The 144,179-nt window shown below is 36.3% G+C and overlaps 1 long non-coding RNA gene and 1 other non-coding gene across 2 annotated transcripts; both read right to left on the bottom strand.

The window, feature by feature from the left end:
* Positions 1-33,166: 33,166 nt before the first annotated feature.
* Positions 33,167-134,716, bottom strand: LOC116567018. Its single transcript, XR_004276077.1, has 3 exons — positions 134,586-134,716; positions 75,124-75,233; positions 33,167-33,225 (listed from the first exon to the last, which is right to left on the bottom strand). It is a non-coding gene; the product is annotated as an uncharacterized LOC116567018 (long non-coding RNA).
* Positions 112,746-112,884, bottom strand: LOC116581198. The gene has a single exon (XR_004281949.1). It is a non-coding gene; the product is annotated as a U4 spliceosomal RNA (small nuclear RNA).
* Positions 134,717-144,179: the final 9,463 nt, after the last annotated feature.

Raw genomic sequence — 144,179 nt, 5'->3', positions numbered from 1 at the left:
GCATATAAGAGAGATTTGGGGAGCTCCTGGGTAGCTCTGTTGGTTGAAGCATCTGACTTTGGCTCAGATCATGATCCCAGTGTCCTGGAATCAAGTCCCACATCGGAGTCCTTAAAGCATCTGACTTTGGCTCAGATCATGATCCCAGTGTCCTGGAATCAAGTCCCACATCGGAGTCCTTGCTCAGTGAAGACTCTGGTTCTCCCTCTTCCTCTTCGTCTTTGCTCTCCCCCAACCTCTCAAATAAATAAATAAATGAAATCTTTTTAAAAAGAGAGAGAGGTTTATGGATGCATGAGGGGTTGCGAACAAGGGCTCCTGAAAACTCATAAATGTCTATGTTGATTGAACCTGCTAGAATACATCACAATACAATTGTGTGCTGCTACTGTCAGGCCTGCATTTTGTAGAGCATTCCATGACCTGAATTCTTTTTTCACGTGCTGGGTGTAAGTTGCAAGTCACCATCTCTGTTTACAAGGTGGTGTTAAGCAAGTGTCTCATTTACAAGCACACACTACTCATAAGCAAGCATTCAGAATTCCTCTCCTCAGTGGTAAAAAAAAAAAAAAAAAAAAAATGAAGTACTTATCTGAAGACGAATTTCCATTCAGCTTGAAATACTTTGCTGTTTCTCACTTTCCTCGTTAGTGCCAAGTGATTGGCAAGTTACCCTCCAGACAGGGCACCATCTTCTATGTGTCGATTGAGGAGTATGCGCCCAGGAAAGCATAGCCAAAAGGAAATATATAAATCTGTTTAGAAATTCAATAAATTTATAAGCCATGCTACTCACCAAGGCCTGTGGGAGCATATACATCATAAAACACCACTGTAAAGCTATAAATATTTCAAGCAGTTAGTAACGGCTGAAAGCACATCCCTTAAAGCCTGGTTAGAGATGGGCAATGCACAATGCCCTAGTCAGAGCTGGTGCAAGGTCTTTCGAGCAGTTTGTTTTTCTAGGCAAATGTAAAGGCACAGTCCCAGCTGGCATCTAGCTCTCCTTTATTTCAGGTTGCAGAGGTGGTGGAATTTTCTCAAGTTCAAGCCCTGTTCTGTGTTGCCTCTCCTAATCATCTTTCCTTCTGTCACCCACTCCATGGGTTCTGTTTTGTACCAGCCCAGCTACAAGGAAGAAATGAGCTGTGCAGGCGAGGTGGTCAGAAAAGTAAGGTGGGCTCCTGGCAGGATAAGTTTCAGCTCTTTGTTGGGTTATTGTGTCTCCACCTTGGCTTTCCATCCAGAGGAACCCCATTCAACCCACTGTTTTATTCTTGGATACCACTGTGTCTTATTTCACTAATATTTCCTCTCTGCTCCTATATTTGGATCTAGACTGAGTTTTCCTTCCTAATCCTATATTTGGATCTAGACTGAGTCCTAAAATGGGCATTTTAGGGTTAAGCTGTTTTCTATGAGTATATAGAATTTAAAATATCAAATCTTTTATTATGATTGAAAAGACTAAAGCTTAGGCTTGGTCAGTTTTGCAAATTTTGTCCATTCTTTCATCACTAATTTAGAAATGATTTGTTTTCCTTTAGTGCTTTTCTCTGGTATCATTTAGTCTATCCATACCTTTTTAGTCGTTATTCTAAAAATTTTGGTATACATTTAACAAAAATCTAAAGTAAATTACTAACTTTACTTTCTTCTCGAATAAAACAAGTCTCTGAGAGTATTCTAACTTCATTTAATTCCTCTCAATTTATATGTCATTTTGGTCAAATATTCCTTTGCCCCCTAAATTACAACTTATTGTTTTTTATCACTGTTGTTTGTTAAGATTTAACCCAATAAATATGCTGATATTTGTTCATTATTATCCTTTCTTGAATCTTACACATTCCTTCTGTGATCTTTTTCCTAAAATACCTCCTTTAGAAATGTCTCTAGTGAAGGTTTTCTGGTGGTAAACTCTAATTTTGTCTAAAAAGTTATAAAAATAATACATCCTCTCAGGGCATATGGGTGGCTCAGTCAGTTGGGTGTCTGCCTTCAGCTCAAATCATGATCTCAGGGTCCTGGAATGGAGACTTATGTGGGGCTCCCTGCTTAGCAGGGGAGTCTGCTTCTCCCTCTCCTTCTGCCCCTCCCCCTCTCGTGCACATGCTCTCTTCTCTCTTCCTCACTCTCAAATAACTAAAATCTTTAAAAAATAATATATCCTCTCTTCTTTCAGCCCTTTAATGGTACTATTTCTCATTTTTCCTCTACTGTTGATATTAAAAAGTTAAGTGACTATCAAACTCAGTTTTCTCTGATGGCTTCTAAATCTTGGCTTTGTTTTTGTTCACCACATTGTCTGGGGATGGTCCTCCCTTCATTTTTCCTCCTTGGGACAGAATATCTTGAATCTGATTATTGGTGTTTTTCACCAGTTTTGCACTATCTCAGACATTATTTTTTCCCAGATGGCTCTTCTCTCATTTGATCTGTGTTGCATCTTCTCATCTTTCCTTTCTTTCTTCATCTTATTTTTATACATTTCATTTTATCTTTTTTGCCTTTCTGTGTTATTTTCATCTTTTGATATTTCTTACAACTTTCTGGTGTCACATTCACCTCTGTTTACTATGTTGTGAGACATATTTTTGTGGATGCATTAGTACTTCTACTTGGTAAACACCTGGGATGGAATTATGGGGTCAGAGGTAGGGTAAATATTTAGATGGTGAGAAACTGCCTAATTAATCAAGTATTTGTATTATTTTATATTCCCATAAGTAATCTCTGAGAGTTCAGTAGTTCCTCCACCTCATAACACTTAGTATTGTCAGTCTTTTTACTCCAGCCAATCAAAATTCAATATTGTATTTCATTGTGATTTTATGATTATTTGATATCTAATAACAGTAACTTATGACATTGCCATTGCCTTTTATCTTATTTTGATAAAGTGCCTTTTGAAATCATTTGCTTATTTTAATTCCATTATATGTCTTTTCATCATTGTATTACCATTGTTCTTTATATGTTTTGATATTACTTTGTTTTTAGATATATACAGTACACATCTTCACCCAATAGTGGCATATCTTTTCATTTCCTTCACATTGTCTTTTGGAAAGCAGAGTATTTTCTATTTTTATTAAAGCCAATTTATCATTCAAAATAATAGAAGTCTTTCTTAGAAGTCTTAAAAGTCTTAGAAGTCTTTCAATTTTATTCTTCATTGGTAATTCTGTTATGGCTAGTTTAGTTCTTTGCATTTCCTATTTTTTTAAAACAAAACAACTTTGTGACTTTATGCAAAAAAAAAGAAGTCTGCTTTAATTTTGATGTGGATGGGTATTAAATCTATGAATCAATTAGTTGATGATTAACATTAATAATATTGACTCTTCTAACCTATGAACATTGCATATCTCTTCATTTAAGTATTCTCAGTAGCGTGCTGATTAATGTCTAATAATCAGCTCTTTGAATACATAGTTCTCACATGTAGCATGTGCTGATTTCTGTGGTATAAATACTCCCAGCAAGAATCACCTCTAGTTACCAATGTGATATGACTGAATAAGAGGTTGGAAAACTGGGCTCCAGGATGCCACCAGGACTTCGTTATTCTGGTGCAGTGATCCTGCAAATTGTTTGTTAAATTTATTTTCCTAAAACTTTTACGTCTTTGGAGGCTATCATAAATGGAATATATAATTTCATTTTCCAAATGTTTGCTTCCAGAATAATTGGAGTACTATTTATGTTTACATTGTCCCTTGTTCTGTTATTTTGCTTTATTCACTTATTCTAGTAGGGTTTCCTGCAAATTCCTAAGGATTATTTAGGTATAAAATGCAGACATCATTGATGAGTAGAGATAGTTTTATGACTTTTATACTATTTTCAGCTCTATGATTTTGATTTTTCTTGCCACAATACACAAAATTTGTGATTTTGATCTATCCGAGAGTAAGTAAATCCAATAAAAGCTACCTCATTATTTAAATTCAAATTTAGGGTCACCAGGGTGGATCAGTTGGTTAAACATCTGCTTTCAGCTCAAGTCATGGTCCCAGAATTTTGGGATCAAGCTCCCATTGAGGCATGCTCAATGGGGAGCCTGTTTTCCCCACTCCCTCTCCTGCTTCCCCTGCCAGTGCCTGTGCTCTCTCTGTCAAATAAATAAATAAGATCTTTAAAAATAAATAAATAAATTCAAATTTTATCCTTTCTTGGGGTGGAATATAGGTAGCATAAATTCTGACCCAAAATATCTGAATTAAATTTTACTATTAGGAATTCCTAAAGAAGACATGTATTTTTTATATTTTAAAAAATTTTTTTAAAATATTTTATTTATTTATTTGACAGAGAGATCCTAAGTAGGCAGAGAGGCAGATGGCGGGGGCGGGGGGGAGTAGGCTCCCTGCTGAGCAGAGAACCTGATGCGGGGCTCAATCCCAGGACCCTGAGATCATGACCTGAGCCGAAAGCAGAGGCTTTAACCCACTGAGCCACCCAGGCGCCCCTCTCTTTCTGATTTGATGGATCACACTGGTTGGTTTGCAAATATTGAACAATGCTCACAATAAATCCCACTTGATTATGGTGATTATCAGGAATAAATCCCACTTGATTATGGTGAATGTTCTTTTTAATGTATTGTTATATTTGGTTTGCCAGTCTTTTGTTCAGAATTTTTGCATCTATGTGCATCAGAAATATTGGTCTGTAGTTCTCTTTTTTGTGTGGTGTCTTTATCTGGTTTGGTATCAGGGTATTGATGGCCTCATAGAATGAATTTGGAAGTTTTCCTTCTTTTTCTACTTTTTTGGAATAGTTTGAGAATCGGTATTAACTCTACTTTAAATGTTTGGTACGATTTGTCTGTGAAACTTTCTAGTCCCAGATTTTTGTTCATTGGAGTTTTTTTTTTAATTACCAATTCAATTTCTTTGCTGGTTATAGGTCTTTTCAAATTTTCTATTTCTTTCTGTTTCAATTTTGGTAACTTATGCTTCTAGGAATTCATCCATTTTTTGGTTGGTTGGCATATAGTTTTTCTTAATATTCTCTTGTAATTATATTTTCTGTGGTGGTAGTGGTGATTTCTCCTCTCTCATTTTTATCTTTTATTTAAGTCCTTTTTCTTTTTTCCTTGATAAGTCTGGCTAGAAGCCTATCTATTTCATTGATATTTTCAAAGACCAGCTCCTGGTTTCATTGATCTGTCCTATTTTTTTGTTTATTTGTTTTTCATTTTGGGTTTTTTTGTTTTTGTTTTTTAGTTTCTGTAACATTTATTTCTGCTATAATCTTTGTTATTCCCTTCCTTCTGCTGGTTTTAGGTTTTGTTTGTTGTTTGTTTTCTAGCTTCTATAGGTGAAACATTAGGTTGTTTGAGATTGTTCTTGCTTCTTCAGATAACATTGCTACAACTTCCTTCTTAGAACAGGTTTTGCTGTATCCCAAAGGTTTTGGATTATTGTGTTCTCATTTAATTTGTTTTATGTACTTTTTAATTTTTTCTTTTATTTCCTGGTTCACACATTCATTGTTCAGAAGCATGTTATTTAACTTCCATATATCTGTAGTCTTTCTAGATTTTTTTCTTGTGGTTGACTTCTAGTTTCACAGTGTTGTGACCAGAAAAGATGCATAATCTGACTCCAATCTTCTTGAATTTGTTGAGGCTTGGTTTGTGGTCTAATATGTAATCTATTCTAGAGAATGTTCTGGGTACACTTGGAAAGAATGTGTATTATGCTGTTTTAAGATGAAATGCTCTGAATATGTCTGTTAAATCCATCTGTTCCAGTGTATCACTCAATGTTTCCTTGGTGATTTTTTTCTTTAGATGATCCATCCATTAATGTAAGCAGGGTGTTAAAGTTCCCTACTCTTATTGTATTATTATTAATTCATTCTTTTATGTTTGTTATTAACTGCTTTATGTATTTGGGTGCTTTGTGTTATAAGTATTTACAATTGGTGCATAAGTATTTACAATTGTTTTGTCTTCTTGTTGGATTATCTCTTTAGTTATTATATAGTGTCCTTCTTTGTCTCTTGTTACAGTCTTTGTTTCAAAGTCTATTTTGTCCAGTAAAAGTAATGCTACTCTGGAGTTTCTTTGATATCCATTTGCATTATAGATGTTTCTCCATCTCCTCACTTTCAATCTGCTGGTATCTTTCAGTCGGAAATGAAAAATTCCCTGCTAGTTTTATGGGGTTTCCCTACATGTTACTGTTTTCTTTTGTCTTGCTGCTTTATTTATTTATTTATTTATTTATTTATTTATTATTGGGGGGGGTCTTGGATTTACTTTTGTTGATTTAGTTGGGGGTTCTGTGTGTCTCCTACATATCAGATTCATTCCCCAGTTTTGGGAAGTTTTCAGCTATTATTTCTTCAAATAAATGTTCTGCTCCCTTTTCTTTCACTTCTTCTGGGACTCGTACAATAGGAATGTTATTAAATTTGATGGAGTCACGGAGTTCCCTAAATCTATTCACATTTTGCATAGTTCTTTTTCTCTTTTGTTCAGCTTGATTAATTTCCATTACTTGTCTTCTGGGTCACGAATTCATTTTTCTTGGAGCTTGCTGATCATTCCATCAAGTGTGTTTCTCACTTTATTTATTGAGTCTTTTATCACTAATATTCTATGCTTTATCTCTGTGTTCAGAGTCTCACTCATGTCTTTCACTTTTTTTCCTAGTCCAGTGAGTACACTTATGATCATTGCTTTAATTACTCCATCAGGCATGTTACTTATATCTGTTTCCCTCAGATCTCTGGACATGACCTTGTCCTATTCTTTCATTTGGGATAAATTTCTCTGTTTTCTCATTTTGTCTACATTTCTGTGATATGTCTGTGCTGGGAAAGTCAGTTATGTCTCCTGTTCTTGAGGGTAATGGCATTATGAAGAAGAGGTCCTGTAGAGTCCTGTTGTGTCATGTCTTTTTTCCCTTGGGCCCGGTGCTTCTGGGATTGTCTCCAGTGTGTGCTGCCTATGCTTTGCTGTTTTGTCCTGGCCACTTTATCCTTAATTCCAGTCATCTGCTGAGGCTCTCTCTGACCGTTTGGACAGTGTTTGGTCCCCAGCCTGAATATAGCATGTTTTAATTGGGTGTGCTCCGGTCTGCTTATAAAATGAGACCTGTCACCACTGCCAGAACTGAGGCTTTGCAAAACTCCCAAGTCAAAACAAATGCTGTGATCAGTTATTTGGGCCTGTCTTCTGGGGGTGGGGGGCCTACTGTGCAGGGACTGAGGCAAACAAGACTGTGACTATGACTGAGGCAAGACTCTACAAGACTCTATAAGAGTGCAGTGGGGGCAGGGCTTGCCATATGCAAGTTAGGCAGCCAATGTTGGCACTGTTCTGGTTCCTATAGGTAGCTTTGTGTTTATGCTGAGGGACAGGGGGAGGAAATGATGCCAGCCAGTTCCTTTGTTCCTGGAGGGTTCTCTCCTTGCATGCTATCTCTCTGGGATACACACTGAGATGAGCAAATAACCTCCCTACTGTATGCCCCAGACCCTCTACAGATCGGTTTCCACATGTATGTCAATAAGTTGTCTCACTGCCTTCTCTTTAAGAGCACAATGCTCTCCCAGCTGTATCCCAGACAAGCCCAGTGACCTTTAAAACTCAAGGCTTTAAGCTCCAATGGTCGCGAGAAGTCACAAAATTCAGCCCATCTCACGTTCCAAACCAGTTACTATGGGGATTCATTTTCCCCATCTGCTCCCCTGTGTGTTATTCTATCTTTCCCCCTTTGCCATGACCATGGCTCCCTCCTCACCACAGCTGCCATAATCTCTCTCTCTCCCAAACCACGTCTCTATACTACCTACCTTCTTTGGTGTGGCCTCTTCTTTACCTTTAGTTGTGAAGTTCGTTCTGCCAATCTTCAGGTCAATTTCTGGGGTATTTAGGATGATACGATAGTTACCTAGTTGTATTCATGGGATAAGATGAAGCTAGATCCTCCTACTTTAACTATATCTTCCAACTCTTGGACTCTCAATTCTAATCTCTTGGTCTACATATTAGCTCTTGAGCCAGTACCAACCTGTCTTGATTACTAAAGCTTTGTAGTAAGTCCTGCAATCAAGAATATGAGTCCTCCAACTTTGGGGTGCCTGGGTGGCTCAGTGTGTTAAAGCCTCTGCCTTCAGCTCAGGTCATGATCCCAGGACTCTGAGATCGAGCCCTGCATTGGGCTCTCTGCTCAGCAGGGAGCCTGCTTCCCTTCTTCTCTCTCTGCCTGCTTCTCTGCCTACTTGTGATCTCTGTCTGTCAAATAAATAAATAAAATTTTAAAAAAAAGAATATGAGTTGTCCAACTGTGTACCTTTTCAAGATTGTTTTGGCTATTTTATGTTAGAAGAGATAAATGTTTTTAAAAATTCTTTCTATTGGGGCACCTCGGTGGCTCAGTCAGTTGAGCATCTGACTCTTGGTTTTGGCTCCGGTCATGATCTCAGGTTTGTAGGATCAAGCCCCACAACAGGCTCTGTGGTCAGTGGGGAGTCTGCTTGAGATTATCTTTCTTCCTGTCCATCTGCTACTCCCCACACTCATGCTTGCTCTCTCTCTAAAATAAATAAATAGATCTTTAAAAAATATATATTTCTGTTATTCTGGAACTGAGACCAAGACTGGAAAATACTGGCATTAGCTTTCTACAAGTATTATTTTTGTCCTAGCTAACTCAGCTGAGAGTATCATTCTTTCTGTTGGTTATCTCTGACCCCAATTGGGCCCAACACTTTTTGCCTTTTCCCTGGCATATTGCCTTTTAAAACCCAGGCCATACATTTATGAAAAATCAATACCATACATCATATTTAATGAGGAAAGACAAAATGGTTCCACCTTCCAGTTTCCCAAGACTGCTGTAATATATTTCTATAAACTTGGTGGCTTAAAACAACAGAGATGTATTCTTTCATAGTTAGGAAATGCAGAAGCCTGTAATCAACATATGAACAAGGTCATGCTCCCTCTGAAACTTCTAGGAAGAAACCTTTCTTGCCTCTTGCAGGGGCTTGTATCTCTGGACATTCCTTTGGTCATAAGAGCTTAACTCCAGTCTCTGCCTTCAGTGTCATATGCCTGCTCCCTTGTGTGTGTCTCTGTGAATCTTTTTCTGTTTCCTGTAAGGACACTATCATTGGATTTAGGGCCTACCTTAATCTGGTATATCTCATTTCAATCCTGCCTTCATTATATACACAGGGATCTTGCTTCCAGAAAAAGTTAAAATCTGAGGTTCTGGACAAATATGAATTTTAGAGGGACACTATTTGGCAAGTACACACTCTAAAAACAAGAACAAGTCAAAATACATGTCCAACATTGTACTGAAATCTTGAAGAATAAAAGCCAAATTAATTGAAAAGGGAAAAATGCATTTAGTCATATGACCTGATTGTATATGTAAAAAATCATAAGATATTTATAAAAAGCTCATAGTATAACTATATGAACTTAGGAAGGTCACACAATACAAGTCAATGCTTTTAAAAAATATATTTCCTCAATATAGCAATGGACAACTACAAATTGATCTTAACATTCATAATACTATAAAAATAAGTGAAATACTTAGCATTAAATTTATCAAAATATGTACAAGGCTTATATACTGAAAACTACATTTCTTATATTTAGAGTATAACATTGAGTTTTTCAAATTATTAAGCAGTTAGAGATTAATAAATCTTGCTGATACAATTCTCAACACATTTATTAAATATTTTGATTTGTTTTCTTTAATCTTATTTTATTTTTTCTCAACCTCCTGATTTTCAGCAACTACTAATACTTTAGAGAAGCAGGTTCTATGTATTATTTTCCACTAAAATAATATCTTGTCCTATTTTTAAACTGTTTAATGAATGAGGTAAAAGTAAATTCAACAGAATACTGTATTAAAAAGGAAACATAATAATTTAATTTTAATTAAAAACATGTCACATTGGAAAATTTTTTCCAGCTTTACTGAAGTGTCACTAACAAGTAAAATTGTAAGATACCTGAAGTATACAACATGATGATCTGATATACCTATACATTGTAGAATTCCCCCCCATCGTGTTAATTAACACATCCGTCACCTCATATATTCACCTTTGGTTTGGAGTGAGAACATTTAAATTATACTCTCTTAGCAAATTTCAATGATAAAATACAGTGCTATCCACTACTGTCACCACATTATATATCAGATCATCAGACCTTATTCATCTTATAGCTGAAAGTTTATGCTCTGTACAGAGCTCTCCCTATTTTCTCCACTCCTAACCCATGGCAACCATTTTTCTACTCTCTGTTTCTAGGAGTTCAAAAAATGTGTTACATTTTTACACTAAGAAATTTTTTTTGTAGTATTCTATGAAAGAAAGAATGTAATTTTCAGAAATTCATGAATGCAATATGGAGTTATTGTCTCCTATATGCTAAGCCTGAATTGGAAACAGAGCAGGCAAAGGTAAACTAAAGGAGATTATAGCTGAAATATATAGAATATGAAAATAATAAAATAAAGTTCTCTTCTTATAAGAATACACTTAAAACAGAAGGAGAATGATGAGGAAGCCATGAGAGAGATGAAATACATAATTCTTCCTAAGCAAGCTTGCAAACAAAAGTGCTCACTTTAGTCATCTGCTTGCCCATCAGTTCATCTGGTAAGAAATAAATTAAAATGAAATTCCCTCTACAAATAAGTAGCTAGCATCTTACCTTGAAATGAAATGATGCCAGGAAAAACAAAACAAAACAAAACAAAACAAATTCAAAAAATGTGTTAAAATACTAAGGGAAACTGGAAAAACAAAATTCAGAATGATGCTTCCCTATTAACTGAGATCGTTCATGTTATCAGACTTTTCATGAAGGGTGTATATAAACTCTCCATTTCAGTGTTATCTCATCTCAGCGATGTCAACCTGGCCTCCAAAGCTTAGTGTGAGAACAGAAAAGACATTTCCTGAGGCTACACTATAACTTCCTACAACCCCTCCAGAATCCAGCTGGCTCATAAAATATTTTTAAGATGACAAGTTTTTGTTATGTCAGTTTTATGAATTTCAGAATATCAAGTCAAAGGTACATTGGTCATTTGGATGCCCTGGGCTGTCAGTCATAGATTTTAATTGCTCCTTGTGCTTAAACCATGAACTTAAGAAAATCTCTTTCTTTTACTTTTTTACAGTCTAGTGATGAATGGCTGGCTAATGAGTCTTTGACTAAACTGGTTTTGAATTTCACTGTAGTTTCTTGAAATATGACACCTTGGAACAATTGTATCACCTAAAATATTAAAGAAATATTTCTCTAAATGTGTTATTTAGTTGGAATTTAGAAATTAGACATAATTTTGATCAAATAACCAAGATGCGCAGTAACACTACCAGTTTTTGTTAGTCACCTAATGCTATACCCAAATGTTTCTAATCTTCCCAGTACTCTTTTTCATTAGCTACTTGTTAGCAGAAGCTAGTGACATAAAATAATTTGGAGGGCTCTTGATCCTTGACTTCTTGAGTCAATTTTCAGTTTTGATAAATCTCTCCCATTTCTGCTCCTTTTCTACCAGATTGTTAACAGCATTTTAGGCTTTCTATGTTTCATTTTGTACATCTGCAAATTGTTCTGTACTTTGCATTAAGTCAGATGTATAAATGTGTGAAGCACGTAAATCATTTTTTAAATCGTTTTCAGGAGGGAATTCAAGCTGAATTATATTTCCACTGAGCTTGATGGGTTAAGGCTGAAATACACATTTCAAATTTGCATCCTTGCTAACTGATGCATATATTTACTGCATTGCAAGCTGAAGTCAGAGCAGCCTTCCGTAGCAAAAGGTCAAAGAGAAGTGAGGTCTTATCGACTCCTTTTACTGAAACACTTGAATCTAAGGAAATGCAGCTATTCACTAGCACTACTACACGTTGAATAGATCTAAAAATGGGAAATCTGTCATAATCACCAGACTCCCTGATTTCAGGAAATGAACAATTTCTGCCCTGACACAATTCTTCGGCAAGCTCACATGGGTTAACAAGTCATGTCAGTGACTGTCATGGATCCTTATTTCTAATATTCATTTCTGCGTGCTTCATGAAACAGAATATTAGGAAGCATACAAGTAGAAGTAATGGATGCATAAGAAGACATTCTTTTTAGTCAGCACTTGCTTAGCCTTTTTCTCATCTCCAAATGGTGTCAGGCAGGATTAATATTTAAGTTTTACAGAGAGGACTGCTTAGATTAACTGTCCAGGACATCACTGTTTTTTTCCTTAGGCATATCTACACTAAGCAGTTTCTGAATCAACTTCACTGGAAAATCTTTACCAGCAGGAATTCTCCCCTACCCAAATAAATTAGACAGAGATGCAAAAATTAAACTGTTGGCCCAGGAAACATTTATTACAAAGAGTAATATAACTCTAGAAACAATATAAAACAGTATTGAAGACTGAAGGCAGCTTTCTGTCTCCCAACAATAATACAAAAAAAAATACAAGAGAAAAATAAAGCCACTCAAAAATTATTCCATCAGAGAATACCAAAACTTAAAAAATAACTGTGAATAAAAAGAGGAAAAAAGCTCACCAAATCCTAGTACATGGCCTTTCACAGTTCTGGCCCTACCCTTGCAAGGGAGAGTTATATTACTAGCATTACTAGTAATGGCATAATCTATAACATAATTATAATATCCAATATAAGTTATAGTGGGGTCATGTAGTAGAAATGACCTTAACCAAGGGATGAAGGCGAACACCACCAGTGACAAGACATACCAGTATCAGACTCCTCCTGATAAGATGCACTGAGAAGGGCTCATAATTTCTCTGATTTTTTGCCAACAGACATGACCTCAATCTAATCATGAAACAAACCAGCCCAAATTAAAAATAAATAAATAACTGGCTAGTACCCTTTAAAAGTGTCAAAGTCATGAAAGGAAACACTGAGGAACTGTCACATTGGAGGAGATGAAGGAGACAGAAGTGAGTATAATGTGGAGTCCTGCATGGGATAATGGACCCCCCCCCCCAAATAAAGGTATTAACGAAAAATTTGCGAAATCTGAATAAGGTCTGTATTTAGTTAATAACAACAATATTAATTTCCTGATTTTGATCATTATACTACAGTCATATAAGATGTTAGCATTAGGGAAAGCTGAACTAAAGTATATGGTGACTCTGTACCATATTTGAAGCTTCTCTGTAAACTAAAAGTATTTCAAACTAAAAAGTAAAAAAAAAATTATTCTCAATTTTGTAATGATTTTTGCATAATATCACTTCATGTAGTCAATATTTCCATATATAGAAAATTGGGCTTAGCTACAGCTAAATAACTATTGCCATCAAGCTTGTCACAAATATGGGAAAGATCTGCATAAGGGGTTATAGGTGTTATTTATATAAGTTACAACTGTGCAAGTAATAATATTTCATCAAAACTATAATTCTCCTTCAAGCTAAGATAAAAGTCAATATGGAATGGAAAAGAAAGAACCAGCTTCAAGTCTAAAAATGGGCCCTCAGGCTGTGATAAATCCAAATACATGTTAGAATTACGGAAGGAGACTTATCACTTGCACAGAACAGTATAATAATTCTATGTCCATGGCATTGCCTCTTAGGTTATATTCCTTCCCAAACAGCATGATAGAGCTCTGTCATCTGTCTTCATGATATTCAAAAGTTGCAAGTTATCAGCCATATAAAGATACTGATTTTAGGCTAAAATTAATACAATGTTGTCACTTTCTATATATGGCCAGAATAGAAGGGAGTATGGGTTTTAAATTACCCATACATTCTCTCTCCAGAGAAAGAGCAAGAGTGAGAGAGAGATAGAAGTGAATAAATAGATAAGAGAATGAGAGAGAGAGGTGAGGGGGATAGAGATGAGAGAGACAGGAGAAGGAGAGAGATACACATACAGGATATATGAGATGCATAGATGTATCTCTGGATTTCAGTAGACAGATGCATGGAAGAGATAGGATAAATATATAGATATATAGATACAGATAGATATGGATATATATATAGATAGATAGATAGATAGATATCTATATCTATGGTGTTGTATATACAGTAGAAACCTTTAACTGTTCATTGGTAACTATCTCTATGATCACCTTGCCTGCTATCCCTAACAATCCAGTTAGTTATCTCTTTATCATTGGTCAATCCTTGAAACTATTGTCTCAATCATTTAATGGGTTTTACCAGCCAGGACTGAATATTTCAGGCTTATCTGTACCCACTTCTTGGGACACACCTGTGCTGAAACTAACTGGAACAGCAGGTACAATTTTAAGAAAATTCAAATGGGTCTCTTCCTTATCCTTCTCCTTTATGCTTTTCTTTTTCACTTTCTATTTCATGATGCCCAAGTTATACAACATTAGTGGCACGAAAGACTGTCTAGAATTACTCTTATCTTTATTAAAATACAAAACAAAAACCCATTACCTCTGTAAAGTGCCAGTCATCACAAGTTTCTAGAGCAAAATTAATCGAAGATTACAACATTTGGTCACTACATAAGCCCAAAGGTGTACATGCTATCTTCTTATGAGTTTGAGGCAGTATTAGAATAAGGAAATTGGTCAATAGTGCTAGTTTCCTCCTTCCTATAAAATGAACAGAGTCAGAAGTCTGTTCAGTGACCTTGGTATGAAAATAGGTTGGAAAGTCTAATATTTTCATTATAAGCTACATATGCAGTAAATGCTCAATTGAGGTCAATAATAATGATAAGCATCGTTACAGTTAATAGAGGATCACAACCCTTGGCTAAAACATCTGCAAGATTTTACAAGTGATACTAAATTCTTTTACATATGTCAGGTGGCAAATGTGGCAATGCAGAGTTACCCTATTTACCTTCTTACTATAAATGTCATTTGATTCTTTTGTTGTCTTTGCTGTGACAGCAAAAGGTACAGGGGATCAACTTTTTCTGGATTCATTCCCTGACTTTAATTGAGATATTGTTCTGTTTCTTTTTGTCTACCACATTAAGTGTCTTGTTCTATGATAATGACATCTTTAAGGCCATTCTGCCATAATGATAAATACCTAAGAATCTGATGAAAGCCTCTCTGTGAAAAATCTCTCCTTTTTTGAATAATATAATAAATTTCATTTCTCTATCAAGGTCATCAAAATATGTCAAGATAAAGCATATCCAATATTTCATAATTTAACCTCTGGTAAGTTAAAAATAATGAGAATCTAAAATAAATTTAGTGGAATAAAATTTTGAAAAATTCATGTTTTTTAAAGCAGGTCCTTGAATTCTTTTAAAATGTTTCTTCATTAGATTGATATGATCCAGACTTCTTTGCAAGCAGACTTTATCACAGGCAAATGTAATTCATCATTGCTCTTGCTCTCATTAATCTTATTTCTTTTCTCTGAAATACCTCCTGCTTCAACTCGTGCATTTTGAAAACAACGAAATGAAGTCTCATCAAGTTGATCTATGTGTCTCAAATGTATTTAAGAGATTTTATAGTCTGTCACTTATCCATCTTTCAATACCCTTTTTTTCTACAAGGATAGAAGAATATATATTCTTAGCTACTCTTACTTTTCAAAGAATGTTTATTATGTGAATTATAAAATTAAAGACAGGAAAAATGAAGGAAAGAACAAACCTGAAATTTGATTAGCCTACTTAAATAGAATAATACTGTTAGAAGAAAGAAAGAAAGAAAGAAAGAAAGAAAGAACGAACATGAGGGAAGGAAGGATGGAAGAAAGGAAGAATGGGATAGGGAGGGATGAAACTTGAATTAAAATAGAGCATTAAAATAAAATGGTAGTGGAAATGGAAAGGAAAGTACCCTTGATTGACTATCCTTCTGATTAGACATGATAGATAAACTACCTGAGAATGAATCATTCACAAGTTTCTATCTTGGATATAATATTAGTGCTTTAAAACTATTTTCAACTTGTTACACATAATGTTAAGAAGAAAAACATCAGGAGCTCCTAGGTGGCTTGCTGGTTTAGCGGCCCAGTATTGATTTAGGTTCAGGTCATGCCCTCAAGAGTTGTGGAGACCTGTGTCATGTCAGGCTCTGTGCTGGGCATGGAGTCTGCTTAAAATTCTCTCTCTCTTTCTCCCTCTGCACCCCACACCGCTCCCCCCCAAAAATCAAATTTTTGTTCAAACTTCTGTTATAAACTTGTATAAGCAAATAATGGGTAACAGGCTCCTCATATTTAGAGATGCTAAGATTGAGAATGGTCAAACCTACGTGAATGCTCACTGCATATGAAGATGATTTTCAATATAATTTAACTAAGGAAAAATACCAAGACTATGAATTAAAAGTAGACCTATGGAAACCTTTATTATTTAAAGTTTAAAAAATTCAGTTCGCAAATATTTATAAATAATTTTGACAAATGAAAAATATATAAAAATTTATATATAATGTATAAAAATATATTGATATAATATATATTTATATATAATATATATTGATATATATATCAATTATAAAAATTTCTCACAAATTAAAATGGACAGAATACTTGTAAAAATGGGCGCAAACAGGTAGTTTAGAAAAAGTTAATTGCAAATGACTAAAGACCACAAGTCAGGAACAATGCCCTGGCCATTTTCACTCTCATGATAAGCAAAAACTAGAAAAATCATTACATCCATTGCTGGGAAGTGAAATGGTTTCTCTCATGTACCGCCAGTCAGACTACAGCTTTTTTGGAAAGAATTCTGGCACTATTTGAGTTAAAATTTAAACTATCATGCTCTCTAACTCAGATGTACCACTTTTGGGACTCTAACCTAAAAAGAGAAAAAACCAAAACAAAACACGAAACCTATAAGGACTCAGGACATGTCAAAGGATATTTCTTCAAGTGATTTTTTTATGTCAAAAAAAAAAAAAAACAAAAACAACAAAAAGTTCTGAATATTAATAGTGAATAGTTCACCAAATGGGTTCTATAATCTCTCTCTGTTTTTCCTCATCTCTTTCTACCTCTCTATCTCTAGCTCCGTCTCTATCTCAATCTCTATATAACTATATATTAACTTGAAAAGAAAGCCATGCTATTTTTAAACATTTTTTAAAATTTTTATTTTAATTATAGTATAGTTAACATACAATGTAATATTAGTTTCAGGCCCACAATATAGTGATTCAGCACTTCATACATCACCTGGTGCTCATCACAAGTGCACTGCTTAATCCCATTACCTATTTCACCTATCTCCACACCCACCTCCCCTCTGGAAAGGATCAGTTTGTTCTCTATAACTAAGAGTCTCTTTCTTTTTTCTTTTTTCTTTTTTTTAAAGATTTATTTGTTTATTTATTTGACAGGCAGAGATAACAAGCAGGCAGAGAGGCAGGCAGAGAGAGAGGAGGAAACAGGCTCCCCAACGAGCAGAGAGCCCAACACAGGGCTCGATCCCAGGACTCTGCGATCATGACCCGAGCTGAAGGCAGAAGCTAACCCACTGAGCCACCCAGGCACCCCTAAAAGTCTGTTTCTTGACTGGTCTCTTTTTCTCCCCTTTTGCTTCTTTGTTTTTATATTATTTCTTAAATGCCACACATGAGTGAGATCATATGGTATTTGTCTTTCTCTGACAACTTCACTTAGCATTATATTCTCTAGCTCTAGCCATGTCATTGCAAATGGCAAAATTCCATTCTTTTTATGGCTGAATAATATTCCAGTGTGTGTGTGTGTGTGTGTGTGTGTGTTCACATCTTCTTTATCCATTCATCTATTGATGGACACTTGGGCTGCTTCCATAATTTGACTATTATAAATAATGTTGCTATAAAAATAGGGATGCATGTATCCCTTTGAATTAGTGTGCTTGAATTATTTGGGGTAAATAACCCAGTATTGTGATTACTAGATCGTAAGGTAGTTCTATTTTTAACTTTTTGAAGAGCCTCTATACTGTTTTCCAGAGTGGCTTCACAAGGTTGCACTCACCAACACTGCGTAAGGGTTCCTTTTTCTCCACATTTTTGCCAACACCTGTTGTTTCCTGTGCTTTTTATTTTGGCCATTGTGACAGGTGTGAAGTTTTGATTTGCATTTCTCTGATATTGAGTGATGTTGAGCATCTTTTCATGTACCTGTTGGCCATCTGGTTGTCTTCTTTGAAGAAATGTCTGTTTATATCTTCTGATTAATTTTAACTGGATTATTTTTATTTCTTGGGTGTTGAGATTCTATAACTTCTTTATATATTTTGAATACTAACCTTATATCTGATATGTCATTTGAAAATATCCTCTCCTATTCTGTAGGCTGCCTCTTAGTTTTGTTGATAGTTCCCTGTACTTTGCAGAAGCTTTTTATTTTTATGTAGTCTAGATAGTTTATTTTTGCTTTTGTTTCCCTTGCCTCAGAGGACCTGTCTAGAACAAAAGTTGTTAAGGCAAATGTCAGAGACATTACTGCCTGTGCTCTCTTCCTGGAATTTTATGGTTTCAAGGTCTTACATTTAGATCTTTAACTCATTTTGAGATTATTTTCGTGTATAGTGTAAGAAAGTGGTCCTGTTCATTCTTTTGCATGTAGCTGACTAGTTTTCCCAACACCATTTGTTGAAGAAACTGTCTTTTTCCCATTGGATAGTCTCTCCTGTCGTGCTGCAGATTTATTGACCATGTAATTGTGGGTTTATTTCTGAGTTTTCTATTCCATTTTATGGATTTATATGTCTATTCTTGTGTCAGTACCATAGTGTTTTGATGAGCACAGTTTTGTAATATAGCTCAAAGTCCAGAATTGTGATCTCTCCAGCTTTGCTTTTCTTTTTCAAGGTTGCTTTGGCTAATTGCGGTCTTTTTTGCTCCATATAAATTTTAGGATTGTTCTAGCTCTGTGAAAAAGGCTGTTGGTATTTTGGCAGGGATTGCATTAAATGTGTAGATTGATTTAGGTAGTATAGACATTTTCACAATATTTATCCTTTCAATCCATGAGCATGGAATGGTCTTTCCATTTCTTTTTGTCATTTTTGATTTCTTTTATCAGTATTTTATAGTTTCCAGAGTACACATCTTTTCACTACTTTGGTTAAGTTTATTGCTAGATATCTTATTATTTTTGATGCAATTGTAAATAGGACTTTTTAAAATTTCTCTTTCTACTGCTTCATTATTAATATATAGAAATGCAACAGATTTCTGCACATTGATTTTGTATCCTGTGAATTTACTGTACTCATTTTTGGTAGATTCTTTCAGGTTTTCTATAGATAGTATCATGTCAAAAAGTGAAAGTTTCATTTCTTCTTTACTAATATGGATGCTCTTTGTTTTTGTTGTCTGATTGCTGTGGCTAGGATTTACAGTATTATATTGAATAAAAGTGGTGAGAGTGAATATCTTGTCTTATCTTGTTCCTGACCTTACAGAGAAGGTGTCCATTTTTCTTACTTTACTTTAGCTGTGAATTTTTCATATGTGGTTTTTATTATGTTGAGGTATGTTCTCTAAAAATACTTTGTTGAGGGTTTTTAACATGAATAGATGTTATACTTTGTCAAATGTTTTTTCTGTGTCCATTGAAATTGATGTGATATATCACATTGATTGATTTGTGAATATTGAACCACCCTTCCATCTGGGGAATAAATCCTACTTGATCATGGTGAGTGATTTTTTTTTTTTAATGTACTATTAGATTCGGTTTCTGGTATTTTTGCATCTATGTTCATCAGGGATTTTGGCCTGTAGTTCTCTCTCTCTCTTGGTTTGTGTGTGCGTGTGTGTGTGTGTGTGTGTGTGTGTGTGTGTGTTGTCTTTATCTGGTTTTGGGACTGCTGGCCTCATAGAATGAATTTGAAAGCTTTCCTTCTTCTATTTTTTGGAATAGTTTGAGTAGAATATGCATTAACTCTTCTTTAAATATTTGGTAGAATTCATCTGTGAAGCCATTAAAGCCATGATATTTTTTAAAAAGATTTTATTTATTTATGTGACAGAGAGAAAGAGAGATCACAAGTAGGCAGAGAGAGTGGGGAAGCAGGTACCCTGCTGAGCAGAAAGCCTGTTGCGGGGCTCGATCCCAGGACCCTGTGATCATGACCTGAGCTGAAGGCAAAGGCTTAACACACTGAACCACCCAGGCGCCCAAAGCCACATTTTTAATCACAAAAACAACTTGAAATAAATATATTAGTATATTATCTTACTTTTGTCAAAACCAACTCTGTGTGTTTGCACAAATATAGAGAATGATGTGGATATCTACATCCCACACTGTATTTCCCTTAGTGAAGTATACTAAAGAGAAGTATAAGGGGAGCCTACTAAGTTTTTTTTTTCCCATACATTCTTACGTGATTTATTTTGTTAAATTAAGCATTATTAACTTTTTAATTAATTTAAAAACTAACAAAATTTAAAAATCGAAGTCTTATTCATCTATGTTCTCCTTTCTTTGGTTAATTATTGTTATCTTAGTCTTCTGTTGTGACAGAAGACATTCACTGACTTTATTTGAGAGTACCCACTCAGCCTGCACTCTGAAGCAGATTTATCTTTGATTCTGTTAGTCAGAAAAGATTCTGTTAGAACAGATTCTGATCTTTTGGAAGTTGTTTCCTTTGACACTTTTCCAAGCCTATAAGTTCCAGTAGGTAAATTCTATTTATAATAGTGGTTCTCAACATGGCGTGAAAAGGACAGAACAGAATGACCTAAGGAATGCTCAACACACACATATCCCTCTCTATTTGATACCTGACCCTGCTAACCCCTATGTGGTCAATACTATGGTGAGCCACCGTTACTAATGGGAATGTGCTTCATGACTTAGTATGTTAGAATCAGAAAAGTTTGGCAGTCGCTGATCCATAAAATGCTTTTGATGAGGATCCCAAGTCAGAGATGCCCAATTCTCTTCAGCAGAATAGATCAATTCACTCTTCTAAATAGATCCATACATTTCAACATGAAAACCTGGAAGATAAGAGTAATTTAGTTCTTACTGATATTTTAAGGTTGAGTATCATCACATACTTTTAGATTGAAAGAGAACACACTTTATTTTACAAAAAGACAACTACAAGTCAGGAGAGCGATGTTATTTGATCAATACCTCACACGTTAATGATTTATAGATCCTGGGATTTTAATGCAGATATGAAAAGGATTCTATTTGTCTCATGAGGAGGCCCAATCTGAGCCTGAAAGGAAGGAGGACTTTTTAAGCACCCAGAATTTTCTCCCTTAACTCTATCTTTAAACTCTCCTTCATTTATAATGGAAGCTTTAGTGCACTTTTGGCAGGGAAATGCTTACTGAGCTGAGTATCCCCTGTTATCTTTCTCTCTGATGCTATTGAAATTTAAGAGTCGTGGGCAGTTTGATACAGATGGTGTCATTGTGACCCAGGCATTTTGTCATCATGATGGCCTATATGATTTCTAGTATGTGAGCTACTCCTCAAGAACTAGTGGATCCACCTGGAAGCTGCTCCCTCCACTCCCACCTGTGCCTTTATGCGTAAGTCCTAAAGTAGGGATTTGAGTACCATGAGAAATATATTCCCAGTGCTGTGCCCTGTGGAGCTCAGAGTCCTAAGACCTGGAATGATTCCCACTGTGACAGGCAAGAGAGAAAAACCTTCTGACCATCTGGTTAGAAAGAGTATAATATTATTTCAGGCATATATTCAGCTCAAATAACTCTTCAGTATGAATACTAAAGCACTGAAACTGATTCTTGGCAAACAGCATGCTTCCTTTTAACCCCATGGACATAGAGAGAGAACAATTTTCAGTTTATTTTCCAAAGCCCTTCCCTGGCCAAGGGGGTTGCATTGATTTAGTGATTGTTAATGGGCAGCCAAAATATTGTCCCAGAGCTGGAGCCAGCAGAGTGAACTTGTGCATGGAGCCAAAGATCAACCTCTGAACACAGTATCTTAAGGGAGTGCACGGGGTCTGAGCCTGGCAGTGGAGTATGTGATGTCCACTATTGAAGGAGACAAGGGTACAGCAAAAGACAGGGAAGTTAAAGCACAGTATTGAGAAAGAGCATATATAAAGGTAGATAACTGAGAAAGGGTTAATAGAAGGATGGAAAGAAAGCCGAGAATAAGGCAAAAGCCAATTTATAGATGTCCATAGCAACTGGGTAAATGTGTTCATTGCATGTAGAGAAGAATCAGTGTTAGGGGTTCTTTCACCCTCACAGAGATCCCTCAAGTGAAGGAATTGATCCTCAGAGAGGTAACTTTTCTAAAAATTATCTTTAATTAATAATTTTATGTAATTTTTTAATTTTGCGTTTTCTTGTGGATTTTTGGGTGGCAAGAGTAAGGAGCAGACACTGAATATACTTCAAGCCTATCACCTTCCTAAGGATGGCTGGCAGTGCAGTAAATTGGACAGTGTGATTTTGAGTATCTGTGAGTGTTTTGGAGAAGAAATCACCACCTGACTACTTCTAGTCTCCTTAGAATAACACATTTTTAAGAATATGTGAAACAAATCCATTTTCTTTCACTGAAGATCATTCCTTTCCTTTAAACTATCTTGACCAGTATTGTCCCATGTCTATATCCTCATGTTTCTGTTGTTTGTGTGTGTGTTTGTTTGTTTTAATTTGTGGTCCAAATACCCCTGTTTAGAGTCCTGCAGTGGAACTCTGACTAGATTTGAACTTTGAGATTCTCATAATTCCATCAGCACAGCTCTTTAAAGAACTGCAGGGAGCTCAGTCCTGTGTCAACTTCCGTAGGCATTACTACATGTTTTTCCCCCTACCTGATAATAGTAGCTATGAACTGTCACCAATATTTATTGAATGATGCCAGACACTGTGCACTAAAGTTCATATTTTACTTTAATCCTCATAACTGTGCTATACATTTAATCCTCATAACTGTGCTATAAAATATTATTTTCAAATTACATATAAAGAAACTGAGTCTCAGAGAGGGGAGCAAAGACAGCAATTGACCAGACAGGATTTCAGTCAGGCCTGCATAACTCTGTAGCTCATCCTCTTATCATGCATGGAGAAAAGAAATGGAAAAAAAGAAAAAAGAAAAAGAAGGCTAGAAGGCTATTTACTATTGAAAAACCTACATAATAATACAGAAAAATACTTTAAAAATTTGAAAGGATTTCTTGAAAAGCAAGACTCTCACTGTTCTTAAAAACAGAATAAAACAAAAGAATATATTCATTGCTTTCTTGGAATATAGTGAGCTCTCATGATTTCTCTCTGCATCATGTAGAGAATTAGTCTGGTCTTCTAGTCCCTGGAGATGCAATTTTGTGGTTTTTTGTTTAAAGTAATTTTTTCCTTACGTGAACTGAAGTGATTTGTAAAATAGCAAAGGTCTATGCAACATTCCAAACAGCAAGGGAATTTCCCACACATATGAAAAGCTAGTGGCTGTGACTGAAAATAAAATGTGTCTGTATCAGCTATTGCTGTGTGAAACTGTAAGGAAGATTATTGAATCTGGAAATTCCAATACATGCTTAGAGTTCTCCTTTGAATATTGAAAAAAAGAAGTAAAGTAATATTGACTGAAAGTCTCCTGGCCCTAGCATTTTGCTAAGTAATTTTCACAAAAGTTTCTTATTTATTGCACTCAGAGCATCTTTTGTGAAATGCCTCACTATTCGTATTTTACCAAAGAGAAATGCAAGATCCTGCAGCTAAAATATGACAGGCCCAAGAATCAAATATCTGTGTTTCTGACTTCAGAATTTGAAATAATTAGCCACATGGAAGTTCTGTAGATGCCTAATATGACTCCCTTCAGATTATTTCATCTTCGAACTTCTAGGGAATTTGCCATCCTGAAAATTTGAGCAATCTCCGCAAAAAGAAGTTTCTCCAATTTCTCTAGAGTTATCTGACTGAAATATATTACACACAGAAAACTATACCTATGGTTATTGATTATTTTGTTTTTTCATTTTTCATTGATAAAATCCAAAGCATTACACTAATAAAATTCAATCTTAATGGCAGCTCTCTCCATATGTTTATTTATTTATTTTGTTATGTTTGTTTGTTTGTTTGTTTTTAGAGAGAGCTAGAGAGCAGGGTGGGGAGGGGCAGGGGGAGAGGGAGAGGGAGAGAGAATCCTAAGCAAACTCTATGACCAGTCAGAGCCTAACACAGTACTTGATCTCACGGCTCCAAGATCATGACCTGATCCAAAACTGAGTCAGATGCTTAGTGGACTGAGCCACCCAAGTGCCCTCATGTGTTTTAGATTGCCAGTAGGATACCCAGCCACATCATAGGTACAATATCAATGTAGATTAAAGTGAACTAAACACAAAATCTGTTTCCTAAAAGCCTGTAGTCTCTCTGTTTGATACAGGAAAGATTTAAGAATCCATAAGTGACTAGATTACAGCTTTGACTTCCCTTCTAAATTCTAGTCCCTGCCCATGGCAACCATCAATTTACTCTTTTTCTGTGTGAATTTGGTGTTTTCAGATTCCACATATAAATGAGATCATAAAGTATTTATCTTTCTTTGTCTTTTTTCACTTAGCAAAATGACTTCAAGGTTTATCCATGTTGTTGCAAGTTGCAGGATTTCTTTTTTAAAAGCTGAATAATATTCATTGTGTGCATATGTGTATATGCGTGTGTGTGTACCACATTTTCTTTATCCATTAATCTGTTGATGGACACTTAGTTTTCCCTACATTAGTTCTTATAAATAATGCTGCAAGAACTTTGGAGTGCAGATATCTCTCTGGGACAGTGATTTCATTTCGTTTGGATTTATACCCAGAAGTGAGACTGCTAGATCACATGGTAGCTTTAGTTTTTTAACTTTTTTGAAGAACCCCCATACTCTTCATAGTGGCTGCACCAATTTACATTCCTACCAATGATGCATGAGAGTCTCTTTTCTCCATAGCCATATGTTACAGTTCTGAAAGTCAGAAATCCAGAATGACACAACTGGGTTCTGAGCTCAAGGAATCACAAGATTGAAATCATGGTATCAGCCAGTCTGAATCCTAATTTGGAGGCTCTTGGGGTTGGAAATCTGTTTCCAAGTTTATTTGTCATGATGGTAGAATTCAATTCCTTGCAGTTGGAGGACTGAGCACCCTATTTCCTTGCTGTGTCAGAGGGACTGTTTTTAGTTCCTAGAGACCACCTGCATTCCATTTTATGTGGCTCTCCCCAACTTCTGTCAGCAATTGTGTTAAATCTTCCTATTGCTTTGAATCTCCCCCTCCTGGGGGAGCCCAGTCCCTTTTAAAAGCTCATCTGATTAAGTCAGGCTCACCAAAGATAGATTTCCTTTCAAAAAGTCAACCAGTTTGGGTCCTTAATTGAATCTGTGAAATACCTTCAGAATAGCTCCTAAATTAGTGCTTGATTAAATACCTAGCACATAGGAGGCCATCTTGGAATTAATGACTGGAGATAGTGAAGGTCATCTGAGAATTCTGTCAGCCACACATATACTTGGACATTTTCTTAATAGCCACTTTATTACTTTAGCTCATGACATATTTTGACAAGCCCAAGACTAAGACTACTCCTTTCCTTGACTATGAACTCCTTAAAGGCAGGAAGTTTGTGTTACTTAGTATGGAATATCAGGAACGCACACCAATCCATGCACATTAAATGGTAGTTTGACAGATATGTGAAAAGTTGTATTTTCTAAAAGCACTTTCAGCTTATTTAGCAAAAATACCCATTTTTGCAGCTCAAATCCATCTGCCATTTGGATTCACAAAGAACAAGGCTAATCTCTGTTTCAAATATGTGAAATCACTAAGTTAATTTTCATGGTAGCCAAAGTTAGCAAGTAAGTTTTCTCCCTTCTCATGTATGTGCTTCTTTTTATAATCCCTGAAGAATCAAATAACAATTGAAACAAATTTTGAGGTCTTATTTTAAAATATATTAATTACAGAAGCACTATCTTTAATTCTTATAAATTTCCAGCTAAAATATTTCATCTCCCCCTTTGCTCTAATGTTGAATTATTTAATTTATATTCCAAATGAGATATTTTAATTGGAGAAAATATAAATGTTAACTTTCTCTGAAAATAAATGAAAAAGAAGAAAGTTTTTTTTATAGTACTGCAGTACACAAATCACAGAACAGTGCAAATAACTCTATTCAACAATATTCAGTAACTCTCAGGTTAGTAACATAAAAAAGACTCTTTCAGAACCATTTATGTAAATTCACAATTACTCTGTGATCCTGACTTATAACGAACCAAATTATTTTATAGGTAAACACAGCCAGTATCTTGGTCCTTTTCTAGGACAAATAGGTTATTGGTAAGTTGGTACATTTCCCAGTTAATGGCATAGAATTAAATTAAAATACATTATATAAATGGTATTAACATACTCTGTGATTGAATCACTTAAGAAAAATGATAATGTTAATTAAAGTTATGCACTGCTGGGTTCATCAGCAAGTACCCAGACTGACACAGAAAGCTTAGAATATAATTTTTTCCTCTTTAGAAATTAGATTGGAAGTAGTGGTGATACTCAAAAGAAAAAAAAATCTACAAGATGAGTACCTCAATAGTTTACAAAATTATTCTATGAGATAACAAGGAACAGATTTATGATAAAGGGCGAATCTGAATCCTATACCCATAGTACCCTAGTTTTTTGCATTCTTTTTAGTGCTTAGCATCTCAAAGGAGTTCTCTAAGTTTCAGTTTTTCACTTAATATTCACTCCTCAGGACAGAGGATCATAGAGGAAGGGAGGAAAAAATGAAACAAGACAAAACCAGAGAGGGAGACAAACCATAAGAGACTCTTATGAGAGACTGAGGGCTGCTGGAGTGGAGGAGGGTGAGAGTGATGGGGTGGCTAGATGATGGACATTGGGGAGGGTATGGGCTATAATGAGAAATAAATAAATATCTTAAAAAATTCAACTCCTCATTCCACTCTAGTCCAGATTTTACCTTCTTTGTATGAAAGACGTCTTGCTAAATAAAGTCATAGATGATCTCATATTATGAAACCAAATAGCCTTCCAGCAGCACACTGTTGGGCATAGTTCTCCCCGGAGCTTCTGAAACATTCCATTCCCTAAGTTGCCTTTTCCAACTTCAGGCATTCCATCTGAGTCTCCTCTGCAGGCTTATTCTCTACTGCATGGACACTAACATAAGCATTTCTTAATACTTGGTCACAGGTTACTTGCTGTTGTCTCTGCTCTTTGCTTAAGCAACCTCAACTATGATTACAGTTGTATTAACAGCTAGTCCTCTTCCAGTGTCTCTTTCTCACGAGTGGTACCACCAGTCATCCTGTCAACTTTAACTACTCAACATTTCCAAGAACTACCCATTCTTTTTCATTTCAGCTGTCCTCACCAAAGTAAAAGCCACCAGAAGATCGTACCCTCACCAATACAATTCACATTCTAACCAGCCTCCCTGCCAGCTTGCTTCTGCTGATGAGTTCTCTGTACTGTGGCTAGAATGAAATTTTCAATGAATAAACACTACCAACACCACCCCTCAAAATTTAGAAATGCCTTTGCATTGTTCATATGATTAGAATAAAATTTTAACTTGCTTTTCAAGGCTGCATTATCTAATTCTTGCTCACTTCTCTAATCTCATCCCACATCAAGACCTCACCTCAGTCTATGCTTCAGCCACACTGTTTTATTTATTTATTTATTTATTTAAACCTATGCTTCAACTCCTTTAAGGGCTTTGCAGGGCTTCCTCACCCACCACTCTTTAGTCCAGTTAACTCCTTCTCATACTTTAGATCTCAGCACACCAGTCACTTAATAGAAAACTACCTTCCATAACTCCTCAGATGGCTCTAGATGTTTTTCTTTGTAGCAAGTTATAAATTTATTCAAATGAGTGGTGGGAAATGAAATTTTAGAAATAAATTCATATGCCAACCTTCCAAGTCAACTTTGTTTTACCACATCACCCATGAGCTTTTTTTCTTCCTTCTTCTTCAATATTTAGCTACTTGGAATTGCTAGGCTTGGAGAGCCACTTAATTTCTTGAAGAATCAATTCAGTGATCCCTTCGGCCTCAACTCTAATAGATGATGTTGAAAAGTCTCCTATCTGTGTCAAACAATGAATATAAAAGTAAATTCTCATTACAACCATATTTATACAAGTAGTATTTGCTGCCAACTAGCCCTTTTCTAGTACTCTAACGTTCTTCCTCCTGTTTGTTCTTCCTCCTACCAGAGCAAGCTGGTAATTGACCAAGATAGCGAAGAATATACTTTCAATGTTTTTTCTCATTTTTATTATAATTTTATATTACAAATTTTAATCTTCAATCTCACATTATGCTCCTCAGTCCCAATATATATTTGAGAAGAAAATATGTTTAAAATATAAAATCTTCTAGGGGTGCCTGACTGTCTCAACCAGATAGAAACGTGACTTTTGATCTCAGGATCATGAGTTTGAGCCCCACGTCTGGTGTAGAGATTACTAAAGATAAATAGATGGAGAAAAGAAATAAAGAAAGAAGAAAGAAATCTTTTAGTCCTATCACCAGAAAAATGTCTAGAAATTATAACCTAGAAGATTTTATTTTATCCAAAAATGAACTCCTCCTTTTTACCTTATGTCCCTAGTTCTTAGCTCAATGCTAAGATTAGCATTCAATTTTTTAAAATATTTTTTCTTGTGATGGGTGTAGAATATTTCATGAGACTAGTGTTCTGTGGGATGTACTCTAGGAAGGTTGATTCAGAGCACGTCAGAAGAATACAAAACATCTTTAGCATTTTATATTGTATAAAGATTTAGTACATAATTATACTAACAACCATCTAAAAATATATAAATAGGTTCATGAAAAATAACAAAAAATCTAATCTAAACAAAAATCTCAGAATAAAACAAGAAGGAACACCATACTATGGGATAGCGTTAAAGTTTGGGCAGAATCTGAATAACACAGGGAAGGGAAAATTCCATAATAGTCTAAAGGCATTCATCAATTTCTTAGCTAGGAAGAAATTGGAGATTATCATAAGAACTATGTGTATTTGTATTAACTTTTTTGTAATAACTTAATAAGCTGTACTGGGAGAATCACTGTGTTTAATGTTCATATTCTGACGTGTAGTTTCACTTACCATCAACTAATTATTTCATTGTCTTCCTTATGATGTTATAGGTTATAAAAACTCATCCAGATGTTACATAAGAAATCTAGCTTAAGTGGACCTTATATGACTATTGCAGTCAAAATTCCAGTGTCAACTGGAATCAGGTAATATCATTTCATACGTTAACATGTTCCTTATGCTTATTCTCTACAGTGCCTTATCCTGCCCTATTTTTGTCTGGGTAGATAATGCAATAAGATTTGGATATTTCTGTGAAGTGTTTTGATTAAAAAGAGCTACACTACAGAACTGGTTATGTAAAAATTCTCTACTACTAAAAATTAATAATAATTTTCACCCTCAGGACGCCTGGGTGGCTCAGTGGGTTAAGCCTCTGTCTTCAGCTCAGGTCATGATCTCAGGGTCCTGGGATCAAGCCCCACATTGGGCTTTCTGCTCAGCAGGGAGCCTGCTTCCCCTCTCTCTCTGCCTGCCTCTCTGCCTACTTATGCTCTCTCTTTCTCTCTGTCAAATAAATAAATAATATATTTTTAAAAATCTTTAAAAAATATTAATTTTCACCCTCTTTCTTTCTAGTCATATAGTAAGAATTCACATTTGATAACTTTCCTATTCTCAAGAGATATTTTAGAAGTTCTTCAAGTTATCAGAAGCTTTTTGTATAATCCTGTGAGGTCATATTTAGCAATAGGCTTATTATGCACACTCATGTGCACGCACACACACAAAGAGTACACCTTCACTCACCCAGAGATGAACATTCAAAATTCACACATGAATGTTTTGATCTACTGCAAGAGGATTAGAAAAGTTAAGCTTCTAGAAAACAGAAGAAAAAAAGACATACTTCTCAGTTGATTTTATGAAGTTGGTATTATCCTCATACTAAAAGCAAAAAAATATATATATAATCAAAGAAAATGAGAGAGAAATATCCCTTATGAGTATAAATGTTAAGTATCTTTTTTTAAAGACTTTATTTTATTTATTTGACAGACAGAGATCACAAGTAGGCAGAGAGGCAGGCAGAGAGAGAGGAGGAAGGAGGCTCCCTGCTGAGCAGAAAGCCCGATGCAGGGCTTGATCCCAGGACTCTGGGATCATGACCAGAGCCGAAGGCAGAGGCTTTAACCCACTGAGCCACACAGGCACCCCTAAATGTTAAGTATCTTCAGAAAATATTAGCAAATAGAATTCAGCAATATATAGGAATTACACATAAATGCCAAGTAAAAATATAAACAATCCCATTAGAAAATGAGCTTAAGAAAAAAAAAATTCACCAAAGATGATATATAGATGGAAAATAAAAAATATGAAGCAATGTTAAATGACCTAGAAATTAGGAAAATATGATTAAAACCACAATGAGATATCAATACACACCTATCAGAATGGCCAAATAAAATGTTTTTTAGCCACGTTAAATGCTGGCAAAAATGTGGAGAAACTGGATTCCTCATACATTGCTATGGGAATGCAAATCCACTTTAGAAAACAGATTCCCAGTTTCTTAAAAACTAAACTTGTAACTATCATATGACTAGTAACTGCCTTCTGTCATATATCTCAGAGAAACGAAAACTTAATGGCATGTAAAAACCTGTACATGAATTTTATAGTAGTTTTATTCATATTAGCCCCAAACTAGAAAAAATTCAGACGACCTTTAACAGATAAATGGTTAAAGAAACCATGGTACATTAAAAAAAAAAAATACCATGGGATACTACTAAACAATAAAAATGAACTATAGATACACACAAAATTTTAGATGAGTCTCTAGAGAATTATGCTGAGTGAAAAAAACCAATCCTCCAAAGTGTACATTCTGCATGATTTCATCTACATAATCCTCTTGCAGAAATGACAAATTATAGAGAACAGATTAGCAGTTACTGGGATCAAGAAAGAGGTAGGACATATTAGAAGTAGATTCAACACACACACACACACACACACACCCCTTCTCTCTCTCTCTCTCTCTTGCTCTCTCTCTCTCTTTCTGATTCATCCAGAATGTCCCAAATGGGTGTTTTCATTTTATTGCAAGAGGACCCGGAGAAAAGTGTACATAAAATTATACATAGACAACGTATGTGTCTTTGATAACAGTGTTCATTCTCTTCAATCTTTCCTCCCATAACAAACAGCTGACTTCTCTTTTGGGGTCCACCTTTAGGGACTACAAAGACCTTTCCATATAATATTATCACATAATCTCTCTTTTAAAATATTATTTGTGGTAGTTTAAGATGTTGTGCCTCTGAGAGATACATTTTTTATTAATTTTTTATTTTTTATAAACATATATTTTTATCCCCCCGGGATACAGGTATGTGAATCACCAGGTTTACACACTTCACAGCACTCACCATAGCACATACCCTCCCCAATGTCCATAACCCTGCCCTCCTTCCCCCAACCCCCCTCCCCCCAGCAACCCTCAGTTTGTTTTGTGAGATTAAGAGTTACTTGTGGTCATTTTATGTATGTATGTATGTATGTATGTATTTACTTATTTTATTCTTCTATTGAAGTGTAGTTGGCAAACAATATTACAGAGGTAATCATATTTTAAACAGGGATTTTAAATTTGGATAACACCAAAAAACCAAAAGAATGTATGTTGGTGGAATTGCTAGCACCAGGTTGGTAAGATTATGTGTGGCATTAGCCTTGTAGGGATATCTTTAAAAATCACACTGTGCAGATCATTCTGTTCTGGAAAATGTGTGGCTGTATCGTATACTGGCAAAATTGTGTGAATGGATCAGCACAATCAATTCCTATGGCAGATGGTTCCTGAGTTAACGACAGTTCATCTTAACAGTTTTTCAACTTTACGATAGTGTGAAAGCAATATGCATTTAGTAGGAACTGTACTTTTAAATTTGAATTTTGTTCTTTCCCAGGCCAACAATATTTCAATTCTCTCTGGTGACACTGGGTAGTGGCAACCCCCACTCAGCCACACAATCATGAGGGTCAACAATCAATACATTTACAACCGTTCTATACCGAATAACAATTCAGTTTTTCACTTTCAGTACAGTATTCAGTAAATAACATGGGATAGTCGACATTTTTTTTTTTTAATGAACTAGACTTTGTGTTAGATCGTTGGCCAACTGTAGGCTAACGTAGGTTTGAGCACATGTAAGGTAGGCTAGGCCAAGCTATGATATTCAGTAAATTAGGTGCAATCGAGCGCATTTTTCACTTAGGATCTTTTCAACGTAAGATGGGTTTATCAAGATGTAATGCCATTGTAAGTCAAGAAAGATCTGTACTGGGAAAATAATTCAAATATGTAAATCTGATGATAAGCCAGGAGAATTATTAATGTCTACAAAGGGACATACAAGAAGTAGCATTCATAAGGCAAATGTAATGTTTTGTAAGGTGACCTGTTACTAAGGACATTATAAAGCAATCAATTCACCTATAAAAAGACTTTTTATAGAAAATATATTAAAGAGAAAAGTAAAGCTAAGTACATCAGTTAAGCTGATCTTACTGCCAACCAAAGACTAAAATAAGGTCCCCAGAGAATCCTAGATAAACTCAGAACATTTTGAAAAAAATCATTTATTCAAGCAGAGTCAATTTCAATTCCTACATCTGTACTGGCTCATAGAAGAGCTTTCATTTATCAAACAAAATTAAAATTTTGTTTGATCAGCATGATGGAACCAGTCAAACTCCATATTTGAGACCCATTCAAATCCACCTGGGGGCAGAGGGAAGTTTACCAGGGAACATTGGGAGCTCACTTCATTTCCTTAATTCCAACTCCAAATGGTAGCTCTGTTCTCTTATCAACTTGAGAAAATAATGAAATCAGAGTGAAAACAGCATCAGAGGAATCCTGGCCGTTGTCCCAGCTCCCCAGTTCCTACAGCAGTCATCACAGTTTTCATTGTCTACTGTAGAGACTCAGGAAGGGATCCTGTGAGCAGCTGTCCCAGGGAACTGGATATGATTTACTACGCAGGTTATTAAGCCTGATCCATATGAATAGGAGATGGGCCCTAAGACTGGACAGTGGGTGGTATCTCTATTGCTTCGAATGCTTCAAGCCTTGGGTCTCTGGAAAAACACAGAGAGGAAGATCATTTAACATTTCGCTGCTGCTGCTGCTTCTTCTTCTTCTTCTTCTTCTTCTTCTTCTTCTTCTTCTTCTTCTTCTTTTCTGATGGTACAGTTCTTAACTCAGTGAGTTAGAGATGGGCAAGCACAAATAATGCTTTCTCAGCCTTCTTGAAATGCTAACCAACTATAAAAATGTTATGCAGTAGTGCTTAAAATCTAATGCCATTTTGAAAACAAAAATCATGAATTCCTAAGTAAAAATAATTACACTGCAAAATAATACTACAAATGCTATACAGATAAAAAGACATGTAAATGCAAGTAATCAATCCCCTAACAGACTCCCTTCATTGGCCCATTTCTCCTCCCCACCTATTCTATACAAAGATTTGCTTAAGATGCTTATACTACTTTCCTTCTGGAATATTCTTTAGGTAGAGTGCTTGAGCAAGGATATGCATAAGGATAAGCTATAAATTGGAATGAAGGTTAGGAAGAGGATAACACAAGGTAAATAGCATGCAGATGAGATATTAACTTTAAGGAAAAGAAAGTGAAAACATTTTCTAAATGACTTTAACATATTCTGAAACCTATAAACTACCATTCATCCATAAAATAGTAAGGTAATATACCTAGAAATTTCTGGTAAATATATATTGTATGCCCCATTTGTGATATTGGTTTAAATGTTATTTTGAATATTAAATTTAAAAACAAAACTGAAAAATCCACAACCCTACAAGAGTTATCTTCCCTCTGTATATACATTATCTTTGAATAAGCATACAAACTTCCTCTACTAAGTTACCTCAATTTTAAATTGAAAAGGCTAAATTTGTGATTTGCTGCTCACAGCCTTTTGACCTATTTTATCTTCCAATAGAGAAATCAATGGCAGGCACTTGGCTGCAGAGTTTGAAGACCCTGCTTAGCCATGCTTGAAGAATTGGTCTGAGCCATTAAATGCACCTCTCTCTCCCCCAATTCCAACACACACACACAGACACACACAGACACACAGACACACACACACACACAATTAGAAGAACAAATAATGTCATGGTAAACAATTTCCTACCAATTTTACTGGGGAAAAATAAGAAAATATTCTTAATCATTAATATAATTTACCAACTCTTTCTCATAAGAAAATATTCATAATGCTATTATTAGGATTAACGTTTTTCACTGCCTGAAAAGCCTGCTGTTTCTAGCTTGCTTTCAGTTCTAAGGAGAGGAGTCTCAAGTCAATAAATGACCATATTTCATTTACAACATAATTACAGATATATTTATTTGCTTCTTGTTATTATTAATGACAACCATTTCCATTGAGATTAATTGCAAAATAACTTGGAAACTGACAGATACAGGGATTTGAGCTCTTTTAGATCAAGGACTATGTTAAAAAGAGAATTATTACCAAAGTTTGGTGTGCTTTTTATAGATTTCTTTAATAGTTTACAATGTACAGACTCTATTTTCATCTAAAGTAAGCCCCCTTTGTTGAAATCCTGAAACACAATTATCAATTCCAAAAAAAGGAAGGAATTAAGATACAAATAATTATTTTTTTTCAAAGTATAATTTATTGAGTTGGCATCTGAGCTCAAATAATAATTTCTAACAATTTGGAAGCAGTTTTCATATAATTTCATGCTCTATGAAAAATCCATTTGGAAACCATGTGTGACATTTGTTATAAATAGTACATTTATACGTACATCCCTCTGTTTCTCCACTTTTCATCAACTGCTGCCTAACATATTTCCAAGGGGGGCAAAAGTCTGCCATCAGTCTAAAATCACTAGGACATATGAACTGCAATCATCATTCAGACTTCCATACCCTTATGTCCTACATGGGAATCAAAAGAATTACATTTAAAGAACCTATTGGAAGCCACATGATGTGATAAGCACTGGGTGTTATACACAACTGATAAATTATTGAACACTACATCTGAAACTAATGATGTACTATATGTTCGCTAACTGAATTTAAATTAAAAAAAAAAAAAAAGAATCTCTTGGAGGTTAGCAGTTGTGCTTTTCTACTGCAGAGACCCTATATAAAGACTTGGGTTTCTCTGCACTTCTTTCACTTCTTTCAAAGGCTATCTGGGCATGAATTGAATGGGATATATGCTAAATGATAGGACTGTATCTTAAGGTTTGATAAGGCTAATATGCTGTTTTAATTGCTCTGAGACAGAATAAAGTTTGAGGGAAGAAAGATAATGATGGACCAACATGGAGGTTATTTTTCCTCTAAAGTAAGACCAAAGGAAAATGAGAATGTTTTTCTTCCATTTCTTATTAATTTATAATCCTAAATATTTATTTCTGCCACAACAGAACTCTATTGATTGTCCTTACTATCTGTTGTGTTAAACATTAGCATAAACATATAGGAATTAGTAAGCAATTCATCAGCTTTTCCTGAGGGATAGCTCTGTCCATGGTATGAGTTATTGACTTAGTTTCCTTGGTTAGAGAGTTCTGCTAGCTAAGCTCCATCCAGATTACGACCTTTATGGAGTTACACATATTGCTTTGTTCTAGGGTCTCATAACCTACATGGAAAGCCACTATGTATGTTTTTATGTGTTAATGCGCTGCTGATCAAAACAGCTGAGAGTGTGTAACTGGATGAATAAAAATCCATCACCAGGAATAGAAAAGCCAATTATAACTACTGATTGTGGGTCAGCGGCTTCGTTTCTGCATACAGACAAAAATTACTGAAATTGACAGAAAAGAAAAAATATGATATGCTTTCTGTAAGAATTTAAAAATCTGACAAAGGATAGGAAGTATGGGGAGGCTGGTTAATCACAAAACTATATAAAAACAAAACAGCAGACATATAAAATGTATTAGCAGAAATATAAAATGCACAGACAACATTGGTTCCTTGTATAGAAACTACGTTAGTGGGGCCAAAAAAGCCATGATTCTCCAGACTGCTCTGATTCTCCTCTACATTCATTGGGGACCACATTTTAAGACTTTATCCATCACAAATATATGTATTACCTATTACATTCATAACTTATTATGCAGGAAGGACATACTTTTATATATTACCACAGCACAGAAATATTTTTTGACACATATAGATTATCCCAAGAATGTTTTATTTGTATGTTTTTCACATCATGATAGTATTTTCGCCTTCAGCTTTACAAGTCTGAGTGTGTTTTTTAGGGATTAGCATATAACAATAGGGGTAGGAAGGGGGATGGGATTAATAATTACCATGAGATTATTACCCATTAATCTATTCACTTATCGAAGGAGGGGTCTAGAATTATTGATGCTTTTCTCTCTGATATGGTATGTAAAGCACCTGATTTCTTGCCTAGCCCATAGGAGCATGGTATCAGTGATTGTTACTTTTTTTTAATTCTTTTTTTAATAAAGATTTTTATTTATTTGAGAGAGAGAAAGAGCATGAGCGGGGGGAAAGCAGACGGAGTAGTAGACTCTCCACTGAGCAGGGAACCTGATGTGGGGTTCCATCCCAGGAACCTGGGATCATGAGCTGAGCCAAAAGCATATGCTTAACTGAGTGAGTCACCAGGCATCCCACTTCTTTTTATTCTTATCTTCATTTGTATTTATAGGGTTGAAACATTTCAGTAGGCCTTGTGAAAAGATGAAGTTCAGCAACATTATGAAGTGCTTATTTTTAACTCTCATTCATTCTACAAATGCTTATGGAGTTCCTAAGTGCCAGCTCTTATTACATTGATGTAGTGTATATAGCTCAGCCTACAGGTAGAACAGACAACAAATGAGGCATTCAATATGGTCTTTGGACTTTAACAGAGATGAGAAAGGTATGCTAGAACTATTTTGAAACAACCTCAGAAGAGGGTTGGGGTAGAAGACAGTCCAGCTGGAGAGATCAGACAGTACAAATCCCCACAGAAAAGAACAGAAAGTATGGAACATACAGGGAACTGAAAGTACTCAAAGGATTCCAGGATCTAAGTGAATTATGTGAAAGTATCATTGCAGTGATATAAAATATAAAAATCAATCAAGACCCCAAAAAGCTAAATCACTGGAAATCTGGATTAGCTATATAAATACAATTTTCTACATGAAAAAGAGGCTGTGTGGTTTACAATATGGGCAAACTTGTCCTAGCTAACCATACAGGTGATATAGCTAAAGAAATGGTTTTTCAGTGAGGTAAATCTAAAGTTTCACAATCTCTCTTTTTAAATTATTCTAATGTTGTTACAGAGATGATTGAGATATTATTTATTATATTTATCCTGTAACTTTTTCTTTATAAAATAAACAAATTTAATAAAACGTTTCAAAGTGATATATTATGTTCATAATAATTCATTATTTTATGTTATCTCTTTACTAATATAATTTATCCTTCACTGAACTTGTAATACCTTTCATATTAAATTATTCTCAGTATAATTTAGTTTGAGTCCGTCTAATGCTAAATGATGCTTGTTAGTAGCTGAAACTGCAGATTGGACACTGAGTAAGCAGAGAGGGATGCTGTCATTTTCTATAATGCACATAAACAGAGTTTATAGGCTAAGAACATTTATGTTTGTACATGGAAACAAAATAACTGCTTTAAAAGTATATTTGTTTACATATAATTTGACTTGATGATGTTTGACCTTCATTGAAAGCACTGCCATACGGAATATTGAAAAGATATTTTTAACAAAATTTCTTTGAAATCTTGTCATTGTGAATTCTCCAGTGAATTTCTGACACTTTCTGAGATGACAAAGAAGACTAACTATCTTTCTAAACAGGAAAAAAATACCAGATAAAGAAATCTGTTTTCATATTAATTTGAAAACTTACATTTTGTCCACCAAACAACACTTGGGTCATTAAGAGATTCTGAGCATGGCCAAAACAATCCTCTTCCTTCTCCTTCAACTTCTATATCTTGATGGAAAATTATTAAACTTCAAATTATTTTTCTTACTGGCATTTCTCCTTAATATTATTATTAGGCTTCCAGGAAATTTTAACTTCTTGCTACTGTCTATTGTAACAAAATTGGACAAGCAGAACAAAACAAAGAAAATCACTGCAATTTGAGAATGACTTTTCATTCAGTAAATGGATTTCACCTCCAAGTCAAAATGAAGAATGATGATTTTCTGGAACATTTAAAAGACTAAGTACCCACAGAACAAAGTTAAAACCAGCAAAGTGGAGAATGGCTAATATAATATATGACACATATCTTAAAACACAGAAGACTTGTGATATAAAAAGAAAGTTAACAAATTCAAGGGAAAAAGAAATCTCTAACCAACCAATAACTGACTTGCAAAGATACAAAATATGCTACAGACCAACAAAAAGCAGTTAAGACTTCTCACGTTACTGACTTTTTAAATTCAATTTGCTCATTAAGAATGAAATGTTAATTATGCTGACCAGTAAAATTAAGTGTAGCAATATATGAGTTGCTTCAGGTTTAAAAAACAAAACAAAACAGGTGACTAATGGCTGATGGAATCAGATGATAGAAAGATAAAATTTGTATTAAGCTCAAAAAACTTTTTTCTCTTTTTTAAATTCAAGCCATGAGCACATGCTGCCAAAATACCAGATTCTGCACTCAAATCCTCTGCCAAATGTTCATCTAAAAGGAGGGCGTGCAGTGATATCCAAGAGCACCATTGGATCAGACAGCCTTATAGTTATCCAATGTATTTGTGAGAAGAAAAAGAGTGGTATAGAAACCAAGGCAGAATCCAGCCAGCTCTCCACCAGTTTAAAATGTGCACACACTCTTGATTTTTACAGCATAGTGTGTGAGGCTCAAAAAACTAGTTTGTGTCTGGAGAAGTCTACAAGTAATGTTCATGTAAAGACAGAAAGTACATTCCTTCCCTTTTTTTCATAGATGTCCAAAAGAAAAAATATTATCATTTGTGAAATGCCTTCCATAAAAATTTCCACCAAAACAATTATTAGTGTCAAAGCAAAAGTAACTGTGACTCTTTCATGTGGACAAATATGAAAATTTTAAACTAGGACACTGATTTGGAAATTAACATAACTGAAACAATTTTAGTTAGTTTACTTTCAAAATAGTGTTAAGAAAAGTTCTGATGAATAACACAGTGTATTAAAAATAATAGTAGAGGGGTGCCTGGGTGGCTCAGTGGGTTAAAACCTCTGCCTTCGGCTCAGGTCATGATCCCAGGGTCCTGGGATCGAGCCCCGCATTGGGCTCTCTGTTCAGCAGGGAGCCTGCTTTCGCCTCTCTCTCTGCCTGCCTCTCTGCCTACTTGTGATCTCTGTCTGTCAAATAAATAAATAAATCTTTATAAAATAATAATAATAGTAGAACTAGAAGGAGCCCTAATTTTTAATCCTAACTCTAACACTTTCTAGATGTGTGGATTTAAGGGAGTTACTTAAACATTTTGTGCAAGAAATCAATTATGTTCATTAACTCTAGAAAAACAGTATATATTAAGCCATTAGTGCATGTTTGAATGAAAGCTCTTTCTAAACAATACGGCTGGCAAACGTAAACAATTTCACATTTTATAAGGTAAATATCAGCAAACTTAAAAGACAAATTTTCAGGGACTCCTGAGTGGCTCAGTGAGTTAAAGCCGCTGCCTTCGGCTCAGGTCATCATCTCAGGGTCCTGGGATTGAGCTCTGCATCGGCTCTCTGCTCAGCGGGCATTCTGCTTCCTCCTCCTCTCTCTCTGCCTGCCTCTCTGCCTACTTATAATCTCTCTCTCTGTTAATTAAATAAATAAATAAGATTTAAAAAAAAAAAAGGCAAATTTTCAAACACATACTCTAGAAATACTTTGCATTCAAACAGTGGATGGCCCGATGTACAATACATAAATATGTAAATAATATTTCATATGCTATTTTATGTAGATTACTCCTGTAAGAATTTGCATGTGAAGAATAAAAGTGAAATTATTTTAAAATGTTTTGTTATATACTCACTAAGTCACTATCATTATTGATTGAAAGTGGGTTTCTCAGTTGGAAAGTAACTGCAGTGACATGTCTTCTTTAAAACCAACATCAATAATGATGTAGATCAAAACAACATAGAAATATTATTTTGTATTTCTGATGGCAACCATGGGCCGGTTCATAAAAATTTGTTGGACCTGGAAGGATATATATATTTAATGACTGTAAAGAAATTAAGTGTTAAAAGGGAAATGAATGACAAATATTTCATTTAGTTGAATAATATTAAAATCTTATTTATGTGAAATCAGCCTTCACTCTCTTCTAAAAGAGTTCTGAATCCAGAAATTAACGCACGCATAAAAAAATTATTTTAATGGGAGGGGATGAGGAAGACTTTTTTCAATAGCAGAAAAATACCTACTAATTATGTAGCAATCAGATACCTTGCTGAAAGCATGCTAGCCAGAGTAGTTCAACAATCTGAGAGACAAGAATATTTACTTTATGTAAAACTATGTAAGAGAATCTGACTTAGCCATTAATAAAACACAGTGTTCCTATTGTAATATCAAAGGGTTAGGTGAATCCTAAAGGATCCTATACAATATGGATTCCAAGTGACACTTAGAAAAAACAAAAGGCAGAACTTTTGAAATTCTGACTGTTAAAAGCTAAAAGTTAGTATGTCTTCATGGCTTCAAAAGGTCGAGTACAGATGAATAGCTATGCTTTACTGAAGTATTAGTTTATCAACATTGTCTGAGACCAGAATACTGAATAAGAAGAGGTTCAAAAAATTCTGCAAACCAAAAGTTAAATAGAACTCTAAATTGGTGGGGCGCTTGGGTGGCTCAGTGGGTTAAAGCCTCTGCCTTCGGCTCAGATCATGATCCCAGAGTCCTGGGGATCCCAGCAGGGATCCTACTTCCTCCTCTCTCTGCTTGCCTCTCTGCCTACTTGTGATCTCTGTCTGTCAAATAAATAAATAAAATATTAAAAAAAAAAAAAAAGAACTCTAAATTGGTGCCCCCGGAGCTATAATGATAGTTAAGATGCATAGAGAAATTTCTACATGCCAGGTACTGCATTAAGCAGAAAACTTTCCGAGGACGTTCTGGTTATTTCTCCTTTTTAGTCCATGAGGAAACTGAAGTATCTTTGCAAAACGTGGAACAGCTAGTAAGTGGCAGATCACAGACTCAAATCCTGACCTTAAATGTGATGGTATGTTACTGTATAGGGATCTACTTTTTAATGCTTGTTTATAATAACAAGACAGCAATGCCCCTATTTCTAACCCAACGCTAATGAAGAAGACATTAGTCAGCACAGGCAGTTGGCAGCATTTGAACACATTATTTTAGAACTAACTCTGGAAATTTAAAATGAGACAGCATTAAAAAAACTACATATAATTAACTTCAATCAGTTGATAATATTAAATATTTACAATTGCCAACTTTTGCTAAATTTCACTTGATAGCTATTAACAAATTGGCTGAGTTTTTAAAAATAGGTATAAATTGAGTTATTACTTTTAAAATGTGAGAAAGAAATGTAAATAAACATTTTAAGCTGTTTGAAAATTTCATTGATGTAACATTTCAAAAAAATGTTAAGAATTTACCTGTGGCTTACAAAAAGCCACAATATAGCTGCACAAGAAATTTGGGTTTTTTAATAGTTTCTTTCTCTTATACATGTAGTGGAATAGTACCACCGTATTAATAGCTACAGGTCAAGGAAAAGGAAATACTTCTACTGGTGGAGATTTTTAGGGTCTTTCCTGAGGAAAAAGATTTATTGCTTCTGAATTATTTTTTAATTGACATTCATTAATTACAGAGTCACATGCAGTTTTAAGAAGTCATATAGAGTGTTCCTATGTATGTTTGCTCACTTTCCTCATATGGCAACATTCAGAAAAACCTTAGTGTAATATCACAACCAGGATGTTGACATTGATACATACACCAATCTCAGATTTCCTCAGCCCATTCGTATGCATCTGTGGTATGTTTGTGTTAACTTCTGTACAATTTTATCATCGGCGTAAGTTCATGAAGCTATCATCACAATTAAGATACTGAAGAGTAACCCCACCGCAAAGAGAATCCCTTGAGCTGGCATTTTGTAACCACACCCATATCCTTCCTGCCACCCCCATCTCCAATCCCTGACATGTTGTCTTTTCACACATCCACAGCTTCTTCTGATCTTTGCAAGCAGAGCCAGATTTTTTTTTTAAACCTTGTCATTTCAAACACATCTAACTTTGGGATTGGCTTTATTTTTCACTCAGCATAATTTCTTAGAGAATTACTCAATGTACTGCATGTATATGTCAATAGTTTGCTTATTTTAATTGCTCACTGGTATACCACAGTTTGACCATTCACCCACTGAAGTACATCTGGGCTGTTTCTAGTTTTGGGTTACTGTTAATAAGGCTGTTATGAACAAATAAGTACAGAGTTTAACGTAAACATAAATATTAATTTCTGTGGAGTAAATGCTCAGGAATGAAAATGCCAAGTCATGTGGTTGTTGCATGCTTAGTTTTTAAAAAACGGTCAAACACTCTACTCCAGAGTGGATGTACCACTTTACATCCCTACCAACAATATAAGTGACCCAATTTCTCCATATCCTCACTAGATTTGGTGTTGTAAGTATTATTTCATTTTAGCCATTCTGATTGGTGTGTAGTGATATCACTTTGTGGCTTGCATTTCCCTAATGGCTAACGGTGTCAAACGTCTCTTCATGTGGTTAGTTACCATCTGTGTATTTGTTTCAGTGTGATATCTGTTCATATCTTTTGTCCAACTTCTAATTAGATTATTTATCCTTTTTGTGATGAATCTGGGATTTCTTTATATAGTAAGACACTAGACTTTCATCAGATAGATGGTTTGCAAATATTTACTATCATTCTGAAACTTCTCTTATCCTCTTCATGCTTTCCAGAGCAGTTTTGAATTTTGATGAGTTTCAACTTACTAAATTTTCCTTTCATGGACTGTGCTTCTATAGCATGTCTAAGAATACTTTCCCTAGTCCAAGACCCTGAAGACATAATGTATAGAACCCAGGACTAAAATTATAGTCTTATGTATGTACTTGTATTTGTGAACTTTCCATCTTGATGTTCTAAGGTTCTTCCTTCTTCTTTTTTTTTCTTTTTTTAAAGATTTTATTTATTTGACAGACAGAGATCACAAGTAGGCAGAGAGGCAGGCAGAGAGAGGAGGAAGCAGGATCTCTGCTGAGCAGAGAGCGCAACGTGGGGCTCGATCCCAGGACCCTGGGATCATGACCTGAGCCGAAGGCAGAGGCTTTAACCCACTGAGCCACCCAGGTGCCCCTCAAGTTCTTCCTTCTTAATTATTTTTTAAAATTTATTTATTTATTTATTTATTTTCAGCATAACAGTATTCATTGTTTTTGCACCACACCTAGTGCTCCATGCAATCCGTGCCCTTTTTTGTAAAATAATTTCCTTTAGCCAATCTTCACAGGAAGATTTTCTAGTGACATCCCTTTAGTTTTCTTTTATCTAAACTGTTTTTATTTCCCTTTTTTTCATGATGCACAGATCTCACAGATACAAAACTTGTGCTTGACAATTCTCTCTTTTTAGCACTGAAAAAATATTGTGCCATTTTCTTCTGCTGTACATGGTTTCAGGTGAGAGATCTTCTGCCCTTTCATTTAATTTCCTATAGGTATCATGTCTTTTCTCCCTGCTTCCTTTTAATAAAAAGTTTTTAATTTATCTTCAATTTTAAAAATTTAATTATGATATTTCTTGGCACATACTTCCTTGGGTCTACCTATTTGGGGTTCTCTCAGCATCTTATATCTATAGGTTTAGATCTTTTACCAAGTTCAAAGACTTTTAGCTATTAGTTCTTCAAAAGCTCTTCTGGCTCCACTTTTTCTCCTTTCCTTCTGGAACTATTATCTATGGATGTTGGATCACTTGTTATCATGCCACAGGACCCTGTCTTTGTTCATTTTTGTCAGTCTATTTTCTTTCTTTTTTTTTTTTCAATTTATTTTTTATTTTCAGCATAACAGTATTCATTATTTTTGCACCCACCCAGTGCTCCATGCAATCCGTGCCCTTTCTAATACCCACCACCTGGTACCCCGACCTCCCACCCCCCGCCCCTTCAAAACCCTCAGATTGTTTTTCAGAGTCCATAGTCTCTCATGGTTCACCTCCCCTTCCAATTTTCCCCAACTGCCTTCTCCTCTCTATCTCTCCATGTCATCCATGCTATTTGTTATGCTCCACAAATAAGTGAAACCATATGATAATTGATTCTCTCTGCTTGATTTATTTCACTCAGCATAATCTAAACTCAAAATGGATAAAAGACCTCAATGTGAGACAGGAATCCGTCAGAATCCTAGAGGAGAACATAGGCAGTAATCTCTTCAGTATCAACCACAGTAACTTCTTTCAAGATGTGTCTCCAAAGGCAAAGGAAACAAAAATGAAGATGAACTTTTGGGACTTCATCAAAATCAAAAGCTCTGCACAGCAAAGGAAACAGTCAAGAAAACAAAGAGGCAACCCATGGAATGGGAGAAGATATTTGCAGATGACAGTATAGACAAAAGGTTGATATCCAGGATCTATAATGAACTCCTCAAACTCAACACACACAAAACAGACAATCATATCAAAAAATGGACAAAAGATATGGACAGACACTTTTCCAATGAAGACATACAAATGGCTATCAGACACATGAAAAAATGTTCATCATCACTAGCCATCAGGGAGATTCAGATTAAAACTACATTGAGATAGCACCTTATACCAGTTAGAATGGCCAAAATTAGCAAGACAGGAAATAACATGTGTTGGAGGGGATGTGGAGAAAGGGGAACCCTCTTACACTGTTGGTGGGAATGCAAGCTGGCACAGCCTCTTTGGAGAACAATGTGGAGATTCCTCAAGAAATTAAAAATAGAACTTACTTATGACTCTGCTATTGCTCTACTGGTTATTTACCCCAAAGATACAGATGTAGTGAAAAGAAGGGCCATCTGAACTCCAATGTTTATAGCAGCAATGGCCACGGTCGCCAAACTATGGAAAGAACCAAGATGCCCTTCAATGGACGAATGGATAAGGAAGATGTGGTCCATATACACTATGGAATATTATGCCTCCATCAGAAAGGATGAATACCCAACTTTTGTAGCAACATGGACGGGACTGGAAGAGATTATGCTGAGTCTATTTTCTTTCTGTTATTTAGAGTCAATTAGTTCTACTCTTTTGTCTTCAAATTCACTAATTCATCTTCTGTTATCTATACTCTACTACTGAACCCATTTCGTGAGTTTTCAATTTCTCATACTATATTTTTGTACAGGTTTTACTGGAATCTTTTTTATAATTTGTATTTCCTTATTATTATTTCCTATTTTTTGTTTCAAGATAATTTGTAATTGCTTATTGAATCATTTTTATAATGTTACTTTACAATTCTTGTCAGATAATGCCAACATCTCATTCATCTTGATTTTGGTCACAGCTGATTCTCTTTCCTCATTCCAGTTTTGATTTTCTTGGTTCTTGGTATGAGTAAGTTTTGATTTTATCTAAATCACTTGTCTATCATTTAGAAGAAGGCACCTTATCTAAATTCTTTATTTTAGCAGGTAGTCACCCTGTTTAGATGTGTCTTCACTTAATTTTTTAGACTATGGCTCTAATGGCAGTTTAGTTTTCAGAACTTTTGGGATATTATTTTGGTTTGTTCTTTTAACTTGGTTTTGCTGGGCTTCACATCAGTCATTGCTGGTGGTATCTAAGGGCATTGGGGTGTCTCTCTGTGATTCCCCTACCTGTGCCTGACTGCTCTAACATCTTGGCCTGTGAAGACAAAGGTGCTTCCCATACCGTGTCACTTGCTGTGACTGAATCTCTTTTTCTGGTTCCATCCACTCTCCATGATGTCTCTGCATCAGGCAAGAAAGTACCATCTTACGGGGAGAAGAGGCAGTCCAGAGTAAACCATTTGCTATAGTTGGATCTCTCTTGCTAGTTCTGCCCACCAGCTTCAGTATTTTTTGGTGGTAAAGGTCAGTCTTGGGTCTGGCAGGGAAGGAAAATGTCTCCCCTGGCTGTTTTTTCTGGTAGCAGTCCTTGTTGATTCTTCCTGCTGATGCCATTGAGCTCCCCTGGTATCATGAGAGGAGCTCCTCTTCGATCTGGGGACAAATAAGCCTACAAATAAGCCTCTTCCCTGGATTGGGAAGATGCAAGATGCTCTGTTGCTGTTATTCCTCTGGTCCTGGAATCTCAAACCAGCTCAGCCTCCCTCTTTTAGAGTTATCCTTTGGTAACCTCTTGTACTTTAGAGGAAGTAACAGGGAAGAACTGGTCTAAACTATTTGTCCTGACTGGAGTCATGAGACACTTATATTTTGAAAAATTCATCCACAGTATGATGCAAACAAAGACTAGACATAGCTCTGCATGAGAACAACACTTTTCTTAGAAAGGAACTAGGACTAGCCAGTTAGCAGGATCCTTCCCAACTTACATGCTCTCTGCCCAATAGAAGGCTGCGCCTCACAGCTCAGCTTCCCCAGAGGGGTGGAGCATCGAAAACACCACTCATAGCATTTCCTCTCTTCTTCTATTCCTTTCTAGAATACATGGTCCATTCTAAAAGAAAATCTCCAAAAAATGGAAATCTAGGCTGGGAATTATTTTTAGACCATTTTTTTCCTCTCCTTACTATGACACCACTGGCACAATATATGGATCAAAATACAAGTTATTATAACAAACGTTCATCCAGATTGATTTTTTAACCACTTGTCGTAGTTTTTAATCTTATCCTCTCCCAAAAAGGCACTTTTTAAAAAAATGTTTGTGATTGGGCTTCTGCTCAAATGAGGATAAAGTAATGGATCCAACATTACATCTGATGAATGGTCAACATTTATTTTGACTGAGACCAATGTGTAGGATTTACAATAAGCTACTTCCAAGTATGTTCTTGAAATAGTGAGGGATACTTCCTTACCCACCCTCAACTATGCATGCAAGCTCAGTAAATATAGTCAAGTCAATATACAAGTCTGTGGTCTTTTGGGTGACTGATTCATAGATCAGAGTCAGAGCTCTGAATCATGTCAAGTTGGAGAGTAATCATGACAATATGAAAGAAATTAATTTTCTGGGAACCAGGAAGAAAAATTCAACATCTATAAGGTCTCTAATTAATTGTACAGAAGGGCAGCTATGTTATTGTGTCCTGGTATGTGGTTGTATATATTTCCTTTAAGAATCCAAGAAAAAAAAAAAAAAAAAGATGATTTCTAAGACTTAAAAACAAAAAGAAAAACAAAAACAAAACAAAACAAAACAGAAATGAAAAACACGTTGCAGGGACAGCCCCTACAGGGCTAAGCATCTATATATCTCTATGCCTCACATCATCAACATTAAGTCTGTATCTGAGTCTTATCCAGCTCTGCCTGCCATAACAAAATACCATGGACTGGATGGCTTGAACACAGGCATTTATTTTCTCACAGTATTGGGGGCTGGAAATCTGAAATCAGGATGCCAGGATGATTGGTTTCTGGTGAGACCTGTCTTCCTGTCTTAGAGATAGCACCTCCTTACTGCATGTTCACATGGCAGAGAGAAAGGGAGAGCGAGCGTAAGCTGGTGTCTCTTTTGTCTCTTCTTACAAGGGTGCTAATATCATCGTGAAGAACCCACCCTCATGACTTCAAACCTGATTATCTCCCAAAGGCCTCACTTCCAAATATCATCACATTGGAGGTTAATACTTCCATATATGAATTTTAGGGGCATACAATTCTGTCTATAGCAATCTGTAAGTCTGTAGGTGCCTCTGTGAGACATTATAGCAACCATCCTGCCTACTAACTATCCTGAGTCATACTAGGTGAATCAGTGTTACCAGTCCCATACTTAAGTAGTAAGTAAATTCTCTATATGTATAGTAATATAGGAAAACTATACACACTGACAAAAATATAAATATGAAATATTTTAAATATAAAAAGGAACATTTACCATCCAATAAACTCAAGGATATGTTTGATTTTATTTTTTTAAAGATTTAATTTATTTGTTTGAGAGAAAGAGAGAGCACAAGAGGGGGAAAGGTCAGGGGGACAAGCAGACTCCCCGCTGAGGCGGGCAGCCTGATGCAGGGCTGGATTCTGGGATCCCAAGAATATGATCTGAGCCAAAGGCAGATGCTTAACCAACTGAGCCACCCAGGTGCCCCAAGGATATGTTTTATTAATATTAATATATAATAAAGCAATTTTTTTCCTCTTTTCTACTAGCTAATTTCTCTCTACCTATGAGCATATTCCAACGTCCCCTTTCTAAATGAAATCCTCTCTCATCCATGCTATCATTTTTAACTTCTAACTTCTCCATTTACTAAAGCTTCTATCTTCAGGATAGGTCCTCTTTCCATTTTCCTCCCACATACATACTCCTGTCCCCTGATTCCAATGTTGTAAAACTCATCTTTTCAGATTTTCATGTACACATAATTGATCTTTTTAATGTAATATTGCTGACAGGTGGGAGCAAATCCAGGCTTAAGCTGTCAAAGCTCTAGGCAGAGAATTGATTAGATCCTTACTTTTCACTCTTTAATAACCTCCAAACACACACAGGTATACATATCCTGTCTAATACCTATTTTGAACAAACATAGTTAGGTTGCCCCTAACGTGTTTTGGACCTGGGCTGCTTGGATCTAGGGGGAATACACATGTTTCTAGCTGAGAAGATGGATAGAGAGAAGATTTTTATGCAGGCATTTGATGGTAGCTAATGAATTCTAGGGTTGCTGGAACATGTTCTAGAATAAATGGCCATAGGTTCTGGGGAGGGGGAATAGATAAAGAAAATCTTCACACTGAGAGAAAGGACACAGTTAGAGAATAATAATAGAGGAGAGCCATGGGGACAAGTCCAGGGGCCCTATTTTTCTCAGTTAGTGTTGGCACTGGCCATGGCTGACTCTCAGTTATTTTACCACCTCAACTTAATTTATTAAATGTCTCTGTACAGGATATTAACTTTGTTCTTTGATACTACTATCCTTCTTGTAATTCAGTAGCTGTTTGTGTTCTTAATCTCTCTTCATTGCATCAGTGGTATCCTCATTCCTTGCTGAAGTAGCTAACAGTTTGATGTAGAAATTAAAGTGCCTCATCCAATACTTGACAATGAAGTGTAAAATAAGACCTGTGATACATAATAATATAAAGATATCTAGGACAATAAAAATAGACTATATCTATTAAATAAATTGAATTAATAATTAATAACTTCCCAAACTAGAGAGTACCATGCCCAGATGGATTCACTGGTAAAATCAACCAAACACTTTAGCAAGAAGTTATAACAATTTCCTATATTCTCTTTTAGAAGATAGAAGCAGAAGGAATACTTCCTAACTCATTATATGAATTTAACAATTCTATGACCAGCATTACCCTAATACCAAAGCCTGATAACAGTATATCTTTCATAAAAATAGATAGAAAAATATTCAACAAAATACTGGCAAATTAAATCCAAAAAGTATTAAAAAATTATATATCACAACTGTCGTGGCCAGCGCGACAACACTACCAGGGTCAAGAGGACAAGAGGATGGTGAGACGAAGACGAGATGCAAAGAAATGGGGACAGGAGGGGCAAAGTGGATGATGTCCAAGCAGTGCGAATTTTATTCAAGGCTGTGAGGCATTGTATAGCTAACAGAAACAATCATAAGAAAGTATCTATTTTTAGCTGATTATTAAAGAATTTGCAACATACACATAAAACCCCTCAAGCTTCCCTATTATCTATTTCCCAAGCACTAATAGCAGATCCTCTGATGCCAGTGGTCTCTGTATTTAGATAATTCTTTAACCAGGTGCACTATCTTCAAAGTGGCTCAAGACATAGTTTATGGCCCGTTCAAGGACAGCACAATCCCACAATGGTTTAATGAGCAGGCCTGTTTTGCCCCTTCCTGATAAGCATATGCAGGCAACCATGTCAGCGAGTCTTAGGATCCACAGCTCAGGCCCTTTCTCAAGCGCTGCTCAACTTTTCCACCCACAGGGATATTAGCCCCTGGGCTTCAAGGAGGTGCGAGTTGGGGCCTGGTTTGGTCTCTTGACTCTAGCCTAGTCCGTGGCTGCCTACACACAACCAAGTGGGACTTATCCCAGACAAGAAAGGCTAGTTCAACATGTGAATATTAATGTAATCTATCACTTCAACAGGTCAAAAAAGAAAAATCATGTGATTATACCAATAGATGCCTAAAGAAAACAAAACAAAACAAAATCCAACATGGATTCATGATTTTAAAAAACAAACAAAAAATACTCCCAGTAAGTTAGGAAAAGAGGATAACTTTCTCAAATTAATAAAGACTATCTATAAATCACCTAAAGCTAACATCATACCTAATGATGAGAAACTTAAAAACTTTACCATTAAAGTTCAAATACAAGATAAGGTTGTCCCTCCTAGCCATTCCTTTTATCATCATAGTGGAAGTTCGAGCTAATGCAATAAGACAAGAAAATAAAATAAAGCAGATATAGACTGGAAGTAAGACATAAAACTGCCCCTGTTTGCAAGAGATGTAATCACCTATAAAGAAAATCCTAGGGGTGCCTGTTGGCTCAGCGGGTTAAGGCTCTGCCTTTAGCTCAAGTTATGATTTCAGGGTCATGGGATCAAGCCCTGCATCGGGCTCTCTGCTCAGCAGGGAGCCTGTTTTCCCCTTTCTCTCTGCCTGCCTTTCTGCCTATTTGTGATCTCTCTCTCTCTCTCTCTTTGTCAAATAAATAAATAAATAATCTTTAGAATAAACAAAGAAAGAGAAAATCCTAAAAAACTGACCAAAAAAACCTCCTCTAAATAATAAGCAATTCTAGCAAGGTTGTAGGATATAAGATTAATATACAAATATCAGCAATAAACTAATGGAATTTGAAATTAAAAGCACATTAGCATTTATATTCACATCCCTGGCATTAAATTCTCAGGTATAAGTCTAACAAAATATATACAAAATCTGTATGAATAAAATGATGAAACTTCATGAAATACCCAATACCCACACACACAAAAAAAATAAAAAATAAAAAATATATACAGAGACGTCACATCTTTCATAAAATATTAAAAATTTATCAGAAATTTAAATGTAAAACACAAAATTATAAAATTCCTAGAAGATAACAGAAGAAAACAAAGATGACCTTGGATATGCCAATGCCCTTTTAGAAGCAACACCAGAAGTATGATCTGTGAAAGAAATAATTGATAAGCTGGGCTCCATTAAAATTAAAAATTTCTGCTCTGTAAAAGAGAATGCCAAGAGAATTGAAAGAAGACACAGACTGGGAGAAAATATTTCCAAAAGACACACTTGATAAAAGATTATTTTTCCAAAATATGTAAAGATTCTTAAAACCTCAACAATAAGAAAGCAAAGAACCCAATTTAAAAGTGGACCAAAGACCTTAACAGACACCTCACCAAAGAAGATATATAGGTGGCAAATAAGCATATGAAAAGATGTTCTACATCATATATATGCCATCAAAGAAATGCCAATCGAGAGAACAGAATACCACTATATATCTACTAAAATTGCCAAAATCTGGAACACTGACAACACCAAATGCTGATGGGGATGTGGAGCAACAGGAACTTTCATAAATTGTTAATGGAAATGCAAATGGTACAGCCACTTTGGAAAAGAGTTTGGTGGTATCTTACAAAACAAAACATACTTTTACTATATCATTCAGCAATCACTCCTTGGTGTTTTCCCTAAAAAAGCTGACAAGCTAAACAATAAAACTTAAAACAACCTACACACAACTATTTATAGCAGCTATATTCATAACTGCCAAAACTTGTAAGCAGCCAAGATGTCCTTCAGTAGGTGAATAGATAAATAACTGCGGTACATCTGTAACATAAAATATTACACAGCACTTAAAAAAATGAGTTATTGAGCCATGAAAAGCCATAGAAGAACCTCAAATTCATATTGCTAACTGAAACTAGCCAATCTAAAACAGAACATACTGCATGATTCCAACTATATGGCATTCTGGAAAAACCAAAACTCTGTAGAGATGATAACAATACCAGTGGTTTCCAGGAGTTGGGGGTGGTGGTGAGGGATAAATTAGCAGAGTACAGAGAATTGTTAGGGCAATAAAAATACTTGGACCATAATAATGGATACATCTTATTACATATTAGTCTAGACCCATGGAATGTAGAATGCCAAGAGTGATTGTAATGTAAACCTTGGACTTTGGGTGATTATAATGTATCAGTGTAGGTTCATCAGTTATAACAGATGTATCCCTCTGGTGAAGGATGTTAATAATGAAGCAGGAGTTGCATGTGTAAGAGCAGGGGATATATAAGAAATTTTTGTACCCTCAGTTGTGCTTTGAACCAAAACTGCTTTTGAAAATTAAAATCTTTTAAAAAAAGATATCGAAGAATCCTGGAGATCACATCCTCTCACTTCTTTGAGAGAAAGATGCTTCTGTCTCTACTTTTGTAGCATTTCTTCCTTAACAACCCCACCCCCTCAATGGACCTCTAGCAGAAGAGAATTCCAGAAGTTCTCATTGATGGGTGGGAGGCTATTATTTTGAAGATGATCCTCATTCCTAACCTTTAAATCACAGAAAAGTAATCGTCTATTTTATTATAAAAATATATTTGATTACAGTAGAAAATGGCTGGATTCATAAAATTGGAAAAGAGAAAAGTAATCATTAGCCCCTACTATTTTCTGTCTCATTCTTTTTTTTTTTTTAAGATTTTATTTATTTATTTGTCAGAGATAGAGAGAGGGAGAGAGAGCGAGGGAGCACAGGCAGGCAGAGTGGCAGGCAGAGGCAGAGGGAAAAGCAGGCTCCCTGCTGAACAAGGAGCCCAATGCCGGACTTGATCCCAGGACGCTGGGATCATGACTTGAGCTGAAGGCAGCCACTTAACCAAATGAGCCACCCAGGCATTCCTTCTGTCTCATTCTTAAAGTAATATTATAGCTCTTTCTACTCATATTTTAAAAATCAATGCTATGTGAATAGTCAAATAAAGAATATGTTTTAGATTATCTAAGAAATATATATAACTCATACCTAGAAAAATATGTTTTAAGAGAGCTTTGCACAGTATAGCCAACCCAACGAAGGGAAAAACAAGTTCACTGCTGTCTCTTCTACCTGCATTTGGTGTGAAAATTCCTCAGCACTGATGTGATTTGTAGTTCACAGGTTAACTTGGAAATCTATCAATTTCCAATGCTATCTGTTAATAGCACCCTCATATACAATAGCAATTCTCAATACTAATCTTAAAGGGTACACTTTTAAAGGGTACCCTTCCATTCTACACCCATGGAGAAAGAGCTGAAAACTTAACTTGAGACCTGAGCTTGGCGCAATAATGAAAGACTGAAACTGAAACTAATGGCCTCATTTTTACCCCCTCTCATGAAAGGAAAACTACCTTCTCAAAACAAATGAGACAGGGAAGTGAGAAATCACGACTTGTTGCTTAATGCTTCTCAGGGGTGTTATTCTAAATTCCACAGACCTGCTTCTGCAGAAGGAATGCAGACACTCTTGTTTTCAAGCCCATCCTCTGTAGCAATTCTAATGAAGTCTCACTGAGTCCTTAGTCCAAGCCAAGATTCTGAATTTGGATCTGAAAGTAACTCTAAAATATTTTCTTGATGTTACTTTTTTCTTCGCAGAAAAAGCCACTGTTGAGGCTCCTAGTACAGCAGATGGTTGCTCAAAGATATGGATATGAGTAATCCAACTTGTTTTATTATAAACATTGAATTTAAGGTGTGTCTTTCCTATACTCTAAGGGGTAATCTGTAATATAAAATATATAAAGTATATTCTATAAGAAGTAGTAATACATGGATTTCATCTTCCTAAAACATTTTATTTTATACACTGTATTCATATTTATAACTGTAAAGTGATTAAAATTATAGAAAATAAGAGGACCTATAAGCTGTGCATCATAGTAGGCCATGGCATGAAAATAGTTTAGTAGAATATTAAAAGGAGATTGGAAGATAATTTGGAAATTTTCTTATCTAGCACTCAAAGGTCTACACATTTTTTTACTTAACCAGGAGGAACCTTCCAGGGCATATAGGAACGTTTGCCTTTCCCATTACAAAATAAACTCACATATATCTCTCTGCATTTGTCTAAATTGTTACCATCAGAGTTCCCACTGTTTACATCTATATCATACCTTGGAATGAGTCAATTAAAATGTATTAATTTTAATATATAAAATATTGGGACACCTGGGTGGCTCAGTCGATTAAGTATCTGCCTTTGGCTCAGGTTATGATCCCAGCATCCTGGGATCAAGTCCCACATCAGGCTCCTTACTCAGAAGCTCCTGCTTCTCCCTCTGCCTGTTCTGTCTGCTACTCCCCCTGCTTGTGTGCTCTCTCTCTGACAAATAAATAAATAAAATCTTTAAATATATAGATATATAAATTATAATGTTTTATTATAAAATTCATTGAATTTTTTTTAAAACAAAGATTTTTTTTAGCTCTACAACTAGAAAGTTTAGTTCTGGTACTGCCTCTTATTCTGGGTTCCACCTTGACCTACCACCAGTAAGCCTCAGAAAAGAGCAAGGCCTGTCTGGCCTGCTGAAGAGGTTCCAGGCCTCTGAGGAGCCTGTTGGCAAAAGGGACTAAGAAACCATCACTAGGGAAAACAAAGTTTTAGCAGAAGTTTGAGTAAAAATCTTAATGGTCAGAGTCAAGTTGGTAAGACTAAATGTTAGTGTTTGTTCTTGCCTGAGCTCCCCATGGGTTCATATCTTGAACTTTGAAAATGGGTTGTAACTAAAAACTGATTCCTAGAAAACTGTGGGACATTTGGAATCTTTAGGAGCAAAATACACAGAAGCAGAAAAAGCAGTTCCCCAACTATCCCAGAGAGTTCTGTCCAGCTCCAGCCCCCTGAGCACACCAGCACACTAGCACTAAGACCATGAAAGCGGCAGCAATGACATTCTTGGTGGTAGTAGCCAGTGAATGTGACATAACAGATGAAGTATCACCACCACCACCACCAGCCCCACCAAAGAAACCCTAACCAGAGCCTAGAAAATGAGCTAGCTGCAGACTAGTCCATGAGCAGATACAAGACCACCACCACCAGCCTCCAAACCCGGCACTCCAGTGATTCTTGATGGGACTTGTAGGGCACTGGGGTCCTATAGCAGCTTGTAAGGCAAGAACCAGAAAAACAAAGTTTATAGAATTCTTTATCAGACAGAGGTGGTAACACCTGCTGTGCCTAACCTAAAAGATTCTTATGAGAATAACATGAGATATTATATATGAAAGTGATTTACAGAAGAAATCCTTGTCAACAACTGTATTACCCACAACAGATGTGCAGAAAATAGGAAGAAAAAAAGGGAGAAAAGGAGGAAGGACGAAAGAAAGAAGCAAAATGAAGATACTTATTCATATAGTGGTTATTAAACTTTTAAGAAATTAGTCAAATTCCCCATGAAGTTTTCCTAGTGATGTTAGTCCACTTTGTCCATACTTTTTCCAACCTCTTCCTTTTTGGTATATTGTATCCCTCAATTAGCATCTTAAACATAACAGTCCTCAACCCTCATTCTCTAGGCAATAGAATTTATTTTATCTTGTGAGTAGTATCCACCTCTTTCTGTTTTGCTTTTTAGAGCTTTGGACATTGGCGATGCCTAGTAAAGAGGTACAATTCATTCTTAGTCCCTTCCCCACACAACCATGGTATGAAGGCTATGGGATAGAAAATAAAAAGACAGCTAAAGTTGGGAATGAGAAAAATCAATTTTCAAATCTTGGCACCAACACAGTAAGTATATAACTTTGGCTGCCCAACTTAACTTCTCTGAGCCATTTCCTATCTGAAAATAAGGAACATGTCCTGGGCTGAAATTCTGTGCACATTAAACAAGATAATAAATACAAAGAATGAATTGCACATAACAGATAATTTATGTTAGGTAAACTTGAATTAAACAAAATTTTAAATGAATATTCTTTAGTGTGTAAGTCAAATATGCCTCAAAAGACAAAGACAGTAGTGTCAGAACACAGCACGTTCCCAGCTGAGAATTTACCCTGTGGTAATATATTTTAAAATTAGATCTCTGCAAATACAGTGAAAGCAGGGCCTGCCTCTATATGATACATGAATATGTCTCTTTCATGAATTGTCTTATATGTATGAGTTTTGTGTCCTCAAATAAATTACGAGTTTATTGTGGGCAACAGGAATATCTTGTGCTTTCATGGATCCTTTGATAAACGGCATAGTGCTGGAAGCCAGATTTTCAATACTGTGAATTGATTTGTTGATGGATACAAATCAGGAATAGGCAAACTGGAACCCTTCTATAATTAGAAAAACCAGCAATTTTGTATTTAATGTTCTTGATTATATTGTCATCTGTCCTTTTTCTATTTTAATGTGGACACAGACTAAAATACGAAACCAGGGTCATCATGTAATAAAATAATCATCAGTGACACATCTTTCTAAATGGAAGGGAAAAAATTACATAAGATTCCTACCTATGTCAATGGAAAAAAGTATAAAAGAGCCACAACGCGGTGTGTGTGTGTGTAATTTTAATTTAATTCTAAATAGCATGGTCTCTTTAAACTTAGAACAGTTTAACTTTTCATGCTCTCCAAGATAAAGGGTCATTGCAAAGATGATTCCTCGTAGGGTTAGGATCAGTGTTAGTGTTCAGGTTAGCATTAAGAGCAGGCTGAAATGCAAACTTCCTTTGTCTACACTTCAAATGGTACTTTCTCCACTTGCCAACTTATCACCTTCTGGCTCCTTAAGTGTTACATAGTTCTCTAAGCAAAAGGAATACAATCTGTTCCTACAATAAACCATTCCCAATTTTCTCTCTAAAAGATTCTCTTGCTGATCAAAATGAAATGTAACAAAAAATAAGAGGGGGAGGTGCCTTTATTGATTTTAGAACTCCTATTCCGTTATTTCATCGGCACATGGGTTAACTATATTCCTTTAACTATTGTTTGTTAAATTTTTGGACTCAAGAACAATCAGTCAAAAGTCTCATCCTGCTTCAGAGAGCTTCTAATTCCAGCCCTCACACTAACTAACCAGATATATTTATTTACATTATTCCTCTGAGCCTGCTTTCTCCCCAGGTAAGCAGGTCTTCTCTCTGAGCCCCATAATCATTGTGTTTATCTGTATATCTTTGTCTTCTCCAACCATTCCTTCAAACTTTTTTTTTCTCAACTTTCCAAATTTCGTATTTTCTTCAAAATTTAAATGCAAATTATGAAAGCAGCTATGTGCTTATTTCATCCCAAGGGAAACTGCTAAGGCCCCAGCTCCTGTTGTAGTGAGAACCCTGCAGAGAGAGTGTGAGTGGGTTGTACCATCATGCATGGCTCCTAACCCAAGACTTAGCTTGTGACCTGTGACATGATCTGGTGTGCAAATGAGCAGGATAATCACAAGTTCTTTCTCTGGAATTTAAATTAAGAAATAGAAGAAAGTGGCTCACAGAAGCAGGACATTTAAGAATGCAAATATCAGGGCACTTGGATGGCTCAGTTTGCTTAAGTGTCTGCCTTTGGCTCAGATCATGACCCCAGGGCCCTGGGTTGGAGCTTGGAATCAGGTTGGAGCCCACTGCGCAGGGAGCCTTTTTCTCTCCCTCTGCCTGCCAGTCCCTCTGCTTGTACTTGCTTTCTCTGTCAAATAAATAAAATCTTTATTTATTGATTTTTTTAAGATTTTATTTATTTATTTGACAAAGAGAGAGGGAGAGAGCACAAGGGGAGCAGCAGGCAGAGGGAGAGGGAGAAGCAGGTTTTCCACTGAGCAGGGACCCCAATGCTGGTCTCTGTCCCAGGACCCTGGAATCATGACCCAAGCTGAAGGCAGCTGCTTTAACCGACTGATCCACCCAGGTGCCCCCAAAATCTTTTTTCTAAAAAAGAATGCAAATATCACAGGAGCAGAGGAAGGAGGCTTTGACAAGCAAAAAATTGTGAAGAAAATATGAGTGTGGACAAACTCAGATGTAAAAACAAACAAAACGAACAAAAGAGAAATAACAGCCTTGTGGAAATACACTTGGTATGGGGGCACTGAAGGGAACTGTGCTATGTGTCTGTGGGACACTAGAGTTAGCAGCCGGTGAGTGCTGTTTGGACTCCTAGCTCTGTGTGTTCTGGCTCACCCAGGATTTGGGTTTCCCTCGAGGTTCTGAACATAGATGTGATTGGGTACTGCTCACTGGCCTTCACTTCGTAAGTCATCTTAACAACCAGATTAAAACATCTTGAGCTCTAAGGCCATCTCTCTCTCTCTCTCCTAAATACCTAGGACTAAACCGTATTTGACACTTAGTAAATGCTTACTGATGGATTCAAAACAACTCTGTGACCTTATAAATTAATCTTTGTCCAGAAATACAGAAGGTAATGATTCCAAGTTTTGTTATTTCACTTTATAAAGTGACAAGGGATGCAATTTAACTTCGAACACATTCATTTCCTCCTTTTTGTCATTATTATTAAGACTTGGCAATAATAACACAGAACATAGCTGGAGCCAAGTAACAGAAGAATTTAACCCACTGGTATTTGAGGTTGATAAATGGCAGGAATTTGTCACAACTTGTTTATATCAAGAAAAAAAGAACTATTCCTCAGATGTATGAAGCAGCAGAAGAGAATAATACTCCTTACTGGATTATCTCTTCTTACCATTTATTCTTTCAAATGGAAGAATGCCAACTCCAAGTTCAAATTTTTTAATGAGAAAACACCATAATGACAAATATGAAATGAATCAAATGTACTGGTTACAGGAAAATTTCCGAATAATTCCTTGGTAGTTCAAAATCTGTAAAGATGGATAAAACAGAAGCAGTAATCCTCTTGAAATTTGAAGACAGTTACTAAGTTACCATTCAGCCTCCTCTTTTTTTTTCCCCAACTAAATAGCCCTAGCTTCTTTAGCTTACAGACAGGTCGTATTTTTCATCTCTTTAATCATGGTGGTGGGTCTTTTCTGAACCAGCCAATTTCTCCACATCGTTCTCAGGTAATTTTCATGACTTTACAATGGCTTGTGTTTAATGGCAGAGTGAGCAACAAAAAAAATCAAAGATTTATTTGGCTCTTGTTGGCCTGTATTAAAACAATGACAGAATGTTCTGGCTTATAGACAAGGAGGAAGCAATAAATATAGCATGTCTGACCTTCAGGAAAGTTTTTGACTCTATTACGAATATTTTATTTAGCAAGCCAGAAAGCTAATCATCTTCATTACATAATGGAAAGGAACTCTTAAGGCTTCAACCTTTCATTTCTAATCCTTGTAATCCTGTGTCAAATAGAGTGGTCCTTTTTACTTATTTCTAAATCTTTGAGGACAGTGTGATGTCCTTTTTGGTGTTCTCATAAAGTATAACATCTAGATCCTCTTCCAGCTTATGTCATGGCTGAACCAGAACACACTTCTCCATACTAAACCTTTCTGCTACTTTATACCAGAATAATATTTTGATAGATTCCACAGAAAGCTTACCCGGAGGAATGAAGGAGGAGAAAGCAGAGAATAAAACAAATGGTAAAATTTCAACACCACAAAGATAAGTTCTTAGTATCCCTCAAAACTAACTCAGTGGCTTAAAATCCTAATTTGTTTATCATAAATTTTAGTCATTACCTTGATCTGTATCTGAAACAGTCCTGCTGGTATTTTTCATATTCCTAAGAAGCAAATTAGATGAGGTATTGAATAGGGAGTTAGTATACCAAGGTTACTACTGATTTTGGATTTGTAAACTTTAGGCAAGATACTCAATATTCTAGGCTTCCTTCTTTCATTCAAATCACATATACTGAGTTCCCAGGGTACAACATAGTCTCCTAAGGCTTCAATTTTACAGAATAAAGTTGACTTAGATGCTTCTAAATTGCCTTCCACCATCACAAGTGTATGCTTTCTGGTCCTATTGATATTTGAGGCCAAAGAAATCATGCTTGGTTACACCTTGGAATCTTCATTTTTTTTTTTCCTGAGTATTTTTTCTCTGCTCCCATTCTAAAGTGCTTGCTTCAATTTGCAATAATCACAAATGCTCAACTGAATCTAGTACTTCTAAATGCTTAGCTAATTAAGTGGTTCTCTTCAATTAAAAAAAAAGAGATTTTATATCCCATTGCACAGCCCATTCCAACTTGAATAAATAATACTCTGAGAAGAGTGGAAAAGTTTACATTTTCACATTCTCAATATCTGTTGATCAAAGATCTTGTGGGAAAGGTTCATGAGGGCAAGAATTAGGTCTTATACCCCTTTATAGCTTTCTCTTTGATTATCAGTGTCCATTGTACTTTGGCCTTATTCATTAATTGAGAGATGGGTAGGATCTGAACTCAGGCTGCTAGGCCCAGAGTTCATGCCTGGACCACTGCCCCTATGGTGGGATGGGCCAGGTTTTCATCAGCTGGTGTAGTCAACAAATGTATCACTTACAGTTATAGTGATACCTATTTGCACTACTATGTGCTGATCAATAAAATGAAACTTTTTGAAAATTAGTGGAATATGGATTCTATGTGTAATACTGGAACTCACACTATAAATAATTAGGATCCAAATCAAAATTTTTAACCCACAAAAGCACAAGGATGATGACAGAGGTTATTTAGCAAGTTCAGATTAAAGACTATTATCATTTCATTTGTCTTTGTTTCCTAAGAATAAATTTAGTACCATGCAAGAAATGAACATTATATTCTTTTGATGCAATAATATTTCACAAAGATTTGATATGCATGAAGCTAATACTGTAAATAAAGCAAATATATTCTGTTTCATAAAAAAAGGTGATGAATAGCACTTTCCAGACTTATTTAAGCTTCCTGCATTTTATAACTTTTATAGCAAGATGAATTAGCATGATGTGGTAAAACATGATGGCAGATGCCAGAGAAAATTAAGTCTTTATGGGCAGAGAAGTAAGAGGACTCCACATATAGCATGAAAATAAGACAAATCAGTGATTTTCCAGTCAATTGTTAATCTTATTTTCTGTTCAGCTACTCCACATGTTTATCCTGATCTGAAAACTTTATGGAGTCCCAGTGTAAAGCTTCATCAAAATAAAGGGTGCCAATAATGGTGAACCCTGCCATATTTTATTATAGCTTGGTGAGGCAGACAAATGGTCATAAGGGGTGGAGATAAGAGGAAGAGAGTATTTCAGCAATCTGTTGGTAATAGGATTCCTGACTCAAAGGCCCCAAATTGCAAAGTCAAACCCAAATATGTATGTGTGTGTGTGTAAGGGAGAGATGGAAGGACAGGAAAAGGGAAGTACAGGGAGGACGGGAGGAGAAGTGGGAAAGATGAAGTGGTGGAATATATTTAAACAATGAGATCTGGTGGAGGCTAATTTGTGAAAGTAGAATTAGAGGGAAAAGATAATGACTGCGATTATAAACTTCATTGCTCTCTTTCACATCACGCAATTGTTCAAAGACACAAGAAGTATTTTATGCTTTATGTGTTAGAAGAACATGTGAATATTAAATTTAGAATCTGTGCATATGTAGAAATACCAACATATATTAACAGCTTATATTGCATAAAAATATAGAACATATATGGATTCTTCAGTTTATGAAAATAAGATGAAAGATATAGAAACCAGTGATTGAATACCATTACTCTGTAAACCAAACAGAACTCTCACTCACTCTCATGTGTGTATATATATATATATGTACATATTTAATCAACAATCTCATCATCACATAATGTATGCCAATATCCTAGTGGATAATTCCAGCTCCTATTTTCAAAAAAGAAGTGATACAATTTAATTTATCCTAGCCAAGAAAATAATTGACACTTATTAGAGGTGTGAACCTGAATATATGACTTCACCACTCTGAGCCTCCATAAAGGGAGAATATATATGGGAAGTTTTCTGCAGAATGCCTACCACAAATTTAGGACACAACAAATTTTAGTTATGTTTACTTGGAACAAAGCCTAATATTTTTGTTTGGGTGTTTTTACAGAATACTTTATATATTGAAAAATGTATCACCTAATCCTGACTGATCAATCACTGGCTTTTTTTTTTTTTTTTTTTTTTGGAAGACTATTCTATCCATGATAAAAACAGACTCACTTGATTAATTCAATATGGATTTCAGTGCAGAGGTCATATTAAAGACTAAGGAAAGTCTGTGAACATCCAAAACGTAGTATAGCTGATCCACATTATTTGCATATTCTGGATTTTTAGTTGGCCCACTTGTATAAATGTATTTGTAACCCCAAAATCAATACACCAGGGAGGAGGGGCATGATGGTGGAGAAGTGGGAGAACTTGTTTCAACTAGTCCCCTGAATTGAGATAATAATCTACCAGAACATTCTGAACACTCATGAAATCAGCCTGAGATATAAGATTATACACTTCTGGATCTCTACAGGGGCAGACGATCATCAGTGAAGAGGTGCACCTTGCCTGGATCATAGTTGATATATTCATCCCTACATTCCCTCAACCACTCTCATCAAAATGACTATGAGAAGGAATACCCAACACAGGAAAAATTCAGAGACTGTAACCTCTCCATTGGAACTATTGGATATGGACATAAACAATATGTTGGAAATGGAATTCAGGGTAACAATTATCCAGGCAATGGCTAGTTTGGAGATGATTAGTGGTAACACAGAATCTCTAAGTGCAGAAGTGAGAGCTGATCTGGCAGAACTTAAAAATCCTATCAATGAGATCCAATCTACTCTAAATAATCTAACAGCTAGGGTAAATGGGGCAGAAGATCAAATTAGTGATCTAGAAGACAAAAAGATAGAAAAGAAGAATCAGGGGGAATCCTGGAACACACTTAGAAGCCATGAAAGCAAAATTAGGGAAATAAATAATGCTACGAGATGTTCCAATGTCAGACTTATTGGGATCCCTGGGGGGGTAGAGAAAGAGAGAAGACTAGAAGATATAGTTGAACAAATACTGGATGAAAATTTCCCTAATCTGGGGAATGGAACAAGTGTTCATCTCCCAAAAGAAGAGGGGACACCCCCAAGATCAACAAATCTAGAAAGACCTCCAGACACATAATTGTGAAATTCATGAGTCATAAATTCAGAAAGGATGTCTTAAGGGCAGCTAGGGGGAAGAGATTTCTTATGTCCAGAGGAGGGGCCATCAGAACATTGTCAGACCCGTCTACAGAAACCTGGCAAGCCAGAAACGGCTGGCAAGACATATTCAGGGCACTAAATGAGAAGAACATGCAGCCAAGAATACTTTATTCAGCAAGGCTGACATTCAGAATGGATGGAGAGATAAAGAGCTTCCAAGAACAGCAAGGTTTAAAAGATTACGTGACCACCAAGCCAGCACTACAAGAAATAGTAAGAGGGTTCTATAAAAGAAGTAAGAATGCAAGAATGACATAGAACAGAAATTTACAGAGACAATCTATAGAAATAAGGACTTCACAGACAACATGATATCAATAAAAACTTATCTTTCAATAATCACTCTCAATGTGAATGGCCTAAATGCTCCTATAAAACAGCACAAGGTTGCATACTGGTTAAAACGCCAGGACCCATCCATATATTATCTACAAAAGACACATTTTGAACCTAAATATACATCCAGAGTGAAAGTGAAGGGATGGAGAAACATTTTTCATGCCAACGGGCCTCAAAAGAAAGCTGGGTAGCAATTTTCATCTCTGATAAATTCGTCTTTAAGCTAAAGACTGTAGTCAGAGATATAGAAAGACACTACATCATTCTTACAGGGTCTACCCATTAAAATCTAACAACTGTAAATATTTATGCCCCAACATGGGAGCAGCCAACTACATAAGCCAACTGTTAATCAAAATAAAGAGTTACACTGATATACTGAAATCATCTAAGCAGAAAATTCACAAAGAAATCAAGAGATTTGAATGACACATTGGACCAGATGGACCTCATAGATATGTACAGAATATTCCACCCTAAAACAACAGAATACTCATTCTTCTCAAGTGCACATGAACTTTCTCTAGAATAGACCACATACTGGGTTACAAATCAGGGCTCAACCAATACCAAAAGACTGAGATTATTCCCTGCATATTCTCAGACCACAGTGCTTTGAAACTGGAACTCAACTATAAGAAAAAGTTTGGAAGGAATCCAAACACTTGGAAGCTGAAGACCATCCTGCTCAAGAATGTTTGGAGGGGCACCTGGGTAGATCAGTGGGTTAAAGTCTCTGCTTTTGGCTGACGTCATGACCTCAGGGTCCTGGGATTGAGCTCCGCATCAGGGGCAGGGAGCCTGCTTCCCCCCTCTCTCTCTCTGCCTGCCTCTCTGTCTACCTGAGATCTTTGTCTGTCAAAAAAGAAAAAAAAATGTTTGGATCAACCAGGAAATCAAAGAACTTCAACAATTCATGGAAACCAATGAGAATGAAGACACATCGCTCCAAAATCTATGGTATACTGCAAAGGCAGTCCTAAGGGGGTAAATACATAGCCATCCAAGCCTCACTCAAAAAGATTGGAAAATCCCAAATACAGCGGCTCTCTTAATACCTTAAAGAACTGGAAAATCAACAACAAATTAAGCCAACCCCAAGCATAAGAAGGGAAATAATTAAGATTAGAGCAAATATCAAGGAGTTAGAAACTAGAGATACAATAGAACACATCGACAAAACTAGAAGCTGGTTGGTTCTTTGATAGAATTAACAAGATCAATAAACCACTGGCCAAACTAACCCAAAAGAAAGGAGAGAGAGGACCTAAATTAATAAAATTATGAATGAAAGGGGAGAGACTAACACCTAGGAAATAGAAACAATCAGAAATTATTATCAACAGTTATATGTCAATAAGTTAGGCAACCTAGAAGAAATGGATGCATTCCTGGAAACCTATAAACTTCCAAGACTGAAACCCAGAAAATATTGGCAACCTGAATAGATCAATATCTAGTAACAAGATTAAAGCAGTGATCAAAACCTCCCAAAAAACAGGATCCAGGACCTGACAGATTCCCTGGGGAATTCTACCAAACATTCAAAGAAATAACACCTATTCTCTTGAAGCTGTCTCAAAAAATAGAAACATAAGGAAAAGTTCTGGACTCTTTCTATGAAGCCACCATTACCTTGATCCCCAAACCAGGCAAAGACCCCAGGCAAAGACCCCATCAAAAAGGAGAATTTCAGGACAATATCCCTGATAAGATTCTCAACAAGATCCTAGCTAATAGGGTACAACAGTACATTAAAAAGATTATCCACTATGACCAGGTGGGATCTATCCCTGGGATGAAAGGGTGGTTCAACATTCACAAGTCAATCAATGTGACAGAACAAATCAATAAGAGAAGGAAAAGAAGCACATGGTCCTCTCAATTGATGCAGAAAAAGCATTTGACAAAAATACAGCATCTGTTCCTGATTAAAACTCTTCAGAGTATAGGGATAGAGGGAACATTCCTCAACTTCATAAAATTTATCTATGAAAAACCCATAGCAAATATCATTCTCAGTGGAGAAAGGCTGACAGTCTTCCCACTGCAATCAGGAACACGACAAGGATGCCCCCTCTAACCATTGTTGTTCAACTTAGTACTAGAAGTCCTAGCAACAGTAATCAGACAACAACAAAAAAAGGTATTCAAATTGGCAAAGAAGAAGTCAAACTCTCTCTCTTCACAGGTGACATTCTGTAAGAAGATATTCACAAATGACACTATAAACAAAGGGCTGATATCCAAGATCTATAAAGAACTCCTCAAACTCAATACACAAAAAACAGGGAATCATGTCAAAAAATGGGCAGAAGATATGAACAGATACTTTCTCTAAAGAAAACATACAAAAAGCTAACAGACACATGAAAAAAAAAAATGTTCATTATCATTAGCCACCAGGGAGATTCAAATCAAAACCACATCGAGATACCACCTTACACCAATTAGAACGACCAAAATTAATAGGACAGGAAACAGCAGGTGTTGGAGAGGATGTGGAGAAAGGGGAACCCTCTTACGCTGTTGGTGGAAATCCACATTGGTGCAGCCACTTTGGAAAATAGTGTGGAGATTCCTCAAAAAATTAAAACTAGAACTACCCTATGGCCCTGCAATTGCACTACTGGGTATTTACCCCAAAGATACATATGTAGTGAAAAGAAGGGCCAACTTCACCCCAATGTTCATAACAGCAATGGCCACAATCACCAAACTGTGGAAAGAGCCAAGATACCCTTCAACAGATAATGGATAAAAAAGATATGGTCCATATATACGATGGAATATTATACAGCTATCAAAAGGATGAATACCCAACTTTTGTATCAACTTGGACGGGACTGGAACAGATTATGCCGAGTGAAATAAATCAAGCAGAGAAAGTCAATTATCATATGGTTTCACTTTCTTGTGGAGCATAAGGAATAACATGGAGGACATTAAGAGAAGGAAAGGAAAAATGAATTGGGATAAATCAGAGGGAAGACAAAGCATGAGAGACTGTGGACTCTGAGAAAAAACTGAGGGTTTTGGAGGGGAGGAAGGTTGGGGGATGGGTGAGCCTGGTGGTGGGTATTAAGGAGGGCACGTATTGCATGGAGCATTATGTGTGGTACATACACAATGAATCTTGGAACACTGACAAAATAAAATTAAATTTAAAAAAAATCAATACACCACTTTGGGCTCCTTCCCAGATGCATGCAAAAGAGTGACAACTTTGAGCCACTACCATGCCCATTCACAGCAGAAGGCACCTCTGCCTTAGTATCTCAGGTCTCACATTATAATCAATTATCCTTTCAGATGTCTATTCAGTGCCTTATTTTTCACATTTTGTGGTTTTTGTTGGTGATTTTGCTCTTTATAATGGCCTCCAAGTGTACTGCTGAAGTGTTTCCTAGTGTTCTTATGTGCAAGAAGGCTGCGATGTGCTTTAAGGAAAAAAGCACCTGTGTTGGATAAGCTTCATGCAGACATGAGTTATAGTGCAATTGGTTTTGAAATCCATCTTAACAAATCAACAGTATATATTAAATTAGGTGTCTTTAAACCGATAAACACATACAACAAAGTTACATATTGATTTGTTCACGTGTTTATCAACCAGTGCTCCCAGGAACCTAATCCTGCCCTTCCTATCCAGCAACGTTTCAGCAAATACCAATACAGTATTGGAGGATATAGTGGGGGCTTTATAGAATATAACCACCGTGAATAATGAGAACTGGATACATCTGATTTTTAAGAAGACATAGTTTATCTGTGGTGATATACATGTTAGACAACATAAACAAGAACATCAGAAAGATTGATATAGCCACAAAATAATATACATGAAGCCAGTTTTCCAAAGCTCATATTTCTGGTACAATTTTAGCCTTAAGGCTGAAAATGAAAAAAGGCCTCTAAACAACAAAGCTTTGTTGAACCTCTGTTTTTGCCAGCCTGGGGACACTTTTTACTCTGGGCTCTTCCTCCTACATATTCATGGTTACCAGGATGTAAGAATTATGGCTACTGAAACGAGGGGTTGGGGATGGTGAATTGAGAGGCAGAGGAAAACCAGAACTGGCTAAATAAACGTAGTTAAGTTAGATCTGAGGAGTGGTTGGAAGTCAATGGGAACTAATTTGGGATATATGAGGTGTGGAAACTTGATGGTCAGTGATATGGTAGACCATTTTATCGTAATGTTCACAAAAATAGTTGTTACTTTCCCATTACAGCCAATACATGCGTCAACAGGGAACAAGGTAAAAATCAGAATTGCAATTATTAACTTAATAAAACTAGTCTTACTTCTATTTTTTATGAAATGTGTGTGCCTCCCCCCAATCTGCCAATAGTTTCTATTTATCTAGTCAATATTAATGTAATTAATGAAATCAATTAATTCAATTAATCTATTCAAGTAATTCAATTAAGTACTTACTCTGTGTAAGTATTTGATATTGGAGCTGAAAAATGAAACGAGATGTAGCTGTTGCCGCCCTGGAACCCACCATCTAGTACAAAAAACAGTTACATCATAATCCCATATGTTCATGGGAGCAGGGTTGAAAAATTGGTGATTTTCTCCCCCCAGTGACAGGAGGAGATGGAATGGGAGTGTGTCCTCGGAGTTGAAACTGAAGAATGGATCCTTAGGCATGAGACTCAGTTTATAATTTAAGATAATATTAGTAGTTCTGAAACTTCAACCCTGTTAGTCTCAAATTTCTAAAGTGTGTTTAGATCCCCTGGAGCTGTTAAAGTTCAGACTCTGATGCCACAGGTCTGGGTTAGGGACTGAAACTTGTGGTTGGCAACAAGCTCCCAGGTATTGCGGATGCTGCTTATCTGCAAACCATACCTTGAGTTGCAAAGCCTTAGTATATACAAATTTCACCTGGTGTTCTTGAAAAACCACTGGTTCTGGAGCCCTCTTCCCAGACATGCAGATTCAACAGTCCCAGAGGGGGTCAATGGTGCCAAGTGATTCCAGCACAGATGGTATTCGGGCAACAGTTCTACAGAGCACTGATTATGAGCGCATACATCGTCTTAATTCATTAGCTGTCTCCACCTAAGATTAACACATGTTTTCTCATTCTTACCACCTGGACATTTTTTAAACACACCTTGTAATATTAGGAAGACAAAATAAGGCTGAAAAATAACACGTGTGCTTGAAATTAGAATTCAGAAGACGCAGCCAAATTTATTTATTTGAAAAACAAATACAGTCTGCATTTATTATTTTTTTAAAGATCTTTTATTTATTTATTTGAAATAAAGCAAGAGAGAGAGAGAGAGCTCATGAGTGGGGGGTTAGGGGAGAAGGAGAGGGAGATGAGGTCTCGATCCAAGGACCCTGGGATCATGACCTGAGCTAAAGGCAGAGGCTTAAATGAGACACCGAGGGGCCTCCAGTCAGCGTTTATTATCAACGAATGTCTCAGTTGTCATATTAGGTGCTAGGGTTACAAAGACTGAGGGGGATAAAAAAAAGAAATGCCTGCTCTTTAAGCCCATTTCAGCTGAACAAATATGTCCTGAATGTTCCATGGGCCATTGTGCTGGGCATAGGGTCATCTCACATTGCTGCCCTGGAACCCACTGTCAAGTTATACACTTGTCGAATTGTCTCACTTGTTTAGAAACTACTACTTGAAGAAGTGACGTTTTCTCTTGGGTTTCCTATGAGTACTACCAAAATTATTCTGGAAATTTTACATATGTGTGTCATAGAGAACTTATTTTGCCCAGATGAACTGCAATCACCTAGTGCACAAAGTATAAAGCATTTGTTCAACAGATCTTAGTTTCGTGTAAAAGAACTGAATTTCATCTAAGTCAAGCAGAGAAAGACAATTATCGTATTGTTTCACTCATATGTGGAACATAATAGCACGGAGGACCACATGGGAAGGGAGGGAAAAGTGAATGGGAAGAAATCAGAGAGGCAGACAACCTATAAGGGACTCTGTCCTCTTGGAACTGAACTGGGGGTTACAGAAAGGAGGGGGCTGGGGAGATGGGGTAACCGTGTGATGGGTACCAAGGTGGGCACATGTGGTGTTGAGCACTGGGTGTTATATGCAACTGATGAATCGTTGAACACTACATCAAACTGGAAGAGATTATGCTGAGTGAAATAAGTCAAGCTGAGAGAGTCAATTATCATATGGTTTCACTTATTTCTGGAGCATAACAAATAGCATGGAGGACATAGGGAGTTAGAGAGGAGAAGGGAGTTGGGGGAAATTGGAAGAAGAGGTGAACCATGAGAGACTATGGACTCTGAAAAACAATCTGAGGGGTTTGAAGGGGCGGGGGGTGGGAAGTTGAGGGAACCAGGTGGTGGGTATTAGGGCACGGATTGCATGGAGCACTGGGTGTGGTGCAAAAATAATGAGTACTGCTATGCTGAAAATAAATAAAAGAAAAAAAATGTTTATTGTGAAAAGAAAACTAATGATGTACTGTATGTTGGCTAATAGAACATAATTTTAAAAAAGAAAGAAAAACAGTAAAAATTAAGTAAATAAAAGAACTGAATTTCTAAATGTCAAATGGTTATTATACTGAATCCCTTATCAAAAATAACAATTTGGTGATTCGAGCCTTATACTGTGTTGCAAGTCTTGTTTTTAAGTATGTGGTCTGTTTTACTCCTGATGTTCAAATTTCTGCAATAGCTCTGATATTTTCTTATCTTCTGTGTTAATAGAAGGATCCAGAGTTTATTAGTAGAAGAATGTGAAATCCACAAAGGTATTCTCCCCTTCATCTCTCTGGTTTTATTTCAAAGTCGTCTCTATTAAATCAGAGCAAAAGACACAGTATTTTAAGATTGCTTTCTCTTTAGTAATGCTGCAATGCCCAAACAGTAAGGGTTTTTTTGTTGTTGTTTATTTGTTTGTTTATTTGTTTTGGTCAGATGCCTTTGTCAAGTAATGGAAACAGAGCAAATTATTCCAATAAAGATCATTTTAGTTGCAAATAAAGAACCTGGTTTCTCCTGGGCAAAGTCTATGATCTGTAACACTGTTAGCTCAAGAAAGACGAAGACTGTTCTGTTCTCATTTATGTGTCAAACATGACTGGTTAACCTTAAAAATACCAAATAAATGCCAAAGAAAAGAGCACAACTTAAAATTCTTAGAGAAAAATAATTTCAGGTATACTTCTGCAGTAAAAGGAAAAAAAGGCCTCGTTGGCTTGGGGGCATACGTCACTAGCAATGCCAAACTGATGAAAATGTGAAAGTTTTGCAAGTGTGAGAAAAATGTCGCGGTCACACTGGGAAGAATAATGTACCCAGTGGTACCAGGCCAACAAATCACACTTTGTTTTTACCCTGATGTCTGCTCTGCGGTCTAGAAGTTCCCTCTGCTCCAGGAGTTCTGACCTCAAAAGAGTTTTCTGGCTATGAAGAGAGAATAAAATTTTCTCTTCAAAGCAAGGCAAAATATAGTACAATTGCTAACTTTTGTTCACACTGATAGATTAGCTGTCTCAACCCGACCCACGGCACAGTACTTCTAGGACAGGGTTGGAAGGGCATGATGTCTACTTGGTCAGCTCCTCCCTTATGTGAGTGGAAGCTAATAATTATTTCCAGTTTAGCGCCAATCACTTCGGTAATGCAGGACCTGCATTCCACTCCCATTCCATCAAAAAGAATAAAGTTGTATCTGTACCATTTAGTTTTTAGTGCTCACAATGGGGAGGGGTGATCATACAGATCAAAAAGCAAACAAAATAATGGCTATCTCAATACATGCATGAAATCCTAAGAAAATGAATGGAAAACCATGTTTTAAATGATGGCCACAGCTACCATACAGATCTGCCAAATTATCAACTGAATTTTCAAAATTCTATTCTATATTCTAGTCAGAATAATTCTGTCCTTCAGCACAACCCTCCCTTCACAATCTGTAGTAGCAATTAGTACCTCTGATATTTTTACTATTGTGTTCAATGCATATTATGATGAATACAAGCTATTAAAATCCCCCAAGTCTGGGGTGCCTGGGTGACTCGGTCATTTAGCATCTGGCTCAGGCTCAGGTCAGGATCCCAAGGTCCTGGAACTGAGCCCCGCATCGGGCTCCCTGGTCAGAAGCTGCTTCTCTGTCTCTCATTCCCCCAGCTTGTGTTCCCTCTCTCACTGTGTCTCTCTGTCAAAAAGTAAATCTTAAAAAAAAAAAAAAAAAAATCTCCAAGCCTTATGGAACCTTGAGTCTTTTGTTTTTAATATGAGAAAAATTATGCGTCATTACTTTCCCATACTTAAAGGAAATAAACTTCTATTTTAACACTGAAATATGTTGCAAAGTAAAATTTGAAATACAGTAATATAATTATACTGCTGCTTTGTAACCAATCATATATGATAACATATAATTGAATGACTCCTGTACCAGAAGAATCACAACTATGGAAAAAAGACAAAGAGCCTAACTTATTCTGACTAATCAGGATTGATGTTAATTAAAAAAGAGTGTAAGATAATGACTTCTCATTACTACCTGCTAGATGGAAATAGATTGCTCTTCTTCTAGGTAAAATAGTAATTAAGTAACTTTTTAAGAAAGATTTATTTTCAGAAGACTTTCTTCTAAAATTGGTGAAGTACTCATATAAAGGCCTTTTTATGAAATCAACCAAAAATATACATATTTCACTAAAGGCTGTATATTCTTTAGTATTTGTCACTTGTTTGATGTGCATGAGATAAGGACAGCATTTGAACAGATGGTAATCAGAACAAAACTTACTTTGTGGAATGTTTCGCATTAAAGAATATGATGTAGTGAACTGATTTAGAGCTCAAGTCCAAATCCCAATTCCTTCCTCAACCAGCTCTGTGACCTGCACCCAACTGTTTTGAGTTCTCTAAGGCTTAATGTTCTCATCTGTAAAATTTTTAAAATAACAGGTCCTGCTTCACAGAGCTAGTGTGCATATGAAGTAAAGTCATGTATGTACTATCCATTGCACACAGCATGGCACATAAAAAGAGCTAAATAAATGTTAGCTATATTATTTCTATATTGCTGTATCATAAATCACCAAACTTAGTGGCTTAAAAAAGCACCAACTTGTTAGCTCACAGGTCCCATGTGGCAGTAGTCTGGACACAGGGGAGATGAGTCCTCCGCTCAGAGTCTCCCTGGAGGAAGTGAAGGTATTAGCTGGGGTTGCAATCAGGATGCTCAAGATCTTCCAAGTTTACCTGGTGTTGGCAGAATTCATTTTCTTACTGTTGGGAGACTGAGGCCCTCAATAATTGGAGACTGCCCCCATTTCCCTGCCACATGACCCTTCCATGACATTGTGGTTTGTTTCTTCAAAACCAAGGAGTGCACCTGCTGTTGGTTCTCTCTCCCTGACTTCTCCCATCTTGACTGCTAAGTCGTTTTAAAAAGAGCTCATCTCATTATGTCAGGCCCTCCCGTAATAATCTCCTTCTGATTAACTTAAAGCCAGCCAATTAGGACCTTAATTACCCCTACTAAATACTTCCCCCCTTTGTCAGGTACAGTAACTTAATCATGGGAGTGATAATCCCATTATATTTACAGTTCTCACCTACATTCAAGGGAAGGTAATTCCTACCAGGAGTACAAATGTGAAACCAATCTTAGAACTTTGACTACCATAGTTATCTTCTTATTGCTGCTGTTGTTATAGTAAATGTTGACTAGAGTGTCTCTTATTTAAATGAGTCTGAGCATATGATTCAGATGTACCTTATTTTTTCAAAGCCCTCCATTGTAAATATCATTTTCATGTATATGTTTGAGACAAAAATATTTGAATTTTTAAAGAATTCTGCACATAATCTCAGTGATTTGTTCAAGCAGATTTTCCCAGACATTTACAAAAAAAAAATAATAGCAGCAATGGAAAGAAAAAAAAATAATAGCAGCAATGGAAAGAAAGTCAACCACAAAATTATAAAATGACCCAATATAAGCTTAGAAGCAATGCTTCCAATACAATAGTGAGTTAAACTAAGAAGCATCACAGAAAACTACAACTGAAAAGTTAGGGGAAAAAAATAAAATAATGACTGTTTACACAGCTAGATGATAATTAACACCCCTACAAAATAATATTATATCATATATACACATACATACACATACAAAACTGCTATGCTAAATAAATAAATGACACTATTTGCAAAACCGAAGGAAAAAAGATGAAAAAAAAAGTTTGTTATGAATAGTGTTTTTTAGAAGGTTTTATTTATTTGAAAGAGAGAGAGAGAGAGCAGAAGCTGGGGAAGCACAGAGGGAGAGGGAGAAGCAGACTCCCTGCTGAGCATGGAGTCCAATGTGGGGCTTGATCCCAGGACTCTGAGATCATGATCTGAGCCTAATGTCGATGTCCAACTGACTGAGCCACCCAGGCACCCCTGTCATGGATAGTTTTGATTTTGAAAGAAAAGACCTTTACACTATTAATAGGATTACCTTAATTAAAATTAGGTAAATTAGTAATAAACTATTCATCAATTTATGACTACATTAAATCATAGTTGGGGAATAAACTATAGTAATATTTTGAGAAAATCTAATCTTTACTAATATTATCAAAATCATTTAATGATAGAATCCCTACCTCTGCATGGTAATTCACACAGAAAAAATAATTTAGGCCAAGAAAAAAATAATATTTCAGAAACTTATGGGGGAGGGTAAATGGCACAATTAATTGGGAGAGAATCTATTAAGCTGGATGAGGAAAAGAATCAAATTACTGGAGCTAAATGAGTTAAGTAATCTAGGGAGCTATATTCAGATCAAAAGTTCTTGTAGAAAAACAGAGCAAACGATGAGACTGTAAGACCTGCAAAATAATTTACATTTTTGTTTCTACAAAATGAAATGAAATCGGACCAAGAAGAACTCAGGTCTCAGTAACAGTGAACTGCATATACACCTATCCCAGTGAACTTAGTGACAGGGTCTTTACCTCATGGTAATGATATGGAATGATGGAAAATCTCATGCAAACAAACTAACCCTAAACCAGGCTCACCCCGGAGGAAAAATTTGAAATCTTTACAGGTTTTGTGCAGAAGATAATGAGTGAGATCGTATAAACATGAGACCCAAATATGATTTATGTACATAATAGTTCAATTAGGCTTATATACCTGTGAGATTCCAGATATTGGATGTACTTACAGTTTCTCCCATGGATTTAGTCACGGTCAATGCTATTGAATTAAATAAGCTAATCACACATTGTTTCACTGGTTCTTCCTTTGGGCTTTGCTTCCATAAGGAAGTTTGTCCTGGGAAAGACAAGAGAACATTCTGTTGGTTGCAATTGTAAACAGGATTCCAACAGTCTTAATCCCTGTTCCCACTATCAGGGAGAGGTGGGAATAGAATAGAAAACACTAGAAAAAAACTAGATAAGGAAAAGGATCCTTCTAGAAGTTAAATATCCTCATTATTTTGAAAAAAAATACCAATGAAAATTATTAATGTATGTCTATTGCTGTGCAGAATACTGCCCTCCTCCCAAAGATATTCATACCCTATCCCTGGAACCTTTGACTATGTTACCTTACATAGCAAATGGGACTTTAGAGATTCAATTAAAGTTAAGAACCTTTGGATGAGGAGGTTATTGTGCATTATCTGCACAATTTATTTATTTTTTATAATTTATTTATATTTTTTATTTTATAATGTATTTTATTTTATAATTTATTTATTTTATAATATATGTATATTTTTATTTATAATATATTTATTTATCAATAAAATTACATGTGTTCTCGAAAACAGGAATCTTTTTTGCTGTGGTCAGAGAAAGAGATGTAATCAAGAAGTAAGAGTCAGAGGGATGTGACATTGTTGGCTTTGAACCTGAAGGAAGGCAACCGCCAAAGAATGTGTGTGGATTATCGAAGCTGGAAAAGACAAGAAAACTGATTTCCTCCTAGAACCTCCACAAGAAAACTCAGCCCTTCTAATTTGATTTCTCCCAAATAAGACTTGTGTGGGACTTCCAACCTATAAAACTGTCAGATAGTAAATCTGTGTTGTTTTAGGCACTGACTTTGTGGTAATTTGTTACAAGAGCAATAAAAAACAACTAAAATTACTAATGAAAATTTTGCAAACATTACTCAACTCAAGTGAAAAATAGTTCTTTCAGCAGAGAAAACAAGAATCATGAAAGCAAGCCAATTAGTCCTCCTGTCTAAGCAACGCCTATAACAACACCTCCATTAGGTTAATTGCCTTCTCAGGACACCAAAAACATATAGAGAGAAAAGGGATTACAGCAGGGAATGTCTGCACTAAGGAATCCAGTAAGTCTAGGTTTGAATTCATACTTACACATAAAATATTTTTGATACAAGAAACGTATTTAAAGAGTCTGAGCCTCAGTCTCTGTATCTGTGATGAAGATAATTACGTCCAAAGAGTTGTCAAAATAATTAAATGAGTGAGTAAATAGTGGTCAGTACATAGTATATCCTAAGTGAATTTTAGCTGCTTATTGTCAGTGTCACTTTTTCTGGTGAGTTACATAAACGATAGAAGCTATCTGTCTAGTCTAAAATTCACAGGATGAGAACTAAATTTAAAGGCATCTAGTCTCTAATTATTTTTTTCACTATTGTCTCCAGCCCCCATTGGTCAAAAGATGGCTTACTATATGAGACTTCCTTAAACCACTATTTTAAATGTAAGAGACAGGGGTGCCTGGGTGGCTCAGTGGTTTAAAGCCTCTGCCTTTGGCTCAGGTCATGATCCCAGGATCCTGGGATTGAGCCCCAAGTCGGGCTCTCTGCTCAGCAGGGAGCCTGCTTCCCGCTCTCTCTGTCTCTGCCTGCCTCTCTGCCTACTTGTGGCCTCTGTCTGTCAAATAAATAAATAAATAATCTTTAAAATAAATGTAAGAGACATATAACACTTTGGACATATTTTCATGCTTTTATCAAGGAAAGATTTTAATACCATTCATAAAATCTGGGTTTCCAGAAAACTATGAATGATGATGCCTAAACTACTCTATTATTATTGTCAGATACATAAATCACCATTATTTACGGATCATCATGAAGTCCATCTGAATGACTAACTCTTAAACTGTGTATCTAATCTGAAATGTGCCAATTTGGGTTCTCTAGAAGCACAACACATAAATGGGGATTCTTGTGCAAGTGATTTACGGGAGATCTGCTCTTGGGAGAAGGTGGAGGCAAGCACAATAGGGCAGGGGAAGAAAGCTAAGCATAGTTGCAGTCTGTGCTGGAAACAAGTTTCAGCCTGGTCCCACAGGGAGTTACAGCGCATGAGTCACACCACAGAGTTGAGCTCACTTTGAAGCACAGGGGCCATCTGTGTCCCCCTGTATTAGTCTAAGGCGGAGCACATGTGACCTATTAAAAGTCAACAGGTGCGGCAGCTAGAGGTGAGTGTACTGGGATGAGGGAATGGGAGCAGTCACAACAGCATCCACTATTAAAGATGATCCCAGGGGCGCCTGGGTGGCTCAGTGGGTTGAGCTGCTGCCTTCAGCTCAGGTCATGATCTCAGGGTCCTGGGATCGAGTCCCGCATTGGGCTCTCTGCTCAGAAGGGAACCTGCTTCCCTCTCTCTCACTCTGCCTGCCTCTCCGTCTACTTGTGATTTCTCTCTGTCAAATAAATAAATAAAATCTTAAAAAAAATAAATAAAATAAAGATGATCCCAAAAGTCTGGATCTGAATTAGATATTAAATTACAAGGTTAAATTACAAATCTGTGGAGTAGAACATTAACTCTAAATCATACTTCTCCTAGAAAGAATACAAATGCCTCAGTCTTGTAAATGAGCAGTTTCAATGTCTGGACTAGAGTGTGCACAGACCTTCAAAGGAGGACAACCTTAGAGCAAACCAGTATACACTCTACTAGAATATGCATCACTAATTATGAAAGAAATATCACATCACTAATTATAATGTCACTTACATCTTCCTCCAGGATATACCGACATTTCATAGAAATTTATAAATCATTATACCCAGGCTAATGTGAGATTGATTTTAAAATCACCTTTTAGGAATATGTATTCAGAGAGACTTCTTGACCTATGATGCATCAGTTTTTATCATTATCATGCGATAACGAACTGCACCACACAAAACCTGAGAGGTGGTCCCTTCAACACCACATCTGATTCTTAAATAGAAAACTCAAAATTACCACAATAACGGATGTCAATATTACCCAAATACCTCTCCCTTGATAAGGAAGATTAAAGAAGAGACAATAAGCACTGCAAACATATCTATATCTTGTATCATAAGTGGAAATGAGCTTCTATTTGATACATACGGTGATTTTGTTTCAAAAAATGTCACAACCCACTGCTTTTGTTTTTGTTTTTCTACCATAAGAATCTTCGAGATTCTCATCAACCTTTAGATTTATAGGGATAAATGAACTTGCTTGTCTCTAGGGACATAAATGATATCTTACTAAATATTCTTTTGTTTTCTGTTGGCTCAAAGGGTGAAATTTTCTAATTCTCGTAAATGTTGGTTAACCTCATTTATAGAGAATTACAGAAATGTAACTGAAATAGGTGATTTTCACTTTATTTTTAAACTTCCTATTTTTATTTTATGGAATAGCTTTAATAAATGCAGACTTAGAAATAAATCAGTTATAAAGTAAATAATATTTGACTCATTATCACTGACTTTTTAGAGTAACTGCATTTTTATTTATGAGTTCATAAGCCAGAAATATTGATTTGCTGATGTTCACATTAATGCAAATCTCAACATGCTGGATAATCTGTTCCCAGATAGGAACATGTGGCACATGAGCACTACATTTTCTACAACACAGCTAGATTCTAAAATCAACCTGTAAAGCAACAGAGGGAGTTGTTTAATAACATCTAGAGTGCAAGACCTGTCCTGGGAGTCTCCCTAATGAATCATCTCCTCCCATATTCTTTGTCAAAACCTTAAATGAATTAAGTGTTTGGCTCACTGATAAGTGGGATGCACCAAAAGTAATTGAATGTGGTAATCGAAAATTTGTTAAACCTGTCACTGCACATCATTATCACCTTCAAATCCAACACAGCACAATTAGCTTACAATAGTTATAGTTGAATCAAATCCACATTAAGCTTGAGTGAGTAATGCACACTCTTCAGTAAATTAAATTAGACTCCAAGTAGAGGAAGAGAACAAAGGTGGCACGTGTGAATGGTGTAAATAAGGTAAAATATAGGATTTATGGAGTGCTGAACCTGTTTCCTAAAGCAATGTGGGCTGAATAGCCTTCATTACCGCCTTTTAACTAGCGGACATGCCATTGATCAGGCCAGAGCCTAGAAATAAAAATTTACTTAACTCTGGCCCCTAGCTTGTGAATGATATGTAAAAGAAAATAATGAGATGTGTAATCATTAATATATAATAAATATCATATTCTTCCCATTGCCACATAAGAGTACTGAAAATTACAAAAGAAGAAAACTAATAAACCCTAAATTACCTTTAGGGAAGACTTTGGGGGAAGAATATCCCATCACAGTCTCTCAGCTGACAGGTACTTTTAATTAAAAATTATGGTTATACTCATGGCAAAAATTTTGCTGCAGGTTTTATAAAATGGTAAAAATTATTTGAAATAATTGATAAGGATATATTCACTTGCAAGGCAATTAAAAATTATATTGGTCTATATTGGTATGCATACATACACACTCATAAAAGGTTTTAGGTGAAGATATGTGCTTTGGGGGATGATTTGGAATTGTTATAAATATGATTACATAAAACCTAACAGGTGCTTATGTTACTGATGTGTTTAGGAAGTTCATAAATAAACACAAAACAATTGTGTAAACGTCACCTATAACTCAGTTATGACACAAAGTCTGAAAATTTAGTATAACGTGATCCAGAAGTTATCTAAATTACATCTAAATATTATAGGCATATAATGTACAAACTGAGACTGTCTGGGACTAGAAATTTAAATAATTTGAAACTAAAGGCAAACCTTGTAAGTGGACTGGAATGTTTGTATTTCCTTCCACGGTTTTCTTCTTGGTGTCATGGTAGCTAAAAAAATCAAATTAGGGGGCACCTGGGTGGCTCAGTGGGTTGAGCTGCTGCCTTCGGCTCAGGTCATGATCTCGGGGTCCTGGGATCGAGTCCCGCATTGGGCTCTCTGCTCAGCGGGGAGCCTGCGTCCTCCTCTCTCTCTCCCTGCCTGCCTCTCTGCCTACTTGTGATTTCTCTCTGTCAAATAAATAAATTAAATATTTTTAAAAAATCAAATTAGGAATTATAGTGTTTTCTGGTCAATATATCATGACAACAAAGGATGCTTATATTTTATAATATAAGGTGTTAATATTTTATGTCATTCAAGTGAAGTTAAAAATGAATGGGTCTCTTTGACTTTTTTGACTGGACTGCTAATCTCTTTTAGATAATATATTTGGGAAAATAATAAATATTGACAAGTTTTTATTCATTTATTTATAGCAACCTCTACCACCACTTTCGAGATTTCATATATCTGTTATTTCAGCACATTCTCTTCACGTGTCATACATCATAAGATTTTCAATGACTGCCTTCTCCATTGGACAATTCCTGTTGCCTAATAGCCAGCCTCCTGAATCTCAACAGTGATGTCTACACATCTCAGTACAGAACTGACTGCTTCTGGGAAGTCTTCCTGGAGATATCTAACCCCACCCTTCTGGATTCTCATTGCTTGCAATAATCATATGATGACTTTTGGTGACCACCCTGGAATTTTTCTTATATGTACTTTAGGCATGTTTTGGGGTCTTTGAGTTAGAATTGAGCTGATAAGTCCATGGCCTATTGGTGTTCAAGGAAATATATGATCTCTAATTTTTGTCTCTATCTATTGGTAAAGCAATTTCCTTTCATTTACTGAGAAGGTTGATGCAAACTGTCATATTTACATATAATAGTGCCTCATGTTTTTGTGTTTATTTTAAGCATTTCCCCCTGGCAATTGAAAGATTAACATATGTTTAGGGGAATACCATTACTTTGGGGTTATGAGTCCACATATATTTTTCTTTCCCCTAACATGACTTAATACCTGTAATCTGATCACTGGCTGTCCATGGCTTACTGGTATTTAAGACATTTGTTCCTTGGAGGTTGTTGTCCCTCATTGACATCCATGGTAGATGTGTTGGGGGCCAATGTCTAAAGTAGACTTAAGTAGTTATTGCTTCTTTTCCACCTGTATAAAAATAAAATCAGTGCCTAATATAAGAGCTCTTTGGAACTTTCTATATTACAGAATTTTTTTTAAAAAATCAAAGATTATGTTTGTGAGTAAACTACATAATGTTGGCTGTACTACTGACTCTGAGTCCTGGCCTTAACCTGGATATTTCAAAAAGATTTTAAACATCTAAATTATTGACACCATTGTCATTTAAATATCCCCTGTGTCTACAGCACTGTACAACATTCTCTGGGTAGAGATGGAAAATAAATAATAGATGGATCCTACATTGGGGAATTTATGACTTAATCAAGATGTACATGTATGAAATGAATAGCCAATAGATAAAAACCATTTATATATTAGTTCCTGGTGGTATGGTTTAAAGTCAGGCTAAGTCTTTAATGATTACAGAATATAAATATATGCCTTCATAAAAGCATGCATGCCTTCATCACATAAAACAAAGACACTCTAGGCCATCACACACACCATGATAAATTTTAGGAAAGGAGAGGTGCTATAACAATAAATTTAAGTCAGTCAGTTTTTCACAGTCAACACTGGAAAAATACCTATATTATAAGTAAGGCTCCATGGGCTCCAAATAGACCCTCAGCTCCCAAGCCTCACACAAAACTGGCACTTTGATATCATAACAAGCCAGGGAATGATTTGAATAGATTTAAAAGACAAAAATCTAAGATGGTTTTGATCACCTCCAGTTTTTTTCCAATTATTTCCTATAAAAATTTTTTAAAACACAGTAAAATTTTTTAAAAAAGTTTTAAAGTGAACATCTGTATCCTACCCACTCTGTTAAAAATTCCACAATTAACATGTTTTCATATTTGTTTTATCATGTATCTCTCCATCTATCCATTCCTCTATGCATCCATAAATCCAACTATATTTTTAATGCACTTCAAAATAAGTTGCAAGAATCATTAGACTTCTTATCTAAATACTTCAGCATATATATTATTGTTTCTTTAAACATTTTTAGGTTAAATTTACTACTATTAAATCCACAAGTCTTAACAACACCATTCAGTAAGTTTTGGCAAGTGCATACTAGATAACCTAAACTCCCAATTTTTTTTTTTTTAAGATGCGCTCTTAGTACTTAGATATAGAGTATCAAGAGGTAGAATATTACCACCACTCCCGAACATTCCTGCAAGCCCCTTCCCAGTTAATCTCTACTCCTTCCAGAGACAAACCACTGGTTTGTTTTTTATTTCTCCCCTCGCCCAACATTAGTTTACTTGGTCTAGAATCTTATAAAAATGGAATTATACAACATGAAAATTTTGTTTAAGGTTTCTTTCACTCTGTGTATTTTTGAGAATCACCATTGTTGCACAAAAGCAGTGTTTTCTCTTCTTTTATCACTAAGTAGTACTCCACATTATGTATGTACACAGTCTGTACCCATATACCTATTGATGGACGTTTGTTTCAGCATTGGCTTAGTATCAGTACAGTTTCTCAGAACATTCCTACACAAGGCTTTCTGTGGGTATATGTTTTGATTTCTCCTAGAGTATAGCTGATGCATCTTGAAATAGGTGTAAGTTAGTTTTATAAGAATCTTCAGGCTTTTTTTCCAAAGTTCTAGTAATATTTTATATTCCCCCATCAGTGAATGAGAATCCCAGGCACCCTACATCTTTACTGATATTTGATATTATCCACACTTTTTAAAAAAATTTTAGCCATTCAAGTGTATATATGATTGTATCTCTTTGTGGTTTTAATTTTCATTAATGACTATACTAGTGAAGGCTGAAATAGAAAACAGAAACCACATGTGGGCTAAACAACCAAAGTTCAATATAAAGAACTCTCAATCTATGATACAAGAATAACTATAACAGATATGAAAATTCTGGGTGGTACTCCAGGAATGAGAGTATCTGAGGAAGGAAAACGCAGAGTGAAACTTTCTCCTCGAGGCTGAGGTTCATACCTTGTTAGAGAAAGTAGAGCTTTGCCCACCAGAGAGTAAAAAATTCCCTGGTGTGTCCAGGCTAAAGCTGATCTGTAAAATCGGCTAGCTAGCACAGAGCAGTGTCCAGAGTACAGGCGGCGAGCAAGCAATCAGCTTCTAGTACATGGGCAGTCCGATGGGGGAGGCAATCCTCCAGGCCCACACTTGCTGGGCCTGCAGAGAGAGCAGCAGGATAGGACCCTCTGGGTCTCAGGGGGCCACACTGGTGTCTGCAGTAGAAATCAGAATACTTAGGCCAGCATGAGGTTTGGGGGGTACTGGATTCCCTGATGAGGGCTGTGGGGAGTCTTCTGGCCAAGAATGCAAATTCTCTTTGGATGCAGAGCTCTGGGCCTGTGGTTGGAGCAGAGGTACACCGGAAGTCCTTCCAGCCACATCACCCACCTACCTTGCAGCACCAAGAAAACTACAGGCTAGTCCTTCCTTCCTGTGATGCTCCTCCAGTGCCCTCTATTGAGAAAGTTTAACATTAAAGGAACCCTATTATTTTCACAGAGCATATATTGAACGGGGAATTTGGAGCTGAGTGGCAATAAATTGTTAACTGGTACAGTGACCATGGCTATCATACACTTTTTCATGTGATTTTGTATATCATCCTTTTTGAAGTGTCTGTTTAAAACTACATCTTTTTGTTTTTTAAGAATCCCACTCTTAGCACATTGATCGTGTTTCAGCTTTATCTGGATGCATGAATAGCTACAACAGAGAAGCATACCACATGCTTTCTTCTGCATTCTGTTACATGGTTTTGATTTTTACAAAGAATTGCTTCAATAGACTCTGATATCTAATCTCTATCAGAAAACATTGCTTACTTTAAAAACATTGTTGGAGAAGGTTCTTAATATCATGGATACAAAATAGCACAGATAAAATGTTTAAAAAGCAGCATAGCATGGGGTAGGAGAACTGACTTTGAAACCAGATCACATAGGTTGAAATATAGCTTCTCCACTGACTAGCTGTGGGACTTTGGATAACTTGCTTTGGATCACTGTGCCTCAGTTTCCTCGCCAATAAAATAGCGATAATAGGTTGTTGTAAGGAATATGTGCGTTAATATTTATAAGAGTACTTCAAATAGTTCCTAGCACATAGTATGTCCCAATAGTGTTTAAATATATATGTGCCTACTTCATATTTACATACTTATTTTATTGATTATGCTTTTATTTTTATATTTTATTGATTATTATATACCAATATATTATTGGTATATAATGTTAGTGTAAAAGTACATAAACTTATTTTTTAAAGTACATATATTAATAAATTATATTTATAGATTAAATTTTAAGATTTACTTATTTGAGAGAGAGAGAGAACGGGTACATGGGAAGAGAGGGAGAGGGAGAGAATCTGAAGCAGACTCCATGTTGAGTGTCGACCCCTATGAAAGAGTAGATCCCATGACTCTGAGATCATGACCTGAGCAGAAACCAAGTATAGGACACTTAACTCACTGAGCCGCCCAAGCACCCTTATAAAATTTTAAATGTAGGTGAGCTAGTAATAAGACTAGCTAATACTTATTGGGTACTGTACATGTACCAGGCACAGGCACTGTGCTAAAAGCTTTGCATGTATTATCTATCTCACTGAATTATCAAAAAACAAATCCATTCAATACAGATATGATGAGGAAATGGAGTCTCCGATAAATTATATGGGTTTACGGTCAAAATAGTGGATTCAGCTTTAGCATAAAGTCTACTCCACACTTCACCTTCACCCCAGCCAACTTCAGCAAGCAAATGACAATGCTCTATAAAATATAACCACATAAAGGAAAGGAACATTTCCCTAAGTAAGAAACAAAGAGATAAGTCAAAGTTACAGACCTTAATGGAACTGATGCTGAAAAGAACATGGGGTTTTTGAAGCTGAGACACCCTTATAGGACTGGATGTTAATGCCTTTGCTAAGTCAGACGACTGGAATCTCAGACCTGTATGCAGTACAGTGCTGGGGGTAAGCTCTCTGTGTAAGCCCAGGAACTATAGTGTGCTGACCATCCAGGAAATAGGAATGAGGTGTCACCGATCAGTGGGTATAGAAAATGGCAAAGAAGCTAAGCTGTTCACTAGGAGCCACGGTCTGAATGAAGAAGTCAAGCCCCAAGCCCCATACCATCTATTGATTTTGGATCTGAAATTACACTGCTCATATGGAGACCCCAAAATACAAAACTGGTAACATGCATATTCCCCAGCAGGGGAAATTCCATAGGAAAAAATTCCATAGGAATGTCCCTACAACCCAGAGCAGGTTGGACCATGATGGAAGAGTGGATGTTAAACCTATAATCATAGGAAAGTTACAAACTGCACAAGAAAAATCACTGTGGCAGCCAACAGAAACAATCACTGAAGAACCCAAACTTAAGAAATGCAATAATGGAATAAAGTTGAAGAGATAGTTAAGTAAGTATGTTAAATATGTTCTCTTAATCTTGACCAGTACATAATTTTCTGCAGTCACAGAAATTTGCCCAAGAATATAATTCTCTCTTTATAGCCCAATTGACATGAAAACTTTGGCTTACATAAACTCATTATTTTTAAGAATTTGTATTTCATTTATTTTTCCAGGTGGATAAATTACAGATTGGACAAGACTATCAGGAAAGCCAAGTGCTAGATATCTTGTGCCTTAAATGATCACTTTTACAGGAATGAAACTTTGGATTTTTTTAATCTACCAAGAAACATAAGAAAGTAATCTTACAAAATAGATGTCTGCATTTAGTCTAGGGTTTAGTTAATAAATATGAGATTTATCTGTCTACGAAGATTAGTCATTGTGTGGGCATGTATGCATGTGTGCGTATACACGTTGAAATTTCTTCCACATTTAAATATCTTGTATTTCCTCAAATCAAATTGTCTTATTTGTTTGCTTTTCTTTTTTCCAGATACTGGGATCTTGTAACTGATCATTTTTTCCTTTTTGAGTTAGGTACTTAAAAACTCAAGGCCTAATTGGGATGCCCTTTTAGTAATGTTGCACAGGCTTTATGGCATGGTTTCCAGAGACCACCAGCTTCATAGTATTTTCTTATTCTTGTTTTCCTTTCTTCTTCTTCTTCTTCTTTTTTTTTTTTTTTTTAGAAATTTATTTGAGAGAGAGAGAGAGAGATCAGCAGGGAGGAGGTGAGGTAAGAGGAGAGAGAGGGAGAGAAACAGTCTTAAGCAGACTATTTTTTCTTTCATTCTCAATTTCTTTCTTAATTTGTATTTGCCTATTGTATAATATTCCTATAACTTATATAAAATCCCTTTAGGGAAAAAAAATCAAGGCGTGGGTGTGGGTATCTTTGTGTGTGTGTGTGTAGTATTAAACTTCATCTAATGGTGTTTTCCTTGAGATAGATATTACAGTTATTTAAAAAATAGGGCCTCTTTGCCCAGTGGATGAATACTTCCTTTCCGGAGGTTAAATTTCAAAGGTCAAAAGATTTACGGATCTTAAAGATCACCTGAACCATCCTTTATCTCTAGAGAGGATTATGCCCGAATTATTACAGATCTAGGGCCATTGATTTTATTAAAGTTTATGTTTTGATAGATGAAGAATACTGTGTACTTACTCTTACGAATGGACACTCACCCAGGGTTAGTAATGTCAAGGAAAAACGCAGCTGATGGAGTTAAACAGATAAGGAAGGCTTATTCAGTCTATTTGTAAGAGAGGCCAGGCCTACTGCAAAAAGGGAAAGAGACTGAACTCAACTCCTCTAAAACAAAAGATAGGAAGGTTTTTAAGTGCGGGAATGAGCTATTTGAGAATGTTAGACGTAAGCCTGGTCAATATGATAATTAGACTGTGTCTGCTAATTGGCACTTACTTAAGTTAGGCTCCTACCCTCCCAGAGCCTGGGAGATATGGCTTCTACATTTCCTAGTGATGACATTTCAAAGGATGGCTCCCAGGTCCTTGAGAGAGACATTCCTGGGTTACAAAACTGGCAAGAGATTGGGAGGAGATTTGTAGCTTAAAGGAACAGAGAACTAATTTATAATTACAAGTTTTAGAAAGTTAAATGCTCTAAGAAAAGGGAAGTGAGGAACCTACAGTTGAGAGGAAACCTGTTTAGTCAATCTAAGTTTAGTCAGTCTAAGGAGAATATTAGGCCATCTTGGTTAGTAGACAGTCTGTAAGTAGACAAAACTATATAGTTTCACTACATATTTAGATCAATAGAAGGAGGTAGCTTGGGTTTCTTAATTGAATTTATTTTGTTTTATTTTAAAATTAAACTGTACATCCCACGTGGGGCTCAAACTCATGACCCCAAGATCGAGAGTCACATGCTCTACCAACTAAGCCAGCCAGGCACCCCAGCTTGGTCTTTTTTAAAGGTACATTTGAATATCTTTAAAGCATTTACTTTAATGTTAGTGCAGTAATTTTACACACGTGGCACTACCCGGACTTTCTGTGTCTCTGTCCTGTTCTCTTCATTCTTCCTCCCCTCCTGCCATGGCCGAGACTTTGTGGGACCACTCTCGAGCATCGCTGCTCACATTTAGTCTGTGGTAGCTACTGAGCTTTGGAGTTTCATTACTGAAGCTACTTAAATTGACCATTGCATACCCAAGACACTCAGCGTATACTTTATGGGCTTGTTGTAAGGCATGAATGAGATAATGTATGTGAAAGCACACTGCACAGTCCCTTCAAAATAGTGAGCTGTTAAGAGATGCTTTTTTTTAGTGATTCAATTTCTTAAGCATTCTTACCATTCTTCACCTCTTCTTACCAGTCCGGCCACTCTGTACTTTCTTCCTTGTTCCAGGCTTCAGCTTCCATGTCTCCCAGCCTTCTCTGTGGAGGTGTCCCGTGGCTGCTGACAAGAGCGTGCCCCTCTCTGGGCCCATAGTCCCACCAATATGAATTTTCTCACTCTCCACATCTGTCCCTTGTCCCACCACAACACAGGCATATCCCAGTTCTGGTTCCCTCCTACACTACTTAGCCCTGAGGGAGGCAAGAGAGAGCAGCCCTCTTCTGTAATAGCAGAATCATCCCTGGCATCTGCAGACTGAGAGAGGTACAGCCAGATTCCTGGCACATCTGCCACCTATACACATACAGAAATGAGAAACGCTCACCTTCTTGCTTTATCTGGATACTAGGATTCTGATAAAGTGAGGAGAAGAAAATTCAACAGAAGGATAGGTAAAAAGAGGAAAAGCGATGACAAGGTCAGAAAAGGAACAGAAGAAAGCAGAAATGGAATGAGAATCCATTTAAGAGGCAGACATTAAATTCAAAGTAGCAGAAAGCTTTTGGTTTGGTTTGGTTTGGTTTTCGAGAACTGGAGGATTGGAAAGGCACAGCCCTAAAAGAAGAGCAGAGAAGACAGGACTGCGTGCCAGTTGCCTCGCAGGAAAGGACTGGAGAACAGATGTTCTGGTGGGAAAAGACCAGGAAGCACTTCATAATGAGAAGTCGATTCCTTCCTTTTCATTTTCTTCAGGCCCCTGCTCCTACACACACCCTAATAGCAAAATAATTCAATCCTTGATTTATTGGATTAGAGCGAAGCCACTGAGAATATTTTTATCTTGTCTAAATTCCTTCTCACTGACTTCTGTTCTTGTGCCTGTTCTCTTCAACTCACCTCCCACTCCGGATGAATATCTGACCCAATTGTCTTGGAGCCTATGTCTGCAAACCTTCTTCATTCTTCATTCTTTTCCCTTTTCTTCGTTTTTTTGGTCTCCATAATTAGCAGCTTGCATGTGCCCAGTATGTGTTCAGCAGAGTAAAGGATGTTGGAAAGGCCATTATAAATATTTGAGAAATGATTACTATTATCTTGCATAATATGTACCATGAAAGATTTAATATATGTTAAGAGAAGAATGATGGAATAAAAGGAATAAATGCTAAGTACCGGGGAACATTGTTACATATCTTCTGCTCACTCTGCCATGACAAAAACTCCATGAACACTTTATAATGAAGGACAGACTGAATAATGACCCAAATAAAATTTTAATTTTATTTCACTTTAAGTCTATTGAGTAGATATGATGCCTAGTCCTTAAAAAGGGTAAAATAGTGCTTTCCATTATTCACAAAAGAGACATTTGTGTGGATACTATTGTGCAATTGTTCCATAGATCTCTTCTGTGACACTCAAGGAGTTTCAAATATAGTCAATATAAAATGGAACTCTGAATGTTGACAAAGCCACAATACAATAAGCAGAGCTGGTTCAGGAAAAATATTCATTACTGAGAGACATTAGAAACATGTTTATGGCAGAATTGATAACAGAATCAAAACTGGCATTTTTCAGTAGAATTGGTACATTTCTTCCATTAAACTTGTAATGACTCAGATCCAAAGCATATTTAATTCATGGATCACTGCTGCAATATTGTGTCAACATGTACTTAGGGAGTCTTCAATGTACGGATCACTGCAGTGATAGACTGTAGTGGCCCCTCGTCTATCAAGTTAATGCATATTATCTTAGAACACTAATACAGGAGTTATTGATAAGACACTCCACAACCCATACTTTTAAAAGAAATTGCTGACAGGCCCTTAACATTATCAGTAGTAGAGTTAACAATAACAGCAACAAACAAACAGAACTGTCGCTAAGACTTTTTAGGAAAAATACTTAACAAAATATAAGCTTTCTCCAATTTCACTCTATGCTTAGATGACCATTTTATTTTAACATTGGGTTTTTTTTTCCCTAAACTCTGTCTTTTTATAAGATATATATACAGCTCTGTTGCTTTTTCTGGCCACTTATGTGGATAAATTTCTTTGGCTATTTCAACACAGGAAAAAAGTTACTGAGTTAAGGCTGAATACTGAGAAAGTGAAAGATCTGATAAATTAGACAACTCCTAAAACTATAGGTAGTGAACTGAGATGAATGCCAGCTCCCTTTCCTGGGCAACGGCAGGATGTATTAGTATACATTTAGTCCAGGGTTTTGACTTGCATATTATAATTAACATGACATTACTGAACACCCTCCTTTTCATAAGAAAATCAAAGATGCTATCTGATAATTCATGTGGAGTATTTTAATTCTCCAAAGGATTCGGTTCAGATTGTCCTCAATTGATAGTAATTCCAAGAAAAAAATTACATTATTTTAAATGTCAACCAATAATTGTCATAGAGAAAGATATGTAAAAGACAACAAATAAAAATCACTCGTTTATTTTCAATTCCATTTCAGCCACTTGTGTTCATTAGATAAAAATCTAATGAATAAAAAAGAATCCTATGGTAATCCATAAAACAGAATACTACTCAGCAATAAAAAGGGAATGAAGAATTAATTCATACAACAGCAGGGATGGATCTAAAAATCATTTGTTAAATGAAAGAAGTCAGACACAAAAGGCCATACACTGTATAATTCTCTTTATATGACATTCTAAAAAAGGCAAAACTACAAGGATGGAAAATGAGTTTGTGGTTGCTAGAGATCAGAGATGGGAAGAGGGTGGGTCAAAGGAGAAGCACGAGAAAAATGTTCGAGCAATGGAACAATTTTGTACAGTACTGTGGTCGTAGAAACATAATGCCGTGCATTTGCCAAAAACCAGAACTGTCCAAAAAGAGTGATAAATAAATTTGGCAAACATTTAGCCAAGTGATCAAGAAAAACATCACCAGTGATAAGACATATCTTATCCCATGTATCCCCGAAATAATATACTGAGAAATCGTATTCTTACTAAAAGTCCATGACTTCAATCCAGCTATGAGAAAACATCAGACAAATCCAAATCACAGGACATTCTATAAAATACTGACCGGCACTCTCAAAAATATCAGTTTAATGAAAGACAAGAATAATCAAAGGAACTGTTTCACCTCAGAGGAGCCTAAAGAGACATGACAATTAAATGCAATGCTGAATCTTAGATTAGACCCTGCAACAAAATAAGGACATTAGTGGGTAAATAGTAAAAGCCACCTAAAGTCTGTAGATCAGTAGTTAGTACTGTGTCTGTGTCAATTTCCTAGTTTTGGTCATTTTACCTAATTTATGTAGGATGTTAACATTATGGAAGAAAGGAAACTATATAAAGAACACACAGACTATCTTTGTAACTCTTCTGTAAGCCTAAAATTATTCAAAGATAAATGCTTTAAAAAATATAATGAAAGTGCATGCCAGATTAAAGGGGTTATATTCATGTGCTCATAAGTGCCATGAGGCTAGGAGAAAACCAATGATCATAGAAACATGACTTGATTTCATAAAATAATTTTTTAAAAAATTAACGTAATTTGGATCATATACTGTCTAGCTCCATCTCTTAGCATAAGATTTTAAAAATAGAAACCATTTTCTGCTTTATATTCTTAAAACAATCAGAGAAATCAACTGTAGTATTTATTTATTGCTATTGCTGTAATCTTGACACTATCAGATAATTGGGTATTTGATATATATAAGTCATAACACACAACTGACCACTCTTAGCTACTACACTCAAAGACTATACCATGGTCCATTTCTGAAGAGAATCATAGAGTCATAGAATACTTGAAATATGGGAAACCTGAGAGAGATTATTTAACTTCACATTCGTCACTGTTGAACTTCGTATATTCTGTTTGACAACTGCCTAGGACACAAGAAGCAAGTCATGTGAAATTTACTCAAATCCCTAACACCCGTCTCACCCCCTCCTCAAGCACTACAATCAGATTTCACATAAGTTCTGTCTGTTGGGACACTTTAGAAAACTTTGTTCAAATAAAGAATGGTAAGGCTGAAAAAAATTTAAAACTACTGCTGCATGCCAAGCTTTTTGTTAAAAAGAAAAATGTATATATGAGGAAAAGACATGACACAACTTGTCCATGGTCGTACAGTGTTGTTGTTGTTGTTGTTTTTAAGATTTTATTTATTTATTTGACAGACAGAGATCACACATAGGCCTTCCTCTCTGCCTACTTGTGCTCCTCAGAGAGAGAGGAGGAAGCAGGCTCCCCACTGAGAAGAGTGCTCGATGTGATTCGAGGCTCTATCCCAGGACCCCAGGATCATGATCTGAGCTGAAGGCAGAGGCTTTAACCCACTGAGCCACCCAGGCGCCCCGGTCATACAGTGTTTTAATGGTAAAGTCTAGAATCCAGATCTCTTGTGTTCCAATGCTCTACTTCTTTTTTCACAGCTTATATCCTAACTTATCTTACAACAAACTCCCTCCATGTAATTGTGATTATTTTCACCTTACTGCAGTGGTAATCAGTGTTTGCTTTTGTCGGGAGGAAAAGTTTTTCTTTACTCTTCAAGGTTCTTTTATAAAATTAAATAGACATGAGACATTAACAGGAAATAATCAAACTGAATTACAGACATATGGGAATTCCATAAGAATATTAGGCCAACAGACAGGAAATTGAGGCTTATATAACATCCTGAGCTAAGGAAAGGGGCAGAGATTTGGGGATACAAAGGGGACGATGGCCATTCATAGGAAAGTAGGAGGAGGAAAAATAAAGTCTGACCTGTTATGCAAGTAAAAAGGAATCTCTGGTAATAGCTCTCTTCCTGGTACAGCCCCTTCTTTTCAATGTAATTTAGGCATTTGGGGTGGTGGGAGGTAAGGAACTTTTCCTCAATCTGCTGTGCTTTGATTGCTTTAGCTCAAGATAACCCTCATGTTAAAGTGGTATATTTTAGAGAGATTTGTTCTGAACTGCTTTACTTTAAACATTTGAAAAACACACAGAGATCTATGCAGCTATACATTGCTTAAGACTGCTTACCCTTTATATAAGAGCACTCCATTCCTTCTTAATAAATGGAAAGTCATATCTGAGAAAAATTTTTTGTTCCTCTTGCAATCCTAGTTCATGAAATCTTAACTTCTCAAAACCTCATGTACTCTAGTATGAAACCAACCAATATTTTAATGGCAACAACTAATCTTGGAATTTCCACATTTCCTGACAGCTATTATTAATAGTATAAAAAAGAAGGTAGCCCCCACACCCAGGTCTTGGCACAGTTGTGTTAGCTGGACTTCAGTTTTACCAAGAGTAGGACTAGCACTCATGGCTAGGTCATGTTGTTTTCTTGTTGAACATAAACAGTTTCACAGAACATCAGTATAAGACCACTCTATCATCCGTCAATCCAGACAAAAATAAGACCACTGAATAATTGTGTCTGATCACAAACAATATCACACACATTTCCAACCATAAAAATGACCACACATCTGCCAATCCTGCTTAATATGAATGAATGCTGTTTATTTGCCAAACATAGCATTAGCCTTACTGCATTCTTTCTGTTCCCTAGATAAGAACTGTTAACAAACAAATACAGAGTTACCATTGATTTCTAATGGTATCCAATCCACATCAAAGCCCTGCTTACTTGAATATTTCCCCAAAGCACCTAATAGAAGCCAAAATTCTACAGGGAGTCCTCTCTAAAACCCTGTTACTGAAATATTCCATGCATCCCCATGGTACACATTCTCCCCTACTGCAACAAGTCAATAAACCCAACTTTGTTCAACTACACATGTGTTCCTGATGGAGAGGCATTGACAAGAACGTAAAAGGAAGCATTTTATAACATAGTTGGTGGGCCATTTTGAGTGTCACCCTTTCTTTTCCCAACATCTTCCCCATCGCCACCTGAAAAACAAACAACAACAACAAAAACCACAACAGAGCTCACAAGAAGAAACTGGTGCCTTAAGAGTCAGGATCTATAGATTCTACATTATCTCACAAGCAAGCACTGGCCTCAGTGCTCCTTTTCTAGAGGCTGGATGCTGGCTTCACTGTGCAAGACCATGTTGAAGGAGGTTAAGATATTTGACTAAGATGTTACTAAAGAGTTATTTTTTACTCAAATGTATAGTATAACTGTTTTAACAAGGTCCATTCTGAGGAGAAAAGCTCATATAGTTTAAACATGAGTTATTTACTTAGTTACTTTTGCTTTTGGCAAACTATAGTCAATACTGATGCAGTGTGGGGCCCCTGGGTGGCTCAGTCAGTTAAGCATCCGGCTTCTGGCTCAGGTTATGATCCCAGAGTCCTGGGATCGAGTCCCACATTGGGCTACCTGCTCAGCAGGGAGCTTGCTTCACCCTTAGCCCTTCACCTGCTTCTGCTCTCTCTTGCTCTTTCTCAAATAAATAGATAAAATATTAAAAAAAAAATACTGATGGTGGGGTGCCTGGGTGGTGGTTAAGCCTCTGCCTTTGGCTCAGGTCATGATCTCAGGGACCTGGAATCGAGCCCCACATCGGGTTCTCTGCTCAGCACAGAGCCTGCTCCCCTTCCCCCAACCCCGGCCTTCCTCTCTGCCTACTTGTGATCTCTGTCTGTCAAATGAACAAATAAAATCTTTTAAAAAAATACTGATGGGAGTGTTGTAAAGGAAACAGATCAAAACCAAAATAAGATTTCCTCATATCTGGACAAAAATTAGAATGGCAAGTCCTTGTGATGAGATAAAAACACTGTATGGATAAATGACTCAGAACAGCAAGCAAATTATTACATTATAATATACAATATTTCAGAATATTAAGGAGAAAACATTTGGGGTTCATAAAAAGAGATTACTTGTTTAATGTAGATAGACTACTTAATTGTCTATGCAATCCCAGACTTAACTTGAAATCCCAGTATACTGGTAGGCCATTATTGCTTTGTGACCTGGAGAAATTTACTTAAACCTTTCTAGGTTATGGCTTTCATCCCTAAAATATAGGCTCCATTAGGGCAGATTTTGTCTCTTTGGTTCACTGCTATTTTCCTGGTGCCTAGAGCAGTTCCTGTGTCATATTAAACAGTCAGAATTGAAGGCAGGATTTATAAAATGGTAGCACAGTATCTGGTAAATAGTAGATGTTTAATATATGTTTGTTGTTAATTGTGATGATGGTGGTGGTGACAGTGTCATGATTTTAGGCATAATTTTAAATAAAATATTAAAATACTGTCATCAATATCATTGATAAAGCAAGTCACTCAAGTAAGGAGAGTTTGAATGAATCTGTGTTAGTCACTGATACGTAAAATGTGGTGCCTTTTAATTAATATATAGGCAGAAAAGCCATCTCCATTTGGACATGGACGGCTACATGAAAAAAACTACAAATGTTTTATTCTCTTGTACACATTTCAAAAATATTATCAAAATAATTTTTTACCATTCTAAGATTTGTATACACTAAGAAGGAGAAAAGGAGAATTTAGAGAAATGTAACAAGATATATAGAAATTTAGAATCTTCTCTTACTGGAACACCTGGGTGGCTCAGTCATTTATGCGTATGTCTTCAGCTCAGGTCTTGATCCCAGGGCCCTGGGATCAAGTTCTATATCAGGCTCCTTGCTCAGAGAGGAGCCTGCTTCTCTCTCCGCCTGCCACTCTCCCTGCTTGTGCTCTTTTTTTCTCTCTCATTCTCTCTGACAAATAAATAAATAAAATCTTAAAAATAAATAAGTAAAACCTTCTCTTACTAAATTAAAATATTATATTATTGATCACTGTCTAGCTTTTCTCTTCCGGACTTAGGAAAATAGCTAATGTTTTCCAAAATGTTTAGTAGCCTTTTGATTTTGGGTGGCTTGTGATCCCTGCCAGATCAAGTTTTATTCTAAGCAGTTTGGGGTTTTTCAGTTTTAAAGATGGGAATGGGAACTGAACTGTGTAGGGGAGAAGATTATGCCACCTGAAAATATGTCACTAAATTTAGCACTTTGGCATAAAAGTTATTTTGAGGTGAAGGCAACTGGGAAGAAGTAGATATGAGAAAAGCTCTCTGCCCTACCAAAAAGCAGGACACAATTTACAAAGTTATCCCCTTCTTTACCCAGAAGGACAAAAGTTAATCACCAGAGACAACTTTCAACCATTAGCCCATAGTTGAATCTACATAACAAACTTTACTAACTAGTTCTTGTCTTTCATAGTTTCCCCACACATAGCATTTCTTGTCCCTAGAAACTCGAAGTCCTTTCTCCTTGTCTCATTACTGCTCTAAAAATGTATTGTCCCTGGGTTAAAATGCTCTATAAGCACAAATTCTAACCACCCCTTTGGATAGTCCCATGTGTAAGCACAGTGCACATGCTAATAAACTTCAGTTTGTTTTTCTCTTATTAATCTGTCTTGTATCAGGCTAATTTATAGGCACCTTGCTGGAGAGCTTAGTAGGAAAATCATTTTCCTCCCTTATCACTGCTGTAGGAAGGAAGAGCTGCTGGAGTGTTCAGCCCAAGCCAGGGAGGTATCTGTTTGCTCGGTGCTTGTCCTGGCCTCCTACGTACCTACACTTCAGGGGGAACCTATTCTCTTGGTACACTGTACTGGTAGGTCTTTGAAACCCCCGAATTATCTGCCCAGGCCTAGGTTTCTTCTTCTGTAATAGGAAATAATAAACTACTGGTGGCCGTCACAGCTTTCCAACCTAGGAAGAACAAACAACAGAGGGTAAGCCCCCAAGGGAACTTGCTGCCTAAACAAACATCTAACATTGCCTGAGGTTATCACTACTTCAATCTAGTCTCCCAGAACAGACTAAACTGTCCCGTTTTGATAACTTAGTCTTTTCTAACAATCTCTATTTATAGTTAGAACATTTATTCATTACTAGCAACTAATACTGAGGAATACTGGCAAATTCAGTCTGTTAGGAAAACTGTGCTGTATTACTGCCCTCTCCCTGTAACTCTTATTCCAGAATGTTCTTACCTATCCTTTCCGTTGAGTACTTTGAAGTGTATAGTGCTCTATAAAGTAGAGGCAACCTCTTTCTCAGGCTCTGATTCATGAAAGTGGTTTATTATTACCTATTAGGCATCAGGTAGGTCATAAGAAATACACCACCATCAAAACATTTTTTTCTTCTTTTCCATGTATATTTGCATTTAGAAGAGTGAGAAATTCTTTTTTACATATGTCTTCAATAAGTCATTTATTTGTTTTGGTCCCCCAAATTTAGGAAAGGTGAGAGAAATTAAATGAAAGAAAGAAAGAGATTTCCACATAAGTGGGTAAAAGATCTGCAAAGGTAGCAGGAAGCCACAGTTAAGTTGTTTAGAAATTCATTAATTCACTCTTTGAATGTTTAGATTAATCATATGAAAATTAGTGTTTGCCTCTGGAACAACTAGGTGGTGATAAATTTATTAAATGTCTTTTATACTGACAAATCCTAACTTGCCAAATGTTGCTTTGTTTATGTGTGTAAATATATGCAAAGTAATTCAAACTTTACTTTGAAAGTCTTCAACTTTATTTATCACTAAAATTGCCTGTCAGCCTCAGGAGAGACAATGAGGTAATTTGTTAATGGTTAGAAGTGGAGCCCAGGGAGACATGATTAAACCTGGCTACAGACCATGGGGATTTCTTACATGTAGACCCACAGGTTAATGTTCATCCTTCATGATCTTCTAAATTATATCTTGCCTCCTCACCAGCTGAGTTTAACATATCCTGTCTCTTAATATTGACAAGGGCCAATTTATTAATTCTCCCACTTTAAATTTGTAAGACCAAACATATCTTAGTAGATATGGAGGACATGTGCTATTAAATCAATTGTTTTTTAACAGAATCTCAAAACAGTTGTCCTTGGTTAACTTGGGGAGGCTGTGCTATAAACAAGCCTTGTAGGTTCAATAAACAATACACCTCACATTTAGTAGTAACATCTAACATTCATTAAGTACTTATTCTGTTCTAAACATTTTATATGTATTCATTCATTTAAAGCTTACAGCAGCCTTATAGGATAGGTACTATTACTACTCCAGTTTTGCAGATAAGGAAACTGAGGCACAGAAATCTTGGATAGCTTGTCAGAGGTCACATAACTAAGAAAGTGGCAGAGCCATACCTATACTTAAACCCAGGCAACACAGCTCCACAGTTTGTATGAATGTTGGATTGCCTTTCTTTTTACTTCTTTTTTTTTTTAAGATTTTATTTATTTATTTGACAGAGAGAGATCACAAGTAGGTAGAGAGGCAGGCAGCGAGAGAGGAAGGGAAGCAGGCTCCCTGCTGACCAGAGAGCCCGATTCGGGGCTTGTTCCCAGGACCCAGAGATCATGACATGAGCCGAAGGCAGAGGCTTAACGCACTGAGCCACCCAGGTGCCCCTGGATTGCCTTTCTAATTGCAACAAGTATTTTCCCAGTGTATGCAGCTGATGCTGTATCTAATAAATGTAGGCTTGGTGCAATTCATCACACTCAATAAGCCTCTCCTTCAACTCTCAAGAATAACCAGAGACTGAATTCTCCAGGGATAGCCGTGGTCTCTAATTATTGCTGAATAAGTGAAGATCACCAGGGCTCAGAGTTGGGAAGAGAACATAGAAGAATGAGTCACTACAGATAGCTGGACGGACTATAAAGAAAGATTCGGAGTCAAGGTAGGTTATCCTTACTTTACCAGAGCTGGGGTCCATGTGGAAACTGAGCCAGTGTCTGCACACCGTGGATCACCTATGAGGTGAGAACTGTGCATAGCCATTCTTAGGCACCTATCCAACAGATGTGGAGTGAAGGGTTTTTGTCCACAGCTGCTTGCAAAAGCCTTGAACCACTCAACAGTGAGATACCTCACTTGAACTATTAAAGGTACAATAATTTACATGGGGGATACAGCAATGATGAAACCCACTTCTGATAATAACTACACAACTAGAATGCGACACTCTAACCTTCAATATACCCGATCATTCTTAGAGGACAAACCTTTTCTAGCGAAAATAATAGCTGGAACAATTTTCTTAGTCCCTTGAGGTTTTTATTTTAAATTTTTACTTGCTACATCTATTTCTCAGAAATGTGGTAAAGATTATTTACCATAATTAACGCAAAAACAACTGTGCATGTAAAAACGAGAAAAAATTCTCACGTGATAAATGTAAAAATACGGTGGCTTTGAATTTTGACTTAGAGTGTTCAGAATATGATTTTATTAGACTGGTAAACAATTAAATGATACAAATGACATTGTAGGGGAAAGCAGTAGCTACCAAGTCAGTTCTACACGTTTTCTAACCAGTTATAGCCAACATGACTATGCTCTTCACCTTCCATTTTAACTTTATAATGTGGACCAGTGAAATGGAATTGAGCCCATGCTTTTTCGGCTTGCATCTTTTCTTTCACTGATCCAAGTACATATGATTAAGGTCTCATCGTGTAGCCCAATCTCTACCCACTAACTAGCATATAAACCGAAAATGAAATGAATGACTAATCAGCCTAAAATGATCTGAGTAAGCCCATTGGTTCCATTCCTATTTGGTTTTCTTGCTGGCCGAGCTTTTGTGACCTTGTGAAAAATGGTTGTTTGATCTAAAAATGTGTTTTATTTCTAGGTAATCGACTATGTCAACTTCCATTTCTTAAGGAAGTCACAGAATACAGTCCAGCATAGCAAGACATTTCTTACATTCTTATTTGCTTGTTCTTTCCCTCCACAGACTTTAACACAACTGACTTCCCAATCTTTACTTACATCTCTTGTCTTTAGCAATTGGGTTTTCAATTTCTACGGCTTTCCCTTTATGGAGCACAGACATTTGCTGAAGAATACAGTACATTTAGTTTTCCACTCATGTAGCTAGGAAGAAAGAAAGTGCACCTATTTCTGGAGGCCTTCTCAGCTAAGTGAGTTTGGCTCACTCTTGCCCAGCTTTTAGTTCTTCCATTAGTGTTAAAAGATGCTTCAGAGAAACATACTTTACTTCCTATAATGGAGGAACCCTTATTCCCACTTTGATACTGAGAGTATTAAAACTTGGTTTTCAAGGTTGTAATTGTAAATTTTCCCAGAAAGTCATATTTAGACTCATTGTTATATTTTATGTATTATTTTTAAGTATTTATTTCAAAATTATTAAATATGTATAATTGTTAATTAATCTGGCAAAAACCATCACTTTTTAGCCCTTATAGAATTATTTGGTTAGAAGTAAACCCACTGAGATGAATCTAAATGTGTATCTCAGTTTTCAAATGGATGTTAGACTCAAGAAAACTTTTTCTTTTTTAAACGCCAAAATAGGTAGCTCAATTGGCTGAGCATCCAGCTCTTGATTTCTGCTCAAGTAATGATCTTGGGGTTTGGGATTGAGTCCCATCTCCAGTTCCTTGTTCACTGTGGAGTCTGCTTGAGATTCTCTCTCTTCCTCTCCCTCTGCCCCTCGCCCCACTCACATTCACATGCTCTCTGTTTAAATAAATAAGTTAAAAAAATTTTTTTAAAGAAAAGAATAAAGAAATGCTAAAATAAAAGTATGGTCTGTGGAGGAGGAGGCCTTAGAGCTACAATAGCAGGAAGACATGGATCTAGCTCACTAGGAGATACAATGAAAATCTCATTTTCCACCCTCATTCATTATGAAAAACAGAAATTGAATTTTTAAATTTTAATTTATTATTCCTTCTGTGTCAAAGATGTTGTAGCCATTAGCTATTCCCCCCAGTACTTAAAAATGTTGATATTTGCTCAGCTCCATGATAAACTGAAGTGTTTAAAACATTTGTTTCCTGTATATACATCTTATCATGGAATCTCAAAGATGAAATAATAAAATACAGATTGTATTAGTAAGAGTTCTCCAGAGAAACAGAACACATCTTTCGTAATGGAGATTTACTATGAGGAAGCGGCTCACATGATTATGGAGGCATTTGCATGGCAGGACCCATGAAAGCTGATGTCATTCAGTTAGAACCCCAAAATCCTGAGAATCAGGGCAGCCCGTGGTATAAATCCCAATCTGACTGAAAGTAGAAGATTGGGATAGCCTAGATCAATAGAGGCAAGGCAAAAGGAGTAAACTCCTCCTTCTTCTAACTTGTGTTCTTTGGGCCCTTGTGGACTGGATGAGGCCCACCCACATTGGGGAGGGCAATCTACTTTCTGACTCCACCATTCAAATGCTAGTATCAGTTGCAAAGGCTCTCACAGACACGCCCAGAAATAAGCTTAATCAGAGCACCCTCTGGCCTGTCATTCTGACAAAATTAACTACCACACATCTTGTGTTATAAATGAGGAAACTGAGCCTAAGTAACTAGCCTTCATCTCTCAACATGTTAGTGCAGCATTAATGTAAATACTGGGCTCCTGATTCCCAGTCCAGAGCTCTTCAATATGTCCCTTTGTTTCTGAAGTCTCCTGTGAAGTGGATGCTTATCAACTTAGACATGTACTTAAACGACAATTTGAGTTTTGAAAATATGGACATTTCATCTAGTAGCAAAGAGTCACACTCAACCCCCAAGTCCAACATGTCAGATTGTAACAGAAAAAATACTGTTTGTAGAGATGGAAAGGTAAGGCATAAAGAAAATAAAATATCTTCCCCAAACTCATATACTAGCAAATATCTGATACCAAAAGTATATGCTCCTTATGTTCATCACAATTCAATACAACATACTGGAACACCAAGTTCTTCCTTAGTGCATGACTAGCTTCACATGCTACAAATATTCACCATTAGCTGCTTTCTCATTTTCTCTACATATGCATGTACTCATCTGTGGTACAAGAACTGACCTCAAAAGAGGAACTAACTCATTTACTCTTCACCACAATCTGTGAGATAGGTAACACCCCCCCCCACTTTCTTTAAATTAATAAAGTGTAATTGACATACAGCGTTGTATTAGTTTCAGGTGACAACATGTTGATTTGATGCTGTCCTTTTGAAAGACAAGAAAAATGAACCCCAAGGTGATATAAATGTCATCATATATAATATTAAAAATTCAGAAAATATTTTCATGTTTAATAGAATTAGTCTACTATAGTAAGCTCACCTCCAGTGAAGCTGTTAAAATGATGGGTTCACTAAAAAAAGTGGAGCAACTAGAAAAACTGTTTGGGAATATTATATTAAAAAAATACAAGGCAGTAGTGCTAACTCATTTCAAATCTTTAAAAATGTGTATATAAACAAGGAAAAATGTAATGAAAATAAAACAAATAATTCAAATCAAGCCAATTCATCAGAGTTGTATGAGGGTGGCCAAATAGAATATTTTTTTCTTTTTTATATTTTATGATTGATTTTTATAATATAAATGTCAGTTTTACAGAGATAAAAATTCTGTCCTATGAAGAATTAAAATGCAGTATATTTTAAGTAATACTAAAAATAAATCTATCTAAAAATGAACCATATTGGTTTTAGGTATTTTTAAATTGTGAAATTTAATGTTGCTTTTGTTTCAAAATTACAATAATAATTTCCATACTGTTATTAATATTTTATTTAAAATTTTCTCAAAGTCTACCTGGTATTTTTTTTGTTTAATTTTCCCCCTGGTAATATTTAATAATGGATAGATAAAATGATTTGTCATGTGGAAAATAATACCCTAGAACCAAGGTCAAATTTGTTGCTTGGAAGTTTTCTAGATGCTTAATATTAGCTCTCATTTTTCACTGTGAAATGGGTGAAAATATCCTGTTTGGGAAGCTGTTCCCCCAACCCCCTCCTTTGCTTTTATATGCAGCTGGCAGAGAGCAAAATGGAGTCTCTCATGTCAAGCAGGGGTCTTTGTTAAGCAATGACGCAAGCAGTTAAGGTACTGCAGCTAGGAGATAGAAGCAGGACTAATGTCAGTTGACACCCCAGAACTGATAATGAGTAGAACCAGAGGAGGTCTGCAGGGACACAAAATCAATTAAATCCCTTTAAAGAGGGAAGCATTTGAGGCACCTGGGTGGCTCAGTGGGTTAAAGCCTCTGCTTCGGCTCAGGTCATGATCTCAGGGTCCTGGGATCGAGCCCCGCATCGGGCTCTCTGCTCAGCAGGGAGCCTGCTTCTTCCTCTCTCTCTTCCTGCCTCTCTGTCTCCTTGTGATCTCTGTCTGTCAAATAAAATCTTTAAAAAATAAAAAATAAAAATAAAGAGGGAAGGATTTTGGGAGCAAACTGTCAGACTCTTCAGACAGGATCCCTCTATGTCTGACCACTTAAGAAAGGCACTGCTGCGGAAGCCTCTGACCAATTGACCTCCAATCAGAACCGAGATCCTCTGCTGCTTGAGCATAAGCAATAAGCGCCGAGAGATGACCTGGACCAGATCTGGGCCTTATCTGAACTGTGGGCCCACAGACTGACTTTGCATTCGGTTGTGAACCTCCCATCCTCTTCTGTTATCTCGTTCGGGGTTTGTCTTCCATCCTGCTTTGTGTGCTGTGTAACACACCAAGTTAAATCACATGGTGAAATGTCATTGAGTTTGGAATCCTGAACCTGCTTTATAATTGTGATTTAACTTTGCTTTATGATTGAATAAAGCTGACATTGTGGAAAGACACAACTCGTGTGTGGGCCTTCATCACAGGCTCATGACAGAGGTGCATGTTCAATAAGTTTTAAAAACAATTTCAACTAAAGCCAGACTTCTCTGTAATGACTAGGAGTGAAGAATAAATAGAAGTATTGAAAGATTTTGTCTGGCTTGCATTTTTTTCCCCTATTGGCACAGAAATAATTTGGCTGCAAACCATCACTTTTCTGTAGAATGCATGACTGTTTTGTCCATTACTGTTCAATTGAAAAAGAATGTTTAAAAATAGAAAGAGGAAGGTGACTTTTGTTTTTAGATGGAGACTCTCCTTTGTGGCACTTGGGCTTAAAACCATTGTTGAAAATAGTTCACTCATCTCGGGGGTCTGAGAAATAAAAAAGGAAGAATCTCAGAGAGATGTGCAAGGCCAGAATCATGTGTGGTTGGCCAATGTTTCTTCTGGTCCTTTATACACTTGTGATAAACAAGACCTGGAAAGTAATACTATTAGAGATGAAGTCATTTAATCTATGGCCAGGCACTTAATGATAGGGTACCAGAGCAGAACAGTAGGCCTTAGGGTTAAGCTTTAGGGTAGGTGACCAAAGAGAAAGATTAGTAAACAACAAAAACACGAAGAGATGGTATACTTGCCTAGACCATTAAATTGCTACAAATCTCAAGTATTTAGTCTAAATGGATTCATGTGGCTTGCTGTAGCAGATTAGCCCTCCAGTAATAATATCTAAACAAAATTTAAAAATATACACAACACACTGGAGAATGATCAAAAGAAGCAAAAACTAGAAGGGACTGGATCCTTGAAGAAAAGGAAGTACACAAAGTTCGGGGTAGAAGTACTTACATGGCTTTTTTTCTTGAGAATATTCCTACATAGTTATAGGGCTGGCAAATAGAACTCAAGGAAAAAGATACAGTTTTTATTTCATTTTATTTTACTGTACTTTTGTTTTGTTTTATTGTAATAGTCTGTAATAGTCTGGGGCTGGCTAAATAGGCAAAAATCAAAGGGGGGAATCCCATAAAGAAGGGGTCCACGATGGAGGAAGACCCAAAATTATCTTGTAATTTTCCTTACATTCTTGGCTGACCTCTGAGTGGCAAACACATAAGGAAGATCTGAAGAACCCTATAAGAAAATAACAGCTTCTAGGCTAGAAGAATTAAGCAGAAATTTCAAGGATTTCCACTGCATGAGATATTGGAGTATGATTCCTTCCATGTTAGAGAGGCTTGGTAAATACCTCAGGTTTGCCACAGACTCACTTTAATAAAATAAAAATAAGCCTCCACAAGTTCAGAGTGATCAGTAAATAATTTAACTGTCTGATATAACAAAAAGTAATACTATGCAGAAGATCACAGAATCAACAGCTCTATAGTCAGCATTTCCAGGAAACAAAATTGCAGATAATTAGTTAAACAGAAAAATATCTTTCTCTCTCTTTCTCTCCTTCACCCCCTTTCTCTGTCTCATACCCACACCCACACTCAACTCCCACACACAAAGTCAATGGAAACAGATATAATATGACTAAAATATTGCAATTAGCAGACAAGGAATTTAAAGTAGCTATTACAACTAGGTTCAATGTAGTAAGATAAAATATATTTTTATAATGAATAAAAATAGTAAATCTTAGAATAGAAATAGAAACTATTAAAAAAGAACTGAACAGAAATTCTAGAATGGAAAATTATATGATAAAAAACATAAGCATAAAATCAAGTTGGAGAGGAAAGAGGCCTAGTCAGTAAAATTATAGGGAGAGTAATAGAAATTATTTAATCTGAAGAACTAAGAAATAAGAGATTAAATAATAAAAATTGGGTTCTCAGCGACCTATGTACAATATGCAGCAGTCTAACACGTAAGTCCTAAAGGAAAGAGAAAAAAAGGGGATAAAAAAATTTATTTGAAGAAATAACCAAAAATTTTTCCCAAGTTTTTTCCCAAAATATTGACTTGAAAGTTCATACTTAAGGTCAAACTAGATTAATACAAAGAAAACCACACTGAGGTATATTATTATCACAATATTAAAAAATCAAACATAAAAACAAAACCTTGAAAGCAGCCAGATATAAAAAGTCAAATTACACAAGGGGAAATAAATATATGAATGAGAACTGGCTTTTACCAGAAATAATGAAGGTCAGAAGACAAGGAAGAATATCTTTGAAGTCTTATAAATATGTCAACTCAAAATTCTTTTTCCATATAAAATTTGCTTCAAATATTAAGGAGAAATAATCATTTTCAGATAAGTAAAAGTTGAGAGAATATATCACCATCAAACATAAGATAAGTATTCAAAATGCAAAAGGGAGTATATAGGCTAAAGGCAAATATATAAGGTGAAATATAAATCTACAAAAAGAATCAGAACTAGAAATTATAAATATGTGATTAAACATAAAACAAACATCTCCTTTCATTTCTTTAAAAGTCTATGTTTAAAGCAAAAAAAAACCCTATAGCATTATATTTTTGGAAATTTGATGTATTATATAAATATAAAATAATTTAAAACAGCAGCATAAAAGACAGGAGGATAAAGTGACATAACATTAACTTTAAGTACATTCTGATAGGTTAAAAACACAAATCAAAACCACAATGAAATATCACCTCACACCAGTCAGAATGTCTAAAATTAACAAGTCAGGAAATGACAGATGCTGGCGAGGATGCGGAGAAAGGGGAACCCTCCTACACTGTTGGTGGGAATGCAAGCTGGTGCAACCACTCTGGAAAACAGCATGGAGGTTCCTCAAAATGTTGAAAATAGAACTGCCCTATGACCCAGCAATTGCACTACTGGGTATTTACCCTAAAGATACAAACGTAGTGATCCAAAGGGGCACGTGCACCCGAGTGTTTATAGCAGCAATGTCCACAATAGCCAAACTATGGAAAGAACCTAGATGTCCATCAACAGATGAATGGATCAAGAAGATGTGGTATATATACACAATGGAATACTATGCAGCCATCAAAAGAAATGAAATCTTGCCTTTTGCGACAACATGGATGGAACAAGAGCGTATCATGCTTAGTGAAATAAGTCAAGCAGAGAAAGACAACTATCATATGATCTCCCTGATATGAGGAAGTGGTGATGCCTTAAGTGGGTAGGAGAAGAATAAATGATACAAGATGGAATTGGGAGGGAGACAAACCATAAGTGACTCTTAATCTCACAAAACAAACTGAGGGTTGCTGGGGGGAGGGGGGTTGGGAGAAAGGGGGTGGTTTTATGGACACTGGGGAAGGTATGTGCTTTGGTGAGTGCTGTGAAGTGTGTAAACCTGGCGATTCACAGACCTGTACCCCTGGGGATAAAAATATATTATATGTTTATAAAAAATTAAAATTAAAAATTAAAGATAAAAAAACATATATAATCCCTAGGGCAACCAGTAAAAATAATACAAAGATACATAATTAAAAAGTCAATGGAGGAATTGAGAACTAGAATATTAAACTGGAAATGTTAAACTCAGTTTTTAAAGGGGAAGGAAAGAAGGAGCAGAGAAAAAAAACACAAGGGATGGGACAAATAGAAAACTAATAGTGTAATGACAGGCTTAATTCAAACTGAATCAATAATTAGACTAAATGTAAACTACTAAACATTCCAGTTAAGAGAAACAAATTGTCTATGACAAATGAAGCAAGAATATACGATAGGGAAAAGACAGTCTTTTCAATTAATGGTGTTGGGAAACCTGGACAGCTATATGCAAAACCACGAAACTGGACCACTTGCTTACACCATACACAAATATAAACTCAAAACAATTATGCTGAGTGAAATAAGTCAAGCAGAGAGAGTCAATTATCATATGGTTTCATTTACTTGTAGAGCATAAGGAATAACACACGGAAGAAAATGGGAGATGGAGAGGAGAAGTGAGTTGGGGGGAAATTGGAGGGAGAGACAAACCATGAGAGACTGTAGACTCTGAGAAACAAACTGAGGGTTTGGAGGGAATGGGGGTCGGGGGTCGGGTGAGCCTGGTGGTGGGTATTATGGATGGCACTTACTGCATGGAGCACTGGGTGTGGTGCATAAAAAATGAATTTTGGAGCACTGAAATAAAATAAAATAAAATTTGAAAAAAAAAAAACCCTCAGATGGATTAACAACCTAAATATAAGACCTGAAACCATAAAGTTCCTTTGAAAAAACACAGGTGGTAATCTCTTGGACATAGCCTTAACAACATATTTATGGATGCTATTTCAAACAAAGGAAACAAAGGCAAAAATAAACTATTATGACTACATGAAAATAAAAAGCTTTTGCATGCCAAAGGAAATCATGAACAAAACAAAAGCCAACCTACTCAATAGTGGAAAGTATTTGCAATTGATATAGCTAATAGATATATCTAATAATATAATACCAAAAAATTACATATAAGTAACATAACTGAACACTCCAAAAAATCCAATTAAAAAACAAGCAGAGGACCTGAATAGATATTTTTCTGAAGAAGACATACAGATGGCCAACAGACACATGAAAAGATGCTCAACATCACTGTTTATTAGGGAAATGCAAATCAAAACCACAATTAAATATTAACTCATACCACTCAGAATGATAGTATCCAAAAGGTAAGAAATAACAAGTGTTGATGAGAATGTTGAGAAAAATGAACCCTCGTAAACTGGTGCAACTATTGTGGAAAACAGTATGGAGCTTCCTAAACAAACAAACAAACCAAAAAACTACCAAAAAACAACCCTATGCTCAAATAATTCCTATTTAGGATATTTACCCAAAGAAAACAAAAACACTAATTCAAAAACATATATGCACCCCTATATTCATTGTAGCATTATTTACAATAGCCAAGATATGGGAGCAATCTAAGTATTCACTGATAGATGTGGATAAAGATGTGGTGTAAATATACAGTGGAATATTACTAAGTCTCAAAAAAATGAAATCCTGCTATTTGCTGTGGAGAAACCCAGAAGGTATGCTAAGTGAAATAAATCAGACAAAGAAAGACAAACACCACATGACCAAACTCCAACACTTACATGTGGAGTCTAAAGAAAAAAACAAAAAACAAATGAACAAACAAAAATCAAACAGACTCTTAAATTATAGAGAACCAACTGTTATTTGCCAGAGGGGAGGTGCGTGGCAGTATGGGGAAAATAGCTGAAAAGTATTAAGAGGTACACAATTCCAAAAAAACAGACTCTTAGATTTGAAAGGGAAAGCAAAACCCAATGTTGCCATAAGAAAGGCAGTTTAAATATGAAGACAGATGTTGAAAGAAAAATATATACCATTCAAATATTAATCATAAGAAAATTGAAGTAGCTCTATTTAGATAAAAGATGAGTTCAAAACAAGAAATATTGCCAAAAATTAAGGGAAATAATTTTAGGGAAAAGAGTAATTCATCAGTAAGATACAACATTCCTAAACATGTATGTATAATTGCAAGGCTTCAAAATGTGAGAAGCAAAAAATAAATAAATAACAGAAATTAAAGGACAAATAAAAAGATCCACAGTCATTGCTAGAAGTTTTAACACTTCTCTTTTAGTAACAGACAGAAAAGCTAGACAAAAACTAGAAAATTTATAAATTCCACAATAATATCTAACTGCTTGTCCTAACTGACATTCATAAGAACACTTCAACCAACAAAGGCAGAGAATAATCTTTAACAAAAATGCACACGAGGGATGCCTGGGTGGCTCAGTCAGTTAAGCATCCGACTCTTGATTTCAGCTCGGGTCATGATCTCAGGCTACTGGGATCCAGCCCATGCATCAGGCTCCATGCTCAGTCTACAGTCCACTTGAGAGTCTCTCTCCCTTCCCTTCTCCATCTATCCCTCTCTCTCCATCCTTCTCCCCACTTAATCTCTCTCTCTCTAAAATAAATAAAGCTTTAAAAGACTTTAATCAGTGGAAATTAAAAGCAAGTTAATTTTAAAAAAATAATAACTGAGACATCTAAAAGCTTCAAATACAAGGAAATTAAACAATCTATACTGCTTGCAAAATTACATGGATCCAAGAAGAAAACATATTTTTGATTTAATGATAATAATAAAATTATAGTATATCAAAGATGCTAAAATAAAATACTTACAAAGAAATTCATAGTTTTAAAATTTATATTAGAAAAGAAAAAAGTCTAAACCAATGACTTAAACTATTACTTTAGGAAATTAGAGAAAGAATAAGTTATACATAAAGTAAGTAGGCAAAAGGAAATAATAAAAATAAGAACATAAATTAAAGAATAGAAAGCAAAAATAGCTAGATCAATCCAGAAATTATGAAAGAAAACACAAATTTACAAGGATTAAAAGGAAATGACATGTACTAAACACAAAATTATAATAAAGAAATACATTGAAAAATTGTATGACAAATTCAATGTCATGGATCAAGTGGAAAACTATTTCAAAAATAAATAACATCAATCTTACAGAAAATCCTTCAGAAAACAATACATTTCCCAACTTATTTTCTGAAACCAACATAGCAAAGATGCCAAAACTTGGCAAAAATATTGCCACAAAGGAAAATGACAGACCAACATCCCTCATGAGTATGACAAAAATCTTTAACAAAATGTTAACAAATGAATTTTAGCAATACATAAAAAGTAATACATCAAGTTTTATCCCAGGAATACAAGATTGGTTAAATATTTTAAAATTAATGTAATTCACCATATTAACAATATATAGGGAAGAAAATCACATAATTATTCTAATTTCAAAAGAAGCACTTGAAAAAATTCAACATCAAATTTTGACTTAAAAACCAAAATAAAAACTTAGAAATGTAGGAATAGAAGAGAATCTTTATTAATAAATGGCATCCATGAAAACCCTATACCTAGTGTTGCATATAATTTTAGTGTGAAATATTGAACACTTTCACCCTAAGATTGAGAACAATGAATATATGGTTATCTTCTATCTTTTCCTTATTATTATGACACATGTAGCTAATACAAATGCAAGAAAAAGAAGACACGAAGATTATAAATGAAAAAATAAAAGTTTCTATGCTTGCTAAGTCCTAAGAAATCTACTAAAACCAAGCCAAGCCAAAACAAATAAACAAACAAAACAAAACAAGAACTGTATTAGATTTTTAGGGCTTCTCTAACAAAACATCACAGACTGAATAGCTCACACAACAGAAATTTATTTTCTCATAGTTCTAAAGGCTAGAAGTCTAAGATCAAAGTGTGGGTCAGTCTGGATTTTCCTGAGGACTTTCTCCTTGACTTGCAGTTGGCCATCTTCTCCTTATGTCCTCACATAGTCCTTTCTCTGTGTGTACATCGCTGGTATCGCTTTGTGGGTCCAAATTTCCCTTTCTTATAAGGATACCAGTCAGATTGGAATAGGCCACTCCACTCACCACATTTAATTCAATTACCTCTTGAAAGGCTCTCTCTCCAAGTAATAGTCACATTCGGAGGTACCAGGGGTTACGCGTCAATATATGAATTTGGAGAAATCATAATTCAGCGCATAACAACAACAAATAAGTAAATTTACCAACTTTGAGGGATGCAGGATCAATATACAAAATTCAATGGTATTTCACTACAGTAGCAGCAAAAAAAGAAAAGAAATTTAGAGAACAAAAAAGTTCATTTATAAGAGCATTATAACCAAAATATCCTTACATAAAAATTAACAAAGATATGCAATACGATATTGAAAAAATAACAAACTACTCATATACACACCAAGGATGAATGTGCCAAACTGAGCACCACAACATGGATGAATCATAGAGACATTATGGTGAGTGAAAGCAGCCAGACATAAAAAAGTATATACTATATTGTTCTAATTATATGAAGCTCAAGGGGAGGAAAAAACTACTCCATGGTAATACTAATCAGAACAATGTTTACCTATTTGGTTGTGGATTGCCTTAAAGGAGAGTGAGGGAGTTTTCTAAAGTGATTTATATGTTCCATATCTTGACTGTGTGGTGATTACACAGATACATCCATTTACTAAAACTCATTGAACTGTACACTTAATTTCCCCGTATTCACTATATATAAATTTTACTTCAAATGTGTGTGTGTGTGTGTGTGTATAAAACTGGAGTACCATACAATTTCCAGAGATGGGATATACTATAAAAAGTCCAGAGAACAAGCTTTGAAGTCGTACAAAGAGAACAATAATCCCAGATCTGCCACCTCCTATTTTGTAACCCTAGATGATTTGCATAACTTGTCTGACCCTGTGCTCTCCAGTGAGAAAACTAGGGGTGATCATAATATCCATCACACATAATTATCAGGATGCTTATATAATATATGGAAAAGGTTTAGGGCAGTGACTAGCACATAAGATGTGCTGAAAAGTACTAAAAATTGCCCTGATTAAGGTACAAAACATATATATATATTTTTAAACTAAAGTAGTGATTTCATGTTTAGACTGGATTGTCTTCTCTGAGGTACATAACAATGCATGATATCTATGTGAGAGGACAGAGATGGATGAAGGATAAAGGAATAAAAGGAGAGGGGTACCTGGGTGGCTCAGGTGGTTAAGAGGCCGACTCTTGATTCTGGCTCAGATCATGATCTCAGGGTTCTGAGATCAAGCCCCGCATTGGGCTCCATGCCCAGCACAGAGTCCGCTTGGGATTCTCTCTCCCTCTTTTTCTGCCCCTCCCACCACTTGTGCTTTATCTCTCTCTCTCTAAAATAAACAAATAAAATATTAAAAAAAAAAAAAAAAAACCCAGCAGATGCACTGCTACAGTTAGGACCTAATGCTGACATGAGAATATCTAAAGGAGACTGAAGAACTTAATGCCATTTCATAGAAACACTGTGTGGATTAAATGAGGTGCAACATAAAAACTTATTTGGCTGGTGTCTGGTATTGAATAAACCTTCAATAAGCAGTCAAAATGAATTTATTTGTATTCACATCCTTTTCCTTTTCTTTCTTTCTTTTTTTTTTTTTTTTTTTAGATTTATTTATTTTAGAGATAAAGAAAGAGATGCGTGAACACAAGCATGAGAGGCAAAGCAAGAAGGAGAGAGAGTCTCAAGCAGACCCCGGGCTGAGTGGGGAGCCTGAAACTGGGCTCAATTTCAAGACCCTCAGATAACAACCTCAGCTGAAACCAGGAGTCAGATGCTCAACTGACTGCATCACCTAGCTGCCACCACATCCAGCTTTTTCTAAAACACAATGAACATGAAAGAGGTTTTTTTAAAAAAAACTTTATTTTCAATTAGCTATAATCACACCTTGGATAAACCTCATCGGCTATGATACTGCCACTGCACAAAGCTATAAAACTTTATTCAGAAAATATACTACATAAATCATTCCCTAACAGTTTACTCCAATTAGCTGGTATTCCTATTTTCACAAGATGCATTTGGAGCAGATTATTAAATCTTACTTACACAGTGACCTTAAAAACGTTACCCATCTTATAAATCCAATCTTAATGAAATACGTTTTTTTTACTAGTTACTCAGTTATAGTTATCACATTTTAATCTCCCTCCAATCAAAGCATTTTAATCATCCCTATTGCTCTTCCAATTTATTATCCTTTGTTTATCTAGTTCTAACTGCATGTGACAATGTTCCAATCTCAGCTAATTTTAAATGACTTTTGAATTTGTTTTTTTTGACTTTTGAATTTTTAAGCCACTGAAAACTTTGTTAAAGTTATCCTGAAAAGTTACTACAGGTCTTAATGCAATCATATTTCTATCCATTCAGAAATTCTCTTAATCATGCTGCTTATCATAAGAATTATTTTGAGTGTGTGATTCTTTTTTTTTTTTTTTTTTTAAGATTTACTTATTTGACAGAGAGAGAGAGAGAGCACAAGCCCAGGGAGTGGCAAGCAGGCTCCCCTCTGAGCAGGGAGCCCAATGCAGAGCTTGATCCCAGGATTCTGGGATCATGACCTGAGTCAAAGGCATCCACTTAATCTACTGAGACACCCAGGTACACCTGAGTGTGTGATTTCAACATAACTCCTTTTATTTCTGTCTCAACAAAATGATTAAACATCGTTCTCTGTTGTATCATTGGTCAACTTTTGATCATTTGTAAAATAAATTTGTAGGCTCTAGATTATTAGTATTTTTATTTCTTAGTGTCTTTGGTCTTTTTTTTCTTTTTTTGAAACATCTTCAATGCTGATCTGTTTTAATAATGAACAAAATCTTTCCAGGATGATGGGTAGGGAAAAACCAAGTGGATATGAAATACTAAAAATCAGTTATAGCTTTTACTGCTTACTGAGAGGCCTTTTAAGTAACAATGGAAACAATGAAAACTATCTTAAATTATCTCTATCATAGAATAATTTGAGGAAGGTAAGTGGAAAATAAAAATATTTTGGATACATCTGCTGAGAGCTACATATAATTTCTCAATCCTAAATTCCCTTAAAGTTAATCAATTACCTGTCTTGGCTTTGGAAACATTTCATGAACAGATAAGGATGATGCAGGATATAATTAACAGGGTTTTTACATATAAACATTAGAAGCTGAGATTTTTGAGGACAGGAATCACCATCCTATTCCTAAGACTGTGGATATAGGCCCTGAAATCATTTTTACATTAATATACTTAATTTTTTTCTTAAAAAAATATATGCTAAATATGTTAATTTTCGTATACAAAAGTTAAATTTAGCCCAGACCTGGAATGAAATTCCACACTTTCTCTTTTAATATAATTTAAATTAATTATAGTTTTTTTCAGTTTTATTGAACATTGCTATTTTTATCTTCCATATACATGTATCAATTTTAAACTTTTCTTAGTATGCGGCAAAGGATCAGTAAGACAAAGATGTTCTTTCCTTATGAATATCATATATATCTATAGCATACTTCAACTGTTTAGGAAGCATTACTACAGCTCAGAATTCTGACATAAAAAGACTAGAGAATGATGAGTTGGAAAAACTGATTAATGGCCTTCTTTGTTGTTAATGTTTATTTTTTTAAGATTCTATTTGTCAGAGATGGAACACAAGCAGGGGGACAAGCAGGCAGAGAGACAGAAGCAGGCTCCCCACTGAGCAAGGAGACCATGCTGGGACTGGATCCCAGCGTTCTGGGATCATGATCTGAGCCAAAGGCAGACACTTAACTGGCCGAGACACCCAGGTGTCCCGGTTGTTAATGTTTATTTTGTTCTGTTTTGTTTTGGGCTACTTTGGATGCACTAAGAATGAATATAAATCACTCCCATATACAGGCAATCAGGAATCCAAAATGCGTTTACAAACAGATGTAAAACTAGTCAGTATCTACATGGCAATAATCAATCACATTCAACCTGACACATTTTCATTTGAATTTACGTGGACAGAAATTACTTGCATTCTTCCTAGTTTTCTGAAAATAGCTTTGTAACATAGTTCAAAGAAAACAAAAGACAGAGATAACCAGAAAGGAGGGTACACTACATAGAGCAATTCATAATCTTGTTTGCCCATTTCAAAGTCTTCCACAATTTTTCCTTACACTAAAATATCTCCTTAAAATTCTTAAACTCCTTATAGTTGTATCCTAATTAGAGATGAAAGTAATAGTTTTAGTTTTGAAGACTTTAGGTAGTGACAACATGGCCCTTTACAGCTCACACAGAGATTATGGAGTATATTGGAAATAAGAAGTAGCTTCCTGTAAATAAGAAAGAGAACAAGATTTTGAAAGTCCCTACTATGGATAAAAACAAACGTTTCTAGGGGGAAAAGTGATAGGTGCTGATGGGGTAAGAAAACTTAACACCACGATATGGGGCAGTGTCAGCAGGGAGCACTGCTGTGTGGAAGAGCACCAACCCATGCAGAGCAGCAGAGCCCACAACGGAGCAGGAAACTAGGGATGGAACTGAATGTGGTATCTCATGTTGTTGGTGGTATGGATTGCAATGACCGCAGGCGAGGAATGAGCCCTGTTTCTAGCTTTCCAGATCTACATAAACCCAAAGTTCTTGAATGGGAGAAGGGATCTTAAAAATTCTTGATAGCGGATAAGGCACCTGGGTAGCTCAGTTGGTTAAGGGTGAGACTCTTGACTTCAGTTCAAGTGATGATCTCAGGGTTGTGAGATCAAGTCCCACATCCAGTTCATGCTGGGTATGGAGCCTACTTAAGATTCTCTCACCTTCTGTCCCTACCCACTCCTCTTAAAAATAACAACAACAAAACCCTGATACTGAATTTCTAGTATAACCTCAGGCTGGATTTAATTTGACTTACAAAAATAGACTAATGTGACAGTTCTAGAACTGAAATAGAGTCTTCTTGATACAGTGCTAGGCCACTGATTAGTGCATTACAAGAAAGAATTATTTGTTCTGCATTTGCTTTTATTTTCACAGCCGATTTAGCATAGATTTCTTACTCTGGGAAAATGAAGATAAGAAATATAATACTAAAATGTAATTTTTTTGTGGAATGCATATGACAAATGGTTTCCTAAAAACCTCACAATTCTAGTTTTTTTCCTAATAATTTCAAGATCAGACATTTGTAATGTGTTAAGGAAATTCAATATTGCATGTGAATGAATGAGCTTTCCTACCAGTCTATGAAATTTTCATCAGTCACGGTTTCACTGAAAGAGATTTTACCTCTAGAAGAGCCAACATATTCCTTTTATAGATATTTCAGGAAACAACATGAGTTATCAGAATATTATCACCCTTAAAAAGATCATAACATCATTTATATCTATCCAAACACTTAAAGGTTGACTCATATATCTATTTATTAGGTATTCATCCAGTGATTTCTAGGTGTCAGAAAGCGTGCCGAGGACACAGCAATGGGTTGAACAGGGAAAGTCCCTGCTCTCATAGAGCTAGTATTTCAGTGAGAAGGGGGAAAAAAAGGGAAACAAATTATAGGCAGAAAAATTAAGTGTACAAAGGGGACATGAGTACCAAGGCAATGGAGAATAAAATTTACTGAAGTGGTCACGGAAGGATTTAATGGAAAGTTAACAACTGAGCAAAATTCTAAGACTATAGAAACAGAGATATATGTAGATGGCTAAACAAAGAGATTTGCAGGAGAGGGATAAAACCCAAAAACTAACAGCAACAACAAAACAACATAAACCCCAAGGAAGGAGGATGTAGTGTGTCTGGAATGTTAGGAAGAACATAAATGTACAGCTAGACTGACTGAGAGGAGCGCGGTAGAAAATACTAAAGAGACATCAGAGCTATACACTATTGTAAGGACTCCTGAAACAGAAGAACTGATGATAGCAGTTAAATTCCAAGACTTCCAGATATTTACACAGGTATTAATGTCCAATATATTGTGTTTAAATTTGATGGTTATAAAATATTAACTTGTAGCATTAAATTTGCAAATGATTAAATTGTGCTGTATGTTCAGTTGCTATAACTGAGATCTAAATTATCAGTGATTAAAACAAGGTAAATGTTTATCTCTCTTGCATAAAAGTCTATTGCTAAGCAAATAGGCTGGCAGGATGGTTCCACAGTATCAGGTACCCAAGTTCCTATTAACTTCTCTGTCTTCAGGATTTTACCTTTCTCAGTAGCATCCACATGACTACTCTTGTGAGTGGGAGAGGGAAAAGGGAAATGTAAGGTTAGGGCTTTTCCTGTTAAGGGATGACCAAGAAGTTGTACACATTTCTTCCCCATTGGAAAATATTTATTCAAGAACTACCAATAACTTGGGGCGCCTAGGTGGCTCAGTGGGTTAAGCCTCTGTCTTCGGCTCAGGTCATGGTCTCAGGGTCCTGGGATCGAGCCCCACATCTGCCTCTCTACTTGGCAGGGAACCTGCTTCCTTCTCTCTCTCTGCCTACTTGTGATTTGTCTCTCTCTCTCTGTGTTAAATAAATGAATAAAATCTTAAAAAAAAAAAAAAAGAACTACCTATAACTTAAAGGAAGGCTGAGACAGGTAGTCTTTATTCCAAGTGGTTATGTGCCAAGTTAAAATTAGGGGTTCTACTATTAGATAAGAGGATAATGGATATTAGAGAACAAGTAGTTGTCTTTAGTTTAAGCAGATTCAAATAATACTTTAATTTTCAGATGCACTAAACATCCTTAAAAAGTGTGATATAAAGGAAAGAATACCTAACAAAAGGTCAAAGGATGTTAGTTCTACTCCAAATCTACCATGAATTAGCTAGCAACCTTGAATCAAAAACTTAACTTCTCTTATAGTCAGTATATCATCTGTAGTACTGAGCTGAAAATCCTCTGCTGTACCTAAACAAAGGATTCTCCACAAAACTTTAGGTAAGTCACTTTTACCAAATGCATACTAATTATAAAACTCTGAAACTTGTACAGTGATCTAAAAACTCAAGAGAAGAAATATCTGGCCTCCAGCCAAACACCAGATATGTCTCTTCAAAGCCAATACAACTTCTCTTTATCCTTGAAAGTTTTTTAAGAAATACAAACTCAAGGTGAAAATGCTTCTATCTTTGTCCAGATGGAACTCTATGATTGTCTCACTGACAAGGGACAATGACGAGGATGAACGGACCACAGGATAAAGCACTGACATCCCTGAGGTCACAGGTGATACACAAGCTAGATAATCTTCTGGTACAGAGATAAGCAATGAGCCCAGGCAATGGATCCACTGCCATTCATTTAAGCAAAGCCATCGGTTGCAAATGTGCCAGAGAACTCAAAGAAGTGCTTTATTTGGGTTTATAATTCACAGCAGAGACTACGATTATCTGTCATGTGATAGATCTTTTCAGGGATGCCTGGTTCTGGAGTCTTGCCACCCACCACCACCTTTCCAATGCCAGAGAAACATTCATTCAGAGCGCCAACGGCATTTATACCAAAAGTCAGGTCCTTTCCTCTTCTCTCCATGACCACACTACAATTTCCTCTGGAAATGGAGAGAGAAAAGTTGTCATTCTTCATGCTGTGTCCAGAGGCAAAATTTGCAGGAAAGCTAGATAATCTGGGAAAATGGTATCCAGACAAAACAAAGAAAAAAGATTCTAGCATCAATTGATATAGTAACTTAACACATTTTTTAATAGAAAAAAAAATTAAAGGAGGGGGGCCTCACAAAACAAACAGAAAAACAAAAATATATGAGAACATCTCTCTAGGGGATAACAACTGTAATCTATTTGAAATAATTATAGTGATTTGATGCTACACTTTCTGATTTCAATAACTTTCATTTTAACCTGCTGAGTGAAAAACATGATTAAAATAAATGATGAAAACACATACTATAGTACATAATACAAATGTTCTATGAGAAACAGGGATGTCACTTTAATGTGCTAATTTGATTATCTGTTTAAAATGCAAAAACCAGTTATGATGACAGAGCATAAACAGATAAATGTTCATACCTCCACAGCAAATCTGACAGAGTGGGTTTCTGCGGATACGTTCAATAACTGAGTTGCTGAAAGTACAAAGTTCAACTTATCCATTTTGGTCTACTTGATACAATGGGGATTGAGTCACTGGAATAAAAATTCTGATGCTTTCACTCAGTCTGTCTTTTTTTTTTTTTTTTTAAGTCAGTCCTTTTGGTACTATGGTCTGGAAAAAAGACAAGATGCCAGTGCACAAGATATCCTTTCAAGGCCTAAAATTATTCATCCTTACTACATTCACCCTTGTTATGGATAAAGTGGGGAATAGTTTTTGTAAAGTGGGGAACAGTTACTATTCCTTTCGAAATAAATCTTCAAAAACAGTTAGTATATAAGTGAAAAGATCACTTACTTTAGAATAATAAAACCAGGATTTGAATCACCATTCTAACCATTTTTCACATGTGTTACGAGGATTCAACAATTCAATGAATATATGTATTTCATATCGATCATATATATATATATATAAATTAACTGTCCTGTTATAGGCAAACAAATGATCTCCTGATTTGAGCATGAAGTTTATGTAAAAGGCTCCACAGTACACCAGGTAGGAGTGTGAACTCAGATGCCAGACGGCTTGGGTGTGAATCGTGGCTCACTGACTTCTCTCTGTGACAGTTTCCTCTTCTAGAAAATTAGGACAGTAACAGCATATATTGCATAGGATTGTTATGAGAGTAGAAAGAACTAATTTATTAGTACTGAGGAGAAAGAACCTGGGAAATCAGCCCAGGAAAAGAGAGGCCAGGAAGCTACATGGAGTCCTCGTTTTTCAGAGTAAAGCAGACAGTGCCTTCAGTCCATGCAACTAAGCCCCTGAGGGAAAAGAAGGCTGAGACTCCAGGCTGGTCAGGGACCACATCTCGCCTGACAGAGCTCAGCCCCAGAGGGAAGGAGCCTGAGCACCACATCGCTTCAGATGAGGCAGAATCTCTCAGGAACTAGCATACGTTAGGGAGTTGCTTGCAGCAGAGACCCTGGAGGCTACCACCCACCCATGCTGGGCCCTTAGGCTGCAATTTAGACCTCTTGTGATAACAAACAGAAAGAGGGAGCACTGCTTTAGCAGGCCTCTGTGTAAGAAGCTAAACTTCAGTTTTCTTCTCCCTCCTCCCGCTCCAATTCAAGGGCATAAGTCCTAGGAAGGAACCTGATGAATAAACTATTATCTCCCCCTTGAAAAGCTCACAACTAGTTAGACAAACACGCAAACAAAGAAGCATTGTACAATTAACTTGAGGGCTTCATAATGAGATATCATCTGTGCTGGGTCCTGAAGGATGAGTATGAATTCTCCAAGCCGACAAGGGAGGGAAAGAACCCAGAGGTAATATCTGATGCAAATATCATGAGGAAATTCTCAGAGGTGTGGAAACGCAAGCTTTGTTCCAAAAAGAGCATTTAATTAGAATCCTGGGTACCAGGGGAGGAATGGATGAGGAAGAATTAGGGAGGAGGAAAGAAAGAGGAGCTCCAGGGTAGCAGACTAGAAAGTTTTACCTTAGATATTGAAGGGCCTTCCTTTTGTGCTAGGATAAAGAGTATGTTTATTCTGCAGGAAATCGGGAACCAACAAGTTTGAACACAGATGAGTGTGACATGGCCAGATTTACATTTTGATCTCAATCAGCAATGGTAATATGCAAAGTGCACTGGAAGGGAAAGACTGTTCCAAGGAAAGGAGGTTCGGGAACACAGACCACCAGAACTATGTCCACAGCAACTACAGTTACCAAAAAATGAATGGCAGTGAAAGAGAGTGGGCATATTTGATTCCCACATATATCATAAATTCTCTACCTTATTATTTTTTTTTTTTTAGTAACACAAACAAATCAACTGGGAGGAATAATTGTAAGGGTACCTAATAGGAGGCATTTTAGGAAAGGAAATAAATACCATTGCAAAGTGAGAAGGGATTATACATTTTACTAGATGAGGAATCTCCCCAGGAATCAGTAAACCAACACAAACCTTTAATTTCATGCTTGTCTTCTCTGTTAAAACCTGTGTATGATTTGCTACATAAATACACAAGTACATACATTATATATACATACATACACACACATACACACACACATAAATGAAACTGGCCACATGAGTACTCCAGAAACATCTGATGCTGATAAGTAAACAGTGTCATTTGCTAGAAGTTCAACTCCACATTGACCCCATTTTAGCTCTCTATTTGACCCTTTCTTCTTTTCCAATTGGGAGAAGGGAAAATAAGTAAATGAGCCATAATTTTTGGCAATGCATATTTAAAATGAGGTCTGCCAAGTTCAAAACTGAAAATGCAGCAGCTGTTTGCACAAAACACAGGCCAAGAAATTCCTGCATGACTGACAATATGTTTTTGCTTCTGGCTGCACAATCTCTGACCAGGCTCTTCATTTCGGCAGCTGTCAGCTAAACCTTGAGAGGAGGGTTCTTCTCATTATAGAGAAGATCCCTAAAAGGGAGGGATTAAATGTTCCTACTCGGGTAATGGAAGTGCTTCAGAGGAGGAAATCTGCACATTTGACCGGGGGGAATCTATGTGGGAATGGGAAAGTAATCATTCTTCCAATGTAGGTAGATTAGACACAGCATATAGCCTGAATATTTGGAGAAGCATCTTACTTCTTTTGCAGAAGAGCGTTCTGGCACCTATGTATGGTTCCTGGGACTACAGGATTCTCCTTCTTGAGCAGCATGGCCTGTACCTTTCTGATGCGGGGCACAGCAGACACTTCTCTGTGACGACAACACTGGAAGGGGCAGTAACAAACACTAACAAAGTGTTGAGGTAGCAGCATCTCCCACATCAGCCTGCAGCTGTGTTAGGACCAGGGCCAAAGGCCTTTGTGGAAGCAGTCCAACAGGGGCCATGGCTATTGTCTGGCAAGGCAGCAGCTAACGATGGGAGAAGCAATGCCTGAGACTCCAAATGTAAAGAAATTCCACCACCATACCTGCAGTTAACAGCACCCAAGGACACAGCAAAATGGTTTGGAAAACAAAAACCTGGGGGAGTTAGAGGACAAACAAATAACCCTTTCACTTTTCACGTTCCACTTCAAAGCAAATAGAGAGAGGAGATTGCAGAATGTGGTTCAAGATCTGCAGTCAAAAGAGCTCCTCTAGACTTCATTCTAAATTAGATACTGGCATAGCTGGACAAGAGCAAGCAAAAGGCAGGCAAGATGGAGAGAATCCACAATTTGATGCCCTCTGGGCAAACTGGATCTGAAAAGTTAGAAGGAGGTAGGCTGTGCACATAAGAAATTGAGAATTCCTAATACAAAATTTGCCAGTCTTTCATCTGTGGGTAGGAGCAAACACAGAGGATAGAGGCTCTCTCCTAACCTACCATAAGCTTTCCTCCTGAAATAAAGTGTTAATTTTCCCTTCTTTATGGAAATAGGAGGAGGGGGGAAATATTGTTTAACCATAATACTAACATTAACTATTATTTATTAAATGTTTGCTGTCTACCAGTATTGTACTTTGTGTACATTACCTAATTTAACCCTCACCGTAACTGCATAGAAAAGCTTCCTTGTGTTCATCTGCTTGTGTATGTGTGTGTGTTAAGAACACTTACTATGAGATTTACCCTCTTAAAAAATTGTAAGTGCTCTTACCACATTTTATTTAACCATGTGGATATTTGGGTTGTTTCCCTAAGTTGGCTATGGCGAATAATGCAATGAACGTGGTAGCACAGCTGTCTCTTCTAAAGCCCAGTTTCAATTCTTTTAATTAAATACCCAGAAAAGGGATTGCCAGGCTGCCTGGTTGGCTCAGCGGGTTAAGCCTCTGCCTTCAGCTCAGGTCATGATCTCAGGGTCCTAGGATTGAGTCCCGCATCGGGCTCTCTGCTAGGCAGGGAGCCTGCTCCCCCCACCCCCTGCTGCTTGCCTCTCTGCCTATTTGTGATCTCTTTCTGTCAAATAAATAAAATTAAAAAAAAAAAAAGGATTGCCTGATCATATGGTAGCTCCAGTTCCAATTTTTTGAGGACCCTTCATGATATTTTTCATAGTGGCTACATCATTTTATATTCCTACCAACAGAGCATAGGGGTTCCAATATCTTTACAACCTCACTAACACTTGCTATCTTTTAAAAAAATAAATAAAAAATAGCCATCCTAACAGTGTGAGCTGACATCTCATTATGTAAATAAACTTTAGTGCAAAAATACAGATTTTTTTTTCTCACAAAAATAATGCTTATTTAATTATGTCATACATATGGAACACATGGGTCTGTCTTATAGGTATGTGTAGAGAAAGGCTTGTAGATATTAATGGTTGTAGCCAACTTAAATAACCCTAACATCACCATCCTTTTACATTTATCTATAGCCTCTAAGTATTGCCAGTGATAGACAAAGCAGCCAGTTTACAAAAGCATATTCTTTTTCAAGTATAGAGCCACATCATTGCCAAATGACAGCCCAAGATACTTAAACTGCTATCAACGTATGGATAAGCAAACCAAAATGTGTAGATAATTAAATTATTTACATTAAACTGTTATAATTAAATTTGGTAATAATAAGAGCAAAGTAAGATAAAATACTGTATGTGATTTGAGTAGTTAAATCAGAAAACATTTCATTTCTCTGTAAATTTATTCTCATACTAAATGGCCTTCACAAGCTTTACAAAACCCTAACTTTTTCTACATGTGAGCCATAACACAATATTCCACTAAATAAACATTTGAGATGTTTAGAGCATTATATGCATTAGCTTTTCATTTGTTCTATTGTGGCAGATTAAGAGGATACAATATAAAAATAGAATCTCAAGAGAAGATTAAACTTTGACAAGGTGTCAATAGTTCTCCATTGGTCTTTAGTTTCCCCTTTTGTTACCCTTACTATATCTGCTCGGCCTTTTTGCTGCCCATACCCCTCTTCAGGCATGCATCATTTCACCTGACCAGATCTTTTATCACAAACAGACATTATGTGGGTTAGTAAACTGATATATATCCTAAATATAAACATTTTTGTTTAAGATTGCTCTACAGGATGATTGCAAACCTAAAACAAGGCAAAAGATCACTATACGTGGAATTTCAAACACAAACAGAGGAGTTAGGGGAAAATCTTGCTGGTTCTCTTAAAATCACACCAGCTAGATGACAGCCCATACACCCTCCCTAAAAGTTAAGGCTGATTCCAAGGATATTAGTTATGAAAGAAGATTTTAAGTATGCAAGTTCAGGAATAAACAGAATATTGGAGTCCACTGGTTCTCAGAAAGCCTCCTCTTCTCCCACAGCTTCTATACACAATTGATTGCTCGCCAAAATTCCAAAATTAGTTTGATTTTGTTATTGTCTTTAAAAAATGCACATAATCCTGAGATTGATAACCTTCTTAGCTTACTAAAGCATCCAAATCAACATTTTCTAAGATATTTCGAGTGTCGATGTGTTAGGTACTAAGGGACCCAAAGATATTTTATTAAAAACAAAAAATCCTACAAAATTCAGTAATCGGGTAGGAAACCAAACATGCAAGCAATTAACTAAAGAGAATGTAATAGGGACTATAACAGAAGAACCCACACAGAACTGTGGGAGATGGAGATGATAGTAACTGAATCACCAGAAAAATGCCATAGACCTTATGAAAAGTTACTTTTTAACTGGGTCCAAAATGAATACAGCTTTTGATCAAAGTTAGAAGGGAGCAAGCATGAAGCTGAAGAGTGTTGAAAGTATTCTACAAGGAGAGGAAGAAATAGGACATGTACATAAAAAAAACCTCTATTCATTTACACCTTCTTTTAGGTCATAGAGAAAAAATAACTATTTTTAAACTTACAGAGCCCTTATGCAGCTCCTCCTAATTAGAACTAAAGACATATCTGTGTACTAATAAACCCATGTGCTAAAACTATAAACTATTATGGAAATATGAACTATTTTTACTGAGAAAATATATATCAACAGAGATATAAGTAGTAGAAACTACTAGATATACATCGGTAAGCATCTAGATGTCAATTTTTTAAATTGTGGTTTTATTGTTTTTCATTTCAATGGATCCAGCTGCCTATTTATTCAATATTATTAAATGTTAACCAGTTGTTATATGCTTTTCAAGGCACTGGGGATCCAACAGAGAATATGCCAAAGTAACCTGATTTTCCAGCACTTACATTCCTAAAGAAATAAATAAGAAACTACTATGTGATATAATTTGAAGTATGACTAAATTACAGAATCTTGCAAGCAGCAAAGGGGGAATTATTTCAGAAACCAATACTCCTCTAGAAAAAATGTAGAAGAGCCAGATTTAAAAGAAGAAGAGGAGGAGGAGGAGGAGGAGGGAAGAAAGAGGAAAAGGGGGAGGGGGAAGAGGGGGGAGGGGGAAGGAAGAAGAAGAAAGGGAGGGAGGGAGGAAGGAAAGGAAGGAAGGATGGAAGGGAGGGAAAAGAAAAGAAAGAACCTTATGATTAAAAGCATTATAAACTGGCCGAAGCTACTAGAACTTGAGGAGCCAAGATCACAGAGACACTGGAACCATAGAGAAGTGAGCAGACACTCTGCCCCTTTTTTTCCTCTTAGGGCAGTTTTATGGAGTGAGGCTAAATGCTAAGAATTAAGCCAGGGAATTACACACACTGCTGCATGTGCAGGTGCCAACTGGCCCTCTTTGTGTTGAACTCTGGGTGACAGGGTCAGAAGAACTGAAATTAGAAAAATATGCTATGACACACTGCCTACTGATATCACTGTAAGAAACTATCTTTTATCTCTGATCCAGGAGTCTCATGACTTCTGTTAAGGCGCAGAGAAGCCAAGAGAGGAAAACCTCATAGGGCAGAAGACACCCAAAAATAATTGGAACTGCTACTGTATCTAGGACTTAACTTGAGAGAAGGGAGGCCCAGAAAATTCTGTGAGATGCTTCAGGTTTTCACTTTGATATATTTCATTAAGATACATAAGACAAGGTATTCAAGATAAATAGAAAATAACTGAAAGGTAGAATACATTTTTCTCTGCAGTCTCCACTGCTAAAGAGACAGAAACTGTTGTTCAAGACCATCCAACAAAAAAAGGACACAGAAAATTCCCAGGCCCTCAGTTTTTCATTTGGAACTTCTGTAGAATGACACAAAAGATATAAGGAGAACCAGAATCTAAAAAACTTCAACCATCCTTGAGTCATCTTTATCCTATTAGGAGAAAATTCTCCATGGGCCTCTTGTACTCTGCATGTCTTATAAGCAGAGAAACTGTCTTTGTTTTGTCATCAAAAATGCTTTTATAATAAATAGTTACGGAAAAGAAAAAAGTATTTTCCTGCAAAAGCAGGTTGTTTAAAAGATACACATGTATGCTATGTATGGAGAGAAAGCTACAAAGATCTACAGATCCATTCAGGTTATTTATTTTTCTTGAGTGACCACTGGCAGTTTGTATCACTTAAGGAATGTGTCCGTTTTATGTAAGCTGTTGAACTTATGAACACTGAATTCTTCTTTTTTTCCAAGTTTCTATTTAAATTTGTTGGTTAACATACAGTGTAGTATTGGTTTCAGGAATAGGATTTAGTGATTAATAACCTACATGTGACACCTGGTGCTCATCACCACAAGTGCCCTCCTTAATACCCATCACCCATTTAGCCCATCCTCCCACCCACCATTCCTCTAGCGACCCCTTTTATCCCCTCTATAGTTTAGAGTCTCTTATGGTTTGTTTCCCCTCTCTCCTCCTTTTCTTTTTACCCTTCCAATATATGATTTTGTTTTCTTTCTTAAATTCCACATAAGAGTGAGATCATAAAGTATTTGCCTTTCTCTGACTAGTTTATTTCACTTAGCATAATATACTCTAGCCCCATCTAATCATTGCAAATAAGATTTCATTCTTTTTAAAGAATAAGTAAAACAAGATGGGATATGGAGAGAGACAAACCATAAGAGACTCTCAATCTCACAAAATAAACTGAGCGCAGGGAGAGAGTAGTTAGGTTATGGACACTGGGGAAAGTATGTGCTATGGTGAGTGCTGTGAAGTGTGTAAACCTGGCAATTCAAAGACCTGTACCCCTGGGGCTAATAATACATTATATGTTAATTTTTTAAAAAAAATTTCATTCCTTTTGATGGCTGAATAATATTCCCCTATAGATATAGATATAGATATAGATATAGATATAGATATAGATAGATATATACGTGTGTGTGTGTGTGTGTGTGTGTGTGTATACATACACACACATACATCTTCTTTCATTGGTTCATTAGTCAATGGACATTTGGGCTCTCTCCATAGTTTGGCTATTGTTGATAATGTTGCTATAAACTTTGGGGGTGAGGGGTTGCATGTGCCCCTTCAAATCAGTATTTTTATATCTTTTGGATAAATACCTAGTAGTGCAATCACTGGGTAGTTCTATTTTTAACTTTTTTTTAACTTTTTGAGGAACTTTCAACTATTTTCCAGAGTGGCTGGCAAGTTTGCATTCCCACCAACAGTATAAGAGGGTTCCCCTGTTGTTTCCTGAGTTGTTAATTTTAGCCATTCTGACTGGTGTGAGGTGGTATCCCATTGCGGTTTTGATTTGTATTTCCCTGATGCTGAGTGATGTTGAGCATCTTTCCATGTGTCTGTTAGCCAGTCGCTATGTCTTCTTCAGAGAAATATCTGTTCATGTCTTCTGCCCATTTCTTAACCAGATTATTTTCTTTTTGGGTTTTGCATTTTTTAAGTTCTTTATAGATTCGGGATGTTAGTCCTTTATTTGATATGTCATTTCCAAATATTTACTCCCATTCTGTAGGCTTTTAGTTTTGTTTGTTTCCTTTGCAGTGCAAAAGCTTTTGATCTTTAAGTCTCAAATCCATTTTTATATTTGTTTCCCTTGCCTCCAGTGATGTGTCCAGCAAGAAGTTGCTATAGCCAAGGTCAAAGAGGTCCTGTGTTTTCCTCTCGGATTTTGATGGCTTCCTGTCTCACATTTAGATGTTTCATCCATTTTGAATTTCTTTTTTGTATATGGTGTAAAAAAGTGATCCAATTTCATTCTTCTGCATGTTGCTGTTCAGTTTTCCCAACACCATTTGTTGAAGAGACTGTCTTTTTTCCATTGGATATTCTTCCCTGCTTTGTCAGGTAAACCTCCAAAAAGTTGTGGGTCCATTTCTGGGTTCTCAAACTTTTGCTATTACAAAAGACCTTCATTTGTACCTGTTTTTGCTAACTGGGAGAAATCCCAAGAGGGTTTTTGCTTTTATTAAAAAAAGAAGAAGAAGAAAAGACTAAAATAGCAACCAATCTTTGTTTTGTAACAAGCCCTTATAGAAGCAAAATGTACTGGGACCACCAAGCTCCTTCTCCAGTGTTAGGTTAATTATAAACATTAATTAACATTAATTATAAATAATTAAATACACTCAGCATCTCAGCATTAAGCTGCCATAGTTTTGAATTGTGTCTGTAAGCATCTGTGCTTTATCTCTATTTTGTGCATCCATTAGCAAGATGTGTCCTAAAGTATCAGAAAAGGCTGAGAGGTCATTTTGGGGTACTGGGAATGCTAACATTTTTTCCATATAAATTATTAGTAATTGCTTCTTCCTTTTACACGATTTCAGCTTACAAAAGATTTAATAGGAATGCTCTACTTTTAGAAAGCGGGGAAACCTCTTATTGCCAGGGAAAATAGAACCTTATAAAGTTTAATTGTAAAGCCTTTTATCATATGGTGGTGTAATTAATGACAGAAAGAAGGACAAGTGTTTCATTAACTTGCTCATCACTCCATGAGTTTATGAGAGAACTAGTACTTCCATGCCATCTGTTTGTAGATGATACAATAGAAGCCCTATATGTCAATGGACCAAAGTATTTTGACAAAATAAATCCAGAGGTATGTGCTCAACATTCCTAGGAGTATTAGGTTATTTCCAACAAATAATTTTGTCATTATTAGATTATTTCTTATAATAATGTATAAATTTTAAGCTAATGCTATAAAAGGTAGTTAGAAATGAATGACTATTTTTTCCCCAGTATACAAAGGAACTGTATATTCTAGTGGCTAAAAGAAGAGAGAGGGTGCCTGGGTGACTCAGTCAGTTAAGCATCTGCCTTCGGCTTAGGTCATGATCCCAGGGTCCTGGGATTGGGCCCCACGTCAGGCTCCCCATTCAGCAGGGAGTCTGATTCTCCCTCTCCCTCTGAAATTCCCCCTGCTTGTGCTCTCTCTCTCTATCCCTCTCTCTGTCACATAAATAAATAAAAATCTTTTTTAAAAAATTAAAAAAAAAAAAACAAGAGAGTGATCTTCTGATTTCTACTTAGAATGTAGAAACCTGGAAAGAGCATCATTGCTACCTTTATAATAAAAGAAAGAGAAGTCTCCAAATTTACATTTTCATTTGGATTTATCAGAGAGCTGAAGTAGTACAGCAATCAACTAACCCAAAATCTAATAAAAAACATTCTCCTGAAAGGAGAAAGAGAACATGAACATTTGTTTTCCTGGGATAAACATTGGACCCTGTATAAGCTGTTCAAAAAAATTCAACTAAAATCTCTGACAAATTGTTCAAGGGCTACTTTGAACTAACGTGAGTATAAAGAATCCCTGGGAGCTATAGTTACAAAGAAAAATTGCACATACGTATATCATCTCCAAAGACCTCACCATGTACTTAGAAGTGAGATTAGGAGCATGGGAGAAAGTTTCTATCTTGGTATAGGTATGGGAAAGGGGAGCAATAGCTGTTGTGGAAAAGATAAAACTTCACATAGAACCTTCTTCCCTACCTTCTCTATGGAGCAAAAGCTTAGCTGCTGTTAGAAGAGGAACAAATACTGTCAGTCTCAAGCCAGAGGTGAATGTTCATTGCAAGTAAATGAAGGAAACAAGTAAGTAAATGAAGGAAAATACCTTCTGCCCTTGGGGGAGGAACAGGAAAATACCCCAAGCTCAGATCACTTAGAGATCTCCTACCTTTGTGGGAGGGTCTGACCATTAAAAAAACAAAAACAAAAACAAAAAACCTCCATTCCCAAGATCATAAGTACACTGCTGCCTCAGAAGAAGACTGAACCAGAATAACAGAGAATGACTCTCCTTTTCTTCTTCCACCTTTCTCTATCAGGCTAGCTAGTGACCAATAGCGTTTCTCAGATGTGTAATGCTGGGAGAAGGACATAAAAAAGAAAGAGATCTTTTCTCAGGCACAAGGGAGAGACCTAAAGGGTGAGGAGACACTGAGAAAAATACTCTGAAAAAGTATTCCTTACATTAAGTACAAGTTAAGACAAGAGAAACTTGAAGGTTGTGGTGCCCTGAGAGTAACCATAGAAACTAAAATAACAAAAAATAAACTCAGCTCAATTCTCAGCTAGACTGACACAAACTCTCACAATAGAAAGAGAAAAGGCATGCCTATCTCCAGGCATAAATACTATTTACACTTGTCTCTACTGTTCTATACAAGATAACCAGCTTTCAACTAAAATGCAGCATACACAAATAAGCAATTACAACACACACACACACACACACACACACACACACACACATAATGACACACTGTCAAGAGACAAAACAATAAACAGAACCAGATTCAAATATTATCCACATATTGGAATTTTCAGACAATTCAAAATTACTGCAGATATCATTACACAGATTCTGAAAGAAAAGAGACAATATGCATGAATAGATAGGGCATTTCAAGTGATATGTAAACTATGAGAAATAACTAAATGGAAATGAAAGAAACAGCATGATTACAGAAGATAAGAATCACTTTGTGAATTCTTTAGTACAATCAACACACTAAAGAAAAGAAACAGTAAACTTGGAGATAGGTCAAGAAAAATCTTCCAACTGACAAGTATGAAACAAACAAAATAATAGTTCATCCAAAAGCTGAGGGACAATATTGAATGGTCTAAAATGAATGGAACTGGAATCATAAAGAGAAGAGAGAAGGAAGAAATACTTAAATACATAATGACCAATAATTTTTAAAAATCGATACATTACAAAAAACTACAGATCTAAACCCAGAGAATACCAGACAGTAAACACTTGCCAAACATGCCTACAAACATAACATAGGTTTCCCCCATTATCCAAAAGTAGAGTGTTTCTGAAACCTTTCATAAGCCAAAATGGTATAAAGTGAAGAAGCAATTAATTTATACGGAAAAGTTTTTTAGTATTCTCAGACCCCAAAAATAACCTCTCTTAGGCTTCTCTGATACCTTAGGGCACATCTTGCTAATGGATGCACAAAATAAATAAAGCACAAATGCTTACAGCCACATATCAAAGATACAGTGGGCTGATACAGGATGCTGAGTATAGTTCCTGGGGAAGAAGCTTGGTGGTGACACTGTCACCACTTGGGAGTATGTGATGCCTCTGTAATGGTTTGGCTCATTGCAAAACAAATGCCAAATGCCTTTTTAATTTTTTTTTTGTAAAAATAAAAATCATTTTGAGATTTCTTTCAATTAGTAAGAAAAGGTACAAATGTAAGTCTTTTGTAAAAAGCAAAGTGGCATAATGCAAATTTTCAGAAAGTGGAGGATTATTTCAAAGAAAGTTGTATTCCAGTAATTTTCACTGAATTAACTAAAAAGTACTAAAATTCAATTAGCAAGTACTCTTAAGTTAATAGCAGTTTATGTTCTAAATAGTAAATAGATGACTCATATTTGGCCTAAGTAGTAGCTCATGGGATTTAAGATATAAAGATTAGTTGTGTTTAGTTTGTATCTATCAGCTTGGAAAAAAAAAATTCTTGAAAATCTTGAAAAATAAAGCACTAGGGGTAAAGCTTGTTAAACACAGGTCAGGTCCTACCAGATAAAAAGACGTTTATAATTAATCTGATGGTGATAAAAAGACATTTAATTAGGTTTCCATCACAAAATGGGAAAGGATAGGTCTGGGGTCTGAAACACAGTAGAGTTCAGCCATCTGCTGCCAGCTACCTCTTGCCAACATGTGATTTGCAAGTTAAATTATGCCAGCTGATGACATATGGCACTTCCTTCTTCTTTAAATATCTTACTCAAAATGAGTTTGCTCTCAAATGCTGAGGTTGGATTTCCAGCAATCACACCAGTTGCCATAATTTTCCTTCATAAACAAATTTAAGCAATATAGATTTAAATTGCTGGCCCCTGTGTTACTGTCCTGTGATATGACTGTGAGTTAGGGAAGTCTGACCTCTGAGATGTTCACATTTGGAATTCACAAACTTAACACTTTTTTCACAGTTTCAGGGTAATGAGATAGAGAGACAAGAGTCACCTCTCCAGGTTTTGACATAAATCTGAAGAAAGAGAAAAGATGGTCTAAAGGAAAGAAGTGAAGGACCTATTCGAATCCACTGATTATCTCCAGCATGATGTGTCTATCAGCTGGCAACAGAGTGGAGACTTATGCTACAGAAGCTGTCAAAAATCTAAACCATCAAAACACTGCAAAACAATGTATTCTTATTACCAGGGGCCTAATGCTGAAACATTCTCTGGTTCTCTCAAGGGTTCAGACTTATTAACAGCCACAGTTTTATCTTCAGAATTATAGATCCAATCTGTTTTGAATTAAGGCCACAACTTTTTCCAAACCTTTTAATCACTCGGCCCCACAAAAATCTCCATAAACAGCTTAACCGTGACCTAAGTAAGCAAAACTATGTACCTCAATAACTAAAATTATGTGTGTCCACAGGCACGTGTGTGCTGTGTGCATGTGTGTGTGGGTATTTGACAAGATACTGCTATATACCATCAAGATAACATCGTAGATATTTTGTAGGAAAGCAGTTACCACTCCCTGAAGGAAGGCGAAACCATAAACATACAAGTTCTTCACAGAGAATATGAGCATCTTCAGCCAATCACACCATGAATTTCTTTACCTGTGACCCCCATGTTTAACAGTAAGGTAAGGACTTCAGGCCATGAAATTGGAAATGATAAAGCTTTTTGATCATAGTTTTTGTCCCAGCTAATGGTATCTCCTATCTATCCATAAAGTTCTAATCATGACTCTCTAACTTACAGATAGTAACAGCAGCTTTCTTTAGGTAAGATGGTCTTCCATCAGACTTGCACGATTTTCTCAAATTTTCACTGTGGGCGGCATCACTACATCAAATTTTAACTCCTTCGTTTTACTATATTCATCTGTTATAAAGCAAAGACTTTGTGGTTTCCCTAAATAAGGAAATATGTCTTAAACATTCCATTATTTTCTTTGTGATCACAAGAGGATGTAAAAGTTATGTAATCAGCAAATCAGTAAAAATTTAGGTGGATGAGTAGACACAGGCAAAATACAAGGCTGGTAAAGCATGAACTGATCATCTTGAATTTCCTTGGGAAGGTGCTTAGCAATTCAGATTTTAGAGAAAATGATTGGCAAGAGCGCTGACTAATCCAAACATCAGCTGATTTAGAATAGTATCTTGATGCTAGAAGCCCCTGCCTGTGCTGAAAATTAACCCTTCAGTTGCTGGATTGTGGCAAGAGGAAGAGTGGCTGAAGCAATAAGGAGCAGAAGAAAACTTGAGGGGGACTCAAGGAAGCTGCTATATAAAACCTGTCCAAAATCATTTTTATATTTTAACACTAAGATGGCTATACTGTTGTAGAATGGCTGAGTGTTAGCCCTGGTCTATGGATTTACTTCCGACATTCTCAACAATGAATTTTTCTAACACTTTTCTAACACTAAACCCTAACACTTAGGGTTTCAGAAAATAAGCCCTCATAGTTATAAAAGATATGCTAAATCCAGAAGTTAATTCTAACATGTCCCTTTATTCCTCCAACATCAATAAAGCACAGAAAGCTCAAGGACTGAATGTGGGATGTGTGTGTGTGTGTGTGTGTGTGTGTGCGCGCGCGCGCACGCGTGCAAACACACTGGTAATTGCAGGTCTTAAAATTCAAGCACCTAATAATTCTAAGTGTTTTAACATGTAATACAAATGTCACAGCTTTACTGACTTTTTAACTCAGCTATTGTCATGTTAATAGTAAAGTTTTATTTCCTATATTATCTCCCACCTTTACTCACAGATATTCCAGCTCCCTACCAAAACCTCCCCAGTACTCTGAAAGTTCTTGTAGTGTTTATCATGCACTCGTGAAGCAAAGTACCAGTCAGAGGAACCGTATGGCATCCACCATGTTTTTATTTTCCTTCACTCTCCTGCTCTTTTTATTGCTCTCTGCACATGAGGTTTCTTGAATGTGCCTTGGATATTGTTGCTACTGCTATTATTTTGAGGACACTGCTCTATAAACTGTATGAGTTTCTAATGCTGCCTGACCAGGGCTTTAGATGCCAAATCCTCTCTATGATCATGTTCCAGAACTTAACTCTGTGAGGCACTTTGTCACCAAGCCCACAAGATGTTACTACTTTTTCCCTGTATCACAAAGTGCTTTAGCCATCATTTGATAACCACCCCACCTGAACTCAAAGCAATTCTGGAAAGCCAGTGAATGTAATGACGCACAGCAGGGTTGTGACTCAGGCTGGACCATGGAAGCATCCGTCGTCTTGCACAACATAACCTACCTAAGCAACTTCCTTCTCAGAAGTTGATGAGGTTGTTGAAGACAGGATGGTTTCTACATTTCTGTGACATCATCATATTTAATGACCAGTTAAGTATGGAACTTCCAGGGGCCAACCTGAAGACCATATAAAGACAGTCTGAGAATAAAGCCAACAAAAGGCATGATTTAGAGTTGTGCCATCTAATTAGCCACTGGATATATGTGGCTTTTTATACTTGAATTCATTCAAGTATTCATTTCCTTAGTTGTCATTAGCCACACTTCAAGTGCTCAATAGTCACATGAACTATTGTATTAGACAAAGCATTTTATTAGACAGCATGATCTAGAGAGAAATAGAGTCCTAATTTCATCCTTTAAATCTCTGTATCTAGCCTTGCCTAAGATTGGGTCCACCTTAAATTCCATTTTGGTTTAAGCTAAAATGAAAAATAATGAAAAATAATGAAAGCTTAATTTATATTTCTGACCTTTGAAAAATTTATGTGCAGAAACCAGCCCTCAGGCCTGTTTCCCAGAATCAGATCAGGAAACAGACAACAACCTTCTCACATATTCCCAATTTCTTCCCATGACCTTTCCTGACAAGGAAAGCCTCTCCTTGAGAACACACACACACACACACACACACACACACACACCTGAAAAGAGATCAGAGGGCAGAGGTTTGGTAGATGTCACCACAAAGCCAGCTTCAACTATCAGAGATAAACAAAGTCAGACATTAGTTAAAGCAATGAAAAGAGATTTTGTTCAGTAAAAATTGACAGTAGGGGAAAGAGCTGAGCTCCAGTCTGATTTGTAGAGGTGACTGAGAATTTTTCTTAATTGAAGTAGAGTTGACATATGATGTATTAGTTTCCTATGTACAAGAGTGATTTGACAATTCTATACATTATAGAATGCATACCACAATAAATGTAGTCACCATACAAAGTTATTACAATATTATTGACTGTATTCCCCATGCTGTACTACTTTTCATCCTTGTGACTTATTTTATAACTGGAAGTTTTTACCTCTTAATCACCTCCACCTATTTTGTTCATCTACCCACCCACTCCTCTCTGATGCAGTTTGTTTCCTGTGGTAATTAGTTTGTTTCTGGTGTGTGTGTGTGTGTGTGTGTGTGTGTGTGTGTGTGTTTGTATTCTTTTTTCTTTTTAAGATTCCACATATAAGTGAAATTACATGGTATTTGTCTTTTTCTGCCTGACTGACTTCACTTAGCATAATATTCTCTAGATTTTATGGTATTTCCATTTTTATTTTTTTGTAGAAGCTCCATAATGTTTTCTATATTGACTGCATCAATGTACCTTCCTACCAGCAGTGCATGAGGGTTTCCTTTTCTCCACATTCTCACCAATACTTATTATTGCTTGTCTTTTGATTACTAGCCATTCTGACTAATGTGAGGCAATATCTCATTATAGCTTTGATTTACATTTCCCTGATAAATAGTGATGCTGATCATCTTTTCATGTGTCAGTTCCTCTGCCCACTTTATAACTGGATGTTTGTATTTTTGATGCTGAGTTATATGAGTTTTGGATATTAACATATTATTGGATATATCATTTGCAAATAGCCTCTTCCATTCAGTAGGACCACGCATTTTAAGGGAAAAAAAAAAAACCAACCTTTTTTTAAAAGATCTTCTTAAATTTATTTAGAGAGAAAGAGAGAGCTTGAGCAGGGGGAGGGACAAAGAGAGAGGGAGAAAGAATCTCAAGCAGACTCAAAGTTCAGTGCAGAGCCCAATGCAGAGCTCAATCTCATGACCCTGAGATCACAACCTTAGCCAAAATCAAGAGCTGGATGCTTAACAGACTGGGCATTTTAAAGGGAGAATAAGGGTGTAGGGAAGGAGACCAAGTGGTCATTTTCATTTCAAAATGAAAAGGACTGGCCATTGCAAATGTGATTAGGCCAGACAGTTGTCTCTGCTACCTGACAATTACTAAAGTTAGAATTCTATTCCTCTATAAAGACTGGGGGAACAAGCCCCTCTTCTTCCTGATGATTACATTTCACAGGAATGGCTTGCAAGTTCTTAAGAAAGATACTTCTGAGTTGTAGGAGATACATATACATCTCAAAATAGGTCAAAGAAAGGATTCACAATTATAAGACATTTTTTTTAAAGTAAATGCTGTAAGAAAGCAAGATCAGGTGTCACCTAGAATAAAAAATAAATTCTAAGCCCTGAGTTTTTCCAGGCAGAAATTCCTAAAGGGGCATGGTTGTCCCAGTGACACAGGGCCTTAGGCTGCTAGAAGCCATGTTGAAGTTTGGCCAAGTGTCTTTGTGCAGGAATTTCAATGGAGTATTCATGATAAGAGTTTTTTCTCAGTTCTCACTACCTGGATTTTTCCAGAATGCACAGCAAAACTATGTATGTAATTTAATGTACAAGGCAATCCTTTGGTAAACATATCATTATCCCCATCTTACAGGTAAGGAAACCAAAGTTCAGATGGCTTGAATCACTTGTTCAGGTCACATACTAATAAATTAAAAATCATACTGGAACTTAAATTTCTCTGACTAAAGATTGTGTTTTTCCTCACATCACCTATAACTTTGTCTCCCTAGTGATCTCCCTAATTTTTCATGCATGTCTCTGTAACTAGTTTTTACAGAAGGGACCTTGCCTTCAAATGATAAAGCCCATAATATGAGAATAGGCAAAGAAAAAAATGTCAGAAATTTGTGATTAACAGGCAGCAGGTGTACAAACTGAAAGCGTTCGACTCATATCCATTGTCATCTCAGCAAATGGCTTGGCCCCAAAGTTGCTGAAGGGGGAAATTTGATTATCTTTGCTTCCCCAGAAGACTGATAAATCGAATTCAGACTGCTATTGTTCCAGATACAGCCTGAATCTTCCATAGGATTTTAATCAGCAGCAGCATTATGTAGCATATGGGAGCTATTTGGCTGAAAGGAAACTCCAACTGTCACTTGTACATCCGCCCAACATGAAAGGAAAATAATAATATGGAATAATGGGACTTTCTTATCTACAGTGCAGCCTCCCTCTGAGAAACTCTGTGGTTTACTCCACTACATCTTCACAACATCCTATTAGGTAGGTCAGAGAACTACTTGACTATAATCCTGAATGCTTACTGGATGATTCCACCAGTGCTTTAATCTCTTTCATAGCCTTTTCTCTGTCTACATCTATAAATCCTATCTCCTCTCGCTTTTTGATTCCTTCTGTTCTCCTTAGTTTAATGAATAAACTTTCACCTATCTCTCCCCATTTATACTGTTCAATCCTTAACTCCTTTTTCTTGCTATTATGTTTTTTTTCCTTTCCTACCCTCATTTTATAAAAAGCCTAGATTGGAAATCAATACTCATAGAGTGACTAAGTCTATAGCTCAATTATTTCATCCTGTTAGACTACAGTGATGATCAAATGTAAATGTCACTACACTTACTCACTTCCTTAGTCACCAAAACTTTACTGAATATATTTGATTTGAAGTTAGCACGTCATCCTTTTGTTCAAGCATGGGAAATAAACAACTAATGACAATGTGATGAGATAAGTGTCATCATTTTATTGAGCCCACTAAAGTATGGGAAAAACAAAAGGGGTCATCAATGTAGGGTCTGTGGTCGCTGGTCCCTACAGCTTTCAGGTTGGTTCCAGAGCCAAGCTCAGAAACCAAACTTTAGGCTTCTTTTTATATCCCCTTTTTATATCCCCCTCTCTTGACCTTTCTTGACATACCTCCATTCCTGTGCATTCAGAAAGACTATGAAAGATATTATGAGGGATTGCCTAATAATCTCACACACACCCAAGAATGGCATTGACAAAACTGACCTATTAAATGATAAGCTGGCATTTTATTTTAAGGAACCTAGGAGTCAAACCTAAAGTTCTTGGCATATATATTTTCTAATAGCAGGAAAAGCGAAGAATGAATCACTGGTGCTATCAGAAACAAAACAGGATTTTGAAATCGTGTGAAGACCCTCTTGACATATTCATATTTTGTCCAAAGTATGGAATTCAAAGTGATAAGCTAGGAAATCTCAGTTTGAAACCCTCAGGTAAGAGAGATAGACTTTAATCAGCTGACAGAGAGAAGGATGGTTGAAAGTAGAAATGGCCAAGAATGACAACTCCTTCAGTGCTGGACCATGTCAGATAAGATCTCCTTCCCCTGTCCCTAGACCTACTTACCTAACTTCAAAAATTCAACTAGCAGAAGTGATAGGAGATGCTTTCTTTATCATGGTATTGCCCTCAGAACACTCAAGTCATGAAACAAAATGCCTGAAGTAATGGATGCTTTCAAAAGAAAATCCACGTTGATTTTGTACATTGGTGAGAATTTAGTAAAAGAGAATTTTCCTTCAGAATCAAAATTAAAAATAAAAAAATCTCTTCCATTAGCATTGAACCCTGGACGATTCAGGCAGCAAAACAATTCTGGTGTCTCTGATAAGGCCTGAAAATGAGACTCTAATCACTTGGGATTTTGAGAGGAGTGATAATATTGTTGAGGTTTTATAATGAGCATAACAATTAAGTAATAAATGGGTTCAAAGTAAGACTGTATTATAATCCATTATGGTTTTTTTAATTGAAAATATAACCTTTTTTTTCCTTTCCTCATTGTATAAATGAAGTACCTGTGACAAAACAGATGCCAAATAAATGCTTGTTGCATGCATGAAATGAATAGGCATTTTCAAATGCTCCAAACCAAGATTAAATATCATTTACTTAAAAAATTATAAAAATAAAAGACTGTAATATTTAAAAGCCACACACAAGGAACTAATATATACTATACAAAAAGTACCCACAGGGACACCTGTGTGGCTCAGTGGGTTAAAGCCTCTGCCTTCGGCTCAGGTCATGATCCCAGGGTCCTGGGATCTAGCCCTGCATCGGGCTCTTTGCTCAGCAGGGAGCCCGCTTCCCTTCCTCTCTCTCTGCCTGCCTCTCTGCCTTCTTGTGATCTCTGTCTGTCAAATAAATAAATAAAATCTTTAAAAAAAAGTACCCACAAAAAGTACCCAAACCCACATATTAATCTACCAACAAGTTTGTCAATCTTGATTTGTACTAACAACACTGTTATCACATAATTGATATGTGGTATGTGCTCCTATCTTCACAAAATAAAGTCTTCTTTCTTGCTTATGTAAGAGTCCAACAGCAGGAGTGGAATTTGGAGGGGAAGGACGAGTTCTTCAAGGACGCTAACCTTTTTGTCTATTTGTTCTTCTCCCCGCCCCATCACCTCAGAGTTGTGCCCGAATTCCCTACATTCAGCCAAGAGATGACGGAAGAGAGAAAGCATATGACCAGTGGTATGGCAGGTTTTGTGGTCCAGGTAGGCAGATGGGCACATCACCTTTGCCCACATTCCACTGGCCAGAACACAGCACTTCACTTTATGTTCCAAGAGCTAAAAAGTTTCACTTTGATAAATGAATAATAGGTACTACTAGTTTTTAAGCAAAGAACTGACCAAGACGTAAACAGGTTGTTACACTGGCTGTATTAAATAGAAGAAACTAGCAATATGGTTAAATTAGAGTCCAGGAGACTGGTTAGAAGCTACTGCAGTCATATGGGCAGAGAATAATGAGGGCCAGAGTTAGACAACAGAAAAAGAAAGACAAGAATATGATAAATATAAGGATACACTGACTGATTTGTTGAGTGAGCAGAAAAGAACCAAGTGACGGTCTTGGGTTTTATGTATTTAACAAGCATACATATTAAAATTTCGGCAGTCTTTTAGTTAACTGATGCATGTTTTGTTGGTTTGTTCATTTTTACCCACAGGGCTTAGGAAAATAAAGATTTAGATGTGGATAAAAGTGAATAGAGTACAGTGCCTGTGAAAAGTCAAGGGAAATCTAATGGAGAATTAAGGAAAACAAACAGATTAAAGGAACGTTTTATAATTCTGTATATCACAGTGAGCATTTTGAAGTGAATGTGTTACAGCAAAATTAAGTGTCAAAAGAGGGAAAATTACATCCAAAACATTTCCCTGTATTTATTATGTTGCTATTTGCCACAACTGTCAAACATTCAGATGCCAATAAAATGCTTGAATAAATAATTCCATTTTGGCTGTGGCAACTGGCTTACGGTATGCATTCTGGAAGCTCCTGGAAAGATGTTATTTTTAGTTCTTACAGGAGAAAAACTGTACCTGGGGAGGCTAACTGGTAACCAATTAATCAGACAATTGATCTAGTGGAAATGAGCTTTAAACACATTGTTAGATGCATTATAGCATTAACTAATGCTCAAGTTTAAATATGCAATGTAAAATTCATTACTTAGACAAAGAAGGGTGTCGTTAATCCTGGAAAAACAAATATATACTTTTTAAAGCCTTCCTGCAGCCTTTGTGAGAGACATGGACACAGCAGCAGGGCTGAGTGTTCAGAGATCCTGTTAGAAGTGATAACCCTTAGAGCAAGGAACTGAATGTGAAGGAATGCATTTCTGTCTTCTCACACAGGTCAGCCCTCCTCTTGAGTCACACCTGGGATGAACTGCCAAGGAATTCTAGAATGTTCTCCTTGTAGTGAAAACAAAGTGAAACTAGAGACTTATTTGGGCCTTTTACACATTTATCTTTAATTTTAATTTTTTTTTACAGGAAGAAACAAATCCATATATATCTCTCAGTTGTTCCATATAAAATTTGTAGAGATACTTTCAGGCATTTATGTTGTCCATAGGCAAGAGGAACATTTTTAATAAAATTGTTATTAATTTTTCAACAGCTATGCAATAATCTACATGTGCAAGTACTCTATCAAAATGAATTTCTTTTACCATACATATTCATAAAGCAGAATTTGAAATGTTTAAGCACCCACATTAAATACAGTACCAAATATAGTAACAGATTTGGACTGCAAAATGGAGCAGAAGAGGCCCTGAGTAGGAATATGTCATTGCTACCAAATGATAGAGCACCAAAGAATATTTGAGCTACCATCAACCAAGCATTCACCACTTCCTTCTTTCACAACCAAGTAAGTTTATATATTCTAAGTTTACAGATCAGGAAACTGAGACACAAGGTGATAGAGAAACTTACTGTAGTCACACAGTTTGGAAGTGGCAGAATAAATGTAGTGCTAGCCTGGATGCAGTCAAACCACCTGACTTCGTCTTAGAGCAAGAGCACAAACAGTATTCCACCATCAGAAGCCAAACGTGTGGTTTTTGGGGTAGGTGGCAAGGTGTGGGTAGGAAAAAGAGCACAAGATGGGACGTGTGGATGGCTCAATTGGTTATGTATGTATCTGCCTTCTGCTTAGGTCATGATCCCAGGGTCGATCGCGTACCACATCAGGCTCCCTGTTCATGGGGAGCTTGCTTCTCCCTCTCCCTCTGCCCCGACTTGTGCTCGCTCTCTGTCAAATAAGTCAATAAAATCTTTAAAAGAAAGAAAAAAAAACACAAGAGAAGAAGCAGAAGTGGTAGGCAGAGGTCAGGTCATGGAGAAACTGGCGTTAACAGAAACTGCAAAAGTATTGCTAATATTCCAGTAGAGATGGTGATAGTCATCAGGCTCTGGCTATGTATGATACATCAAAAAAATAATGGATAAATCACAGTTAGGGCCTCAGCCAAATGCACCAATTTTCTGTCCTTTGAAAAACTAATACTTCTCAATAGCCCTCCGAATTGTTGTTTATGTGCCGAAGAACTCTATCTATGCTTCGTTTTCAGATATTTAGGCCAAGTATCTTTACATTATCGATTACAGTTTTCTCAGTAAAATTTTGTTACATTCTCAAGACTGACCAGGATACAGACTGTTCTGTATCAACCTATGTTTATATATGACTAATTAGATCATATTTTCCCTTGATAAAACATACCTCACAGTTTTCTCAGTAAAATTTTGTTACATTCTCAAGACTGACCAGGATACAGACTGTTCTGTATCAACCTATGTTTATATATGACTAATTAGATCATATTTTCCCTTGATAAAACATACCTCATAACCTTATACAGTCATATTTCTTGGGCACTACTGCTCACAATAAAGCCACACATGCATATTATAACTTAACAAAGCAATTTTTATCTCAGAGAGTAGGTAATTGAGAGGTGTAATATAAAAGCATTTGGTATTTTAAAAATTTTATAAATGCACATGATACACACACTTTCTTACAGTCGATAGGCAGATGATGGATGATGATGATGATGATATATGTAGGGAGATAGAAAACCCAAAGGGCCCTAGCTTGGATTCCCCAGGATACAGATCCTGATATGGATATAAGTATGAAGGATGATTATCAGGGAGTACCTCTGGATCAAGACCTAGGGAAAGAAAAGGAAGGGAGCAAGTATCAATGAGGTAGAGAAGACCTGGGATGCAGATCCACTGAAAGCTCCATGTGGCCATACCCCCAGGACTGGAATAACTATTGAGAGCTATCCCAAGCTGCCCCAAGAAACTTTCATAGACCCAGGTTTGATGAGTCACTGGATACATACTCTGGAAGGAGGTGGGACCATGGGCAAGTCAGGTTTCTAAAACTGAGGCACTCCTACAGATGGGCTAAGGACCTTTTTTTAGTAGCACTCTCAGTTCCTAGATAAATAAATAAATATTTTATCCTAAAGGGAAATCTGTGTGCCATATCACATTATTCACCACACAAAGGTATAGCAACTCTATAATATACAAAAATAAGAAACACAGCTATATATATTAAATATGTATTATATTAAATATGTACATATTATATACTAAATGTGTACACACATATATATATGTGTGTATACTAAAACCATGCATGGTGACAAATGTTTCAATATTTTATCTTCTTAGAAATAATCCAAAATTCAGGACACCTCAGTGGCACAGTCCCTGAGCTTCCAACACTTGGTTTTGGCTTGGGTTCTGATCTCCGGGTTGTGGGATTGAGCCCCTTGTTGGGCTCTGCACTCAGTGCAGAATCTGCTTTAGATTCCCTCTTCCTCTCCCTTTTCCTCTTCCCCTTCCACTCATGATCTCTCTTTCTTTTTCTCTTTCTCTCAAATAAATAAATCTTAAAAAAATAAATTATCCCCAATTCAAAGGTTATCAATTTAATGTAAATTCAACATTTTAAAATTAACTACAAACCAGACTGCTGCAAGATGGTAGCACAGGAAACTCATCTCCTCCCACAGACACACCGCATCCACAGCTACAAATGAATCATTTCTCTCTGAAAAAGATTCGAGAACTAGATGAAATGTTCTCTACAACAAAGGATAAAAAAGACCACATCAAGCCGGGTGGGAGAGGCAGACACACAGTTTCACCAAAAATCCCACCATTAGTGCTGTGACCCACAACAGAGAATGATCTCACCAGCCTGACACTTCTCTCACAGGAAGGGCTGGTACCTTGTACCAGGCACCCCAACCTTTGGGATCTGGCCAGAGAGACAAGCCCTCAAAACTCTGGCTTACAAAACCAGTGGGGCTGACATCCAAGAGACCCAAAGTGGTATAAGAAACTGAGATTCCCTTTTGAAAGAGTGCATGTGTGGTCTCACTTACTGTAAGACC

Source organism: Mustela erminea, chromosome 1 (assembly GCF_009829155.1).
Source record: "Mustela erminea isolate mMusErm1 chromosome 1, mMusErm1.Pri, whole genome shotgun sequence".
Classification (NCBI taxonomy): Eukaryota; Metazoa; Chordata; class Mammalia; order Carnivora; family Mustelidae; genus Mustela; species Mustela erminea.
This window is presented reverse-complemented; position numbering and strand designations above follow the sequence as displayed.